The following is a 144179-nucleotide window of genomic DNA, read 5'->3' as shown; positions in this document are numbered from 1 at the left end:
TTTCAGTGATGGGGAACAAAACAGGGAAATGGAAGGATGTCCAATGTAACGCCACTCAGCCCTTCATCTGTTTTGGTGGTGCGTTCTTCCTTATCCTTTTGCAACATTTAAATCGGCAATTGGGTTACTTAATCTCTGTAAGTAATATGAATCTAATCTGCCTCCTTTATAGATCTGAAATATCAATCAACCACTAAACCCGATATTGCCAGCAACAACATTAAAGGGATAGTGAGAAAAAAAAAGAAAAAAAAAAAAGAAAAAAAAACACTCACCCTCATTTGGTTCTAAGTAGAGCTGTGTGATTTGAATAGATTTAAAAAAAAAAAAAATCTTAATTTAAAAAAAGAAAAATAATTAAGGTGACTCCTTTGCTGTTTTTGTTTGTAGGGCTGCACAGTTTTGCCCATATATATATATATATATAAGAATATATATATTAATATTACAAGAAATGTAATATTAAAAAATGTTTTTCTTTTTTTTAAATAATAAATATATATATATATATATATATATATATATATATATATATTATTTAAAAAAAGAAAAACATTTTTTAATATTACATTTCTTGTAAAAACATCAACAACAACAACAACAACAAAAACATGTATTTAAGAAGAATTTACAGTAAAACTTTGAAATATGGGTAGGGCCTTATAATGGCAGCGAATGGAAGCCCAAAAAAGTGCATGCATCCATTATAAAAGTAATCAAAATAAAGGTCTTCTGAAGCGAAGCAATGCTTTTGTGTAAGTTGAGCCATATGGATTACTTTTAAAATGGATGGATGCACTTTAACTTTTTTGGGCTTCCAAATCTGGTCCTCCATTCACTGCCATTATAAAGCTTGGAATAGCCAGGACATTTTTTATAGGGGTCATATGCTGATTCTTTTTTTATTTTGTGTATTTGGTTTAATGCAACGTGTTTATGCGGTGTTAGGTTAAAAGGTAATTATTTTACACATACTGTACATTATTATTGCTCCTCTATCTTCTTATCCTTTCTGAAACGCATTGTTTTTTTTAATACAAAGTTCTGGAAAGCGCTGTGTACTCTTTTGGCCAGCGATCCAGTGCACTGGATTGGCCCGAATACTATAAGCATCTGACGCAAATGTCACGCTTCTTACCATATTTGGAATATCAGCTCTCAAATCTCATCTGGACTCTTTTGGAAGGCCAAACAAATTAGTTTGATGGCGCCGGTGACAACAATACAGCGAGAATAAAAGTTACGCCGTCTTTCTTTAAAGTATACGTTTGGCCGTTGTTATGAAACTCTGCTCCTACATACTGACACAGATTTGTGGCGGTGTTTGAATGAAGTGTTTCAGGAAGGTGTGGCTGAGCCTTAACTTTTACAAAGAATATCTCTGGATTTGAGACTTTGAGCATTGTAACTTTGCAGATCTTTTACATGCACAAACATCTAACACATTAAACAGCACACTAAATCATGGGGTAATTTAAATTTTTGGGTGAACTATCCCTCTAAAGCTTATTTCTTGTTGACAACATCTGGTTTGTAATCGCTACTCATTACATATTTGGGAAGATTGTTGTGTGGATTGCATTGCATACAATGCATTGCATGCATTTCTGCATTTATATCATAAGAGACAAAAACTCACAGCGCTTGCAGAGATGAATTTGTGTAGGTCTTCATTTAGGTCTATGAAACAAGCCGCTTTGAGCCACTGAAAGAACTGGATCATGAAGTTTAAGGGTAAAGTTAGGGACAGGTCTGGTGGTATGGGTCAGTTTAAGGGTAAAGTTAGAGACAGGTGCGGTGGTATGGGTCAGTTTAAGGGTAAAGTTAGGGACAGGTTTGGTGGTATGGGTCAGTTTAAGGGTAAAGTTAGAGACAGGTGTGGTGGTATGGGTCAGTTTAAGAGTAAAGTTAGAGACGGGTGTGGTGGTATGGGTCAGTTTAAGGGTAAAGTTAGGGACAGGTGTGAAGTATGAGTCAGTTTAAGGGTAAAGTTAGGGACAGGTGTGGTGGTATGGGTCAGTTTAAGAGTAAAGTTAGGGACAGGTGTGGTGGTATGGGTCAGTTTAAGGGTAAAGTTAGGGACAGGTGTGGTGGTATGGGTCAGTTTAAGGGTAAAGTTAGGGACAGGTGTGGTGTATGGGTCAGTTTAAGGGTAAAGTTAGGGACAGGTGTGGTGGTATGGGTCAGTTTAAGGGTTAAGTTATAGACAGGTGTGGTGGTATGGGTCAGTTTAAGGGTTAAGTTATAGACAGGTGTGGTGGTATGGGTCAGTTTAAGGGTTAAGTTATAGACAGGTGTGGTGGTATGGGTCAGTTTAAGGGTAAAGTTAGGGACAGGTGTGGTGGTATGGGTAAGTTTAAGGGTAAAGTTAGGGACAGGTGTGGTGGTATGGGTCAGTTTAAGAGTAAAGTTAGGGACAGATGTGGTGGTATGGGTCAGTTTAAGGGTAAAGTTAGTGCCAGGTGTGGTGGTATGGGTCAGTTTAAGGGTAAAGTTAGAGACAGGTGTGGTGGTATGGGTCAGTTTAAGGGTAAAGTTAGAGACAGGTGTGGTGGTATGGGTCAGTTTAAGGGTAAAGTTAGAGACAGGTGTGGTGGTATGGGTCAGTTTAAGGGTAAAGTTAGAGACAGGTGTGGTGGTATGGGTCAGTTTAAGGGTAAAGTTAGAGACAGGTGTGGTGGTATGGGTCAGTTTAAGGGTAAAGTTAGGGACAGGTGTGGTGTATGAGTCAGTTTAAGGGTAAAGTTAGGGACAGGTGTGGTGGTATGGGTCAGTTTAAGAGTAAAGTTAGGGACAGGTGTGGTGGTATGGGTCAGTTTAAGGGTAAAGTTAGGGACAGGTGTGGTGGTATGGGTCAGTTTAAGGGTAAAGTTAGGACAGGTGTGGTGGTATGGGTCAGTTTAAGGGTAAAGTTAGGGACAGGTGTGGTGGTATGGGTCAGTTTAAGGGTAAAGTTAGTGCCGGATGTGGTGGTATGGGTCAGTTTAAGGGTAAAGTTAGAGACAGGTGTGGTGGTATGGGTCAGTTTAAGAGTAAAGTTAGGGACAGGTGTGGTGGTATGGGTCAGTTTAAGGGTAAAGTTAGAGACAGGTGTGGTGGTATGGGTCAGTTTAAGAGTAAAGTTAGGGACAGGTGTGGTGGTATAGGTCAGTTTAAGGGTAAAGTTAGAGACAGGTGTGGTGGTATGGGTCAGTTTAAGGGTAAAGTTAGGGACAGGTGTGGTGGTATGGGTAAGTTTAAGGGTAAAGTTAGGGACAGGTGTGGTGGTATGGGTCAGTTTAAGGGTAAAGTTAGGGACAGTTGTGGTGGTATGGGTAAGTTTAAGGGTAAAGTTAGGGACAGGTGTGGTGGTATGGGTCAGTTTAAGGGTAAAGTTAGGGACAGATGTGGTGGTATGGGTCAGTTTAAGAGTAAAGTTAGGGACAGGTGTGGTGTATAGGTCAGTTTAAGGGTAAAGTTAGGGACAGGTGTGGTGGTATGGGTCAGTTTAAGAGTAAAGTTAGGGACAGGTGTGGTGTATGGGTCAGTTTAAGGGTAAAGTTAGGGACAGGTGTGGTGGTATGGGTCAGTTTAAGAGTAAAGTTAGGGACAGGTGTGGTGTATGGGTCAGTTTAAGGGTAAAGTTAGGGACAGGTGTGGTGGTATGGGCCAGTTTAAGGGTAAAGTTAGGGACAGGTGTGGTGGTATGGGCCAGTTTAAGGGTAAAGTTAGGGACAGGTGTGGTGGTATGGGTCAGTTTAAGGGTTAAGTTAGGGACAGGTGTAGTTGTATGGGTCAGTTTAAGGGTAAAGTTAGGGACAGGTGTGGTGGTATGGGTCAGTTTAAGGGTAAAGTTAGGGACAGGTGTGGTGGTATGGGTCAGTTTAAGGGTAATGTTAGGGACAGGTGTGGTGGTATGGGTCAGTTTAAGGGTAAAGTTAGGGATAGGTGTGGTGGTATGGGTCAGTTTAAGGGTAAAGTTAGGGACAGGTGTGGTGGTGTGGGTCAGTTTAAGGGTAAAGTTAGGGATAGGTGTGGTGGTATGGGTCAGTTTAAGGGTAAAGTTAGGGACAGGTGTGGTGGTATGGGTCAGTTTAAGGGTAAAGTTAGGGACAGATGTGGTGGTATGGGTCAGTTTAAGGGTAAAGTTAGGGACAGGTGTGGTTGTATGGCGTCATCAAACTACACTTTTGTTATGAATAGGTGCCCTCTAGCAAACGGAAAAATACATAGTGCAGCTTTATGCAATCAATTAACCAAATTGTTCTCACTCACAGCTACTCCTGGAGCAGCGACAACAACCGAGACCAGACCAGCTCAAAACACAACTGAGGGTGGAAATACAAGCAGCCAACCAACACAAATACTCACTACAGGTGTAGAGCAAGGTGAGAGATGCGCTCACTGTGAATAGTTTTGATGCGGTTACAATGACTGATAGCTCTGTTTTGAAATAATTTGTATTGTTTGTGTCATTCATTAGCTTGTGTGCATATTCCAGACAAACCGTGCACTAGTGGTGGGGATTTTTCAGTTACTATATCGGTCCCACTTTATATTAGGTGGCCTTAACTACTATGTACTTACATCAAAAAATAAGTACAGTGTAGTTATTGTGTTCATATTTTATTGTCAAAAACTTTTGCTGATATTGAGGTGGGATGGGTAAAGTTAGGGACAGGTGTGGTGGTATGGGTCAGTTTAAGGGTAAAGTTAGGGACAGGTGTGGTGGTATGGGTCAGTTTAAGGGTAAAGTTAGGGACAGGTGTGGTGGTATGGGTCAGTTTAAGGGTAAAGTTAGGGACAGGTGTGGTGGTATGGGTCAGTTTAAGGGTAAAGTTAGGGACAGGTGTTGTGGTATGGGTCAGTTTAAGGGTAAAGTTAGAGACAGGTGTGGTGGTATGGGTAAGTTTAAGGGTAAAGTTAGGGACAGGTGTGGTGGTATGGGTAAGTTTAAGGGTAAAGTTAGGGACAGGTGTGGTGGTATGGGTCAGTTTAAGGGTAAAGTTAGGGACAGGTGTGGTGGTATGGGTCAATTTAAGGGTAAAGTTAGAGACAGGTGTGGTGGTATGGGTCAGTTTAAGGGTAAAGTTAGAGACAGGTGTGGTGGTATGGGTCAGTTTAAGGGGAAAGTTAGGGACAGGTGTGGTGTATGAGTCAGTTTAAGGGTAAAGTTAGGGACAGGTGTGGTGGTATGGGTCAGTTTAAGGGTAAAGTTAGGGACAGGTGTGGTGGTATGGGTCAGTTTAAGGGTAAAGTTAGGGACAGGTGTGGTTGTATGGGTCAGTTTAAGGGTAAAGTTAGGGACAGGTGTGGTGGAATGGGTCAGTTTAAGGGTAAAGTTAGGGACAGGTGTGGTGGTATGGGTCAGTTTAAGAGTTAGGGACAGGTGTGGTGGTATGGGTCAGTTTAAGAGTTAGGGACAGGTGTGGTGGTATGGGTCAGTTTAAGGGTAAAGTTAGGGACAGGTGTGGTGGTATGGGTCAGTTTAAGGGTTAAGTTATAGACAGGTGTGGTGGTATGGGTCAGTTTAAGGGTTAAGTTATAGACAGGTGTGGTGGTGTAACAACAACGACTAATGAGTTTAATGTCTCGGGGAATAATTAACTCAAAAGGGATTTAATATTCAATATTCATGAATTTATGAATATGATTTGCCAGTTGTTCATTACGTATTAAAATTTTCCGATAGGGAAAATTGTTTAATTAAATACAAGTAACCCTTTACGGAATTGCTTGAAATTATCCTACTAAGTTTGTCCTGCAAATTAGTCATAGACTTTTCAAATCAATTCTCAATAAAGGGATTACTGCTTTACGAGCGCATAAGAAACATTAACTTTACTGATCAGGATAAGTTCAATATTTCAAATGGTCATACAGTTTACTTTACTAACATAGTAGCATAAGCAGTTAGGTAACGTTTAGATCGCAAGTTTCATTGACTTTGTGTATGTGGCAGAATAACAGATTCAACTCATTAAATGTCTTTTGAAGGTTTAATAAACACAGACTAAAAATAACACTACAATTCACACAGAAAGTACATACTAAATATGCATCAAGAGAGTAGAAGTATAGATATTAACGAAAGAATACATAAAAGAGAATAAGGAATAGACTGAAGTTAGAGAGAGATAAAAGAGAGAGAGAGAGACAAAGAGAGAGGGAGAGAGAGAGACAAAGAGAGTGGGGGAGGGTAAGAAACAGCTTTCCTTCAGTTCAACCAAATACGACCTTCACGGAGTTAATTTATCCCAACGGGAGAATAACACACCCTCTTTACAGCAGTAAGAATAAGAATACTTGCATTCTTTTTGGTTTCGTTTTGGCTTCTCGCTTGTGTGCGTATGTGTCTCTGCGTGTCTCTGCGTGTCCGGCGGTCCTTTCCGAGGTTGGGAGGGAAGCGGCTGTTTGCTTTAGCGATGCTTCGTGTTCTTGAAGATCGGATTGTAGAAGAGAAGATTTTTGGAAGAGATGAGGCCTGCTTGGAGGGCCTGCATTGGTGGCATGGCTTAAGTGCCAGCCCCCCCCCGTGGGTGTTGGCTCCCACAGGAGAGAGTTGAAGAAGTGAAGAGAGCGGAGTAAGAGAACAGGGTAAGAGGGAAGAGCCTGTCTTCACTGGTCTTTTTAAGGTCTGGAAATAGTCCCACCCTCCAGGGTTAGACTTAACCAATGAGAGTGTTGGGATTTCCCGGCGGGAAATTCCTCAGCAGAATTTATAGCTCTTTGTTTAAAAGTTGGACTCAGTGGGTCTCTGAGTTCTTCATACTATAATTAATGCAACAAACACACACTGCATTTTCTGAATAAGTGATATACATGGAAGTGTAAGTCGTGAAGTGAGCATTAATTTGATAGGAGACATGACATATATGAGGTTATCTGAACTAGTACTTTGTTAAGACAAAGACAAAAAGATGCAAAATACCATACAGAATAAACATTTTACAAGACAGTTATGTGTTTACATATAATGTCCTGGGGTGCATGTTCATTTATAGATGGTTTGTCTATAATTTGAGGCAAAAGCTCTGTGTCTTAAACTCTTTGTGTATAAGACTTCATGTGGCCACATTCTTTCCGGCCATAAAAAGATCTTATCAGATGGTTTCCAGGGTGACTGAAGAATCTCCCTCTGTTGTGTTGGGGGAAGGTATGCTAGTGAGCACAACTTTCAAAACATATTTGTTAAATGTAACTGGCGATTGTGTGTTTGATTCGCCTGAGTCGCTACATAATCCCCCCTTTCGCTAGTTGTTGTCCCTCCTATGGACAACAACGAGCGATATCAAAGATTCAGGAAGATCAGACACACCATAGCCATGTTAGGCTCCAGTTGTTTGTGTCTCCTGAAGTGATGGTCGTTCCACGGCAGATAAGGCAGACAGTAGCCCAGTTCAGGTCTCTGTGCTTGTGCAGCAGGTGTCGAGGCAGCAGGTGCCCTGACGGTGCGTCACCTGTCATCCAGAAGTCCGTTTGTGTGGTGCAGGTGTGCTGTGGGCTTTCTGCAGCCCTGGGTGGAACCATGTTCCTCGCAATGGCCAGTCAGTCCTTTAGGTCTCCTGCCTAGGAAGATGGACTGTGCATCTTGACACTTTTATGTCCTATGCTGACTAGGAACTTTTCCAGAGGGTGCCTCGCATTGTGGCCAGGCTGGGTGCCTTCTGGTGATCCACTTTGGTTTCTCTGTTTCAAAGTTCAAAGTCATTGGGGTTTTGAGAATCCCTTCAGAGGCGGCCTTGTGTTCGTTAAAGGCCTTCTTTCTCAAATCACATGCATGACATAGTGTGGGGCTTGGCAGTATTGCCTACAAGGTGACTACCTGGTGTTGGAGGAGAAGGTTCTTGAAGCTGGTATAAGGTTAGGCAGAGGGCTTGGGCTCCTCCCCCCTTTTGCGTTTGTGTGCAGGGCTGGAGGAGCTTGCGCTGCTGATGTGAAGTTCCGGAGAGTACGTCTTTCTTTTGAGGATTCATTTGCAGTTGGTGATCAGCAGTCCAGGTTGCTCTCTCAGTACGATGCCCGAGGCTGGACCCGGTGTGATGATGTCTGGTGATGGCTGGCCTCTGATTGTCTGGAGGCACAGGAGCATGATCACGGCCGCGTTTCTTAGGCATTTCCAGATCTGTTGCATGGCCTCAGTAGTGAAGTGGATGCCTCTGTCTGAGTTGATTCTCAGTGGCAATCTTGACAGGAAAAAGATGTGATTCATCAGGTGGTATGCCGTGGTCTGGGCGGTGTCGTTGGGTGCTGGTTGACACTCCACCCACTTGGTAAACTGGCACACCACTGTGAGAAAGTACTTTTTGCCTTTTGTGGACCTGGGCAGGGGTTCTACCCGGTCGATTTGTAGGTTTGACCATGGGAACGTGGTCCCTCTGTGTTGCAGTGGGGCTCTGTGGCTCGGGTTTGCTGGTTGGAACTGGCAGCGAACTAGCCATTCTCTAACATACTCTGTCGTCTCTTGATGCATCCCAGGCCAATATGCCACCTGTTTCAGTGTGTCATACGTGGCTCTGGTGCCGTGGTGTCCAGCACATGGTGTGTTGTGGGCGTACATTAGCATCACCCCCCTTTGCGACCGTGGCACTACAAGCTGTGGCGCTGTGTTGCCATCGGGTGCACACCAGAGAATGTTGTCCATAATACGCATCATGTGTCTGGAGTTATGTAGATGCTTGTGGCTAGAGTCATCAATGAGCTCAGAGTCAGTGATAGGGTGGTTGGAGGGGTCTGAGAGGTGGTCAAGAATTGTCTTTATTGCAGTGTCAGAGGTTTGCATATCCGCAATATCGTTGTTGGAAATTTGCGGAGTTAGCGATAGCAGCTGCAAGGCCGGCATTGTAGCCGGTGTCGATCGCTTGCTGTAGGTTAGCACTGCAACAATGGGGCTGGATGTGGGGTGCGGGGGTGCCCACATGTCGCCGTGTGGTGTGTTTTTACTGATTGTATTGCACAGTGGTAGACTTTTTGTTGAGTTGTCTGCCCACAGTGCAGGGATACTGTTCGTTGTGACAATGTCATTCAGCTGTAGGTCATTCATGACCTGGGGGCAGAAGGCATCAGAGTCTTTGGATAGCTGAAATGTGCAAATTAGCGAATTTGAACTTGCCTTTGGGGCTGAAGCTGTGTTGTCACAGTGTGCTGCAGGGGGTCCCGTGGCCTTTGTGACCTGGCAGTCTGGCTCTGTGGGAGTTCCCGTGACCTCTGTGACTTGACAGTCTTGCTCAGACGATGTGTGTGTCTGAAGGGGCAGAGGGTCACGCACTTGAGCCCAGACTTTCAGCTGTTTGAAGTCCAGTACGGGTTCGAAGCGGTCCAGCAGGTCTTTTCCGATGAGAAACGGATAAGTGTTCATAGGGGAGATATAGACTGGGTGTATCAGCCTCATAGGTCCAATTGTCAGGTGGATGGAAGCTACGTGCTTGAGCTGGATGTCGTTTTGGCTATACGACTGCACATTTAGCTTACAAGTGTGAAGGTTAAGGGTGCGATTTTTCCTCTGTGCTTCAAATCTGAGTCTTTCAAACAGTTGGGCGGATATAAGCGTGAGGTCGGAGCCAGTGTCAACTAGGGCTTCGAGCTTAAATTCCCTTTCCATAGTGATAGTCATATAGAGTTTTCGAGCCATCCCCTTCTCGATTAGGTTTCCCAGGAGTCTTGGTGTGGGGACCTGTATGTTGCTTGATAAGCCGTCTGGATATGTGTCAAGTGTCTCATTATGCGTGCAAACAATCAAAGCAGCGCTTTTTGGTACGCTGGGCTGCCCCATGTTGCTGTCTTGATTAGAGGCTGTTGCTGTCAGCTGTCGTGTGGGTGTGCTGCTGACGTGTGGGGGTGCAACAGTTATTACACTAGTCCGTGGTTGGGGAACAGTGTTCAGGGTGGATGATTCAGTTGCAGGAAGGGCGGGAAGGTTGATTTCAGGTATCATGTCTAGTCGTGCTGTACCTGGTCCGTCCTTCTTGTCTTCCTTGTGAGGTTTCTGTCGGAGGAGCTCTTTCAGGATCTTTATGAGCTCTGTAACTTCAGAAGCAGCTACACTGTCTTTGCCAGACGTGGGTTCAGGTCTGGGCCTACCATTGTCCCGTCGAGAGTGGCCTCTTCGCTGGCTTTCTGGGCGAGGCGGGTCCCAGGCTCCTTCAGAGCGATCGCTCTGGTACCGTGGACGGTCGCCATTATGACCACGCTGCCCTCTGCTGGCTTGGAGTGGTTTGGACTCTCTGTTGACGGGTCGGTAACTGTGGTTCTGTTTGGCACCCTCTAGGGTTAGCTCTGGGTGGTGCACAGAGACAGGGCAGATGGTGGGCTGTTTTACAGTCTTTTCAGAAATGGTTTTCTGTTTAACGTAAGCTTTGTGAGCCAAGTCTCTTAACTGTTGCGTGCCCATGCTGCGCGGGCACGCCAGCACCCCCAGGTGGTAACTGATGGTAGGGTGCAGGTTTCGGAGGAAAAGAGTTTTGAAGTTGATGTCCTCTTCCATGCCTGGGTCGTTACGTGTCCCGAAGTAGGCACGTCGCAGTCTGTTATAAAAGTTCTGTGAGGTCTCACGTCGAGCTTGCTTGAGGTCCATGGCAGTGATGAACCCCTGGTCTGACTCGGGATCGGAGTACTCACGAATTAGAGCTTGTCGTAGATGCCAGTAGTCCGCTTTGATGGCCTCTAGTTGTCGATCCAGAAAGCTGCGTACGTCACGATTAGACATGGCCCTGAGCAGGTACAGTCTGTCCCAGTTGTTCGCGTGAGCGACAGTTTGCAAATAAAAGTCTATGTCTTTTAAGTATGCGTGGACATCGTGTCCTCCTGCCGGGTCTGGGCTGAAGGTAGGAATATTTCTGGCCAGCTTGTCAAGGTTCTTTGAAGCTTCGTGGCTGTTGACCTTGACTTCCTGGAAGGGCGTCCTTTCCTTTGCTGCTGACGGGGATTCGTGGAGACTGGCGGGTGCTCTTTTAAACAGGGGGCTGTCATTCCCCTTCGTAGCTCTTGCTTCGTGGCTAAAATGTGCGGAGTAACTGGTCAGGGGAAACTGTGTGTTGTGTGTTTCCCCCTTCCGGTAACGTTGCACTATATATGATTGTCTCAGTTCTCTTTGCACCATGTCAAGTTCATCTTTGAGCTCGTGTCTTTGCTGGATGAGCTCGTCGATCTCGGCTTGTGCCGACTGCAAATGTTTTGCATAGACTTTAGCTTTAATGTCTCTGTCTTTAAGTTCATCAGTGGTTCTCTCCAGGAGGGATTCGCCACGCCGAAGCTTTTCGTCGAGTTGTTTCCTGGCGTCTTTCTCTGTCTGTACTCGTCGGTCGGTGTCACGACGGAGCTCCTTCAGGGTCTTTTGAAGTCTTTCTATTTCTTTTCTTTGTTCTTTGTCTGTTTCGTCGTCTTTCTCTGTGTCCAGAAGCTGATCTAGACGAAGCTGGGTGAGGGCTTGGTCTCTCCGGGCCTCCTCAGCTTGAAGCTTTAGCGTTGCTGCCTCCTGTTCCAGGTTGGCGTAGCTCCCTTCGCTTAGCCGTGCCTGTGCGATGAGGACGTGGGCGAGGCTTCCGAGGATCTTGGCCACTTCCTTGTTGGAGTAGCTCTGCGTGGGGTCGTGTGTCATCAGCTGGTCTAGCTCGGTGTCCAGTTGTTCCTGGTTCAGCTGTCCCAGACTTCCTTGACTGGTGGCCGTTAGCGCTTCCAGCCATGTCGTTAGGCGGTCCCACGGGACGGCGGAACTGGGTGCACGGAACATTACTGCGGACGAAAGAAACACAGCACACACACACACACACAGAGAGAGAGCCAATGCAAGCTTGTTCTAAGCTAATGAGCTATCGTACGGATAGCTGGAAATTTTGGCTAACTGATGTAGACAGTTAGATAATTAGACAATTTAGACAATTAGGTGGGCGGTAGCCCTGGTTGTCACTTGGTGAACTGCTGCTCGGTCGTCCCGGGACTATCTAATTCTCCTTGGGGTCTCTTGGTGAACTGAAAGAAACACAATCGTGATAGTCCAACAGTGAGGATAGGAAAGAGCACAGGGGAAACAAACACAAGATGAATTGGTCTGTAATGAAAGGAATGTCAGCGTGCGCGCCGGGAGTGTTAGGGAAAATTAATAGGCTTAATGCTCAAGATATACTAAAATTCGGCTTGTACTATGGGTTATCCCATTTAGCTCATCCGGGGTGAATTGAGGTCGCTTAAGTGGAAGATTAAATATCAAGAGCAATTTAGAAAAAGGCAAAAGTTTCTGTCAAGTAGTGATAAAACAAAAAGCACTTTTGATACCGTTTGTAATTACCAGACTGAGCTTTATTCCCAATGGGAGGGGAACAGAAAAACTTTTGCAGAGAAAAATAAAAATAAAAATTTAATAAAAAAAAAAATTAATTAAAATTAAAAATTAAAATTAAAAATTAAAATAAAATTATAAATAAAATAAAATAAAATAAAAGAATTAGAAGCTCAACTTAATTCAAATTAAATTCAAAGCAAGTTTAAATGAAATTTAAATAAGCCTGTAAGGAAAATCAAATAAAAGAAAGCCAATCAAAAATCTTATCCTATAACGATTAATCTCTAAGTGGGAGTTATCCAAATAAAAGAATTAATCAGAAAGGGAGTAGGGATTTAGTGTTGCGCTGACTTAACAGGGTATAGCCACACGGTGGCGTCCTTCCTTCCAATTGGACTGTCTGTGACTTAAACCTAATTTCACTTTGGGTTAGAGGAAGTTATGTTTCTTTTTAAACTTCAAATTCGAATAAGGGTGTTTATTCAGCGAGAAAGGAGATTTGGTTGTTGCTAGAAAAATTGTATAAATGAAACTGTGTACAACAGTAAGCAATAAACAATTTATAGGCTCAAACTTATTTTGTTAAGGCAGAATCAAATAACGGAGAGTGAAACTATCCGAATTTATCCACACGATGGCGCTATTGCGCCCGCCCTAGACTACAGTTAGTTAGGCGGAAATGCTCACCAGATGGCTTTGTCTGGTTCTAGAGTCGCCCTCCGGCGTGCTGCAAGCGGCGTTGCAATTCTTGAGTCGCCCTCTGGCGGTTTGCAAGCGGCGTTGCAATTTCTGAGTCGCCTTCGCGTTTTGCAAGCGGCGTTGCAATTCTTGAGTCGCCCTCTGGCGGTTTGCAAGCGGCGTTGCAATTTCTGGGTCGCCCTGGCGTTCTGCACTTTACTGGCTTTTGCAGATCACTTACAAATGACTGGTGCTCTAGATGCACGACTAACAAAACGGGTGAACGCAGGAATTTTCCGTCTGCCTATTCACGCATTTTACATGGACTCCAATAGACATTTATCAATATGGCTGACGGTTTTCAGCATCTCTGATTCAAATGTTTTAGGTCTCAAGTCTTTGGTTAGCTAAGCCAGACTTAAACCAGGAGTTATCGTTTATCTTAACGATATAATAATTATTCTGAGGCCCCTTATATTGTACAGGAGAGTCTCGCCCTGTCCCAATCTTCCGCAATGATAGAAACTTTCCGTAGTTCAGATCAAGCGGGATAACGCAACGTACGTGTCTACAGACTTCATCAAAATCTCATTATTTTGATGGAACACATAATATATTGCTCGAGTCAAATGTATGGGTTTCCTACAATACATTTGTTTGGAAATCACGCGGATAAAACCTATTGCGCCTACGGCTGCAGGGGGTTTCGGAGATCACGCGGATTTTCGTACCGTTCATATTTTTATTAATATAATCCGGCTACTTCAACATTTCTCAGCATCTGTTTATGCTTGGGTTCGCTTTGCGCGTACCGTTCATAATTCACCAAACAACAACAAAACAAAAACGAAACAAAACGCGCGTGCAGGTTATTAATACCTCAAAAATACACAATGAATAGAATATGAATATCATTCACACATACACAAACGTTTGAAACTTGCCCGCATTCTCCACCAAATACATGTAACAACAACGACTAATGAGTTTAATGTCTCGGGGAATAATTAACTCAAAAGGGATTTAATATTCAATATTCATGAATTTATGAATATGATTTGCCAGTTGTTCATTACGTATTAAAATTTTCCGATAGGGAAAATTGTTTAATTAAATACAAGTAACCCTTTACGGAATTGCTTGAAATTATCTTACTAAGTTTGTCCTGCAAATTAGTTATAGACTTTTCAAATCAATTCTCAATAAAGGGATTACTGCTTTACGAGCGCATAAGAAACATTAACTTTACTGATCAGGATAAGTTCAATATTTCAAATGGTCATACAGTTTACTTTACTAACATAGTAGCATAAGCAGTTAGGTAACGTTTAGATCGCAAGTTTCATTGACTTTGTGTATGTGGCAGAATAACAGATTCAACTCATTAAATGTCTTTTGAAGGTTTAATAAACACAGACTAAAAATAACACTACAATTCACACAGAAAGTACATACTAAATATGCATCAAGAGAGTAGAAGTATAGATATTAACGAAAGAATACATAAAAGAGAATAATGAATAGACTGAAGTTAGAGAGAGATAAAAGAGAGAGAGAGAGACAAAGAGAGAGGGAGAGAGAGAGACAAAGAGAGTGGGGGAGGGTAAGAAACAGCTTTCCTTCAGTTCAACCAAATACGACCTTCACGGAGTTAATTTATCCCAACGGGAGAATAACACACCCTCTTTACAGCAGTAAGAATAAGAATACTTGCATTCTTTTTGGTTTCGTTTTGGCTTCTCGCTTGTGTGCGTATGTGTCTCTGCGTGTCTCTGCGTGTCCGGCGGTCCTTTCCGAGGTTGGGAGGGAAGCGGCTGTTTGCTTTAGCGATGCTTCGTGTTCTTGAAGATCGGATTGTAGAAGAGAAGATTTTTGGAAGAGATGAGGCCTGCTTGGAGGGCCTGCATTGGTGGCATGGCTTAAGTGCCAGCCCCCCCCCCGTGGGTGTTGGCTCCCACAGGAGAGAGTTGAAGAAGTGAAGAGAGCGGAGTAAGAGAACAGGGTAAGAGGGAAGAGCCTGTCTTCACTGGTCTTTTTAAGGTCTGGAAATAGTCCCACCCTCCAGGGTTAGACTTAACCAATGAGAGTGTTGGGATTTCCCGGCGGGAAATTCCTCAGCAGAATTTATAGCTCTTTGTTTAAAAGTTGGACTCAGTGGGTCTCTGAGTTCTTCATACTATAATTAATGCAACAAACACACACTGCATTTTCTGAATAAGTGATATACATGGAAGTGTAAGTCGTGAAGTGAGCATTAATTTGATAGGAGACATGACATATATGAGGTTATCTGAACTAGTACTTTGTTAAGACAAAGACAAAAAGATGCAAAATACCATACAGAATAAACATTTTACAAGACAGTTATGTGTTTACATATAATGTCCTGGGGTGCATGTTCATTTATAGATGGTTTGTCTATAATTTGAGGCAAAAGCTCTGTGTCTTAAACTCTTTGTGTATAAGACTTCATGTGGCCACATTCTTTCCGGCCATAAAAAGATCTTATCAGATGGTTTCCAGGGTGACTGAAGAATCTCCCTCTGTTGTGTTGGGGGAAGGTATGCTAGTGAGCACAACTTTCAAAACATATTTGTTAAATGTAACTGGCGATTGTGTGTTTGATTCGCCTGAGTCGCTACAGTGGTATGGGTCAGTTTAAGGGTTAAGTTATAGACAGGTGTGGTGGTATGGGTCAGTTTAAGGGTAAAGTTAGGGACAGGTGTGGTGGTATGGGTAAGTTTAAGGGTAAAGTTAGGGACAGGTGTGGTGGTATGGGTCAGTTTAAGAGTAAAGTTAGGGACAGGTGTGGTGGTATGGGTCAGTTTAAGGGTAAAGTTAGTGCCAGTTGTGGTGGTATGGGTCAGTTTAAGGGTAAAGTTAGAGACAGGTGTGGTGGTATGGGTCAGTTTAAGGGTAAAGTTAGAGACAGGTGTGGTGGTATGGGTCAGTTTAAGGGTAAAGTTAGAGACAGGTGTGGTGGTATGGGTCAGTTTAAGGGTAAAGTTAGAGACAGGTGTGGTGGTATGGGTCAGTTTAAGGGTAAAGTTAGAGACAGGTGTGGTGGTATGGGTCAGTTTAAGGGTAAAGTTAGGGACAGGTGTGGTGTATGAGTCAGTTTAAGGGTAAAGTTAGGGACAGGTGTGGTGGTATGGGTCAGTTTAAGAGTAAAGTTAGGGACAGGTGTGGTGGTATGGGTCAGTTTAAGGGTAAAGTTAGGGACAGGTGTGGTGGTATGGGTCAGTTTAAGGGTAAAGTTAGGACAGGTGTGGTGGTATGGGTCAGTTTAAGGGTAAAGTTAGGGACAGGTGTGGTGGTATGGGTCAGTTTAAGGGTAGAGTTAGGGACAGGTGTGGTGGTATGGGTCAGTTTAAGGGTAAAGTTAGTGCCAGGTGTGGTGGTATGGGTCAGTTTAAGGGTAAAGTTAGAGACAGGTGTGGTGGTATGGGTCAGTTTAAGAGTAAAGTTAGGGACAGGTGTGGTGTATAGGTCAGTTTAAGGGTAAAGTTAGAGACAGGTGTGGTGGTATGGGTCAGTTTAAGGGTAAAGTTAGGGACAGGTGTGGTGTATGGGTCAGTTTAAGGGTAAAGTTAGGGACAGGTGTGGTGGTATGGGTCAGTTTAAGAGTAAAGTTAGGGACAGGTGTGGTGTATGGGTCAGTTTAAGGGTAAAGTTAGGGGCAGGTGTGGTGGTATGGGCCAGTTTAAGGGTAAAGTTAGGGACAGGTGTGGTGGTATGGGTCAGTTTAAGGGTTAAGTTAGGGACAGGTGTAGTTGTATGGGTCAGTTTAAGGGTAAAGTTAGGGACAGGTGTGGTGGTATGGGTCAGTTTAAGGGTAAAGTTAGGGACAGGTGTGGTGGTATGGGTCAGTTTAAGAGTAAAGTTAGGGACAGGTGTGGTGGTGTGGGTCAGTTTAAGGGTAAAGTTAGGGACAGGTGTGGTGGTGTGGGTCAGTTTAAGGGTAAAGTTAGGGATAGGTGTGGTGGTATGGGTCAGTTTAAGGGTAAAGTTAGGGACAGGTGTGGTGGTATGGGTCAGTTTAAGGGTAAAGTTAGGGACAGATGTGGTGGTATGGGTCAGTTTAAGGGTAAAGTTAGGGACAGGTGTGGTTGTATGGCGTCATCAAACAACACTTTTGTTATGAATAGGTGCCCTCTAGCAAACGGAAAAATACATAGTGCAGCTTTATGCAATCAATTAACCAAATTGTTCTCACTCACAGCTACTCCTGGAGCAGCGACAACAACCGAGACCAGACCAGCTCAAAACACAACTGAGGGTGGAAATACAAGCAGCCAACCAACACAAATACTCACTACAGGTGTAGAGCAAGGTGAGAGATGCGCTCACTGTGAATAGTTTTGATGCGGTTACAATGACTGATAGCTCTGTTTTGAAATAATTTGTATTGTTTGTGTCATTCATTAGCTTGTGTGCATATTCCAGACAAACCGTGCACTAGTGGTGGGGATTTTTCAGTTACTATATCGGTCCCACTTTATATTAGGTGGCCTTAACTACTATGTACTTACATCAAAAAATAAGTACAGTGTAGTTATTGTGTTCATATTTTATTGTCAAAAACTTTTGCTGATATTGAGGTGGGATGGGTAAAGTTAGGGACAGGTGTGGTGGTATGGGTCAGTTTAAGGGTAAAGTTAGGGACAGGTGTGGTGGTATGGGTCAGTTTAAGGGTAAAGTTAGGGACAGGTGTGGTGGTATGGGTCAGTTTAAGGGTAAAGTTAGGGACAGGTGTGGTGGTATGGGTCAGTTTAAGGGTAAAGTTAGGGACAGGTGTGGTGGTATGGGTCAGTTTAAGGGTAAAGTTAGAGACAGGTGTGGTGGTATGGGTAAGTTTAAGGGTAAAGTTAGGGACAGGTGTGGTGGTATGGGTAAGTTTAAGGGTAAAGTTAGGGACAGGTGTGGTGGTATGGGTCAGTTTAAGGGTAAAGTTAGGGACAGGTGTGGTGGTATGGGTCAATTTAAGGGTAAAGTTAGAGACAGGTGTGGTGGTATGGGTCAATTTAAGGGTAAAGTTAGAGACAGGTGTGGTGGTATGGGTCAGTTTAAGGGGAAAGTTAGGGACAGGTGTGGTGGAATGGGTCAGTTTAAGGGTAAAGTTAGGGACAGGTGTGGTGGTATGGGTCAGTTTAAGGGTAAAGTTAGGGACAGGTGTGGTTGTATGGGTCAGTTTAAGGGTAAAGTTAGGGACAGGTGTGGTGGAATGGGTCAGTTTAAGGGTAAAGTTAGGGACAGGTGTGGTGGTATGGGTCAGTTTAAGAGTTAGGGACAGGTGTGGTGGTATGGGTCAGTTTAAGAGTTAGGGACAGGTGTAGCGGTATGGGTCAGTTTAAGGGTAAAGTTAGGGACAGGTGTGGTGGTATGGGTCAGTTTAAGGGTAAAGTTAGGGACAGGTGTGGTGGTATGGGTCAGTTTAAGGGTAAAGTTAGGGACAGGTGTGGTGGTATGGGTCAGTTTAAGGGTAAAGTTAGGGACAGGTGTGGTGTATGGGTCAGTTTAAGGGTAAAGTTAGAGACAGGTGTGGTGGTTTGGGTCAGTTTAAGAGTAAAGTTAGGGACAGGTGTGGTGGTATGGGTCAGTTTAAGGGTAAAGTTAGGGACAGGTGTGGTGGTATGGGTCAGTTTAAGGGTAAAGTTATAGACAGGTGTGGTGGTATGGGTCAGTTTAAGAGTAAAGTTAGGGACAGGTGTGGTGGTGTGGGTCAGTTTAAGGGTAAAGTTAGGGACAGGTGTGGTGGTATGGGTCAGTTTAAGGGTAAAGTTGGGGACAGGTGTGGTGGTATGGGTAAGTTTAAGGGTAAAGTTAGGGACAGGTGTGGTGGTATGGGTCAGTTAAGGGTAAAGTTAGGGACAGGTGTGGTGGTATGGGTCAGTTTAAGGGTAAAGTTAGAGACAGGTGTGGTGGTATGGGTCAGTTTAAGGGTAAAGTTAGGGACAGGTGTGGTGGTATGGGTCAGTTTAAGGGTAAAGTTAGGGACAGGTGTGGTGGTGTGGGTCAGTTTAAGGGTAAAGTTAGGGACAGGTGTGGTGGTATGGGTCAGTTTAAGGGTAAAGTTAGGGATAGGTGTGGTGTATGGGTCAGTTTAAGGGTAAAGTTAGGGACAGGTGTGGTGGTATGGGTAAGTTTAAGGGTAAAGTTAGGGACAGGTGTGGTGGTATGGGTAAGTTTAAGGGTAAAGTTAGGGACAGGTGTGGTGGTATGGGTCAGTTTAAGGGTAAAGTTAGGGACAGGTGTGGTGGTATGGGTCAGTTTAAGGGTAAAGTTAGGGACAGGTGTGGTGGTATGGGTCAGTTTAAGGGTAAAGTTAGAGACAGGTGTGGTGGTATGGGTAAGTTTAAGGGTAAAGTTAGGGACAGGTGTGGTGGTATGGGTAAGTTTAAGGGTAAAGTTAGGGACAGGTGTGGTGGTATGGGTCAGTTTAAGGGTAAAGTTAGGGACAGGTGTGGTGGTATGGGTCAATTTAAGGGTAAAGTTAGAGACAGGTGTGGTGGTATGGGTCAATTTAAGGGTAAAGTTAGAGACAGGTGTGGTGGTATGGGTCAGTTTAAGGGGAAAGTTAGGGACAGGTGTGGTGGAATGGGTCAGTTTAAGGGTAAAGTTAGGGACAGGTGTGGTGGTATGGGTCAGTTTAAGGGTAAAGTTAGGGACAGGTGTGGTTGTATGGGTCAGTTTAAGGGTAAAGTTAGGGACAGGTGTGGTGGAATGGGTCAGTTTAAGGGTAAAGTTAGGGACAGGTGTGGTGGTATGGGTCAGTTTAAGAGTTAGGGACAGGTGTGGTGGTATGGGTCAGTTTAAGAGTTAGGGACAGGTGTAGCGGTATGGGTCAGTTTAAGGGTAAAGTTAGGGACAGGTGTGGTGGTATGGGTCAGTTTAAGGGTAAAGTTAGGGACAGGTGTGGTGGTATGGGTCAGTTTAAGGGTAAAGTTAGGGACAGGTGTGGTGGTATGGGTCAGTTTAAGGGTAAAGTTAGGGACAGGTGTGGTGTATGGGTCAGTTTAAGGGTAAAGTTAGAGACAGGTGTGGTGGTTTGGGTCAGTTTAAGAGTAAAGTTAGGGACAGGTGTGGTGGTATGGGTCAGTTTAAGGGTAAAGTTAGGGACAGGTGTGGTGGTATGGGTCAGTTTAAGGGTAAAGTTATAGACAGGTGTGGTGGTATGGGTCAGTTTAAGAGTAAAGTTAGGGACAGGTGTGGTGGTGTGGGTCAGTTTAAGGGTAAAGTTAGGGACAGGTGTGGTGGTATGGGTCAGTTTAAGGGTAAAGTTGGGGACAGGTGTGGTGGTATGGGTAAGTTTAAGGGTAAAGTTAGGGACAGGTGTGGTGGTATGGGTCAGTTAAGGGTAAAGTTAGGGACAGGTGTGGTGGTATGGGTCAGTTTAAGGGTAAAGTTAGAGACAGGTGTGGTGGTATGGGTCAGTTTAAGGGTAAAGTTAGGGACAGGTGTGGTGGTATGGGTCAGTTTAAGGGTAAAGTTAGGGACAGGTGTGGTGGTGTGGGTCAGTTTAAGGGTAAAGTTAGGGACAGGTGTGGTGGTATGGGTCAGTTTAAGGGTAAAGTTAGGGATAGGTGTGGTGTATGGGTCAGTTTAAGGGTAAAGTTAGGGACAGGTGTGGTGGTATGGGTCAGTTTAAGGGTAAAGTTAGGGACAGGTGTGGTGTATGGGTCAGTTTAAGGGTAAAGTTAGGGACAGGTGTGGTGGTATGGGTCAGTTTAAGGGTAAAGTTAGGGACAGGTGTGGTGGTATGGGTCAGTTTAAGGGTAAAGTTAGGGATAGGTGTGGTGTATGGGTCAGTTTAAGGGTAAAGTTAGGGACAGGTGTGGTGGTATGGGTCAGTTTAAGGGTAAAGTTAGGGATAGGTGTGGTGTATGGGTCAGTTTAAGGGTAAAGTTAGGGACAGGTGTGGTGGTATGGGTCAGTTTAAGGGTAAAGTTAGGGATAGGTGTGGTGTATGGGTCAGTTTAAGGGTAAAGTTAGGGATAGGTGTGGTGTATGGGTCAGTTTAAGGGTAAAGTTAGGGACAGGTGTGGTGGTATGGGTCAGTTTAAGGGTAAAGTTAGGGATAGGTGTGGTGTATGGGTCAGTTTAAGGGTAAAGTTAGGGACAGGTGTGGTGGTATGGGTCAGTTTAAGGGTAAAGTTAGGGATAGGTGTGGTGTATGGGTCAGTTTAAGGGTAAAGTTAGGGATAGGTGTGGTGTATGGGTCAGTTTAAGGGTAAAGTTAGGGACAGGTGTGGTGGTATGTGTAACCATAAAATGGCCCTGATATGTCACTAGACATTAAGAAATCATGTTAATTTCAAATACTTTTATCACTGACAACAGTATTGAACGGCCAGGATAAAAGTTGTTGTTGCATCCCTCAACTGATGTTGACATGTTGTGTTTTGGCCTGAAGCTCCACCCTCCATCTATCGACCAATCACAGAGTCAGTAGTGTTTGGGCATCCGGGTTGCCAGATATGCTCTAGTTACCACAGCTGCAGCTACAAACATTCCTGCTGGATCCTGCAGCCAATCTGGCAACCTTGAGTCAGGGGGAGGGGGGAGAGGGATTGCAGTACCAGTTTTGGCCGCAATCTTACATACACTTCCTTTAAATGTAAGTTACTTAATATTTCCTTCTAACTGTTGTATCGCACTCAGTTGTGGGCCATCTATTGTAATATTGCAGAAGAAAAATAGTTGTAATAGTCTTAGAAGGTTCTATGGAACCTTAAAGGGTTCTGTCAGGTGCTTTATGTAAAACCATTTAGGGGTTAAGATGGAAAGGATCTCAAGCTGACTAGCTGAAGACATTACTGTATAGCTACACCATTAATATGGTATTTCCTTGAAAATAAATTCCAATGAACTCTGTAGGAGAGTTAAATATGGCAATTCATCTGGTGAGTAATAAAAATGGCATCTCTGCGTCGCTTTTACTGCATTTCACATATCCTTCAGATCTTGCCAGCACCTACAAGCCAAGCCAATGGAGATTCAGGTTTTATTACAAGCTCTGTCGCATTCTCTGTTTGCCTGCAGGCTCTCCACCCTAAATTTGGCGGCGGGTGATTTAGCTACTCCGTGTCAAACGTTCTTGCTTGTTGTATAACTAACCTATGCCATACTCACACACACCACACAAAGTAGCCAAAGCAACTTTTCTCTGTTTACAGATATGAAGAGGCATGCATAGGTGGGTAATGTATGCAATTTTCCACGAAAACCATTTTAAAATATAAACACGTATAACAGGCTTAGTTAATATCACAAAAAGAAGAAAAAACATTAAACATGAAAGTATTATGCAATCATTTCTCCTTTTAAACCTTTTTGGCATACAAAGTTATTTAAACAGCCTTACACTGTTAAGAATAATGTAACTAATACATTCTGCCTTGATCAGACGTTTCTAAAGGTTCAATAAATAGTGCCTAGATACAGAATGATTCATTACAGATTTAAATAATGTAGGCTATAATCTTATCCAGTTGTCCTTATTTCTTCCACATACGATTTAGTAGGCTGTAATCGATATTTTTGTCCAATCATCCCAAAGATAACCTGATTCTGGTTCATGAGAACCTGACATGGATGGAAGCTGTGAGTTACTGCAGAAAGCACCATGTGGACCTGATCTCCATTCACAGTGAGGAGCTTCAGAACAGGGTAGCGAAAAGAGCCATCCATGCCTCCACTTCTCACTTATGGCTGGGTCTCCGTTACACCTGCACCTTCAACTTCTGGTTCTGGGTAAACGACAGCGAAACAGGCTGCTACCAGAACTGGGCGTCTGGCCATGGGCCACGTGGTTATGAGGAGTGTGGGCTGTCAGGAGCTATGGAGTCCACTGGGGGGCACCGTTGGGTCGGGAGGCCGGAGAGTGAAAGGCTGAATTTCATCTGCCAGTTATGTGCTGATGATACACTATATTAGCTAACACTCTATCCCAGAAAGAGGAGACTGCTAAATTAAAATACTATTTTTATTGTATTGTTTATGTGTATTTGTTAATTGTATGATGTACTACACATACACCGCCATCAAGGGGAGGCAAAGTAAAAGTTCATACAAAACTATTCTAATACATTTTTCAAAATGTCAAATTTTGCATTGCGTCATATATGCATATTTGAGTGTGGAAAAAAGCAGTTTAGTGACACTTGAACACTACAGTTATTATTAAAAGAGGATCTGTTAGTTTTAAGGTAATTATTGTGGCTGTATCTTTAACATCCTGTCCAGCTCATCCATTAATGTATTCATCATATGCCTGTTGTTGTTAGCAATTATTAATATAATCAATTGAAATACTTTTTTTGTATATATAGATTAAGTAATACAATGATTAAAAAAGAAAAAACTCAGAAGTGGTTAATCAATAATCAACATTTATTCAAAAAAAATGTAAGCTGCTTTTGATAATGTCTGTTAAAAGCCTTAAATGCAGGATTTCTTGGCAACATTTTACAATAAGGTTCCATTAGTTGACGTTGGCATTAACCAACAATAAGCAATACATTTGTTACAATATTTATAGTTGCTTTGTTAATGCTGGTTCATTAAAATACAGCTGTTCATTGTTAGTGCACATTATTGCTCAGATCCAAAAAATAATATTAACAGGTACTTTTGATTTTAATAAAAGGTGAGAATGAAAATATAAAATATACAAATGCAATTGTGGTAAATGAAATGAACTTAGATAAATAAATACTTTAGAAGTATTTTTTGATCATGTTAACAAATAGATTTAACGCAAGTTAACAAATGGAACCTATTGTAAAGTGTTACTAATTTGTTTAAGATGGCAAGTTATTAGGAAGAAGCACAAATTGGCAAGCATAAGAGTTTAACAATTAAAATCAAAAGTAGAAGACAATAGAACAAGTACACTTTAAAGCAACTAAAATAGCTAATAAATGTGCTCTCCAGTAATATTTTCATACTTAATAGAAACACGTTAAAAAGTAAAAAGAAGTACCTCTAAAACCCTAACAGAAATCCATAAGCAAACATAATTAAAATTCCACTAAAAACTGGTATTTTAAAATATGGTCTCCAATTTCCCACACTTTATCTTGAAGAAAATTTCAGATCTTGATGGATGACAGGAATGGGTGTTGTATTTTGAATGAAAAGGCATTTGTCTTGTCTCATGTTTTCTAAAAAAGGAACATAGATGCATAGTTATTTAAAGCCAGACAGCCTAAACTATTTGACAGACAAAGCTATCACAATTTAATTTCCTGATGTTTCGTCAGTAAAATTTAATAGTTCATGATGACTTAAAAATGATGACTCTGAGAATCCTGACTTAAAGGTCCCATTCTTTGCGATTCCATCTTTCAAACTTTATTTAGTGTGTAATGTTGCTGTAAGAGCATAAATAATACCTGTAAAATTATAAAGCTCAAAGTTCAATGCCAAGCGAGATATTTTATTTAACAGAAGTTCCCTTTCAAAGCGTACAGCGAACGGCCGGTGGACTACAGCTCTGCACTTCCTGCTTTAATGACGCAACTAAAACCGTTTGTTGACGAACCCTCAGCCTACAAGAACACGCAAATTCGGGGGCGTGGTCCTTTTGCTCTCGCAGGTCGAGAATAGGAAGCGTTATTTTTGTAGAGTGTGTTTGTCGCCATGCCATTAAAACGCTGTTATTTTCATCCCGGAGTCAAATCACCTTTGTTTGGCTTTCCCACGGACGATGTACGTAGAGATCAATGAAACTATGTGCAGCACATTTTGCTGAGGACTGCTTCCTCAATCTCAATCAGTTTAATGCCGGATTCGCAGAAAGATTATTCTTAAAAGATGACGCAGTTCCCTCTTTGTCTGGAGAAGGCTTTGTTTATGGTGCACAACCGGTAAGTGTATTTTATTATTTAAGTTGGTCTGTTTAACAGTTTATGTAACTCATGACACAAAGTGCAACACTGTTTAGCTTTGTTAACTAACGTTAGATGGTAATTGAAACTAATTCGAAAAACTTAGCATATATAAGTGTAGTAATTCATTCAGACACCATCGATTATTGGTGTTTGTAATGATCAGTTTAAACTACTGAATAGACAGCTTACCATTCTGAAACATCCAGCAAAAGTATTTTCTGGGCAGGTTGTAATCAATCCTCTTCGATATTCTCCAGGTCTGATTCCGGCTCAAATTGATAAGGCAATATAGACATTTTTGCAATAACATTGAGCTAAGAGGCGGGACCTTTCCGGGCAAAGTGTGCTAAGCTGCTGTCCAATCACAGCGCGGGAAGCGCTGGCCCAATTAATGCATTAGTTAACATGAACTAACCATGCCCGTAGCTTTACTGTTTTTGTAAGGATATCTTACTGTACATATTTGCATTAGTTTATGTAGCAGTTGAAACACACTAAAGATGAACTTTTCTAACTTTAAACCTTACTCTAGATATAAGAATCCTGTTATGTACTTTATCAACATTTCTGAATAAGCCATTAATTTGGGGCTGTTGGTAAACATAATTCTACAGTGGAAACCATCTGAACATCGACAGATAGACTATCATTACTTAGATTCGAAAAAGCATATTTATGTCTACGGTATTAAAACTATACAGGAGATGCTGAGGAATCACCACCTTAGACTCCTGCTTATGAGTAGCTTTTGATTAAAATAGCATGTTTATTTGATATTTTGCTGACTTTTAAACTTGCGGTAATCCTAGAGTTGTAATCACTTCAAAATAACACTTTATTTAAGATATTATATACTACACTTAAATTATGATTTGAATATAAAAATAAAAAATCCAGGACAGTAGGAACAGTAGTAAGATTAATTTTGGGACAGGGGCACCAAAGAAATTAAGGGGATCACATCCTACCCCATCATCACACCCCTGAGCATCTGTCAAATATCTCTTTAGGTGTTGCTGTTGCATGATGTTTAATATAATTTATTGTTACTCTTTTTTGTTTTTGTGTGAAGAAGGTGCAGAACTGCGATGGATGTGCAGTCAATGACGGCATTTTCAAGGCCTCTAAATGATGGAATTGTCTTAATCTGTAATATCTGCAAGTCCCTGAGGAGCGCACATGTCAATCCCACCACTGACATGTGCTCCAATTACAAAGAAACTAGGATGCATATTGAGCATGCACAGTGCCTGAAAACATCTGAGACAATGATTAAATATAAGCTGGGATATTTGGATGAACACTTGGAGAAACTTATTAGAGAGATACAAAGTGCTGAACAGAAGAAAAATGAGAAAAACCTGGCCATGAATGATTTACTCATAAAGAAGAATTCTGAGACATTGTTAAAGTATTCTGAAGCAGCTTTGGCACAGGCAAGAAAAAATGTAGAATCAGCTAAACATGCCATTACAATACAACAAGATAGGATGAACACATATGATGATAGAAACTGCAGGGGCGGCACTGCTTGCAATACCAATTTTTGGATGGATTGCTGGTGAGAACTCTTACCATCACCCTAAATTGTACATGAAACAATAAAATGTTTTGATTGTTGTGTACTCAAGAGATTTCTGTTCATCTCTAGGTCCAATAATGATAAGTGAGCGGAGGCAGGGAATGGATGAAGCTTTACATAACATCAGAGCTGCTGAATCAGAGAAACAAAACTGTGAATCTCAAGTGAGGATCTGCACTGAAAAATTAAAAAAATCTGTCTCATTACCAGAAAATAATCTCTAGGACACAGGATGAAATTAAACAGACCAATGAGGCACTGAAGATGATTAAGCAGGAGACTAAAAGGGTTCAAAAGGATCTAAATGATACAGGTGATATTCAAAATATGGTCAGGAAATCTACAAACCTTCTGAGTGTCCTTAGTGGAAGAGTCACGGTACTGGAGAGGCAAACTCCACGTTTCATCCTCTGGAAACCTGTGGTGAGGATCATGGTAGATGTGATGGAGGCAGTAGAATTGGCTGCAAAGAATCGGCTCCTCTGCAGGGTGTTGCAGGCCTCAGCTACTTTGAGGGAGAATGTTGGAGGACTACTCATGTTATCTAACTCACCCAGTGATTCTGAATATGACAGCTGATCATATTGCACATTGCAAAGGCTTAAACAGAAAAAGAAAAAGGTTTATCTGTGTTTTAGAAACCACTGCAAGAAAAACTCTGAAAACCCTAATAAGATGATTTAACTCAATTAATTTGAGTAAACTCATTCCCTCAATTCAATTGAGTAATGGAATCTCCCAAAACTTGTATATTTAAGTTCACTTAACTTGGTGCTCACATTCACTGTACTTAAATTGTCAAGTTCACCAAACTGGGTACACCAGTTCAGTACACCATACTGGGTTCTACCAATCAAAACTTCCCCACAGGTCCCAACATGCATTGCGGCATGAATACATTTTGCATCTAAATTGTGACTAATTTTCTTTCAATCTTACTATTTGCTTTACACTGTAAAATCCAACGCTGTTCTTACTAAGACTTTTTTAGTGAACTTTACTTAATGTCCAATAATTTGTTGACCTTACTTAAAATAATTTAGTAATCTGAACTGTTTGCATGCTATGCCTTTGTTATTTAGAAAACCCAAGTAAACATTACTTGACTGGCTTGAGTACCATTTTGCCAAAGGAAAAAAAACACACACACACACAAAAAAAAAAAAAAAAAACAGGTGGGCAGGCCAAAGGTTGAGGCGGGGATATTCTAAATAGACTTTTCACTCATTTCCTCCACTTCTGAAGTCATCGTTCTTCTTAGTTGCATTCACTCATTTTCCAGTCATCTTGAATGTTATTGAAAATACAACTAAATAATTTGGGAGAGCATCACATAAGCTGACTTCATAAATGTATGTTGATTTCCTAAAATATCTCACCATTATGGTGATGAGTGTTCCCTTTGGTTGGGCACTTGGAACTTAATTTATATTACTATAAATCTCTTCCTATTAACGCAGCAATGCAACAGGAAAACAGTTATCTGATTTCAAAGGAAGAGAAGTAGTATATATATATATATATATATATATATATATATATATATATATATAATACCAATTAATGATCTTTTAACATTTTATTGCTAACGCTTCTGACAAATTTTTAATTGTGTTGATATAATGCCTCTATGTTTGTGACAATATCCAACAATAGACCATGCTTGAGTCACACACAGACTTCAACATTCAGCATGCAAAACACAACAATGGTAACATTTTTTTTACACTTAATAAGACCATTACAAGTTCATTTGCTGTCATTATTGGGATTATACTGAAAAAAGACAGCGAATAAAATGGTAAAATAACGCCAAAAATAATAAAACGGAGTTACGATTGCCCTGTGATTAATTTATTCATGCTGCAATGCATTCTGGGAGTACACTTCCTCAGCTCACAGATAGAATTATGTTGACTTGAATGGTTTACGTAAGCACAACTTGATGCAATTAAGCTTACTTAACTGAGTGTTAAGTTCAGCTTACTTGAGAATTTTAAGGCAATCAGTTTCCACACATCCTTCTATAGACTTAAAATAAACAAGCTTTTCTAACTCACTAATCTTAAGATTACTTTGCTTAATTTTTTTGAGGCAACAAGTTTGCATACTTTTTTAAGTAAGGACAACTAATCACATTTTACAGTGTACTTCTGCTGTTTTTTTCTGATGTTTTTATAACTTGTTTTATGTTCTGTTTATCGTTGCTCTGTTTATCAGAATTGTTTTTGTGTGTGTTTTTTTATTGTCACCATTGTAGAGATTCATACGCAGATTCTTGATGTGTGTGGGTCTAACTAATTAAACTTTTTGTGCACATAATAAATAAATTGTTCAATTACCACAACAGTGAATGAGCTCATGGCTATTCTTCATATTTTAAAATTATTATTACAGTATAGGGTCAAGAGTCCGCAAACACTTATCTCCATCTTGGTGACTTCTAACGAACCTATTATTTTCATTAAAACAGAAATAAAGTAAATCTGCTTAGTTATAAGTTCATTCACATATTATTGTTAGGTTTAGTAGCTTCCAAATTTTTATCGAAATGTAAGATTGCACACAATAAAAAAATACCTCATCTTAATTTGAATCAGCAAAAAGCAACAGATGAGGCAAAAAAGGACCGCCTTTTGTAAATGTCCTCCAATCAGTTCTTGTTGCCAGACAGAACTCCTGGCATGGCCAATCACATCAAAGCAAGACCAGAGTGAGCTATTTTATGATTAATTATGATTTTGAGTTCATACAACTTAAAATCTTAAGTTTATGCATTTTGTAGGTTAATAAGTTATACTAACTTATATTTTTGAGTTTTTGGACTAAACTAGTAATATTTAGTCAAGATTACTTGAGTTATTTAAGTAAAGACATTAGGGTTTACAGTGAAACTCTGGAAACTGCCTTATCTCACCATAACAGAGAAATAGCACTTTTGACATGTATTAAACAAATAAACTGCAAGTTGTAAATGCAAAGGTGAATAAATACATTCTGCTTTTAATCACAATTCAAATGATCGCAATTCAAATCTTTTCCATTTTCAATTCAAGAGTCTTAAATGCATCACTCATATCATATCATATCATAAATCGTATCATAAAATGCTAAATATGGAGAAAAATCTTATCAAACATCTTGTTCCTTTCTAGGCTATAGATGGGGGATTTCTATTCCACTCTCAGCAAAATGCATCTCAAATTATAATTTACATATTAACAGTTTAAAAAACAACAACATTTGAAATAAACAGTTGCTGTTTAGCTGAAATAAATTACTATGTCTTATTTGGTGGACTATTCTATGAAAATGAGCACATTTTCCAGTTAAATAATGCTATTTAAGTTTGTTTTTGGTATAGAAAAATAATGTGTTTAGTAATTATTAAAGGAATATTTCATGTTCAGTATAAGTTAGACTTTTTTAACAGTATTGGCGGCATGACCACACTGTCCGAAAAAAAGGTACTTTGCTGTCATGGGTGGTACCCAAATGTACAAAACCGAAAAGGTACTAATATGTAATTTTAAGGTACTATTTGCACTTTTAAAGTACTGATATGTACCTTTTAAATACTAATACACTGTAAAAAAAAATATTTAGAAAATGTTTTACCTGGTTGCCTGAGTTCATTGAAATTAAAATTTTGAGTTAATACAATGAACATTTTTTTGAGATTCGACAACCTTTATTAAAAGATTATTAAAATATTTTGTAAGCATATTGGGTAATTGTGTGTGTTTTATTTCTGATGACGTAGTGAAACATGCCAAATAGTATATTTTCATGATTTATCATTTTTTTTATGTGGTTCAGATACAATAATATTTTGAGTTTCTATTTATTAAACAAATTTCCTTCATTGTATCAACTCAAATATTTTATTTCAATAAACTCAAAATTTTAAGGCAACCAGGTTACTTCCTTTTTTTAAGTTAAACCAACAAAAAACAATTTTTTTTTTTTTTTTTACAGTGTATGGACCATTTAGAGGTTAGTAAGGTACAAAGATGTACCTTTTTACTTTTGCACCTTAGGTATCGCCCAGCACTGTACCTTTTTTTCTGTGAGTGCAATGAGCGTATTTACTCTAAAAGCAGGGACGTGCACAGGATTTTTGAGGGGCAGTTGCTCTGACCTAAAAAAGGGACCCCCCCCCCCCAACCGAAACCACCCACCCCACCCCCACCCCTCATGATCTGTCCAATTACATATTATTGTTATTGCCATTCTCATTATTATTTCAATGCCCCCTAGTGGTATTTATGTTCTGCTCAGGAAAAATATTATAGGTGGGGCTATTTTTTTGCAGGGGGGTCTGGGGGTTTCTCCCCCAAGAATTTTTTTTATTTCGTAGATGTGATTTCCTGCATTTTGGTGCGTTTGAGGCCATTTCCCTTGCCTATACCAATAAAGAACTCAAACCAGTCAATATCAATAGTCTAATAAAAAAAGACAATATTAATTTAACTGCCATCAACAGTTTATGATCGTCCATTTGTTATACCTTTCCGACAACGTTAAGTCTCACCCGACAACGGCGACAATCTCCTTCTAGTGCCGCTCATGCAGGCTCAGCCAAGATGGTTAGAAGGATTTTGGGGGCCCCAAGCTAACTTTCTACAGATAAACGGGTAATGATTAAAAAATGTTTGTAAAACTTTAAGAAACCATTTTTAAAACATCTATAAACATTACATAGATAGACAGACCAAATATTTCTAACACTTTGTTAAGGGTTACTAGTTGGTTTGTAAACTGTCTATAAACATTATCTGGATGGTTATTATGAAGTTGCAACAGATGACTATAATACCTTGTTAAATAGTTAATAAACAGTAACAGTAAAACATGTGGGTTGTCCTGATACTATACTTCAAAATGCAACAGTGTAAAAATTGCCACACCGAATAAAGTAACTGTTCAAGATCCATTGGTAACTTATAAAAATAATATCATATTTGCATAAACTGTTACTACCAAATATCCCGACACTAGCACATTAAGATAACTTAAGCTATGAAAAAAAATCATGTTCCTCTGCCTCTTTTTGGTTAAATAATGTTTATAATAATAGTTAATGCTATATTAACTATTCCAGGTTATTTATGCATAGCATAAAAATAGTTAGTATAGCATGCGCATGCTATGCCACTTTCATCAAAACCTATAAAGCTATAGCAATTTTATGTCATTAAATACGATAAACAGTTATTCTGGAACAGATCTGCTTCTTCCTTATCCCGTTAAAAAAACATATTACAGTAACTAACCATATTCCATCCGTTCGAAAAAAAGAGTTGCACTAACTGTTCGTTACAAGCAGCATTTGCCAGGCAGGTAACGTTAGCTAACATAAACATATTTTTGCTAGCCTACCTGCTGCAAAATTACACCATTTTTGTACAAATAAAGCTATTTTATATAGTGTAATTTATCACTTACCACTATCTTGTTTTTTCTCTTTTTTCTTTTCTGGCTTCCTAAAGCATAATTCCGCTCCATGATCGCCGAGGAGGTTTTGTATTTTGCCGGCAGCAGAGATTGCGTGGTTGGGTGGCTGCTGTCAGCGACGACTGAGAGGGCCCCCTTGAGGGGGATTCCGATAACAGTGTCATTGCACTTTACTGCATTGACTATCAAAGGGGCGCTCAAGCAGTTTGTCGTTGCATTTTATTCTTAACCTGTCGCTGTCTTGAGGCCCCAGGCCAGCTCGGTGCCCCAAGCAATTGCTTGACTTTCACTTTCGGACGGGTACCCGAATATGGAAGTGAACGAGGCTTTGCGATTTTTTTTTTTTTTTGTATCTAGGCCTACATGAAATTCTGCATCCATTGTACGATTTTTTTATTTATTTTTGTCCACCTCGGAAGGGCAACGTGAGTCGAGAAGGGCATATGGGCAGTTGCCCGGGCAACCTGAGCAACCCCCCTGTGCACGTCCCTGTCTAAAAGGATCAATGCACTTAAATAATCGTAAACATGAATGAGCAATTACATTTATTTTACAATCCTAGTCCTGGGGACCGGCAGGAAAAAGCTGCACTGAAGGAGTCACAAAAGAGAAAATGACAAAATGAGGAGGGCTGCTTTTCCCAAAAGCATCCACTCAGTATCTTTCAAAACGCTGAATGAGTTTATGTTTAACGCAAGTTTACTAAGTTCTACATGTGCACAAATCCTCTCATAATAAAAAAAAATAGATACATGATTTAGACAAAAGATTCACTGTGCATTTTAGTTATATTCATTGATTAAAACAGGTGTTTATGTTCATTGAGTATAAAGGAAACACTTTTCAGTTGCTTTAATTTCATGAAGGAAAATCATGTTCATTATATGTGCTCACTTGGGTCCCAAATTGGTTCTAATAATAGGGGCAAGGTGGCTATACACAAAAACTTTATGGGGCCCACATGGATAATTACACTGGACCCACAAATGGCCCCATTAAAGGGGGGGTGAAACACTCAGTTTCAGTCAGTGTCATGTCAATCTTGAGTACCTATAGAGTAGCATTGCATCCTGCATATCTCCGAAAAGTCTTTATTTTTTTAATAATTATATAAGAAAGATGCGCTGTTCCGAGTCTTTCCGAAAAAAGCCGAGCGGGTGGGGGCGTGTCGTGTGAGCGGAGCTAAATAATGACGTGTGCAGCAGCGCGCTGTGTGTTGAGTCGAGTCCGTCATCCCTAACAGCGGGAAAAAAACTTTATTCAAAATAAAAATATGGCTTTTAATCAGATACAGCCATACATCTATGATCCGGAATCAGACCCAGAGGCTGCAGTTGAACAGGAGCAGCAGCAAAAACGACTAGAGCAGGACGTCTGTATGTGGTAAGTTACAAGTTATACACTAACTATATAATATGCTTAGCGGCTTGTGTTATTTACATATTTATACTTGAATTATATCGTCGTATTTTTGTCTTTGAAGGTGTACATGTGGGAAGTGCAGTTGTGCACGTGTGTTTGTGTGTTTACGCGTGGTTTGTGTAGACAGTAAGCGGACTAAAAAAAACACAGACATTTGAAGCAGTCTCACTCACCCTTCTAACGTTGGGACTGCTCCATCCTTCAGCATTAAGCGATTGGGAAAATGCGGCGTCGAGCTGGGCCTTGTTTATGAAACAGTCGGCACCGAAATGCAGCGAACAGATATAAACATTCGCGCAACTCAGTTGCTGATCCGGAAAAGCAAATTACATCCACTGTTGCCTTAACGCGGGGTTTTGGAGAATCTGTGCAGGACTGTCTTGGTCTGGCAACCAAAAACGCACTTTTTTGGTGACATTATGTGCTATGTGTAATTGTCACCTGTCCAGCATCCTACAAACCAGCGCTTTGATGGGCGTAGGCTGTTGCTTTCGCTCTCTCCCTCGCTCTCTCTCACGCGCTTCCGGTAGAATTGTCCGTAAGGCCCATACAAGGAAATTCCGCCCCCACTAACGTCAATGGGGACGCATGATCTCAAAAAACTTGCCGAAACTTATGACTAACCGGAAGTAGTATTTTTGACAAAGAAATACTCCCATCAAACGTCCACCTTAACTTTTGAAACTTTGTCTGTGTTTAGTATGGGATTCCAAGTCTTTAACAGTGTAAAAAGATCAGTATGCATGAAACAGCATTTCACCCCCCCTTTAAGGTTTTTTTTATTTTATTTTCCACAGTTGGAGAAAATTGGGAACTTTAATGCAAATAATTAATTGATGTTTTTGTAAAGATTCATGTAGGTCAAATAATAAGCTACTATGACTCTATGTTGTGAAGAAATGTAGAACTGATGATCATAAGCGTAACAGTGAAAACTAATGCCATGCTTCCATATGATTAACATGTACAGGGTGAAAAGCAACGGTCCTAGCACTAAGCCTTGCAGTACTCCATACTGAACTTGTGCTTGATATGATATCTCTTTATTTACTGCTAAAAACTGACAACAGTCAGATAAGTATGATTTAAACTATGCTTGTAGAGAGCATACTTCACTCCAGAGCTCCATCAATGAGGAAACTTTACACTGTGAAGTGGAGAGTTTTCACTTCCTAGTGCAGTACACAACAGTTGGATCTTGTTAACTTCCCAGGGGTCGGCACAGTTGCCAGTGATTTTTTTGTCTTATGAGTGTGTAAGAGACTCTTACATATAAGATTTATACATATAAGTCATACATATAAGTGCTATACATCATTCGAATCTGTTAATTTTCTACATTTATTTATGTACACTCACAATAAAAAGTAAATGTTGTGCTTTTTGCAATTTAAAGAAAACAAACATGATGTGTGATCTGGTGCCTTTGTAATGAGAGTATGTCACTGCATTAAGAACCTTTGAGCTTGCTGTTTGAATATGGATCTCAGTACAATCTAGCACAACACAGAAAAGTCTGTTTGAAGCAAGGTGGCCATCTCATCTGCAGCCTCTCTACTTGGCCATAATGGAAGTGTGCCAAGCATGAAATAAAGGTAGTTAGCCCAAGTTATACATATATATAGACTGACTGTGGCCTTTGACAAATTAAACGTTACAGCTAAATCTGCAGAGAAATACAGCAGAGAAAAAAGAAAAACTGGTCAAAGAGACAAATGTCGTGAGCATGAATGCCAGCTGTTACAGTCTGTCCTGTTTTATTATGTCTTTGCATTTGACTCCATCTCACCAGAGACTGTGCTGTAGGTTGAAGAGACAGTAAGAGTGTTTTTAGAGTCTCAAAATCTTTAAAACCTGTGTAAAACATGATCATCTTGGGCTCACATTGGAATCGTTGTAGACAAAACTGCTGACTTCTTCGATTTTCCTTTTCTTCTGTCAGGTTCATTCAGCTGCTCTTCCATGGTAGGAGATGTTAACCATGGTCTTGTAATGCCCCCAAACCACTGTTAGATTTGTGCATTAAGAAAGACGAGAAAATTACATGAACAAAAATAAGTATCAAGGAGGTCATTAGATATGTTTACATGCTCTAATTTACATCAATTAATGACATTTGCAGAAAAGCTCACATAGGACTCTGTTATGGGGCTTGAGTGCACTGATACCTTCTTCTTACCTTTGTTGGATTGTGCTAGTGCCTTATCTAGGATTTAGTATTGTATATCTTCATTGCCTGCTGGGAGTGGGACTTCTACAACACTCGGATAAAGGACTTGCATTGCAGACTGTATATCCTGTTCCCTCTATGGCATTTTGAATAGTTAGTTACACCTTCTTGTTGTTTTTTTTTTTTTTGATTTGTGTATCACTTTAGTATTTTGGGTTCAACCTCATTGACTGGGAGGACTACGGTTCTCACACAATATCATACTGAACACCCAGATCGCCTAGCTCCCAGGGGTTGAGGTAGGCCCATCGTCGTCCCATCCGGCCGTCAGGAACCACCCATGGAGATGGGGGTACTTTCACAGAGTCACAAACATCACAAGTCCACCCATCGTCACCGGATCAGCACGCTCCGCTCACTCATTCACTCTCCCCAGAATTCTGATTCACTGCACCTGCACCTCATAAACAGCGCTCACTATAAAGAGACACTTCTCTTTCACTCCCTTGTCTGGTCTCATCCTTATGAACTCTATACAGACTCTACCTGCTATTTACCTGCTACCAAGATCCTTAACCGTCATCTGTCTTTTGCCATCCGTCATCTCTTGATTGGCACATCAATTGCCTCAAATTGTTGGCAATGTTTCTGGCCTTGAAATACTTCCTTCAGCAGTTAAGGGTTACTATGTCTGAGTGTTGGTGGACAACACTACAGTAGTCAACTACATAAATTCAAGGCGGACTGTTCATGACATCTGAACAGACCAGCACAGTAAGTTCTGCTGTGGGTTAAGGAAAAATGTATGTCCCTCAGGGCAATTTACATTTCTGGGCATTTGAATGTGGAAGCAGACTTACTGTCCAAAACTCCACCCCGAGGTAGTCAAACAGATTTGGGAAAAAAATTATGAAATAGAGGTGGACCTCTTTGCTTCACAGGTAACAGCACTTCATCCCCTCTACTTCTCTCTGAATCACCTAGCCCCCTGGATCTGAAAGCCATGGCCCGCCATGACTCACTCTGCTCCTGTGAGTCTTGGCCCAGGTCAGATCAGGAGATACCTTCTGTCTCAGGTGCAGGACACTATATTGCATGCCCAGCCGAGCTTTGGGAACCTTCATGTTTTGCCCCTGAACGTGACCAATTAAGAAATGCTGATAAAGTAGAGACTATTCTGAGTGCCAGAGCTACCTCCGCTAGAAGAATTGATGCTCTTAAATGGCACAACATTGGAAGGTGGTGCACTGCATGTCGTGCAGACCCAGAACTGCCAGATTGTTTCATTACTTGAGTTTTTGCAAGAGAAATTACTCTCAGTGTATTTGTGGCTGCCATTTTGGCTTGCTCTGCTCTGATTGACAGGGTTACAGTGGGGAAACCCTCTGATAGCTTCCTAAATTTGTGAATGTAGGCAGCTGCCTATATTCAGGCACTGCATAATATCATTGTGCCTTTGAAAAAAGAAAGAGTCTCCTTATCTGCATAATGCAAACAGATTTCCCAATCAGTTAAAGGGTTAGTCAATTTATTCAAACGGTCATGAATCAGCGTATTGATTCATGATTCGGATCGACAGTGTCACGTGATTTCAGCAGTTTGGCAGTTTGACACGCGATCCAAATCATGCATTAATAAGCTGATTCATGACCGTTTTAATCTTTATTTGAGGTTTGAAACACAGAAGACAAGACAATGCTGAATAAAGTTGTTATTTTTGGACCAAAATGTATTTTCAATGCTTTAAGAGATTCTAATTAACTAACTGATGTCACATATGGACTACTTTGATGATGTTTTTATTCCCTTTCTGGACATGGACCGTATAGTGTGCATACACTTGCATACGCTGTCAGACTAAATATAAAATATCTTAAACTGTGTTCTGAAGATTAACGGAGGTCTTACGGGTGTGGAACGACATTAGGGTGAGTCATTAATTACATACATTTCATGTTTGGGTAAACTAACCCTTTAAGATTTAAAACCTGCAAAACTCTTAACCTACATACTTACCTTTGTGCTGTTCTCCCCAGTGCTGCGTTGTTCCATCAATTCCCATATTGTTTAATAAACAGTTTTGGGTTAAATTACATGTTCCTGTCTGAGTCTCTGTAACAGCAGGTGCAAACAATGAGGGATTAACAAGAGGAACAGGAAACTGGAAAATAATTGCAAAGTACACAACATTGCAAAACAAAAGCCCCAAACACACAATGCATAACACAAACTATTTTTATTATAATCTTCTAGCATATCTATAGTAGACAGGCCATCAGAAAGTCAGTGTCTTTTAAACCTCTGTGTGAAAAACAGGCATTTTTGGACATGTATGGTCATTTTATAAAAATCGTATTACTCTTAGACAACAATGCAGGTTTTCATGGAGGACATATGGGAATGTAAATCAGCAGCCAAATGGGCCATCCCACAATTAATTTGCATATTGCCATTGTCCCCTTAGTTGCTCTTTTGGTGGATTCCCCTTGACCCCCAAGAACAAACCCCACAAACAAGTCAACCTGACCTTAGCATGGCTGACCTCACCTTCACTCCTGCCTGAAAGAAAACAGCCTGGACCGGGATTTGTACCTTAGACCACAGTCATCTCTGCCTAGAACTGCATAATCAATCCTGCCATGACATATTAATTCCATTATTACATTCCATTATATATTTTAGATTTATAATAGTTGTGGATTTTTCCTTTAACAAAAGTATTTGAATGTTGTTTTTATTTTCAACAACTGTTATCAAGTACTTATGTAATTTACCCCCCGCCCCCCAAAGATAGATAGATAGATAGATAGATAGATAGATAGATAGATAGATAGATAGATAGATAGATAGATAGATAGATAGATAGATAGATAGATAGATAGATAGATAGATAGATAGAGTTTGAAACAGATGTCACAAAATCACTCTTTAATAGGCATGGACCGTTACACATTAGTGTGTTTTCAGTAGATCTGGGCATGTCAGCTGAAGACCAGTCCACAGATTTTACACAAACCCTCATCAATATCCTTTATTATTGAGCAGTTCAATGTTAATGTCTTGTTGAAGCCCCTGTGTCGGCAGCTGCAGTCCCACCGCCCCCTGCTCCTTTCTCACCATCCTCTTCTCTTGTGTGTTGTCCAGCTGCTGGTGATCCCTGACCCCCTAACCCTCACTCCTGACCTCAACGAGTCTTTCCCACGCCACACCCTTTTGTGTGAAGTTTGCTATGGCAACACAGTGGTCAGTGATAATATATGCACTATCCTGCTAAAGGGACATTTCATAAAGGAAATTATTTGACTTAGCACATGAAGCAGAATCACTATAAGCCCAAAGAGTCAACACATTAGAGGTGCTTGAGAAAGATTTTAAGATATCAATAAAAAAAGGGAAGGAAGTAACACTAGATTTTCACATTACATCCCACCAGTATTTGATAAGGCTTTAAATGGTGTTCTGGGTGGTTACAGTAACATCGCTAGGTGTTTTATGGTCCAAAAGGGCTCATACATAAATATATCTCTGATATTTTCCTTACACCTTGAATATGTGCATGCACATACTTCAGGTATATATTTGTTAACATGAACATATAACATTATTATAATGTAAATATAATTTATATTCATTTATTATTATTTTATTTTTGTATTTGTAATTATAATATAATAATCTTTATCAGTATGGTGGTACACTGTGGTGGTACACTATATATACAGTAACAGTGGGGCAAAAAAGTATTTAGTCAGCCACCAATTGTGCAAGTTCTCCCACTTAAAAAGATGAGAGAGGCCTGTAATTTTCATCATAGGTACACTTCAACTATAAGAGACAGAATGAGATTTATTTATTTTTCAAATAAAAAATGTATGTGCATATGGCATATATGTGCAATATGGTGGTCCAAATAAGTATTTGGTCAATAACAAAAGTTCATCTCAATACTTTGTTGTATACTGTACCTTTTATTGGCAATAACAGAGGTCAAATGTTTTTTCTAAGTCTTCACAAGGTTTTTACACACTGTTGCTGGTAGTATGGCCATTCCTCTATGCAGATCTCCTTTAGAGCAGTGATGTTTTGGGGCTGTCGCTGGGCAACACAGATTTTAAACTCCCCCCAAAGATTTTCTATGGGGTTGAGATCTGGAGACTGGCTAGGCCACTCCAGGTCCTTGAAATGCTTCTTACAAAGCCACTCCTTTGTTGCCTGAGCGGTGTGTTTGGGATCATTGTCATGCTGAAAGACCCAGCCAAGTTTCATCTTCAATGCCCTCGCTGATGGAAGGTTTTTACTCAAAATCTCACGATAGATGGCCTCATTTATTTTTTCTTTTACACGGATCAGTCATCCTGGTCCCTTTGCAGGAAAACAGCCCCAAAGCATGATGTTTCCACCCCCATGCTTCACAGTAGGTATAGTGCAGCTCAGCATTTATTCTCCTCTAAACACTACAAGTTGAGTTTTGACTAAAATATTCTATATTGGTTTCATCTGACCGTATGACATTCTCCCAATCCTCTTCTGTATCATCCCAATGCTCTCTAGCAAATTTCAGACGGGCCCGAACATTTACTGGCTTGAGCAGGGGGACACGTCTGGCTGTGCAGGATTTCAGTCTGCGGCGTAGTGTGTTAGTGATGGTAGACTTTGTTACTTTGGTCCCAGCTCTCTGCAGGTCATTCACTAGGTCCTCTTGTGTTGTTCTGGTATTTTTGCTCACTGTTCTTGTGATCATTTTGACCCTAGGGGGTGAGATCTTGCATGGAGCCCCAGATTGAGGGAGATTATCAGTGCTCTTGTATGTCTTCCATTTTTTTATACTTGCTCCAAAAGTTGATTTATTCACACCAAGCTGCTTATCTATTGCAGATTCAGTCTTCCCAGCCTGGTGCATGTCTAAAATTTTGTTTCCGGTGTCCTTTGACTGCTAATTTGGTCTTGGCCATAGTGGAGTTTGGAGTCTGACTGTTTAAGGTTGTGGACAGGTGTCTTTTATACTGATAACGAGTTCAAACAAGTGCCATTAATACAGGTAACAAGTGGAGGACAGAGGAGCCTCTTAAAGAAGAAATTACAGGTCTGTGCGAGACAGAAATCTTGCTTTTTTGTAGGTTACCAAATACTTATTTTCCACCACAAGTTGCAAATAAAATCTTTAAAATGCAGACAATGTGATTTTCTGGATTTTTTTCTCACTCTCATAGTTGAAGTTTACCTATGATTAAAATGACAGGCCTCTCTCATCTTTTTAAGTGGGGGAACTTACTGACTAAACACTTTTTTGCCACACTATATATATATATATATATATATATATATATATATATATATATATATATATATATATATATATATATATATATATATATATATATATATATATATACAGTGTGGCAAAAAAGTGTTTAGTGAATTTAGTGAGAAATATGCTTAAAGTGAATTTAAGCATATTTCTCTATTCTTTTTTCTTGTTTGCCTTAAACAACAGTGCATTTGTTTTCTTCTCATTTCTGCTTGATTTTCAGACATGTTTGATTTTGGAAATCAGGGGTGTTCTCTTTGTTAGTCTGTAATATGTCAAATATCAACTTTAAAAGCCAATTGTAACCATTAGATGCCTTTAAAGTATTGGAAAAAGAACAGTTTGCTTAGCATATCATCAAGCCATATTTTATCAGACTCAAGGGCTCGAGACACTCTCTCCATAAGATTGACTATCCGCAGCATAGTCACACAATCCAATGTATTTATTCTTGCATCCATCCACCTGTCATCTATACATCTCCCTCACTCATTCTCCCTCTCTCTCAACCCCTCGACCCCCCAATCCTATGTCACTTTCTCCATGTATTGTAGTACACGAGATGTTCTCTTTTCAGGCCTGGTCTCTTAGGCAACCTCACTGCTGCATGTAATGAGATGGATAGAAGGAAAGGGAGAGAAAGAAGTGGACACACACAGATAACGACAGAGACAGAACAGGACGCTGACCAAGACGGTCACTGACCACAAAACTCCTTTATGGATTTATCAACACCATTTGAAGTTCTTGAGTGACGAATCTGAACAACTAAATGTAAGTTGGAAAAGAATAGCAGTTTCATAGAATTTCCAGTATATTAAACAATACGGTCTTTTCATTTTGACTGGTTTACTCTCTAAAAAGTTTTATAATATAATAATATTTAGCAGTGTGGTGGTACTTACAGTATATATATATATATATATATATATATATATATATATATATATATATATATATATATATATATATATATATATATATATATATATATATATATAAGTTCATGATTTATATGATTTACTGTCTGTTTCAGAAGACTTTTGGTGTTTTGAGTTGGATTTCTGTGGCCCTTCACCAGTGTCTCCTATCTGGCAGTCAGAGACTGATTGTCCAAACGCAATTCTTGCCTCTTCCTGATTATTGTGCAGGAGTTGTGGATGGACATCATGCCTCTGGGTAGCCACCCTCATCATCAGTCTTGGATACATGTACTAAAAGGGAAAAAAGACATGATGAAGAAAGTTTACCACTGTAACATCTTAATGTGTGAAAGAACTGGGAACCAAAAGATCATTTTGGAATTAAATAAGATCCTCCTGGAAGAACTCAAATTCCTATAGATATTTAAATTCAGATTTTTACAGTCCAGCTGCATGGATATTGTATCATTTTGAACAGAACCCTCCTTGTATTAGAGTCATATCTTGCAACTGTGCATTCCCTTCAGGATGCTGATTATAAATTATGCTAGAAATTCCAATTAGAATCAGATTTTTAAAATTGATTTATTACTGAAAAATAGAAAGTGTAGGAAAGATCTTTTAACAATGAAAAGCAGTGAAGTTAATTATAGGAGGTGAGTTTAAGGGGTAAGGACATTTTTGAGAAGTTTTAAAAGAGAGGATAAAAAAAGTAGAACAGAAAGATGGAAATAACAAGAGGTAAGTATAAAGCACAGCAGGCCCAGTGACCAGGCAGATCTCAATCACACACACACACACACACACACACACACACACACACACACACACACACACACACACACACACACACACACACACACACACACACACACACACACACACACACACACACATTGTAATTTAGTCATGTGATGGCACAGCTGAATTTTCAAAATGATAAAAACATCTTTAAAAAGCTTTATAATCTGGTCATAATATCTGTAAGTGGTAACAAAGTTAGTTATAGTTATAAGACATTTTCTCTAAGGTAAATTAAAGTTGTGTGGAAAAGTACAAAGGAACAGTGCATTCATAATGCAAATCATGTTTTATTAATTACAAATGTACAATTGTAGGCTTTTACCAAAACTAATACATATGTAGTAATATAGGAAAAGGCATGTACATGTAATAGGTAGATTAATATTTATATATTGTGTATGTTTGTGTATACGGTTGTTTATAAGGCATTATGCATGTATGCGTGCATTAAGGCGATGATGCATTACAAATGCAGGCTTCATCTGGTGTTATGAAGCATTGTACTCTTAAAAGTTATAACCTCAAATAGGCAAATATTATGTATCTGTTGTTATGATTATTTATCAGATTATACAACATATTATAAGCTAGTTTGTAAGGCATTATGGATGTAATAAGAATACCCTTAAAATGCATTATACAGGTTGGCTTCATAGAAAGTCTTTCTAGTTCTTTATATATAAATATAGCAGTTGCCTATAAATTTAAAATGATCCCTTGCATTTAGATTATTATATTTTGCTGTCTTTTGCATCAAAACCTTTCACTAGCATATAAACAACCTTAAAGCCAATAGACATTAACTCTTTCTCTCAGCATGCAGTACCTGCTGGATTTAAAGACATGGGTTGAGCAGAAGCTATCAACCTCAACATGACATGCATCAGTCAACATGATTTACTCTACCAAGTTGATGGGTGTAAATTTGGGGGAATTTAATAATTCCACGTCACCTGCAGCAGAGGAGGAATCTACATTTATCCTGAATCGCAAACCAGCATTTCTGATGATGCTACAGATCAAGATAACTGAAAACCTGTAAGACATATGCTTTTCTGTTATCATGTCCTAAAATAAACATACTTACAAAAGATTTTTGTGTAAGTATATTCAAAACAATCACAACAGAGTGCATTACTGCCCACCCACGTTTTCAGCTGAATTGGTCCCGGATGTATTTTTTCCAATATGGATTTTTGTTTGGATGCAACTCAGCATTCTTTCTCCTCCAAACATGACAAGTTGAGTTTTTACTAAAATGTTCTATATTGGTTTTATCTGACCATATGACATTCTCTTTGTTAAAAGTCTTTGTTAAAGCATTATAAGTCATAAACATATTCATAAACAGAATCACAACCTTACAAACTTTTATTTGAAGCAAATTGAAAATTGGACAAAAAGAACAAAAACTGTGTACTTATGCCTTTAATGAGGGAAAGAACTAGAATCCCATGAAGCACAGTGAATAACATAATCAAATAAAAAATTATGATGTCAGTTGTTGATTATATCTATAGAAAGCATAAATTTTAAGTTTATTTAAATAAAAAAAAGTATGTGAGCTGTGCAGGCAAAATGATGAAAAATAAAATAAAAAATGTATTGTTATTTTCACATTTTATATTAAAAAACCTTAAAAATTTTGTATTTGTTTGAATCAGGCAAAAAGTGAATGAACAACACCTTGTTTGAAGTCGATAAGGTCAGCAATGTAAATTTGGAGAAAAATCAAGTTAAAGTTTCCTGAAGGTTCCAAAACTAAATCACCTAGCATCCATACCTAAAAATCCCTGGTAATAACAGCAAATTTGGAACACACCAAGTCAAAAGTAACTTTCCCCCCTTTATGATACGTCAGACAGCCACAATCCTGAAATATAAACAGATTTATAGTATTTCGAAAAATCTGTCTTGGTTATTGTTTACAACAAAAATGATCTGTTGTGTCTTATGTGAACATTGGTTAACTGTTGGGGAAAACATCTGATGTGTGACATCCATGAGGTACAGTCTTAATATATAGGCTGTCTGTTTCATTAAAGGGGGGGTGAAACACTCAGTTTCAGTCAATCTCATGTCAATCTTGAGTACCTATAGAGTAGTATTGCATCCTTCATATCTCCGAAAAGTCTTTAGTTTTATTATATTTATAAAAGAAATATAAGCTGTACCGAGTCTTTCCGGAAAAAAACGAGCGCCTGGAGGCGTATCGTGTGGGCGGAGCTAGCGGTGACGTCCTCAAGCGTGGAGAAAAAAACGCTACCCAGATTCAACTAATACAGATATGATCCAGAATCAGATCCGGAGGATGAAATAAATTGAACAGGAGAAGAAACAGCAGCAGGACGTCCGTCTCTGTGGTATGTACTGTATTTAGTGGCCTTTCAACATTTGTGTGTGTTTACTCGCAGTTTATGAGGACATGATTCGGTTTATGGACTATTGTATGCGACTAAACCTTAGCAGTAGCAAGCAAAACGGTTTTGCACGTCAGACTAGTGTAACGTTATACATAGAACAATAATGGAGTAACGTTAACCTTTAGTGCATTTGAATGACGAAGCACGCGATCGTGTCGTTTACTGATGTTTACTCACGCGACGAGCCAACAGCACAGACATTTGAAGCAGTTTTACTCACCGGCTGCTTCCAAAGCAGGACCAAACCTTTATCGCTGGGACCGCTCCGTCAAAAACACACTTCTTTGGTATGATTTGGTGAAGTCCTGTGACAGCATTGACTGTGGAAATCCGCGATGTTGTGAAGCGTCCCGTCATTTCTGCGTTCAAATCGGTTCAAATGCAGCGCTGCCTTCCCGGAATGCTGTGCTGAAGTGTTGATATCACCCATAGGAATAAAGTGGAGCAGGAGCGCGGCGCGTCATAAGTGTTCACGGACGAGTGGATCTGCATCTGAGAGAGTGTTTGCGGGCGTGCATTTCCTCTCTCGCTCTAGTCACGCGCGCGCACCCTACCGGGAGAAGAGCCCGTACGGCCCATACAAGGACCTTCCGTTCTATTAACGTCAAACAGAGCCATACTCGAAAAAAACTCTCCGAAACTTGTGAGAAACTGGAAGGAGTATTTTTGACAAAGAAATACTTCATCAAACGTCCAACATTAGTTTTTGAAACTTCGTCTATGTTTAGGATGGGAATCCAAGTCTTTAACAGTGTAAAAAGCTCAGTATGCATGAAACAGCATTTCACCTTCACCCCCCCGGATCTGCAGTCATTGCAAGTGAGATCGTTTTCATGGACAAAGGTACTCCTCTCTGAAAACGTTCAAATAAAGATACTTTTAGATATTTAATTGCAATTTGGAAATTGGCAGAGGTGTCAAAAGAACTCGCATTCATTACTCAAGTGGAAGTATAGATACTAGGGTTTAAAAATACTTCTGTAGAAGTTGAAGTATCAACTCAAGCTTTTTACTTAAGTAAAAGTGTAAAAGTACTGGTTTCAAAACTACTTAAAGTATAAAAGTAAAAGTAATGTAAGGAAAAAAATGCCATTAAAGACAAAAGCTTAGGCCACACCACAGGGGCCTAGAGTGCACAACCCCACCTCCTCAAAAAACATTTTTCTAAAGGCCATAATGACTATAATGTTATATTAAAATGTTAATGTTGAAAAATTTGGGAGGCACTGGCTACCTGTTTCAGCCACATATATACTCATTGAAAATGAATGCATTTTAGTACAATGGAAATATATCAGTATGTGTACTGCTAAGCATTAACATGTGTTTCCTGAAGCGGAAGATATGATGACTAGTTGCCTATAAGTAATGTTATCAATAACCTTTATTGGAATGTAAATGTAGGCTACATGTGTGATCAGTGTTGCCAGATTGGGTCGACGCTTTAGAGCCCTACGGGCCCTGACTTTTTTTACACCCCTAAACTCATACCCACTGTCGGCCGCTGACTGCTTGGTTGTCACTTTAAAAAAAATTAACAAACAAACAAATTATCCAAACATTTTTCTAAATTTACTTTAATAAAGAAACGAAATATAACTACTTGGACATTACAAACAAAGCTGAACTATTTTAATGACTGCAGGAGTGTGTCATAGGATTGTGCAGGGCCTGTGCAGGGCTCAAAGCTCAACAAAACCAGCCCACTTTCCTCCTCTGTGAATATATAGTAAAATGCAATTTATTCCTGTGATCAAAGCTGAATTACTCCAGTCTTCAGTGTCCTATGATCCTTCACTAATCATTCTCATATGAGGATTTGATGATCAACACACATTTATGATTATTAGCCTATCAGTTGTGCTGCTCATGGTGATGCTTACATTTTGTGGAAACCATCTAAACATTTGTGGTAAAATTTAAAAAAGAGAGAAATTAATACTTTTATTGATCAGACATGCATTTAATTGATCACAAGTGATATTGTTAATATTACAAAAGATAATAATTTATTTAATAAATACAAATAAATGCTGTCCATTGAACTTTCTATTCATCAAAGAATCCTGAAAAATAAAATGTATCATGGTTTCCACAACATTTTAAAGCAGCACAACTGTTTTCAACACAAATAATAATCATAAATGTTTGTTGATTATAAAATCATCATCTGAGAGTGATTAGTGAAGGATCATGTCACACTGAAGAGTAATGATAAATTCAGTTCCCTTTCGAAAGGGAACTCGCGCTGCGTCAGCTGACGCTACGGGGAACGCCTTCAGCGTGACAGGTGTCTGAAATCGCTATCAAATCACAATCCTACTGACCGTCGGCAGCTGGTGATGTCATCACCGTGCGACCAGGAAGTATAAAAAGGCACCGTGCCAACATGACAACATCCTTTCGTCTTCAGGGACTGTTTTGTCTGGTTCGCTAGAAAGTCTTTCTAAAGTGGAATGAAGTGCACACGCAAAGTGAAGGGAGCGTACAGGAAGTGCGCTGATCCGTGTCTCAGGTTTCTCACGCCTGGGGACACGCACACCCTTTGTGTGCTCTGCCTGGGCGGGAGGTTCTCGAGGGGGCTTCCTGCGCAAACTGCGAGCGTTTTTCCGACTGAGGACACTCCGCTCTCGCTTGGCCTTCTTCTCGAGGGAGGAAGAGCCAGCATTTGGGAGCGGTCCCGCTCATGCCGAGGCTGAGCGGCGCCGTTTGTCCTGGGGCTCCCAGATGGATCTGGCTCATCGTCTGGGGAACACAGTGCTCGCGGACGATCAGCCAGGTCGCGAGAGCAGGCGGACGGAGGAGGAGTCGGATGGACTTTTCTCCTCGATGCCCCGGTCTCGCCCTCTGGGCTTTTCGGCACCTCCGTCGAGGCGGTGGTGGGAAAGTTCAGAGAGGCGAGGGCGCGCTCAGCGGCGTATAGAACGTGTATTCCGCTGACGGCGCCCAGGCAGGAGGGTGTCCCTGGCCCATCAAGATCCGAGGATCATCAAAAAAAAAAAAAAAAAAAAAGTATATATATAAATAAATGGGCCAACGCAGTAGTGTGGCCTCTCGTGCGCCCCCTCCGTGGAGGAGTAGGACGTGGAAGAGGCGGGACACCCGCAACAGGAGGAGGGACATCGGGGAGAAGATCCGCTTCCAGCGCCCAAAGCGAGGTGGTGAGTCTCCGCCCCCGAGGGCGCGGAAGTGATGTTGTGTCCCCTCCTTTGTTGTTCGGTTGTTTTCTTTTTTCTCCCCGGGCGCTTTACACCAGGCCGCGCGGGCTGATGATGAGCGGAGGTGAGACTCTGACGAAAGCCTGCCAGGCTGGTGTGTGCTCTGCCCGCACACAGTGCATCGTCTCTGGGAAAAGCGGGATTTCGCGGCCGCCTCCGAAAGTCGGCCTTACACGTGAGAATAAAGCGCCCCGCCCTCAGGTTAGTGCGCCGAAGCATGCATGTTACATGAAGCGATGAGGCACTGAAAACAGCGGGTGAGTCCCCTTTTTAGGGCAAACATTCTTCTTTTTTTGCCGTATGTTTGGACTCTATGCTTCCCTGAGGGATATTTTGTCTACAAAAGATGAAGAGAAGTGTAACAGTTGGAGAAGTGGGCCTGTAGTTCCCCGGTAAAGGTGGCTAGAACGATGTTTAGGATAAACACAGTGTGTTTATGTAGGCTGTATGTTTGCTAGTGTAGCAACAGTAGTTTATAAGGCTGTTTTCTCTTCTGGATATGTGTAATATGAGCAGTTGAGGCCTCCGCACATGCCGTGGGCATGTAGCGGCGATATAAACTGACGTATGTTCTGCTGGCGAACGTTTTTAGCCGTAGCCACCTCTGGGTAGCGTTGGCACCTCTGCTAGTGAAATACCTAGATGAATTTGTGAGGTTAGGCTAGCGCATGAACTGCAGTAAGGTCTGTCCCAGTCCTTTTTAGGGCCGTTGTTGTGGGATTATCAGACCGATGCTAGTGCATCAGGTTGGCCTAGGCTGTTGATGGGATGACGGTGGCGTCTCGCGGTGGCATATCGCCCTGGCAGTTGCCCCGGGCTCCTGTCGGTATCTCCGCAGGAGCTTTGTATCCCTACCCGGCCTCCCCGTAGTAGGGTCGTCCGGCCAATGCCCACCCCCCTTCTGCATTTGGGGGTTGTTATTAATGCAAAAAGGTGTATAGCAGAATAATCGCGACTCAGCCAGTGGTCGTGGGGACGGGGTAGGCGTCTCTTCGCGGTGCGCAGTCAGACTGGTTTTGCTAGCCCCGCCCCCCAGAGCTAGTGCGGCCGCCACTTCTGGGCGGCCCCCCGGCTTGGTTCAGGAAATGGCCGGATGTGTGTGTTCAATATTTTTCACTTTTTGTTCTGTGTCTTCTGCTTCACCTTTTAGGCTCGGGTCGAGCTGTACTTCGCAACCATCTGAAAGCATCGGTTGGTAGGATGCTCCCCTGGAGTCGAAACACTGTCACGGCTGACGCCCTTGCGCGGACGGCGGACCGCTGGACGTTCAGACGGCCGCCCTGGAGGCAGGTGGCGTAAGTTGTACTCCCCTCGCTTTAGAGGGTTCAAGGCGTTTTATGCTGAGTGCACTGCTGTGGGCATTGTGTTTTAGGTCCACGCTGGTAGGCGCTGCCTGAGAGACTGCGCCGTCGCAGAAGGCTGCTATGGGCCGCTGGGGCGGACCGACTATAGAAGGCTGGCTGGCGGGACACGCCAGCCGAGGCAGTCCGGGCAGTTAACTCTGGGTCAGGTGGTAGGCCTCAGTAGGCCTCCCTGCAGGTGAGTTCCATGTGACATCGTGGCCCATGTGAGCGGGGAGGGTTCTCCCCAACGATGTCGGCTGCAGCAGAAACCTCGTCATAAGTAGGCCCCTAACGGCCTCCCTGGGGATGAGTCCCCAGGTAGTGACTGGATACCCAGTCCTCATCAGCCAGCCGACAGCCACTGTCAGCCCGACTTTAAGGGCTCGCTGAGTTTCAGCACGCCTCACATGGCGTCCCCTGAGGGGGTGACCTAGGGTTCCGACCATTGGTTGACAGGATCTAGGCCGCTTTAGGCCTCCTGTAGGGTGAGCCCCGGTTCCCAGGTCTTGCAACAGTGTGCGGGTGCTAGCCAGGCGGCTAGCATAGTCTGCTATCAGGGACGGGCCGCTTCAGGCCATCCTATGGTCGTTTCCCGGCCCTGCGGGGTTTCCGGTGGGATTTGCCATCGGATTAGCACCGTATGTCACCAATCTAATAGGGAACTGCCATTCGGCAATAGGCCTCTCCGGGCCGCCCTAAAAAGACCGGATTGTATGTAGGCATCAAACAGGCTTCCCTGGAGGCGAGCCCCGGGAACACAACAGCTCCCAACAGTTTTTACGTTGGCTGGCAGGAAGTAGGCCGCTCTAGGCCGCCTGAGGGTGAGCCCCCGAGCTGGGACGCTCGGTAGGCCAGTGTATTATGCTGTCAGGCCTCTTTTGGCCTTTTTGGGAGGGATTCCCGGACCAGGTCTCGGTGACAAGCTAGCTATTAGCATGGGTGGCTTCTGGCGCTATAGCCTCACGAGCCCCCTGAGGAACCAGTAAAGCCACCTGCCTGCAGGCCGCCTGAGGGTGAGCCCCGAGCTGGGACGCTCATTAGGCCAGTGTATTATGCTGTCAGGCCTCTTTGGGCCTTTTTGGGAGAGGATTCCCGGACCAAGGTCTCGGTGACACGCTAGCCATTAGCGTGGGTGGCTTCTGGCATTATAGCCTCATGAGCCCCCTGAGGAACCAGTAAAGCCACCTTCCTGCGGCTTTTAACAGCTAACAGCAAACAGCTAACACTAACGGTGCTGGGTGGAGGCGCCTCATGGCCTCCCTGAAGGGGAAACGGTTCCTTGGAACGGGAACGTATAACTGGCTTTGGGCTGACAGCTAGCGGCTGCCCGCCGGTGGGTCCCGGCCTGCGCCGGTATAACTCAAGGGCGGGCTCATGCCCTAGCACAACGAGACTCTGTTTCTGCTGCGCAGTCCCTTCAGGACAGGGACTGGCTAGCCTACAGCATGGGTTACCTACCAAGCTGGCTTAAGAGCTCCCCTCATTGAGGGTCGTCTGCGAGCTTACGGCCGCTTGAGTCTGGTCAGACGGGCAGGCCCCCCTCGGGGCCTCCCGGGTAGATCAGTCCATAGGCCTTTTTTAGGCCTCCTGAGCACCCCTGTAATAAATGTGCTCAGTAGATCCTAGGATCGAGCAGAAGAGACTCCCCTCGATGGCAAGGGTAAGAAGCACTAAGCTGAGTACTGCTCTCCAGGATTCCCGTCTCCGAGTTCCGGTCTGAGGAGGACATTGCCAGTTTGCAGTCCCTCAGTCTGGATGCTCATAAGTAAGAGCGATGTCCGGAGGCTCTGTTCTGACAGACAGGGTTGGCCAAGCTGGGGTGTCCCACAGAAGTGATGCCAGGTGAGGCCTCCCTGGTGGCATTCGGTGAAGGTTTTTCCCGAATTAGTGACGGCTGGTGGCGCCCTCGGGTCCCCTAGCCACATTCCCTTAAGGGACTCCTTCCTTCAGAAGTAGTAGGTCCCAGGCCCTCGAGCAAGCCGAGAGTAGGGAACCTCAGTTAAAAATTGTTTAGGTTCTCTCTTAGGCACATAGCTTGGGCTATGACCGTAGGGAATGATGTCACTGGCAGCCTGTGTGGCTAGAGGGGGAGTGGTTCAGACTTTCCGCGAACACTCGTCCAGGCAGTTCTCACTGCCAGTAAGGGGCGTGCACTCCCCTCAGCATGGCGGCGTGGGTATATCGTTCCCCATAGCGTCAGCTGACGCAGCGCGAGTTCCCTTTCGAAAGGGAACGTCCCCGGTTACGTATGTAACCTTAGTTCCCTGAGAACAGGGAACGAGACGCTGCGTCACATGGCCATGCTTCAAGGTGTGCCTGCCCACAGTCCCTTCAGACGAAGCGGATGTTGTCATGTTGGCACGGTGCCTTTTTATACTTCCTGGTCGCACGGTGATGACATCACCAGCTGCCGACGGTCAGTAGGATTGTGATTTGATAGCGATTTCAGACACCTGTCACGCTGAAGGCGTTCCCCATAGCGTCAGCTGACGCAGTGTCTCGTTCCCTGTTCTCAGGGAACTAAGGTTACATACGTAACCGGGGACGCTTTGATCACATAGGAAAAAAGCTGTTTTAATTTGTAATAATATTTCACAATATTACTGTTTTAACTATTTTTGATTAAATAAATGCAGCCTTGGTGAGCAGAAGATACTAAACATTAAAAAAGCTGCATTATTCATATGATAGGCTACTTTATTGTCAATAAATAGGCTACATTGAGATGGCTTGAAAAACACACATAAAGCATATATTGTCGCACTCGTCTGATTGTCTTCGTCACGTTTCATCATCATAACGATTGTTTTCCTTCAGCTGCAGCTCCAGCGTGACAGGGTATTACCTCTACAAACTTTCTGTGAGAGCACCCTCCTCATATTTAGATGCGAATAAAATGACAGCAGGTCATGCATAGATTATTTTTCGTCTCTGATTTTAAATCTTAATGTATTCACATTGGTTTCTATGTAAATACACTTCCCTGTGACCTCAAAAAGCGCTCTATCAACCGAGATTAGAGAAGCCTGTCTTTAGCGTCCTTGTTAATTTGGCCGTCCCCGCGCAGGGTAACGCTGGTTCGAATCCCGCTCGGAGCGGGTCGACTAGAATCGGTGAGACCCAATAAAAGTGCGGGGGACGAAAATACATTTTATTAAACGTGAGGGGGACACGTCCCCCCCGTAATCTACGCCCATGCCACTGCCAAAATGCGTAATTCATTGATACTGTACAATAATCCGCCGACAAAAAAATAACAACAATGCGCTAGCTTTGCTCTGACAAAACTACAGTAGCCTTTCCTTGTGAAGTTCATAGAACATGCACTTAGCCCAGTCAAAACTGATTCATCATTGATTCAAACCTTTCAGGAGCTGTTGGGGTTGCTAGTTGCAGATGTCCTGAGTGTGTATTATAATGGACAGGAATCATGAAGAGTCTTCGAGTCACAGGTGTAATCCAAGATTGGGGTAGTGTTGACTTCAGGGGAGTCCTAGAAAGACGCCAAGAGGTCTAGGGTGTGAGAAAAGCGGTCCAATCCATTCCATAGACCTGCACAGAACATGTAACACACACACACACAAGACTCTAGGGCACATCTCTCCTCCAAGGTTAGCACAGCAGTGAGCTTATCAACAGGACAAGATATCAACACCACATGACAAACAAATCTCCAAAAAGAAAAGTATGAGTTATATCATCTACCTCATTCTATAAAGAAATATAAAGACAAAAATGTATTTCTATCAATGGGAAAAATCACACTATATAAATGGGAAGAAATCACAATTGGGAGACTCAAATCCTCCCACCCCTTCCTGTCCTGGGGTTACTAACAAAAGGCAGGATTCACCTCTTGGAAGTTCTAACTTTTGGCCCTGTTGGTCAGGACCCAGAGATAGAGGTCAGGCTATCTATGTCAGGGCACATAGATAGGGGTCAGACTGTCTTTGTCAGACCGTCTCTGGAAAGCAAATTAGACACCTTACAGCAAACATAGAGTCAAAATCATATTAAATAATAGTTAAATGTATTAATGATCACATAAAATTGATTGTCAATAATTCATTATTTTGAAAGGATAATAACTGATTATTAAATTCATGAAGTTATTAAAAATCATTCAAAAGGATAAGATGCATATGATGAAGAGGCAAGGGTGTCGGCCCACTCCCCCCTTCACCGCCGTCCTATTAGTATTTTCCTTTAAATATCCCGTATTTTAACCTGCGTTATTAAAAAAACAAAAACATTTCCAATCTGAGCTCTGTAACTAGCCTCGCGATAACTGCCATCTGCAGTAGCCTACAGTACTGTAGGTGGCTGTTGTAGCGAGGTTAGTGTGTGAGGTCAGATGACGAGTGACAATGCGGGAAAACCCCCCCACAAAAAACAGAGACGGATGATGGACTTAACGATAGAGATGGAAGGCACTCCTGCAAAAAAAACCATAACCCTTGAGTAAATACCGTGATCAATGGGACAGCGAATGCAATTTTCTGAAGAGGAGCAGGATGGGGGACAGTCAGACGTTTTGTAAGTTTTGTAACTGCGACTTCAGCATCTCCCATCCATATCGTGCGACAGCGGAAGATCTTTTAAAGTGATAGTAACCAATTACAATGACAATGTAAAGAACAAAGTAATTGCTCAGTAAATATGCTCTGCTCTTGACTAAATAACTTCAGTACCTTTAATAAGGATTTATCTATATATAATTCATAACGTATGCAGTGCAAACTGATAACAAGTATATTTCCTACTTGTTAAGTTGTTATACAAGTAGAAAGAGCACAGGTACAAATGAAAAGTATTATTATTATGGGTCTATGTGAGGATTTATGCCACCCCCGATACCCAAATGTTTACAGGTATGATTCAGACTGATTTTGCCAGCATTTAAGAGCGTATGGGACCGTACGGTGCCTATGGTGTTGATTATGTGATATGCAGAGCTTCATAGGAGTCTGCGTTCCCTGCAGAGCTCTTTTGGTGCGAGTTGCCCCATGCCTCTCCCTGATTGGTGGAATTTTCTGTACAGCATGTTGTGTAGATTTTCACCAGAAATTCTGTTGTTAAACACAACTGTTTAAAAAATAGTTTTGATAATGAAAGCAGATGGCTTCAACAAATGTATATACCATCAGTATAACACCCTCTATATTCATACTATAGGTCTGACTTTAACCTTTAAAAAACAATTTCCCTACTTTATGTAGAAAATAGAGAGAAAACTGTTGCACCAGCAATCATGAGGGACAGGTATATCTTACATTCCCCTGTGACATCCCATGTTTAGAGAGACAGCAGAATACCACTGACCACACACACAGATAAATCAACACACATCACTACTGTTGATACACTTTTAAGGCCGCTTTTACATCTTCTCACTGAGTTTTATGCCGCTCGTCATTGAAACCTGATTCATTATAATGGGGTAATTCAGCTTCCCAGCATATGTGTATTTATTTTTTTGAAGACTCATTTCACTTGGCAGTTGAATGTGTGAGAGGGGCTTCTGTGCTCACGGTAAACTCTGTAACATCTGCAGTCGAGTGCCGGGGTGTGGGCGAGTACATGTACAACATTCACAGTCCGCACACACTCCGGTAAAGAGGAGGGTGAAAGGGCATTGCGTCACAGGATGCATATGGAGCTGCTAAAAAAACTTATTGAACCACAGGTTGTTTTGCCTTTCAGCATGAAAATGTAAAGACACTTATCTTAGAAAGCACCAAAAAGAACATACATTTCTTTGCAAAGATTACCAGAGGTACCGTGATAGGACTGAGATAAGATGAGAATTTAACGCATCATCAAATTTATGGCACTAGAGTCAATGATCAGAGACTTGGATTATCTAATTATAATTGCAAGTTGTTTGAATTGTTATATTGTTTGAAGTTAACGGCGCTATAGGAAGACCTCTATACGCGATTGCTTTTTAAAGTGCATGTAAAATCAGTCCAATGGTGTGATGGAAAGTCATAGGCAGCTAGGCAGCACTCCTGAACCAAACAAGCTTCTGATAGGCTGAAGCAAGTCGGTCACAGGCACAGCAGAGGTACGGTGGGTGACGCAGCGTCTCGTTCCCTCTTCAGGGAACCGAGGTTATGAAACTCACGCTTCGTCGTAAGTTTACAACACTATGGAACGCCAATACCCGCTATGCCATACTGACCAGTGACTGTCTAGTGTGAATTCTGTTTGGAGCACAACTAATGGGTCCTGCAGACGTTGCGTTTTTTTTTTTTTTTTAATCCTTTGCGAATGTTGGTTGTCAGACTGTACGAACATGATCCCCGATGTAAGCCATGTCTCACTGTAAGATCTCAGTTGTCATTACTGTCAGACTGTACGATAGTCAAGGTGCACTTAAAACGGACACACGCAAGAAAACTCGTCCGGAGTATTATATCATCAATGAATGACGCGTTCGGTGACAGTGAGCTGCATTACACGTGGGACTGAAATGGTGGCTACAAAGAAATCTCTAGCTCTCGATTTGATCATAGTTTGCCATAAAAAACTGAGATATTTGATGGTCGTCATAGGAGAAGTCGCACTGCAGGATTGTGCGCCAAATCTTCTGACACTGACAGAATTTTGTCTGAGGTCAAATTTGATCGCAACGGTCATTAATCAGCTGCCGGTGAACATATCAAACTAACGATCAAAGACGTCAGATTTAAGCCTGGGATCAGAGGAATCTTTTAGGATTTGCAAAATTTATTTAGGCAAAATTGCACAGTGTCCCGGCTTAAGACTGCAGCACATGGGACCTTGGTGTGGAGCCCAGGTGAAGGTCATAAAACAGACTGTGTGCAGAGAAGACCAGAACGCACAGCACATATCTTGAAAAGAAGCCCCAAAAACAAGGCTTTAGAAGCTGCCATACTCCTTGTTGAATAGGCCTGAGCAGTCAAAGGTGAAAGCTGACTGGCTGATTCATAAGCTTAGAAGCTGGGTGACCCTTTCTGGGTGACCTAGGGCATACAAATAGTTTATCAGACATACGCCACAGGGAAGCTCTGTGAATGTAAGCATGTAGTGCCCTCACTGGGCAAAGCAGATTTAATTTCTCCTGGTCTGTTGACTAAGGGATCGGAAGACAGAAGGCCTGCAACAGTATAGATCTAGTCACATTAGTGGGAACCTTAGGAACATAACCTGGCCTAGGATGAAGAAAATACTTCACCATGCAAGCATTCAAGGCCAAAAACTTTTCTGAAACCTCCTGGATGGGCTCAAAGGGGGCAGTGAAAGGCCCTCCAATACCACAGCCAAATTGCAAGATGGAACCCTCGTGGGAGCTGCAAGCCTCAGCCTCAAAGTACCACGAAGGAAACAGGATACCAATGGGTCTCTCCCCAAAGACATATCACCCAAAGGAGTGTGGTAAGCAGCTATGGCCACCACATACACCTTTAAAGTGAATGGGGATAACCTTGCAGAAAATTGCTCTTGCAAGAACTTCAGCACTGTACCAACCAGGCAGCTACAACTTACAACTGAGTCTAAGTGATGTTTCTCACACGATGAAGAGAATAATCTCCATTTAAACGTGCACATATTTTTAGGTGTAAAATATCCAAAAACCACTAGGCCAGTGTTATATATTTTGTTCAGCTGAGTACCTACAGTATCCCAAATGTTTCCAACTATTTGTAAATTGTGAGAAAATTGCTATTTTAACTAAGGACCGGGACGTTTCAGAATAGCGTCTGAGGAAGTCGCCTGTCAATTGCGTCATATCTGCGCTACCCTCGGTTTCGTGTTTTATTTGGCAGGAGTGCTTTACTCTTAGCAGTGTGAACAAGTGAACACACGGAGTAACGTCATAACATAATTTTCGACACACTTAAATGTATCGAATATGATAAACAGAGCTGGATTACCTCATAATCATAACCGGAAGAGCGGAATAATGCAGGCGCCCGGTGAAAAGTCCCGGTGCTCGCGAGCCGTGTGTTTGCATAACAATCGCTCCAGCGGCCGTGCTCAGCTCAACACTCGGTCCTGCTCTGCTTCACACTCCAGTAACGTTAATAACCGCATTCATGAACGTGATTTCTGCCCGAGTCCTATTTTCCACCGGCTGTGAGGTGAAGACCACATGTCCCAAGATACTGCGCTCAAACCTGGCTTCATCAAACTACGTCTTTGTTTTGAATAGGCGATATCTAGTGGATGGGAAGTCCATAACTCTGGGTATGGGTGGAGGATTCCCTACTGGATAGAAGGTGAAAAACTTTATGTGAAATGATGAGATGTCTGACTTTATAGTATTCATAAAACAGTAGGCAAAGACCTGAAGTGTGTTTCATGCTGTAATGTTTCCAAATGTTTTATTTTTATTTATTTTTATTATTTTTTTATGATAAATGTTTCTTGAGCAACAAATCAGCAGAATGATTTCTGAAGGATCATGTGACACTAAAGACTGAAAATATTAAAATAGGAAACAATTATTTTAAATTGTAATATTGTACAATATTACTTATTTTACTGCCTTGGTGTATATGAGTGCTGCATGGGCTCCAAAAATTTGTGAAAGAGCTGATGATCATATTATTCAGCATGATTTGAGAATGTTCAAAAGAACATTTTGTGTTTCAAATGAAGCAAGAACATCTGGCCTTTTGTTCTACAGAGTTGCATGTAATGTTATTTTTTATTTCAAATCTTCATTTTGTGCCAACTTTTGTTATATTTCTTTTAATCACTTGATTATTTGAGAATGTTTCAGTAATATCTAATGAAAGTCTGCGGACATAGATACTAGTGATTTTGTAATACATTTTCAAAATGACCAGTGATCCAAATAGAATTGAGCCAAAGCACATTCAATCATTGATTTGTGTCTTCTTTGTCTGAAATTCTTTTAAATCACATGATTTTGGAGAAGTCACTTTAAGTGTGTATCCAATGAGAGCGCACATACCCTGGTTGTGCAATAACAGAACTCTGATAAACCCTTAATCCTCATAATAACATTTACTCAGTTGCTATTGTGCAACATCTGCATAACAGAGCTGAGAGACCAAAATCTGCCTGGAATCTTCTGCTGCTCACATAGGACTTATACTCACCATGGAGGTGCATATGCGCCCTCTTCTCTATCTGCTGCTGTGCATGAATTGTGCTGTTCAGGGAAACAAGAGGTAAGTATTAAATAGTATATAAAAATATTATTGTTGTAGTAGTAGTATTAGTAGTAGTATACTTATTAGTAGTAGTTGTAAAATAGTTGAATTATTATTATTATTATTATTATTATTATTATTATTAATATATATATATATATATATATATATATATATTGATGGTTTCATTGATTGGTTAATGAATGTGTGTATATATATATATATATATATATATATATATATATATATATATATATATATATATATATATATATACGTATACGTATACGTATACATTCTTGTAAATCTCAACTTAAACATTAATTTAATCAAATTAAATTAAATTAAATTGTTGGTATGCATATATTGATTCTGTAGTAATATTCTCATCAGTGTTATGTCAGCTTTTACATAGGCCTACTTAAATCTGCATATCTGTGATATTCACCCCAGGGCGTTATTTAATTTTATAAAGGCCATTTTTAAAAATCTTATTCAATTTATACATAATCTTTCATGTTAAATTCTTACATTTGATTAATAAATTCAGTTATAATGGTAAAGACACTATAGGCTGTTACCAATCAAATTAAATAATTTAAACTGCAAAAAATACAGCTGCAATAATTAATGTTATAAGATTGATGTTCTAAATAAAACATCATACTTTTAAACATAAAATAGGGGGCAGCAAGTGATCGTCTTCATAAGTGAGTCATTGAGTCGTTCATTCAAAGGATTCATTCAAAACGCTGAATCATTTAGTAACAAAACACTGCGCGGGGTGTTGCTTTCTTTTGGAACTATTTTCGTTATGAAATCATGGGTGAAATGGAACAAAAAGGTTGTTTGGATCTAAAATGTGGATAATATATATTTCAAATATGAGGGAAAACTGTTTTTGTACGGTTATCTTACTGTACATATTTACATTAGTTGAAGTAGCAGCTTGAAACACACTAAGGATGAACATTTCTAACTCACCATCTTACTCTAAAGGTAAAAATGTGGTAGCTTATCAGTTAAACAAAGCAAGTATTCATGTTTTTTGAGAACCTTATTATCACTATACACTTTTTCAACATTAACTGATGTGTTAACATTTGTAGGTTCATTACAAAGCGGTAAATAATAATAAATGCTTTGTTAATGACAAGTCGTGATAATAAAGAGTCTATGTTAGTAACACATCAGTTAATGTTGAAATAAGGTTCACATATTCCATTAATAAATGCTTTGTTGAATGTAAGTAATGATAGTAAAGTGTGTATAAACATGAACAACTTATCCCTTGATGTTCAGATGGTTTCCACTGTAGAATTATGTTTACCACCTTTCTACTTCCTGCTTAGCTACTGTTCAGACGCTCTTGCTTACTGCTATGTGCTTTGCTCTATCGCTTCTTTCACGAGTTTGTGTGCCCATATAATCTTAGTGAAAGTGGTAAACAGATTTGGCTTGCTGTCTGCTATAGAGGGGCTCGGAGAGGATATTCTACCCGAGCTCCGATTGCACCCCTATAACAGGCAAAATTGAATGAAATAAAAGAGTCATTTATATAGCGTACTACTGTACACCCAAAGCGCTTTACACTCGTGTCAGGGATCTATCCTCAACCACCACCAGTGTGGTGTACAAAATTGTACAAAAGGAGGAGCAGGGGAGGAGGAAGGATGCTTCAGGAACTAAAAAGGGCAAGGCAAGGCAAGGCAAGTTTATTTGTATAGCACATTTCATACCCAATGGCAATTCAAAGTGCTTTACATAGAAATTAATTAAAATAGTGGTAACAAATGCATGAGAAAAAAAAGAATACCATATGGACGAATAAAGAATTAAAAACAAGCATAGTTAAAACAGTCGTAAAGATATAGTAATTAAAATAATAATAATAAAAAAAAAAATAATAATAAAAAAAAAAATAATAATAAAAAAAAAATAATAATAATAATAAAATGGTCAGATCCACAATAATGATCTGATATAAAAATAAACATTCTTCAGTTTACAGCCTACATACATGTACCATCTTAATTAGAACACCTCTCATTCATTTCTTTCTCAAACACGTTCATAACATCCATTTTAATCACTATTCCCTGATTTTTACTCAGAAACCTTCTTGTTAAAACCCTTACTCGCTCATCATACCCTCCACAGAGTTACACATACTCAAACCTTATTGTCAAACTTACTATTTCCATCAAACCCAGTTTTCACTCGTCATATTCAACTCAAAAGAACATATAAAATAAACAATAACCAAAGATAAGAACAAAGGTAAACTAAAATAATTATAAAAAGAATAAAGAGATAAGATAGGGTGCAATCAGTCGGACGTACAGTGGCACAGTGCTCATTCAGTAAACGCACAGCTGAACAGATGTGTTTTGAGTCTGGATTTGAATGTGGCTACTGTTGGAGCACATCTGATCTGTTCAGGAAGCTGGTTCCAACTACGGCTGGCATAATAGCTAAAAGCAGACTCTCCTTGCTTTGAGTGAACTCTTGGTATTTCTAACTGACTTGATCCTGCTGATCTGAGTGATCTGTTGGGTTTGTATTTAATCAGCATATCTGCGATGTATTGGGGTCCTAGCTCATTGAGTGATTTATAAACAAGTAATAGTACTTTAAAATCGATCCTAAATGTAACTGGAAGCCAGTGTAAAGACCTGAGGACTGGTGTGATATGGTCATATTTTCTGGTTCTGCTCACAATCCTGGCAGCAGCGTTCTGTATGAGCTGCAGCTGTCTAATGGTCTTTTTAGGAAGGCCAGTGAGAAGGCCATTACAATAGTCCACCCTACTGGTGATGAAAGCATGAACGAGTTTCTCTAAGTCTTGCCTGGAGACAAAACATCTAATCCTTGCAATATTTTTCAGATGATAGTATGCTGATTTAGTTATTGCTTTGACATGACTACTGAAACTCAGGTCGGACTGTAAAATCACTCCAAGATTCCTGACTTGATTTTTTGTTATCAGGCCTTTAGCCTCAAGATATGCGTTCACCTTGAGAATTTCATGTTTGTTTCCAAATGTAGTGATTTCGGTTTTGTCTTTGTTTAACTGAAGATAGTTTTGGCACATCCAGTTGTTAACTTCATCAATGCATTTGCACAGGGAGTCAATGGGGCTGTAGTCATTAGGTGATAGTGCTAAGTAGAGCTGGGTGTCATCAGCATAGCTGTGGTAAGCAATATTGTTCTTTTTCATTATTTGGCTCAGTGGCAGCATATACAGGTTAAACAGGAGAGGTGCTAGAACTGACCCTTGTGGGACTCCGCATGTCATGGACGTCCACTCAGACTTATGGTCTCCTATACTCACATAATAAACTCTCCCTTCTAAGTATGATCTGAACCATTTGAGGACCATTCCAGAAAGCCCAACCCAGTTTTCCAGCCTGTCTAGAAGTATGTTGTGGTCAACAGTATCGAATGCGGCACTGAGATCCAGTTGTTCCCAGAATTGATGTTTTGCCTGTATCAGTGTTTAAGCGAATATCATTTATAATCTTTATGAGCGCTGTCTCTGTACTGTGATGTGGACGGAAACCAGATTGAAAATTGTCAAAGTATCCATTTGAGTGTAAGAATTTGTTCAACTGATTGAAAACAACTTTTTCAATGATTTTGCCTATGAAGGGGAGATTTGAGATTGGTCTGTAGTTGCTCAATATGGAGTTATCCAGATTTCTCTTTTTCAGAAGAGGCTTAACTATTGCAGTTTTAAGGGCGGTTGGAAAAGTCCCATAGAGGAGTGAGGAGTTTACCACTTCTAGGAGATCTGCTTCTAAACAGTTAAACACACTTTTGAAGAAAGAAGTGGGGAGTGTGTCTAGGGCACAGGTTGATGTTTTAAGATGCTGTACTGTGTCTTCTAAAATTTTGCAGTCAATAGCATCGAAATCTGACATGGTAATTTTCCGAGGGTTTGGTATGATCTGACTGACCCCAGAGCAACTAGAGGATGTGCTGATCGCCTTTCTGATATTATTGATTTTCTCTGAGAAGTAGGAAGCAAACTCACTGCATTTACTGTCTGAGAGCATTTCACTAGGAGTCTGACTCGGGGGGTTTGTTAGTCTCTCGACAGTAGCAAAAAGAGTGCGCGTGTTGTTTATGTTTCTGTTTATAATATTTGAGAAGAAGGTCTGTCTAGCTTTGCATAGTTCAACATTGAAAGCATGAAGGGTGTCTTTATAGATGTTATAATGGACTACAAGTTTTGTCTTCCGCCACATGCGTTCAGATTTTCTGCATTGTCTTTTCATTATTTGAACTGCTGTTGAGTTTCTCCAAGGTGCTTTTTGTTTGGTACTCTTTTTCCTGACTTTTAGAGGAGCAATATCATCAATTACACTCTTAACTTTTGAGTTAAAGGAGTCAAGGAGAAAATCAACAGAGTCTGCAGATATGCTTGGTGTTAGAGATAAAGCCTTCATAAACAGCACATTAGTGTTCTCATTTAAGCATCTCTTTTTGACAGAGACAGATCTAGCTTCAATGGCAGGAGAGATTGATATATCAAAGAAAATACAGAAATGATCAGACAGTGCCACATCCTTAATAACAATTGATGAAATGTTTAGACCCTTACTGATAAGTAAATCTAGAGTGTGTCCACGATTGTGTGTGGGTCCATTTACATGCTGTGTCAAATCAAAAGTGTTAAGAACAGTCATGAGCTCTTTTGTTTTACTGGATTCAATATTGTCTATGTGAATGTTAAAATCCCCAGCAATAGCAAAACAGTCAAACTCTGAGGAAATTATTGATAACAGTTCTGTAAAGTCCTCAGTGAAGCCTGCAGAGTATTTCGGAGGCCTATAAATAATGATAAGCAGGATGCGTGGAGAACCTTTTAACACAATACCCAGATATTCTAGAGACAAATAGTCACCAAATGATACTTGCTTACATTGATAGAAATCTTTAAAAAGAGCAGCAACACCCCCACCTCTCCTAACAGATCTGCAAACACTCATAAAAGTAAAGTTAGGAGGGGCTGCTTCATTTAGGACTGTTGCACTACAGTTTTCTTCTAGCCACGTTTCATTTAGAAGCAGAAAGTCTAGGTTGTTAGTGGTTATTAAGTCATTGACTAGAAATGATTTGTTCTTAAGTGAACGGATGTTTAAAAGCGCTAACTTAACAGTAATAATTTTTTTCTCTACATTAATCCTATTTTGGCAGGTAACAGGCAGCAGATTATATTGGTTTGTTAAACGGCCTGACAAGGCCTTAGACTTTCTTTCACGTAACAGAACAGAGATAGAGAAAGAGGCAGGCACACTGGGTTCCCCCTTGTTTTGTAAACATTTGATAAAGTTACTGTTATCATAGCGGGGACCCAAAACACATCACTGAGAGCTGGAATCAGTTGTTTTTGGTTCACCTACAACAGATGGAGGCGGGTGTGGGCCCTGACGTTGTGACCGAAGAAATCTCACAGGAGGAGGGCGAGGACGAGCTGGGCCCACAGGCTTTGGTGTTTGTGGGGCTCCACAATTTTTGGTCGATATTTGGAGGCGTATAGCGATCGAGTGTGATAGTCTGATTCCAGCATGAACCAAGTCCTCCATTTTCTCTGAGAAGCTCAGATGCGGGGATGCTGGAGAGAGGAATGACATGTCCGGTGAGAGGGGCTGTTTCTCTGGTGTTATCGGAAGCTGAAATATGTTGTCCTGGCTTCCCAGTCCATTTTCCAGAAAATCATCCTTGGGTGCTGAATCTTGGAGCAGATCTAATCCTTCACAGTCAGTCTGTGGTGAGCTCTGTGGGCAGGGCTCAGCTGGGAGTGTGTCCGTGAGCAATTGTTGTTGTGGGGGCGTGGTCTTATCATTGTCCTTGTGGGATGTGTCAGCCACATGTCCATTCAGCTGCTGAAAAGAAGTCCTGTGGTCGTCCATACTCTGTATCCGGTTGAGTTGGTTAGAACACACAGCTGAAGGATGATGAAGGGAAAAATAAATATTGTCCTTTAACACTCTTGCACCAAGTTTGTTTGGGTGGTGGCCATTTGATGTAAACAATTGTCTCTGGCTCCAGAAGAGATTAAAGTTGTCGATGAAATTCACTCCCTTCATCATGCAGGTTTTTTGCAGCCATGTATTAAGCCCAAGCAACCGTGAGAATCTATTTGTTCCTCTTGCTGGCAGTGGTCCACTGATGAACGGCTGAACTTTCAGTTTGCTAAGTGTTTCAAAAAGTTCATTGAAATCCCTTTTAATGAGTTCTGACTGCTCTCTCTGAATATCGTTCTTTCCTACATGAATGATAAGTCGATTTGCTGTCTTGTGTTTTATCAGGATGTTCTGAATTTCCCTGTTTACATCAGAAATGGTTGCTTGTGGAAGGCAGCATGTAGTTGAATCTCTGCTGCTAATGTTTCTGACTGTGGAATCACCCACTATCAGAGTCCTTGGCTCGGCTGTGCTCTGAGCTGAGGGCCGCTGTCTGCTCGACCTTGAGCGCCTGTTAGCATTAGTGTTAGCTGTGGGCTGATGCAATCCGTTTTCGATCACATTCATCACGTTTGGGGATTCATCATCCTCATTCATTAATACTTCAAATCTGTTTTCAAGATGTATCGATGGTGGTCGGAAACTACTGTTTGCAATCCTTGTGTCTGGGGTAGAGCATGCTACTGCAGCAATATATGAAGCTCGTGACAATCTGACGTCTCGAGTGTGTTTGGGTCTTGCCCCCTGTTTGTGCCATCGATTAATGTGTTGATCAGTTACTTGTTTCTCTATCTGTTGAGTAGCACTAAATTTACGGGACTCACCAGCTGTGTGCAGAGGACGTTCGTGATGAAGCTCTGCTGTGTGATTCGTCCGGTTTGGTAGTTGCGCAAATAACTTTGTTTCAAGAACTGCAATCCGTTGTGAAAGTCTGTGGCAGTTTGTGCAGCAAGTAGACTCTTGAACATAAAAGAGGCAAGGGGAAGAGGTAAGCAGCTGGTTTTATACCTTGGTATTAATTGAAAGATTAGATGGGCGTACTCCTCCCGAAATTACGTTTATTAAAGGGGGGGGGGTGAAACACCCAGTTTCAGTCAATCTCATGTCAATCTTGAGTACCTATAGAGTAGTATTGCATCCTTCATATCTCCGAAAGGTCTTTAGTTTTATTACTTATAAAAGAAATATAGGCTGTACCGAGTCTTTCCGGAAAAAAAACAGATTAACAGAGAAACAAGTAAATGATCAACACATTAATCAAAGGCACAAACAGGGGGCAAGACCCAAACGCACTCGAGACATCAGATTGTCACATGCTTCGTATATTATATATTGGACTTAATACAAGGCTGCAAAAAACCTGCATGATGAAGGGAATGAATTTCATCGACAACTTTAATCTTTTCTGGAGTTAGAGACAATTGTTCACATCAAATGGCCACCACCAAAACAAACTTGGTGCAAGAGTGTTAAAGGACAATATTTATTTTTTCCTTGAACATCCTTGAACAGTGTGTTTTAACCCAACCTGATACAGAGTATGGACGACCACCGGACTTAATTTCAGCAGCTGAATGGACATTCAGTTTACACATCCCACAAGGACAATGATAAGACCACGCCACCACAACAACAATTGCTCACAGACACACTCCCAGCTGAGCCCTGCCCACAGAGCTCACCACAGACAGACTGAGAAGGATTAGAACTTCTCCAAGATTCAGCACCCAAGGATGACTTTCTGGAAAATGGACAGGGAATCCAGGACAACATATTTCAGCTTCCGATAACACCAGAGCAACAGCCCCCCTAACCAGTCATGTCATTTCTCTCTGCAGCATCCCTGCATCTGAGCTTCACAGAGAAAATGGTTGGACTTGGTTCATGCTGGAATCAGACTATCACACTTGATCGCTGTGAGTCCCCAAATATCAACCAAAAATCGTCAAGCCCCACAATCACCAAAGCCTGTGGGCCCAGCTCGCCCTCGCCCTCCTCCTGTGAGATTTCTTTGGTCACAACGCCAGGGCCCACACCCTCCTCCATTTGTTGTGGGTGAACCAAAAAAACGAATTCCAGGTCTCAGTGATGTGTTTTGGGTCCCCGCTATGATAACAGTACCTTTATCAAATGTTTACAAAACAAGCAGGAACCCAGTGTGCCTGTCTCTTTCTCTATCTTTGTTCTGTTACGTGAAAGAAAGTCTAAGGCCTTGTCAGGCCGTTTAACAAACCAATATAATTTGCTGCCTGTTACCTGTCAAAATAGGATTAATGTGGAGGAAAAAATTAATACTGTTAAGTTAGCGTTTTTAAACATCCGTTCACTTAAAGCTACACTGTTTACCTTTTTAGTTTATTCTTAGCTAAAAACACTGTTCTTTCAAAAATATATGTGCTCATTAATGTATATTTACTTATTTCAAGTAATAAAGTATTCTCGTAAGTTTATAATATGCCATTGAAAATACATACGGGTGAGGGGTTCGAATGCTGGTGCTAGATTTTTTGCTTCTAAATGAAACGTGGCTAGAAGAAAACTGTAGTGCAACCATCCTCACTGAAAAGCCCCTCCTAACTGTACTTTTATGAGTGTCTGCAGAGCTGTTAGGAGAGGTGGGGGTGTTGCTGCTCTTTTTAAAGATTACTATCAATGTAAGCAAGTATCATTTGGTGACTATTTGTTTCTAGAATATCTGGGTATTGTGTTAAAAGGTGCTCCACGCATCCTGCTTATCATTATTTACAGGCCTCCGAAATACTCTGCCGGCTATACTGAGGACTTTACAGAACTGTTATCAATAATTTCCTCAGAGTTTGACTGTTTTGCTATTGCTGGGGATTTTAACATTCACATAGACAATATTGAATCCAGTACAACAAAAGAGCTCATGACTCTTCTTAATTTACATTTACATTTACATTTACATTGGTTTGTTAAACTGTTATCAATAATTTCCTCAGAGTTTGACTGTTTTGCTATTGCTGGGGATTTTAACATTCACATAGACAATATTGAATCCAGTACAACAAAAGAGCTCAGGACTCTTCTTAATACTTTTGATTTGACACTGCATGTACATGGACGCACACACAATCGTGGACACCCTAGATTTACTTATCAGAAGGGGTCTAAACATTTCATCAATTGTTATTAAGGATGTGGCATTGTCTGATCATTTCTGTATTTTCCTTGATGTATCAATCTCTCCTGCAATTGAAGCTAGATCTGTCTCTGTCAAAAAGAGATGCTTAAATGAGAACACTAATGTGCTGTTTATGAAGGCTTTATCTCTAACACCAAGCATATCTGCAGACTCTGTTAATTTTCTCCTTGACTCCTTTCATTCAAAAGTAAAGAGTGTAATTGATGATATTGTTTCATCTTTCAATGTTGAACTAGGCAAAGCTATACAGACCTTTTCTTAAATATTATAAACAGAAACATAAACAACACGCGTACTCTTTTTGCTACTGTCGAGAGACTAACAAACCCCCCGAGTCACACTCCTAGTGAAATGCCCTCAGACAGTAAATGTAGTGAGTTTGCTTCCTACTTCTCAGAGAAACTCAATAATATCAGAAAGGCGCACATCCTCTAGTTGCTCTGGGTTCAGTCAGATCAGACCAAAACCTCGGAAAAATTACTATGTCAGATTTCGAAGCAATTGACTGCAAAATTTTAGAAGAAACGGTACAGCATCTTAAAACATCAACTTGTGCCCTTGACACACTCCCCACTTCTTTTTTCAAAAGTGTGTTTAACTGTTTGGAAGCAGATCTCCTAGAAGTGGTGAACTCTTCACTTCTCTATGGGACTTTTCCAAACTCCCTTAAAACTGAAAAAGAGAAATCTGGATAACTCCATACTGAGCAACTACAGACCAATCTCAACTGTCCCCTTTATAGGCAAGATCATTGAAAAAGTTGTTTTCAATCTGAACAAATTCTTAAACTCGAATGGATACTTTGACAATTTTCAATCTGGTTTCTGTCCGCATCACAGCACAGATACAGCGCTCATAAAGATTATAAATTATATTTGCCTAAATACTGATGCAAGCAAAACATCAATTCTGGTACAACTGGACCTCAGTGCTGCATTCGACACTGTTGATCACACCATACTTCTAGACAGGCTGGAAAACTGGGTTGGGCTTTCTGGGAAAGTCCTCAAATGGTTCAGGTCATACTTAGAAGGGAGAGGTTATTATGTGAGTAGAGGAGACCATAAGTCTGAGTGGACATCCATGACATTAAAACATATCTTGAAGATAACATAAAATGAAGATAAAAACATATCTTTTTGATTTGGCATATGGCTGAGGATGAAATGTATTGTTTTTATATTGTGTTTTAGTTTGTCTTTTGTATTGATGTAAAGCACACTGGTCAACTAGTGTTGTGTTTAGTAGTGCTATATAAATAAAATTGACATTGACATTGACATGCGGAGCCCCACAAGGGTCAATTCTTGCACCACTCCTGTTTAACCTGTATATGCTGCCACTGAGCCAAATAATGAAAAAGAACAATATTGCTTACCACAGCTATGCTGACGTTACCCAGATCTGCCTAGCACTATCACCTAATGACTACAGCCCCATTGACTCCCTGTGCAAAAACATTGATGAAGTTATCAACTGGATGTGCCAAAACTATCTTCAGTTAAACAAAGACAAAACCGAAATCACTAAATTTGGAAACAAAGATGAAATTCTCAAGGTGAATGCATATCTCGAGCCTAAAGGCCTGATGACAAAAAGTCAGGAATCTTGGATTGATTTTGGAGTCAGACCTGAGTTTCAGTAGTCATGTCAATGTAATAACTAAATCAGCATACTATCATCTGAAAAATTGCAAGAATTAAATGTTTTGTCTCCAGGCAAGACTTAGAGAAACTCGTTCATGCTTTCATCACCAGTAGGGTGGACTATTGTAATGGCCTTCTCACCGGCCTTCCCAAAAAGACCATTAGACAGCTTCAGCTCATACAGAACGCTGCTGCCAGGATTCTGAGCAGAACCAGAAAATATGACCATATCACACCAGTCCTCAGGTCTTTACACTGGCTTACTACACTGGCTTACTAAATCCTAGTTACATCTAGGATCAATTTTAAAGTACTACTACTTGTTTATAAATCACTCAATGACCTAGGACCTCAAGACATTGCAGATATGCTGATTAAATACAAACCCAAAAGATCACTTAGATCAGCAGGATCAAGTCAGTTAGAAATACCAAGAGTTCACTCAAAGCAAGGCCTTTAGCTATTATGCCATCCGTAGTTGAAACCAGTTTCCTGAACAGATCAGATGTGCTCCAACAGTAGCTACATTCAAATCCAGACTCAAAACACATCTGTTTAGCTGTGCATTTACTGAATGAGCACTGTGCCACTGTATGTCCAACTGATTGCACCCTATCTTATCTCGTTATTCTTTTTATAATTGTTTTAGTTTACCTTTGTTCTTATCTTTGGTTATTTTATATGTTCATTTGAGTTAAATATGATGAGTGAAAACGTCTCGGTTACGTATGTAACCCTAGTTCCCTGAGGGAACGAGACGCTGCGTCGAAACGCTGTGAGAACGCCTCTGCGTTAATGCGTCGTGAAGCGCGTGTAGAACCAATCCATCGGGAGATCGATCGTCGCCGACGTGATGACGTCGCCGACGTGATGACGTCATCGACCGGAGACTATAAAAGGTCCGCGAACACAAACAGGAACTAGCTTCTGATAAAGCCTGAAGTAAGTGATCACGGGCACGCCAGGAGTATGGCAGGGCGACGCAGCGTCTCGTTCCCTCAGGGAACTAGGGTTACATACGTAACCGAGACGTTCCCTTTCGGGGAACTCGAGCTGCGTCGAAACGCTGTGAGAACGCTTATACCCACATCGCCATGGGACCAAGTGCCTCGTATGTGTGAAGCCGAAGCGCACACGATTACGAGAGTACCTGCGCCCCAACAGTAGATGCCAAATCTAACTCGTAGAATCTGACGAAAGTTAGCGGCGAAGACCAGCCTGTCGCATTACAGATCTCTTGGAGGGAAGCCCCCGACAAAAGTGCTTTAGAAGCAGCCATACCCCTGGTAGAGTGCGCCCGGATAGCCAGTGGAGACGGCTGCCCGGCCGCCTCATAAGCGAGTGAAATGGCCTCGACCACCCACTTGCTCATTCTCTGCTTAGACACTGGAGCCCCCCTTAGGGGCTCCGAAACAGACGAACAATTGATCGGTCTTTCTCCACAAGGCAGCTCTGTGGACATATGTATCTAACGCCCTAACAGGGCACAGCAGATTTAGTCTTCCTGGTCTGACGTCATGAAAGGAGGAGGACAGAAGGCTTGGAGAGTTACGGGGCCCCGTGGGCTCGTAGGAACCTTTGGGACATAACCCGGTCTGGGATGCAGAAAAGCCTTTACCATCCCAGGCCCAAACTCTAGGGATGAGGGCCCTACTGACAGGGACTGAATATCTCCTATTCTTTTGAGAGATGATATGGCCAAAAGAAAGATAGTCTTGAGGGTGAGGAACTTATCCGAAACCTCCTCTAAGGGTTCAAACGGAGGCTCAGACAAGCCCCGCAAGACAATGGCCAAGTCCCATGCTGGGACCCTCGAGTGCATCGCCGGCCTCACCTTAAGGTACCACGGAGGAAACGTGTAATAAGAGGGTGTCTTCCCAAAGACACTCCACCCAAAGGGACGTGGAAGGCACCCCAGGCCGCCACGTACACCTTTATTGTGGAGGGGGTCAACCCTGCCGAGAACCTTGCCTGCAGGAACTCCAGCACTGTACCAACCGGGCAGTTAACTGGGTCCCACTGGCGTTCTCTGCACCATGCTGAGAAAAGTTTCCATTTCAAAGCGTACAGCTTCCTCGTGGACGGAGCTCTGGAGTGAAGGATGGTCTCAACGACCTCGGCCGAGAGACCCTCCTCTATGAGCCTGGCCCCCTCAGAGGCCAAGCCCATAGTTTCCACATCTCTGGGCGTGGGTGCAGGAATCTCCCGCCCGCCTGAGAGAGTAGATCCCTCCTGGTCGGAATCTCCATTGGAGAGCCTTCCAGGAGAGATATCAGGTCCGAAAACCATACTCTGGTCGGCCAGAACAGAGCCACTAGAAGTACCTAGGCCCCGTCCCGGCGTCCCCTCTCCAGAACTCCTGGAAGCAAGACAATCGGGGGGAAGGCGTACAGGGGTAGCCTCGGCCACTCCTGTACCATGGCATCCAACCCCAGCGGGGCTGGATGGGACAGAGAAAACCACTGCGGGCAGTGAAAATTCTCCGCCGAAGCAAATAGATCTACCATATACCTTCCATAGGAGCTCCACCACCTCTGGGTGGAGTCTCCATTCCCCGGGCCTCGACCCCTGCCTCGACAGGCTGTCTGCTTCCTGATTCAGGACCCCAGGGATATATACTGCTCTGACTGACAGCAATTTCCCTTGGGCCCACAGGAGGATCCGACGTGCCAATTTGTCCAACGGACGGGACCTCAGACCCCCCTGATGATTTATATAGGCGACCACCGATGTGTTGTCTGTCCTGACTAACACATGGTGGCCCCTGAGGTCGGGCAGAAACTGTTTCAATGCAAGAAACACTGCGAGTATCTCTAGCTGATTTATGTGCCAGTGCCGCTGATGTTCCTGCCATAGACCCTGGGATGAGTGACCACTCATGGTCGCCCCCCAGCCAGTGAGAGAGGCATCTATCGTTAGCGTTACGCGATGAACATGAGCCCCCAACACGGGACCCTGAGATAAAAACCCCGGGTTTTTCCAAATGACCAGAGCACGTAGGCATCGCCGCGTGACTTTGATCGTGCGGAGCGGATTTCCCCTCGGGGAGAACCCTTTTGTTTTGAGCCACCACTACAGTGGCCTCATGTACAGTAGGCCAAGAGGTATCCCGTTGGACGCTGCTGCCATGAGACCTAACAGTTTCTGGAACTGCTTCACAGTGACGGCCCGGTCTAGCTTCTGCTCTTTGACTGCTGCCAGGATCGATGCTATGCGTGTTGGCAATAATTGCGCCCGCATAATTACCGAATCCCAGTTCACGCCTAAAAAAGTGGTTCTCTGAGCCGGAGAAAGCACACTCTTCTTGGCGTTCAGCCTCAACCCCAATTTCGACATGTGTGCGAGAACAGCATCTCGATGCTGAACCGCCATCTGTTCTGTATTCGCTAGAATCAGCCAGTCGTCGATATAATTCAGTATGCGGATGCCCTGCAGACGCAATGGCGCCAGATGGATCCACACACTTGGTTGAATGTGCGGGGTGACAGAGCTAGACCAAAAGGAAGTACTCGATATTGGTATGCCTCTCCCCCGAAGGCAAACCTCAGGAACTTCCTGTGATGTGGAAGGATGGAGACATGAAAATACGCATCTTTGAGGTCTATGGTGACAAACCAATCCTCCGATTTGATCTGCGACACAATCATTCTGAGTGTGAGCATCTTGAACTTGAGCTGGCCACTGAGCGATTTAAGAGATGCAGATCTAATATCGGGCGTAAGCCCCCATCCTTCTTTGGCACGATGAAGTAACGGCTGTAAAACCCAGACTCCCTGCCGGGAGGAGGAACCCTTTCTATAGCCCCCTTTCGCAGGAGTGTCTCTACTTCCTGTGCCATCACCAGAGCCTGCTCCGGGCCCACCTCTGTAGGTAGGACATTGAATGGCATACCCCCTTTCGATTATCTGCAGGACCCAACGAGATATATTTGATAGACGTTTCCATTTGTCTAGAAAATCTACTAAGGGAACCAGCCTCTCAAGGCTGGCCTCTGGTGTACTTTGAACAGCAAGCACAGTGCCCTGAAGCGGCGGACCGGCAGGGAACGACTGACTTGACTGCTCGGGAGCCCCCCGAAGGGGGAGCGGACCACCCTCGAGTGGCCCGCGGGGACTGTCTGCGCCCCGGCATTGCGGCGGGGTTGGCAGCGCGGCCCCCAGAGGGCGCTGCAGGACAACGGGTACCGTAGGCAGAGGTAAACACCGTTTCCCTTCGGAGGGGACTACCCTCAGCGTCCTGACGCTTTCCTTTTGTTTTCCCTGCCCTCCGAGGAGGGGGCGGACCACCCTCAGGTGGCCCGCGGAGACCCTCTGCGCCCCGACATTGCGGCGGGGTTGGCAGCGCGGCCCCTTGAGGGTACCGAAGGAAGACGGGTACCGTATGCTGAGGTAAGCACCGTCTTCCCACGGAGGGGAAACTAAGGGAACCAGCCTCTCGAGGCTGGCCTCTGGTGTAATTTGAGCAGCGAGTGCAGTGCCCTGAAACGGCGAACCGGCAGGGAACACCTGACCTGACTGCTCGCATGCCCTCCGAGGAGGGGGCGGACCACCCTCAGGTGGCCCGCGGAGACCCTCTGCGCCCCGACATTGCGGCGGGGTTAGCAGCGCGGCCCCCTGTGGGCACCGAAGGAAGACGGGTACCGTGTGCTGAGGTAAGCACCGATTTCCTTCGGAGGGGAAATGCCAGGGACGATGCAGCTGAAGGCGAGAGATAGCTCGCAAGCGTCTCTTCGATCTTCGGCATCGCCCCATAACCATAGTGTCTCAGCCCAAATATATTACTATATGCAGATGCATGTGGGCTGAACACTCTATATGATACCGGTTTCCTCCATGACCTAGACACCTCGGTGTGCAGGTCAGGGAAAAACGTTGCAGGACGTTGATGCTTTGCACGAGAGGGCAGGAATCACTCATCTAATTTCGTTTTCACTGATTTCGATGGGATTCAGATATTTCCGCCAGCCAGTCGTTTTTTATTTTTATATTTAACCTGGCCACAGCTCTCGTGAGAACCTCAACTCACTAGCGGGTGACTGAAGTGGCGAGTCTTCAGTCGCGATGCTCTCAACGTCCACCTCCTCAGAGCTGGATAGTTGGAGCACCGGTGCCCCGCCCGGGTAGGGAGAAACCGCAGAGTGGGCTTCCAAACCCTGAGACGAGGCACTGGACGATACAGGTGAGGGCTGAGATAAGGCTGGGCCCGTCTCAAACCCCTCTGTAAAGTCCATGTGTGAACCCCACGACTGAAGCCACCGCTCTGCCTCGGCAGCAGTGGGACCGAGCCGCGGGGAACACGAGCCGAAGCACCCTCCTCGAAGAGTGCCCGGCGGGAGCGCAGCATTCTTAACGGAAGCCGCTCAAAAAATGCTCGCAAGCGGCCCCCTCAAGGTTTGCCTGAGCGTGCTGTGCTCCCAAACAGCCATACACAATGAGTGTGTTTCCCACACGCAATATATATATTTTTTGAGGGCAGGGAAAACACACTGTGAAATGCTGTTCACTCGCCATTATCTCCTTTTTCTCTTTATGTTATAAAATATATATCAGATATATTTAACAAAGGTGGAAAATTCTCTCTAATGGACAGACAAAAACACCAAATAGACAGACAGGTTCACACAGATCGCTTACTGAAGGCACAGAAGCTAGTTCCTGTTTGTGTTCGCGGACCTTTTATAGTCTCCGGTCGATGACGTCATCACGTCGGCGACGTCATCACGACGGCGACGATCGATCTCCCGATGGATTGGTTCTACACGCGCTTCACGACGCATTAACGCAGAGGCGTTCTCACAGCGTTTCGACGCAGCTCGAGTTCCCCGAAAGGGAACTGGGTCTGATGGAAATAGTAAGTTTGACAATAAGGTTTGAGTATGTGAAAATCTGTGGAAAGATATGATGATGAGTAAAAATGAGTTTAACAAGAAGGTTCCCGAGTAAAAATCTGAGAATAGTGATTAAAATGGATGTTATGAACAAGAAATGTTTATGAGAAAGAAATGAAGGAAAGGTGTTCTAATAAAGATGGTACATGTATGTAGGCTGAAAACTGAAGAATGTTTTATTTTTATATCAGACCATTATTGTGGATCTGGCCATTTTTTTATATATATTTTATATATATATATATATATATATATATATATATATATATATATATATATATATATATATATATATATATATATATATATATATATATATATATATACTGTTAGGGGTTAACAGCTTATGACCCAGGACCAGTAGTGAAGAAATTAAGACAGAGTCAGGATTGCAATTAATTAAAAGAAAAATTTACTTAAGAATAGTTTGCAGTTTCAAAAGCAGAAGCCAGCTTCAAGTCTCACAAGGAGTTCGTAGGCCGCGCTCCCTCTCTCACCGTCTCGTTGCCTCGCCCTATCGTACATACAATTGTCCCAACAGTTATACCATTTTCAAGGTCTTATCCACGTCATTACTGCAATGTGGATGGTTCTGATTGGCTCAGAGACAATGCACACTCATGGTAAATTTCCACTCGTCAGTTAATCTGACGTTTCCACTGACGTGTCACTTGTTGATGCTTTCACCCCAGAATCAGGCCCGTAGTGACCTTCCAGATCTGGAGCAGGCGCCCAGAACAACAAGTCCACCCATCTCTTAGGGTGCCCATTGAACACCATTCTGATCTGTAGCATAGAATATTGCGCACATACACAGATACACAGTCTCTCCAAGGTTGGAGCTGATTAAGCTCCAGTTCTAACCAGTTCTTACCAAAACATACTGATAACATGTGCTTTCTTTCAGTGAGAGGGACACACAATAGTACAGGCAATATTCATCTTGAGTCTTTAGTGTTTCAGTAAAAGGAAATATAAAAGGAATAAAACATAATAAATTAAATGAAAGACAAATCCATATTTCATATCTGGAAGCCGGGCTAAGTGAGCAAACGCTGTTACTGCACTCCTGACATGTTAGGGGTGTGTGATACCTCCAAAATCCAAACACATGACCTTGTTGCCAGTGTTTAGTGACACATCACACATCTCTAGGCCAGACCCTCAGTCACTCCTCAGAGACCAAATACACACTTTAGAAAACAAGAGCCTAAAACAAAATCATAACTGGATAGAATCATTATAATAATATAGGAAGATAAATATGAATTAAGGTTTTGATTATGAAGTTAATTAGGATATAAATATATACAGGTATATTGAAGCGGCAGTGGATTTCAAAATCCCCCCATTCACTCCCTCCTAAAGGCCAATTTTAGGGTCCCAATGACCCCCTAAAGTTGGTCTACCAATTTAGGCCGCTTCATAATGTTCCATCCCCCCACTTTTTAGTTTATAATCTTTGAAAAAAAAAAAAAAAATCTCTTTTCCCCTCAGGGATTTAACTTCAACCATTATTAATCTTATCTTATTTGGTTTTATCAATGGCTTGATTGATTACGATAAGCACATATTCATCCTCAAGAGGACATACTACATCCTCAAGAGGACATACTACATACTACCATGTTAAATACCACCCCATTATAAATCGTCCCCGGTTACGTATGTAACCTTAGTTCCCTGAGAACAGGGAACGAGACACTGCGTCAGCTGACGCTACGGGGAACGCCTTCAGCGTGACAGGTGTCTGAAATCGCTATCAAATCACAATCCTACTGACCGTCGGCAGCTGGTGATGTCATCACCGTGCGACCAGGAAGTATAAAAAGGCACCGTGCCAACATGACAACATCCGCTTCGTCTGAAGGGACTGTGGGCAGGCACACCTTGAAGCATGGCCATGTGACGCAGCGTCTCGTTCCCTGTTCTCAGGGAACTAAGGTTACATACGTAACCGGGGACGTTCCCTTTCGAAAGGGAACTCGCGCTGCGTCAGCTGACGCTATGGGGAACGATATACCCACGCCACCATGCTGAGGGGAGTGCACGCCCCTTACTAGCAGTGAGAACTGCCTGGATGAGTGTTCGCGGAAAGTCTGAACCACTCCCCCTCTAGCCACACAGGCTGCCAGTGACATCATTCCCTACAGTCATAGCCCAAGCTATATGCCTAAGAGAGAACCTAAACAAGTTTTAACTGAGGTTTCCTGCTCTCGGCTTGCTCGAGGGCCTGGGACCTACTACTTTCGAAGGAAGGAGTCCCTTAAGGGAATGTGGCTAGGGGACCCGAGGGCGCCACCAGCCGTCACTACTTCGGGAAAAACCTTCACCGAATGCCACCAGGGAGGCCTCACCTGGCATCACTTCTGTGGGACACCCCAGCTTGGCCAACCCTGTCTGTCAAAACAGAGCCTCCGGACATCGCTCTTACTTATGAGCATCCAGACTGAGGGACTGCAAACTGGCAATGTCCTCCTCAGACCGGAACTCGGAGACGGGAATCCTGGAGAGCAGTACTCAGCTTAGTGCTTCTTACCCTTGCCATCGAGGGGAGTCTCTTCTGCTCGATCCTAGGATCTACTGAGCACATTTATTACAGGGGTGCTCAGGAGGCCTAAAAAAGGCCTATGGACTGATCTACCCGGGAGGCCCCGAGGGGGGCCTGCCCGTCTGACCAGACTCAAGCGGCCGTAAGCTCGCAGACGACCCTCAATGAGGGGAGCTCTTAAGCCAGCTTGGTAGGTAACCCATGCTGTAGGCTAGCCAGTCCCTGTCCTGAAGGGACTGCGCAGCAGAAACGGAGTCTCGTTGTGCTAGGGCACGAGCCCACCACTGAGTTATACCGGCCCAGGCCGGGACCCAACGGCAGGCAGCCGCTAGCTGTCAGCCCAAAGCCAGTTCTACATTCCCGCTTAGGGGAACCGTTTCCCCTCCAGGGAGGCCAGGAGGCGCCTCTACCTGGCACCGTTAGTGCTAGCTGTTAAGAGCCGCAGGAAGGTGGCTTTACTGGTTCCTCAGGGGCTCATGAGGCTATAACGCCAGAAGCCACCTATGCTAATGGCTAGCTTGTCACCGAGACCTGGTCCGGGAATCCCCTCCCAAAAAGGCCCGAAGAGGCCTGACAGCCCGATACACTGGCCTACCGAGCGTCCCAGCTCGGGGGCTCACCCTCAGGCGGCCTAGAGCGGCCTACTTCCTGCCAGCCAACGTGCAAACTGTTGGGAGCTGTTGTGTTCCCGGGGCTCGCCTCCAGGGAGGCCTGTTTGATGCCTACGTACAGTCCGGTCTTTTTAGGGCGGCCCGGAGAGGCCTATTGCCAAATGGCAGTTCCCTATCAGATTGGTGACATACAGTGCTTATCCGATGGCAAATCCCACCGGAAACCCCGCAGGGCCGGGAAACGACCATAGGACGGCCTGAAGCGGCCCGTCCCTGATAGCAGACTATGCTAGCCGCCTGGCTAGCACCCACGCACACTGTCGCAAGACCTGGGAACCGGGGCTCACCCTACAGGAGGCCTAAAGCGGCCTAGATCCTGTCAACCAATGGTCGGAACCCTAGGTCACCCCCTCAGGGGACGCCATGTGAGGCGTGCTGAAACTCAGCGAGCCCTTAAAGTCGGGCTGACAGTGGCTGTCTGCTGGCTGATGAGGACTGGGTATCCAGTCACTACCTGGGGACTCATCCCCAGGGAGGCCGTTAGGGGGCTACTTATGACGAGGTTTCTACTGCAGCCGACATCGTTGGGGAGAACCCTCCCCGCTCACATGGGCCACGATGCCGGAACTCACCCGCAGGGAGGCCTACTGAGGCCTACCACCTGACCCAGAGTTAACTGCCCGGACTGCCTCGGCTGGCGTCTCCCGCCAGCCAGCCTTCTATAGTCAGTCCGCCCCAGCGGCCCATAGCAGCCTTCTGCGACGGCGCAGTCTCTCAGGCAGCGTCTACCAGCGTGGAGCTAAAACACAATGCCCACAGCAGTGCACTCAGCCTAAAACGCCTTGTACCCTCTAAAGCGAGGGGAGTACAACTTACGCCACCTGCCTCCAGGGCGGCCGTCTGGTCGTCCAGCGGTCCGCCATCCGCGCAAGGGCGTCAGCCGTGACAGTGTTTCGACTCCAGGGGAGCATCCTACCAATCGATGCTTTCAGATGGTTGCGAAGTACAGCTCGACCCGAGCCTAAAAGGTGAAGCAGAAGACACAGAGCAAAAAGTGAAATATATTGAACACACACAACCGGCCATTTCCTGAACCAAGCCGGGGGGCCGCCCAGAAGGGGCGGCCGCACTAGCTCTGGGGGGCGGGGCTAGCAAAACCAGTCTGACTGCGCACCGCGAAGAGACGCCTACCCCGTCCCCACGACCACTGGCTGAGTCACGATTCATTCTGCTACACACCTTTTTGCATTAATAACAACCCCCAAATGCAGAAGGGGGGTGGGCATTGGCCGGACAACCCTACTACGGGGAGGCCGGGTAGGGATACAAAGCTCCTGCGGGGATACCGACAGGAGCCTGGGGCAACTGCCAGGGCGATATGCCACCGTGAGACGCCACCGTCATCCCATCAACAGCCTAGGCCAACTGGATGCACTAGCATCGGTCTGATAATCCCACAACAACGGCCCTAAGAAGGACTGGGACAGACCTTACTGTAGTTCATGCGCTAGCCTAACCTCACAAATTCATCTAGATATTTCACTTGCAGAGGTGCCACCGCTACCCAGAGGTGGCTACAGCTAAAAACGTTCGCCAGGAGAACATACGTCAGTTTATATCGCCGCTACATGCCCGCGGCATGTGCGGTGGCCTCAACTGCTCATATTACACATATCCAGAAGAGAAAACAGCCTTATAAACTACTGTTGCTACACTAGCAAACATACAGCCTACATAAACACACTGTGTTTATACAAACATCGTTCTAGCCACCTTTACCGGGGAACTACAGGCCCACTTCTCCAACTGTTACACTTTTCTTCATCTTTTGTAGACAAAATATCCCTCAGGGAAGCATAGAGTCCAAACATACGGCATTAAAAAGAAGAATGTTTGCCCTAAAAGGGGACTCACCCGCTGTCTTCAGTGCCTCATCGCTTCATGTAACATGCATGCTTCGGCGCACTAACCTGAGGGTGGGGCGCTTTATTCTCAAATAAGGCCGAGGAGGCGGGCGCGAAATCCCGCTATTCCCAGAGACGATGCACTGTGTGCGGGCAGAGCACACACCGGCCTGGCAGGCCATCAGAGTCTCACATCCGCTCATCATCGGCCCGCGCGGCCTGGTGTGAAGCGCGCCCGGGGAGAGAAAAGAAACACAACAGAAAAACAAAGGAGGGGACACATTTACATCACTTCCGCGCCCTCGGGGGCGGAGACTCACCACCCCGCTTCCGGCGCTTGAAGCGGCTCTTCTCCCCGATGTCCCTCCTCCTGTTGCGGGTGTCCCGCCTCTTCTGCGTCCTACTCCTCCAAGGAGGGGGCGCCCGAGAGGCTACGCTGCTGCGTTGGCCCGATCGATGATCCTCGGATCTCGAAGGGCCAGGGAACCCTCCTGCCTGGGCGCTGCCCCGGACCTCAGCGGAATACACGTTCTATATGCCGCTGAGCGCGCTCTCGCCTCTCTGAACCTTCCCACCACCGCCTCGACGGAGGTGCCGAAAAGCTCAGAGGGCGAGACCGGGGCATCGAGGAGAAAAGCCTTTTCTTTCCCCCCAATGTCTGCCAGGTTCAGCCACAGATGCCTCTCCGTGGCGACCATAGCCGCCATCGACCGTCCGATGGCGACTGCTGTGTGTTTGGCCGCCCGGAGAGAGAGATCTGTGGTGCGGCGCAACTCAGCCATCGCATCAGGGGGTAGGCCCTCCCCCTGATCGAGGTCCCTCAGCAGATCGGCTTGATAGGCCTGCAACACCGCCATTGTGTGCAAGGCCGCCGCCGTCTGACCCGCCGACGTGTATGCCCTGCCGTTCAGACGCGAAGTTGTCTTTAATGCTTTAGACAGCAGGGCTGGAGCTCTTAGTGTCGATGGCCGCCCGGACGCGAGATAGTTCGCGAACGTCTCGTCGATGGGCGGCATCGACACATACCCTGCCTCGGCCAATCCCTCGACATCAGCGAAGTTAAAACGCTGATGTCGATGGATTCGCGCCGAGTAGGGTTTCTTCCATGCCCCCACGACCTGCTCGTGAAGGTCGGGGAGGAATGGAAGGCTCCCGGGAGCTGGGCGGCTATGGTCGGGGAGAAACCGATCGCCCAATCTGTCTGGGCGGGCGGCCTCTCCCCTGGCTCTCTGCCACGGCAGCTGAAGTCTCAGCGCCGCGCGCCCCATTACATCGAACAGCTCCCCATACACGGGGCAGGATGGCTAGGAGGATTTAGCCTCAGCTTCATTTTCCCCCTCATCCACAGCCATCCTCTGATCGACCGGAAGAGCATGGGCTGACGACGAGGAGGAGTCTCCATCCGACTCCTCCTCCGTCAGCCTGCTCTCGCGACCTGGCTGATCATCCGCGAGAACTGTACTCTCCAGACGATGAGCCAGGTCCATCTGGGAGCCCCAGGACAGACGGCGCCGCTCAGCCTCAGCTTGAGCGGGACCGCTCCCAGATGCTGGCTCTTCTTCCCTCGAGAAGAAGGCCAGGCGAGAGCGGAGCGTCCTCAACGGAAAACGCTCGCAGTTCGCGCAAGAGGCCCCCTCGAGAACCTCCGGCGCGTGCTCTTCCCCCAGGCAGAGCACACAAAGGGTGTGTGTGTCCTCAGGCGTAAGAAACCTGGGACACGGATCAGCGCACTTCCTGTACGCTCCCTTAACCTTGCGTGTGCACTTCATTTTAAGACTTTCCAGCGAACCAGACAAACAGTCCCTGAAGACGAAAGGATTTTGTCATGTTGGCACGGTGCCTTTTTATACTTCCTGGTCGCACGGTGATGACATCACCAGCTGCCGACGGTCAGTAGGATTGTGATTTGATAGCGATTTCAGACACCTGTCACGCTGAAGGCGTTCCCCATAGCGTCAGCTGACGCAGCGCGAGTTCCCTTTCGAAAGGGAAACCAAGATATCTCATTCAAAATAGGGATTTTAAATACACTTCTTTCAAACACAGACCTTTTTCATCTTCAAAACAATAGTGGTCTGAAATAAAAAATAAACAAAATAAATAGGCATCATAATCCATCCAATTACATTCAGTCTCTGCATAAAACATCCTTCAATTTACAGTCTACATACATGTACCATCTTAATTTCACATCCTATTCATTTCTTTCTCAAACATGTTCATAACATCCATTTCAATCACTTTTTCCTGATTTTACTCAAGAACCTTCTTGTTAAACCCATTTTCATAACTCCATTTTTTTTCTTTTCCACATAGATTTCCACATACTCAAACCTTTTTGTCAAACTTGCTTTTTCCATAAAATCCAGTTTTCACTCATGATAGCCCACATCATTTTTTTTACTTAAAATGTACATAACTATAAAATTGTTAATGTTGAAAACTTCATCAAAATGACATAATTATCCATTTGTATTACATTCAATCAGTTTGTTCACATCTTTATCTTGTGACATTGTGCTTAATCATACTCAATACCCAATTATTTTTCAAAATAAATTTCCAAACCCATGTTATTTAGTAAACCATTCAAAATCAATTCATTAGGGTTTCCTTTAAAGTAACATTGTTCTTTCAATGTCTTGTCCATTAAAACTCTTTAGGCGTAAGCTCCAAATGACCAAAATCTTAACCCTGTTGATTCATGTCATCTGGCAGTGATACTTCTCATCAAATCCTCACTAGCCTTCCTTTGCCACTTACACCAAAGTTGTTATAATTTTACCAAGAACTTACAAATTTCCGTAATCTCCCATATTACTTTATAAAGTATTCACATTTGTACTGTCATCATCAGTTTCTTTAAAACTGTTTTAAAACAATCTGTATTTTGAAAATCATTCAATGTATTTAATTTGCCTTCAGGTAAAAAAAATTCTGTCAGAAGTTTTATTTTCACAACATTAATTTTTAGGGCTATTTCTCTCTTGATTTTCTTTTTTTTCCCCACATTATTCTTTATCAAAAATAGTCAGTCTGCAGCTGCACGATGTGATCATTATTGTTTTTGTCTTATCTCTACTGCTCTACAGAAACCAAAATATTATTTTATTCATCTCACAATCCCAGTCACACAGAAAAAAAACTTAGTCACGTGCTCCTTTCACATTAATTAGATATTATTACTAGACATCTAATGTCCTGCATCCATTTAAGGGATGAACAATAAAAATCAAACTTTTTCTTTTAGAAGTGATCTTTTTGGTTGCCCTTCTGCCTTCATAAATATGAGGGAATCTCTGGATAATTTAGATAGTGACTTCAGCCAATTTGTCACTTTGTCTCTGCTGTCAAGTTTCTTAACATTTATGTTTACCATTTCTAATCAATTGACATTATTTCAATTTAAACCCTCAGTTAAATTTGGAGATGGGTGTTTAACCCATTAAGAAACGGCAATCTTTAACTTTATAATTCCACTTCAACTAATCCAGAGATTAATTCAAATCAGCATCATAAATGACAAAATTAGTCATAATTACCAGTAACGGACAGAGCTGGATACCAGTCCACTTAAAGCTCGTCCCATGTTCTGGATCAACTGTTCACCAGATTCCTTCAGAATTAGCAGTTTCTTTAAAAGTTGTCATTTGCCTTAACCCTTCTGTAATGATAAACACTCATTCCAGAGGTTAATGACCTCACACACACTATCAGGACAGAACAGTTTCACAAACCAACACATACAAAACATAAAGTGCAGTCATCAACAAACATACGCACATTAAACATATAACTTTGAATTGCTCATTCTCAAAATTTGCTTTTAGTGTTTAACTAAAAAATATTTAAACTCAGTTCTTACATGGTTTCTTAACCAATTTCAAATCATGTCTGTTCATTATTCCTTCATTTTTAGAGAAGTCAGCTGGGTTCAGGGGCGTGGGACTGGGGGGATAAAGGGTACTGAGTAACCAGGGCCCAAGGCAGGGAAGTCCGTTTTCTATACATACACATACATGGTACGGGGGCCCAGCAAGATGGTTTGTACCCAGGGCCCAAAATTTGGTGCTACGCCACTGGCTGGGTTGTTTTGGTTCTGATATCATTGCTTTTGTTTAGTTTCAGCTTTAGCAGGACGATAACAGACAGAGCACCATTCCTCGTTCTCAAGCAGTCTCTCTCTCTCTTACACGGATAGTCTCTTTTATTAAATTCATTAACCTTTAACCTTCACAAAGTTTTAGAAATTGGTTTATCCTTAAAGAATAAATTTGTATCAGAAATTTGAATGTTTAACTTTCCAATTAGAGCTATATAATCATCTCAAAATAAGTTATGCTATGAATTTTTTTTTTCTTCAAGTTACTTTAGTTAAATACCTTTTGTTATCCAGACCTCCTGTTTAAACTTCAACAGCTGTCCTTATCTTTAGACACCACCATGCCTTCAAATTCTCCTCTGCCATATCTAATGACCTGCAGTATTAAACTCATGATATGGAAATATTAGTTCAATATCACACAGTTTTACTGATCTAATTAATACATCTTTGTTCTGGTCTCCACAAAGGTTAATGGTCACCTCATGGTCTCAGCTGGCTCTTGAATGACCTTTACCATCATAACTTTCACTCAGGGTCTTCCCTGGCATTCACAAACAATGCGGTACTTGAGTGAGCGGTATAGAGGAGCCATTATTAGGGCAGGCCCTGCTGTGTCTGTGTCCCCCTTACTGATGCTGCTGGCCTCACAGTCATCGGTTCAACTCTCATACACACCTCACATAAAAACACCTCCCTTCTTGGAAGTGCCCAATGGCGGTGACCCCCATGTCTTAGGTCGTCCCCCTGCTGGCCAAAAGAGGATCTTACCCGTCTTAGGCGAATCACCCTCATTCACATTGGTCATCGCTTGAGATCTTTGACCCTTAAAATGGATCAGATGTTTTTCTGGAGCCTTGGGGAAAGTGCATTCAAGAGTCACCAGAGCCATTTAGTCTGCTTACTATAGGTAGAACATGGAGACAGGTTAATCATAACACTACTTAATCACTTATACCATTTTACATCCTTCAAACCGCAACATATTAGTGCGTAGATTATACTCAGTGAATTTAGCCATAACTACTGTCCACTCAATTTAATGTCCTGTATGTTGACTCTGACCTGATCCATTGGTCCTGTGCATGGTGGGGGCTAAGATTAGACAACGATGTTATTGGTCATGGAATAATTTATTTAAAAAATTTCAATTCATTAAAATTCTGTATTTAAAAACATCTTATACCTTTATTATTGCCCTCCTAATGACACTTTCACTCTTTTTAACAAATCACTGTCTCTATGATTTTCAACTGATGCACTGTGCTTTTACTATAAATCTCTTATCACCTATGACACAGGCTCAGATAACAGCTTTGAGCTGGTTTTGAATGAGAGAGAGGCTCTGAGTTATTCAGGATGGTTCACTGTGTTTTCATAAACTTTATACTACTCACACTAGCTCAGCATAAGACCTGGCTAGAAATTGAAATTGTTTTCAAATAAGACATCAAACATTTACTTTAAACTCTATCCTTAGACAAAGATCACATTTTCCATTAATCATAAGTTTATATTTGTCTTTTTCCCATACAATTAATTTAGAAACTACACATTTCTCAGGCCATAACACCAGAAATGGTGGGGGCCAGATTCAGATAAGCAAATTGTTTTATAACACCAATTTATTTTATAAAAACTGTTTTTACCAACATTCAGACAAATGAACTTTATCAGAATTTTTCAAGAGTTAGAGTAACAGGAACCAACTTTTTCTTAAATTTGTCATTTAAACTTCTACGTTACTATTTATACATTTTCTTGCCTCACGTTTTTCAGTCAATGTCTTTAATTTTACCTCAAAATTTTATTTAATTATCATAGATATTTCCTTCAAAAATAATAACTTAAGACCATCAATTTATTAACATTATTATTTCATTATTTTGTTAGACAGAGTGTAAACCACTTCTTTGTTACTTTCTTACTTTGTTTCATCTACAAAATTTAGTCTGATGGGCTGATTTGCCACCATTTTTACACCTTATGGGTGGGAAGTTACAGTTAAGCCCCGTTTCCACCAAAATTACCCGTAACAATTTGTACCAGGAACTTTTTTACAGGAGCTTTTCTCCCCCCCAGACCTGCAGCTGTCTGCGTTTCGACCGCGATAAAGTTCCGAGAAGATTAGGCAAATTAGTCCGGTGATGTAGGACTGCACGCGACTGTTCCTCCAAGCCAGTGAAGGACAAGGGCTGTCACTTTTTATTCGATATTCGAATATGCATTCGAAGATGACGTGAAATATCCGTAATCGAACTATAAATAAACTATCCGGTTTTTAAAGTGCCATGTAGCGCAATTTTTTTTTTACTGTCGGTGCGTTTACATGGAGCACTGTAATTAGTTTAAAAGTCCAATCTGAAGGAAAATGCTCCATATAAACACCTGTGTGCGTCCTTATGTGACAACAGCGCGCGCCTTCACCACTGAAGAGCACACGTCGTGCTCATGCACCAAGCATGACAAGAGAGGAAAATACATTTTTCTGAGGGATAATCTTTTTATTTCATAAGAAGTTATGAAGATAATGTTGGCATAATGACACTGTCCCTAAGCCTATGTAAGCAAACAATCAACTTCTTCAACTGTGCCTGACATTAGAATTAATTTTTTCTGAGATGATTATTACACTTTACAACAAATGAATAGCTTTTATAAAACCGTAAGGTCCTGGTGGCCGTTGAGAGTTGCTATGGCATCCGTAAACACATTCAGCTGCTGGAGATGACGGCGTTGTAGATAATTGAATATATTCGAATGCCTTGCTTGATATTTGATATCCGTTCGAATTAGATTTTTTTCAAAAATGACAGCCCTAGCGGACAGTAATCATTTTTGTGTGTACCGATTGAAAGATTTAGTGGATTTAGTTATTATAAGCTATTTATTTGTTTAAATAATCATCTCAGAAAAAATAATAATTCTTCTGTCAGGCGCAGTTAAAGTAAAAAACTGCCTGGGGCAATATACGCTGTGTCATTACTCCAACATTATCTTCATTATCTTATAACTTACGAAATAAAAAGTTAACCCCTCAGAAAAATTAACTTTCCTCTCTTGTCAATATGAGCGCGGCGTGTAAGACTTTTAAAAAATGCCGAGTTGAACCTAAATGCTGCGTGAGCTCAACCAATCAGCATGTTCAGCGCCAAAGTCCCGCCCTCGAAAGTTCCTGAACTTTGAAAAAGTACTACCCCGCGAGCAGGGCCGTTTGGAGGGGGAAATATTTACCCGGAACTTCATTTAGACCCTGGTTCCTGCGGTCTAAACACACGAAGTACCACCCAAAGTTCCTAGTTCCTGGGTAAAGTTCCTGTGGTGGAAACAGGGCTTTACATACAAAATGGTCCTGCTGACCACAATTAAAACTCTCTGTCATTTAGCAACTGGCATGTTTCAGTCTAGTTCCCAGTCTGTAAGGCGGTGCCTAAAGCGGCACTCGCTCGGACAGTCAGAGAAGAGAAGAGCGCGCGAGAGGGGAGGGGGCAGATAAGACTGGCTGCTCACACATCTTGGTGTTTTCGCTTTTTCTAAAACAATCTCAAGCCCTTTTTTCAGACTACAACTCAATTCCAGTAATTTCAGACAATTTATTACGTTTGGCAATTAGACTATACCATCCCTCAGTAATCTTCTGGGATTTTTCTTTCAGGGGTTAAACCCCACCCATTCTACAAATTCATTAATAAGCACTCTTTGTAGCCAGTCAAGTTGCTGTTTAACTTTTCAATCAGAATTAAAACCTTGCTGCCATATATATATTTTTTTATTTTTATGTTCTGCAAATTTCTTTTAAGTGAGGGCTTCAGAGCAAAGCTAGTTACAGCATTTGCTCTCTTTCATTTCAACATATTATCAAGACTGATCAAGTTACTGATCATCTCACAATTTATCAGCCATATTTTAGTCAAAGTACATACTCACCGAAACAGCAAGAGATGGAGGCGGCGATCTTTACCCAACACAGCTGTGGCTTCTGCGTGATGAAACTGCAAAGGACACTTGTACGAAAACGTCACACATACTGGTCCGTGCCAATTTGGGTCACAATTTTTATTTTACTCGGGATCGTTCCAGATGCATCACTGGCAAAACAACTCCTGAATCAATTTTTATTTTGTTTAACTAATAACTAATATTTTATTCCCTGACTGCCTGATTCACTAAGTTCTAAACTCTAAGTTCGGGGTACCCCTATCTGAGATGGAAGAGAGAGAGCAGGTTTGCGATGCCCCCTGGTCCATGTGACCGTCTCTTAAGACTCTAACTCAGACAAACAGATCACAGACCAGAGAGACGTGCCCCTGTAGAGGTGGTGCTACACCAGTGGCCCCCAATGGGCTCTCCCCTGTATTAGACACGTGTCTTGCGCTGTCTGCTACGCGTTAGCCGTTGCCCGTAGTAACGTGGTGTGCTCTCAGCGACCTTCTTATACCCTTATGCTGTTCCCAAAAAACAAACACTTAGTATAATTAATCCCCATTCCTATCGAAATGAAGCTCTCTCGCTCCCCGTACCCAATCTCTTCCAGTCAGACAGCCCTAACCAAATAATTAAGCTTTCTACTACCTTATTTGTTGTTTTGCCAGGGGTGTCACCAAGGAATGATTGCCCGTGCATCCTCCACCAAAACTGTTAGGGGTTAACAGCTTATGACCCAGGACCAGTAGTGAAGAAATGAAGACAGAGTCAGGATTGCAATTAATTAAAAGAAAAATTTACTTAAGAATAGTTTGCAGTTTCAAAAGCAGAAGCCAGCTTCAAGTCTCACAAGGAGTTCGTAGGCCGCGCTCCCTCTCTCACCGTCTCGTTGCCTCGCCCTATCGTACATACAATTGTCCCAACAGTTATACCATTTTCAAGGTCTTATCCACGTCATTACTGCAATGTGGATGGTTCTGATTGGCTCAGAGACAATGCACAGTCCATGGTAAATTTCCACTCGTCAGTTAATCTGACGTTTCCACTGACGTGTCACTTGTTGATGCTTTCACCCCAGAATCAGGCCCGTAGTGACCTTCCAGATCTGGAGCAGGCGCCAGCTTGCCCAGAACAACAAGTCCACCCATCTCTTAGGGTGCCCATTGAACACCATTCTGATCTGTAGCATAGAATATTGCGCACATACACAGATACACAGTCTCTCCAAGATTGGAGCTGATTAAGCTCCAGTTCTAACCAATTCTTACCAAAACATACTGATAACATGTGCTTTCTTTCAGTGAGAGGGACACACAATAGTACAGGCAATATTCATCTTGAGTCTTTAGTGATTCAGTAAAAGGAAATATAAAAGGAATAAAACATAATAAATTAAATGAAAGACAAATCCATATTTCATATCTGGAAGCCGGGCTAAGTGAGCAAACGCTGTTACTGCACTCCTGACATGTTAGGGGTGTGTGATACCTCCAAAATCCAAACACATGACCTTGTTGCCAGTGTTTAGTGACACATCACACATCTCTAGGCCAGACCCTCAGTCACTCCTCAGAGACCAAATACACACTTTAGAAAACAAGAGCCTAAAACAAAATCATAACTGGATAGAATCATTATAATAATATAGGAAATATAGGAAGATAAATATGAATTAAGGTTTTGATTATGAAGTTAATTAGGATATAAATATATACAGGTATATTGAAGCGGCAGTGGATTTCAAAATCCCCCCTTCAATATATATATATTTGTTTTTTTTTGTTTTTTTTTGTTTTTTTGTTTTGTTATTATTATTATCTTTACAACTGTTTTAACTATGCTTGTTTTTAATTTTTTATTCGTCCACATGGTATTCTTTTTTCTCATGCATATGTTACCACTATTTTAATTAATTTCTATGTAAAGCACTTTGAATTGCCATTGGGTATGAACTGTGCTATACAAATAAACTTCCCTTGCCTTGCCTTACCAACAGTCAAAAATCAATGGCTTATTAAATAATGTTGATAAAGTACGAAACAGCCTTTTTACCTTTAGAGGAAGATGGCGAGTTAGAAAAATTCATCCTTAGTGTGTTTCAACTGGTACGAAAAACTAATATAAATGTAAGATATCTTACAGTAAGATAACCTACAAAAACAGTAAAACTACGGGAATTGTTCATGGTTAGTTCATGTTAACTAATGCATTAACTAATGTTAAATAATTGCCTTTTAAATGTGAATAGATTCAATAATGTGTGTGTGAGTTAAGATAAATGCTGAACAGAAATGTTGTTCATGGTTTGTTCATGTTAACTAATGCATTCATTAATGTTAATGTTAACTAATAAAACCTTATTGTGAAGTGTTACCCACTAGGGTAGGTTGAGGTATTCATCTGACAAAATGAAAGGCAAACATCAGCTATATAGCTTCATTGCATTAATACTTTTTTTTTTTTCTTTTTTTTTACAACTTTTCTATTTACTTACAAAATCTTTAATACATTTTTGTAATATTTAAATAAAGTGTGAAGATTTTCCCAGGCCAGATATCACTTTAATATAATACATTATAACCATAATAGCAAATTACTATAGTTTTTAAAATATTTTTTAACTAAGCTGTCTTGGAAATTGTCTTGCTTTCAGATTTCTAATCACTGCTCCGAGTGTCTTTCATGTTGGTGTGAAAGAACCCATATGGATTCAGGTGGGAGAGGCATTGCTCGGCAGACCTGTGTCCTGTCTGTTAGAAACCGAGATGCGTATTCCCATGTCCAAACAGGAGACCATAACAATCAGCAACAAAGGACAGTTTGGGGAAGTGAAGCTTGAGGTAAAGAAATAAATATGTAAATGAATAGCTTGTAATGTAATTCCAGACTCTATTGCAAGTTTCTTATAGCTGTATTTGGTTGTAAATATTCAACTGTCCTGTCATTTAAAAATTTCTGTGTTCGAGGCTCATTTCTGTGTATGTCCTCTTCAAGATATTCGCAGATAAAGTTACAAACCTGAAATCGACCAATGGAGAGCCTCCTTATCTCAACCTGGCATGTGAAGTTGATGGTCAGAAAAGGCAGGCCCGTGTCCTGGTCTCCAAACACAGTGGCTACATCTTTATTCAGACTGACCAACCTATTTACAACCCCACACAGAAAGGTACAATAAACGCATTGTTTGTCTTACTAATGAGCAAACAGTAAGAAAACTAAAATTTTGCTAAGTCTAAGGGCAAGATTTACCTAAACAGGGCAAATTAGCATAGGAGCGCAAAACCAAAAAAGTGCTGATAGGAGTGGACAGTTGTGGACAGAGTGATCTACCGACGACATGTGGATTACAGAAAAAAGATATTTTCCATAATAACCAAAGCAATCTACCAAGTGCAGCGCATATAAGCGTCTGGTTAAGACATGCTTTTGGGCATTATAGTCACCATAAAATCAAAATGGAAGTATTTTGGATTTTAGAATGAATATAACCTTACAGTTATCTATAAGCTAGTGTGCTCCAAAACAATTAAGAACAAAATTCGTATTTAGAAAATGATAAGCTTCAAAAACAATGTTTTTTGCCAGGACTACTATTGTCAATGTCAATGTGACGTACCATGTCATGAAGCACTTGTGTAATCAGTCCAATAGCGGGACGATACGTCACGGGCGGGTGACGTCATCGACCAGGAAGCTATAAAGCATACCCGGACCAAACAGTCACTAGCTTCTGTGTCTTCACAAAGCGCTCTGTGTGATATTGTATGTCCATTTATTGTGTGTGTGTCAAAAGAAAAAGAAAAAGAATGTCTAGTCAGTTCAGGCGATGTGTCACTCCCTGCCCTCGTTACATCACGGGTGGGGATACACACGACCTGTGTGTAATGTGTTTGGGGCTCGAGCATGCCCAGTCAGCTCTCGAGGGGGTTGCCTTCCAATGCGTACATTAAGATCACGCCGGGCACTCTTCGAGGAGAGTGCTTTGGCTCGCGGTCCTCAGGGCTCGGGTCCCGCTGTCGCCGAGGCACAGCGAAGGCTCGCGTCCTGGGGATCGCAGTTAGATCTAGTGGCGGGGTTAGAGACGGGTGATCCCCTATCTCTGCCCTTACCCACTGGATCTCAAGCCTCAGTTCGTGAGTTGGAAGCACGCTCTGCGGTTTCTTCCGCTCACGCTGAGGTTCGTGATCAGCCGCAGCATTCCAGTTCCGAGGAACTGGATGTTGTTAGTGTTGAAATGACTGACGAATTACTTCCACCACTGCACACACACGCACAGGAGGAGCTTATGGAGGTTGTGACTCGTGCCGTTGTCAGATTAAGCTTAGACTGGCCGGCCGAGCAGTATGAAACACGCCAACAACAAAGCAGGCTAGATGAAAGATTCTTACCGTCATACACACAACCTCCTAGGCGGGGCTTGCCATTTTTCCCGGACCTCCACACCGAGGTGTCGAGGTCCTGGGCTAGACCAGCGTCAGCCAGAGTTTTCAACCCGTCCACATCAGAGTATTCAAACACAAGCGGGTTGAAAGCTCATGGTTATGCGGCGATGCCGCGGGTGGAAGAGACGCTCACGAGCTATCTCTCCCCCGAGTCAGCATCGTCGCTGCAAGCCCCGCAGCTGCCGGGCAGGCGGCCGCCTGTTTACATACGGTAGCCGTCCTGCAAGCATATCAGGCAGATTTATTGGGGGATATAAATGAGGAAACCGAAGAAGTGGGGAGAGAGAGACGATAGCTGAAATTAGGCGGGCGGCAGATTTGTCTCTTCATGCCACCAGGGAGACGGCCAGACCCATTGGCCGCTCTATGGCAGCCAGGAGAGACATTTATGGTTGAACCTCTCCGACATAAAGGAGAGGGATAAAAAGTTCCTACTGGACGCGCCCGTCTCGCCTTCTGGTCTGTTTGGTGATGCAGTAACAACAGTCGTCGAAAGAGACCAAGAGGCCAGAAGGCAGGCTGCAGCCTTTCAGAAATGTCTCCCCCGAAAATCATATCCCCCAGGGGCTGTCGGGCGGGGGTAGCCCCAGCCCAGTACGTCCTCCTCCGTAGCGCATCGAGCGCAGCAAAAGCAGAGCGTGGCCGCTCGGGCCCCCCCGCAGAGAGAACAGGGGTCCGGGCGACGTGCTCAGCCGGGACCTTCCCGTGGTAGGACGGATCTGAGGACCGTCCTTATCGCTAGGAAGGCCTCGGCTAAGAAGTCCTGACGCCAAGAGCGCAGGGCTTCCGATGGCAGTCCCCTCCGGGAAAGTGCGGCTCGCCGAGGCGCCCGCTCTTTCCCGGTGCCATCGGGGGGCCGGTCTGCCAACCCTGCCACCATTGGTGCTTCAGGGCGCGGCGGTCCCCGGCGAACGCATATCTCCATGTCCGCCCGGAAACGTAGCGGCTTTGGGATGTTCGCGCCCTCTCGGGAGGGTCCCTGGGCGGTCAGTTCGGTTGCTACCTGCCGGTTATCCGTTACAAGACACCGGGCTGACCACACAGAAAAATCCAGAGACCAGCCTCGAGAGTTCCCTTAGTAGATTTTCTGGCAGCGTGGAAACTTCTGCCGAATGTCTCAGAATGGGCCCTGTGTACAATAGAAAAAGGGTACAGAATTCAATTCGGGTTACACCCGCCCATGTTCAACTTCTTACTGCCACGGTAGTAAGCCCCGAGCAGGCTCTGGTAATGGAACAAGAGGTACAGACTCTTCTGCGAAAAGAGGCTATAGAACGGGTCCCTCCCCACTGCAGAGAGTCGGGGTTTTACAGCCGGTACTTCATAGTTCCAAAGAAGGATGGGGGGTTAAGGCCTATCTTAGATCTGCGTCATCTAAACAGAGCAGTAAAAAGATTAAAATTCAAAATGCTCACGATAAAACAGATTGTGTGTCACATCAGGTCCGAGGACTGGTGCGTCACGATATATTTTAAAGATGCGTACTTCCACATCTCCATCCTTCCGCAGCACAGACAGTTCCTCAGGTTCGCTTTTGGGGGAAAAGCGTACCAATATCGAGTGCTGCCATTCGGTCTAGCTTTATCGCCCCACACTTTCACGAAGTGAGTGGATGCAGCTCTGGCTCCGCTGCGACTCCAGGGCATCCGCTTGCTAAATTACATCGACGATTGGCTAGTGTTAGTCGAAAACAACTGGTGGTTCAGCATCGAGATGCTGTTCTCGCCCACATAAAGGTGTTGGGGCTAAGGTTGAATGAAAAGAAAAGTATGTTGGCACCACAGCAGAGCATTACTTTTCTGGGGGTAGTTTGGGACACGAGGACGATGTCGGCTCGGATATCTCCGCCCAGGGTAAAAACAATCCTGAATACCGTCAACCAGATAAAGCTAGGCCAGTCACTCACTGTCAAACACTTTCAAAGAGTGTTGGGTTTGATGGCAGCAGCGTCCAACGTGATACCTTTTGGCCTGCTGTACATGAGACCCTTACAGTGGTGGCTCAGGACCAAGGGGTACTCCCCGAGGGGAAACCCTTTTCGCTTAATCAAGGTCACGCGGCGCTGCCTATGTGCCTTGGTGAAGTGGAAAGATCGTTGGTTCCTTTCCCAAGGTCCAGTTCTGGGGGCTCCTTGTCGTCGCCTAATGCTAACGACGGATGCCTCCCTAACTGGCTGGGGAGCGGTCATGAGTGGCCGCTCGGCCCAAGGTCTGTGGAGGGGCCATCAGCTCTCCTGGCACATAAACCAGCTGGAGCTGATGGCTGTGTTTCAAGCACTCAAACACTTCCTCCCAGACCTGCGGGGCCGACATGTGTTAGTTCGGTCAGACAACACTTCGGTGGTCTCGTATATAAATCACCAGGGGGGATTGAGATCGTGTCGGTTGTGGAAGCTCACGCATCACATGCTAATATGGGCCCAAGGAAAGATGCTCTCGCTCAGTTCATAAACACGGGTCTATCGACTGAGGTGATAGAGACCATGTTGCACTCCAGAGCACCATCCACAAGGAGACTTTACGCACTCAAATGGAGAGTTTTTGTCGCCTGGTGTACGCACCAGACTTTGGACCCTGTTAACTGCCCGGTCGGTTCAGTTCTCGAGTTCTTGCAAGAAAAATTCTCAGCAGGGTTATCCCCGTCGACTCTGAAAGTGTATGTGTCGGCGATATCTGCGTATCATAATCCATTAGACAACGCATAATTAGGGAGACACCCGTGGGTCACGCGTTTCCTCCGTGGTACCTTGAGGCTCAGACCTGCGGCACGCTCGAGGGTGCCGACTTGGGACCTGGCCATAGTGCTGGAAGGCCTTATGTTGGCTCCCTTCGAGCCGTTAGAGGAAGTGTCAGAAAAGTTCCTCACACTAAAAACAGTGTTTCTTCTAGCCATTTCATCACTGAAAAGAGTAGGAGACCTACAGGCTCTATCAGTAGCACCCTCTTGCCTTGAGTTTGCACCAGGAATGGTGAAAGCATTTCTCTTCCCGAGGGAAGGATATGTTCCCAAGGTCCCGACCAACGTGCCGGGACCAGTAATGCTGCAGGCTTTCTGTCCGCCTCTGTTCACTAGTCAAGACCAAGAGAAGCTAAATCTGCTATGTCCGGTCAGGGCCCTAGATGCATATGTCCACAGAGCTGCCCTGTGGCGAAAGTCAGAACAGTTGTTCGTGTGTTTTGGGTCCTCGAGCAAGGGAAAATCGGCTTCAAAGCAGACGCTTAGCAAGTGGATAGTCGAGGCTATTTCGCTCGCTTATGAGTCGGCCGGACATCCTTCACCTATGAGGGTCCGCGCCCACTCCACTAGGAGTATGGCTGCCTCTATGGCTCTTATTTCGGGAGTTTCAGTGTCAAGAGGTTTGTGATGCGGCTGGGTGGTCCTCTCCGCATACATTTGTGAGGTTTTACAATCTAGACGTAGCCTCTACTCCGGGGTCCCGGGTGTTTCTGGGTTGAATCACACATACAGACATTTGGGACTCTGTATGTGGCGTGGGTATTGAGGTCCCCTAGCGTTTCGACGCAGCTCGAAGTTCCCTCGAGATAGGGAACGTCTCAGGTTACGTATGTAACCATGGTTCCCTGAGAGGGAACGAGACGCTGCGTCGCGATGCCATACTCCCGGCATGCCTGTGATCGATTTGTTCGACTTTTCCAGAAACTAGTGACTGTTTGGTCCGGGTATGCTTTATAGCTTCCTGGTCGATGACGTCACCCGCCTGTGACGTATCGTTCCGCTATTGGACTGATTACACAAGTACTTCATGACATGGTACGCAGATGCGTCCCCTAGCGTTTCGATGCAGCGTCTCGTTTCCTCTTTTAGGGAACCATGGTTACATACGTAACCGAATGTTTCGCGTGTAAAAAAACAGTATTTTTCACACAATTGACTTATCTGTACAGCGCTGTTTCCTCTTTCCTAAAAACGGCCTGATGATTTCCTTGTTCTATGAAGTCCCTCCTTCAGAAACACGTAACGAGTTCTGATTGGGCCAGCGCTTCCCGTGTTGTGATTGGACTGCAGCTTAGCGCACTTTGCAATAAAGGTCCCGCCTCTTACCATAACGGGGAGATGCAAGCGCTGAATGCGCGCTCTTCTCCACGTGGGAGAGCAACAAGACCACGCCCCCTATTTTGCGTGTTCTTGTGGGCGGAGGGTTAGTCAACAAACGGTTCTAGTGACGTCATTACATCCCTGCACTTCCTGCTGTAGTCCAAACCGGCCGTTCGCTGTAGGCTTTGAAAGGGAACTTCTGTTAAATAAAATATCTCGCTTGGCATTGAACTTTAAGCTTTATAATTTTACAGGTATTATTTATGCTCTAACAGCAACATTACACACTAACTAAAGTTTGAAAGATGGAATCACGAAGAACGGGACCTTTAAAAGGTTCTATCGGCGCTACGTAGTTGGAATCCCTAAAAGGTTCACTGCAAAAAATGCTTTTCTTACTTAGTATTTTTGTTTCTAGTCCAAACATCTAAACATTCTTAAAACAAGAAGTATTTACTAGACAAGCAAAATTAATTGTCTTATTTTGGGGAAAAACAACTCAAAAATAAGAGAGTTTTTGCTAAGATAAGAAATTATGTTTTTTTTGTTGTGTTTTTTCTTTGATAAGAAATGCTTTTTTTTTGCAGTGTTCTATATAGAACCCTTTTTAAGTGCCAAAAGGGCTCTTTCTTGTCATTATAGAACCCTTTTAGCATAAAAGGGTCTTTGGGGTATACTCAACTATAATACTTCTATATATAGCCTAACCTTTTAAGGGTTCCAAATACGTAGTGCCCAAATAAACTTTTCTTCCAAGAGTGTAGCTTTAGACACCAGCTTACACGAAAGCGTTCCCATAGCATCAACACCATGACACAGCGTCTCATTCCCTTCACGGGTAACTGTTATATATATGTAATCCTTGATTGTATATTATTAATGTGTATTTAACCTGTTTATCTATGGTTATGTTTCTCAGTTCGGTTCAGGATCTTCACTATGGACCACTCTATGCGACCAAAATCTGAAATAGTTTATATCGCGATATATGTAAGTAAGAAAGTTCTATTTTTATTTTGTACCTATATATATGCCTCTCTATAGATTATATAATGAGCACTAACAGATCCTCCATGTTTTTCTTTCCAAGACTATCTCATGCAGTAGGATTCTTTCTGCAGCTTAAATGATCACAATCATTTATTGAACAAATCAAGAAACTGCGTGCCCTGCCTAACTGACTTTTATCTCCTTAGAATGCTGATGGGAACAAGGTCATGAAATGGACTTATCAAGTTCGCGATGGCATTCTGTCAAAGTTCTACCACATCCCTGATGTTTCAAAGTATAGTCAATCTCATTTTATATGTAGTTAAAAACCCTGTAGTATAAAATTTGTGATGCTTATGGAGATAAATATTAGCATGTCATTCAATATTTTAAAGGGAACCTGTTATGCCCATTTTTACAAATGCTACAAATGCTGTTGAATTAAGAAGTTTATCTTTTTACACAAAAATATAATTATTTTTTGCAATACTATATATTCTTCCACTAGTTATCGAACCATACCATTCCAATTCCAATTTCATTTTCAAACATCCACCTTTGTAACTAACATTTATTTTGAATTTTTTTCCTTGATTCATGTTTATTTTATTGCAGAAGGCAATGATAACATCACACATCAGCATACAAAAAATTAAAAATACAATAAAATAATTAAAGAAAGATGCAAATTAAAAAGCTGCTTTAAATTTACCAGGTTATTATTTTTTTGATTCTTTGATTTTGATTCATGTTTATTTTATTGCAGAAGGCAATGATAACATCAGCATACAAAAATAAACAAGACAATACAATTATAAAAGAAATATGCCAATTAAATAAAAACTGCTTTAAATTTTCCAGGCAAAATGTAGGTAGGCTATGTCTTAAAGCAGAATCGAATAATTCTAATTCTGCATATTCTTCACTGTATGACTTCACTGATTCTTATTAGGCTAGTAATGCATATGTTTACATTCACTTAAGACAGAACTACCTGATTATGTGAAACTTTTTGTGTTTTTGACACTTTAAAATAAATGAAGTAGACGCTAAAGATTCCATTTAGTACATGCACTGTGACAGCTGGCCTCAAGTTCATGCGCTTGCATAAAGCATGATAAAGGTAAAGGTAAAAGGTAAAGATAAAGGTTGCATAAAGGTAAAGCATGCATGCGCTTTAGGCGCTCGTAACACCATTTTAAACTGGCAAGGCGCGCAGCCGCGTCTCTCTCACACAGTTTGGAAGAGGTTGAAATTGCAATAAACAAGTGTAAGTTGTGAACGAATCATTTGTAGAGATTTGCCAGAAGAAGCAGCCATGATGAACAGCTAATTTGTATGGAGGCATTTGATGACCAAACTACATTGGAATTCGCGAACAGAAAAATCAAGTTAGCCCAGAGCTGTTTGTGTTCAGATTGCGTGTTTTTAGCGAATCATACCATAAGATGAGATCGAGCCGTACCCAGACCATCTCCTGTGATGGTTTTAGCTCGGTTTGCTTTAAAGGTATGTTGTAGAACAGGCTGTTTTTGTGCATGTGCCTTTAAATGCAAATGAGCTACTGCATACCACCCCCTCTCCACACAGTTCCTGCCTCAATCGGTTTCTCTGTCAAATACTAACAAGACATCTGCTTGGTTTTGATTATCATCTATATAGCATTTACTCTCATGGATAGCATCATTCTTCCTTCATCATTAAAATGTATTATTTTCACGCATTTGAAAGCTATTTTAGTTTAAACTTCTAAAGGATTGTTTTCTGAGTGCACTTATCTAAAGGACATGCACACATACAACTGGCTGTCAGACTTCAAGTCTCATTAGAGACTTCTCTTTTGTTGTGTCTAAACTCAAATACACACAAGGGTCTTGTTCACCATTATTGCAAAAACAAAATAGCGGTGCTGTGGGTGGAAACGTGCAGATTAAGGGGCAGTAATATTATAATGAGATACCCTTTCTGCATTCGTTTTTTCGCGTGCTCACAGAGAAAGGCTTACCAAAACAACATTACTTGGTTGTCCTTTTTCACGTTTTCTGGGTTGGTAAATTCCCCTGGGACCCGATTATAGCACTTAAAGAAGATTTTCATGATATGTCCCCTTTAAGATGACACCATTCTGCTGCTGTATTTATATCAGACCATATAGAATTTTTTTATTTAATTTTTCTAGACCTGGTGTATGGAAGATTACAGCACATTACAAAGGTGACGAGAAAAATCCTGCCATGCGTGAATTCAAGGTCCAGAAGTTTGGTAAATGAACATTTTCATACTATTCATGATTATTTATATATAGCTATACAAATCTTTTGTTTAAAGATATTGTATTGTTTCTAACTCAAATACAATGCATTTTTTTGTCAGTTCTTCCCAGCTTTGGGGTTTCAGTTCAGACAGAGAAAGCCTTTCTGCTAGCGAAAGCAGAGACATTAACATTCACCATTCAAGCCTCGTAAGTTCACATTGAGATCAAATAAATACACTTAAATGGATAGTTCAGCTAAGATAACAGTTCAGTCACTATTTACTCATTGTTATGCCATTATAAACCTGTATTTGAGGGGAAATATTCCTTTAATTGTATCAATATTAACTTACTTAATCTGAGAAAGCAGAATTAAAAGTGTCTTCTGCCAAAATCTTTTGAAAGATACACATATGGGAAGGAAATTGATGGCGGTTTCCACTGTCGGTTTGGATTGAAAAGGGATGAGACAGATAATAATGCTGAAGAAATCGAATTCATCAAGGGATTGGAAAAAACTGGATCTGTGAGTATATCTATATCTATTGAATCTCCAAGATGAGTACTATATAACTCTTTAATATTCTTTCATGGTGTTTTCCCCTATTTTTAGGTGAAGAGAGGCATTGCTGAGATTACAGTTAACATTTCAGATATCAACCAAAAGCTGAATTCAACATTAAACGATCTGGCAGTGACTCAGGCCCAATTCTACATTGCTGTCACAGTCACAGATATTTTGAGTAATCAATCATTGAACAAGACATGAAATTGTTTTTGTCTAAGTTAATTAAACTTTAAAGAATAAGGGCCAGATTTACTGACACTGTGCTGTAACAAAATGTATGTCAATGGTAATCGAATAGATTTTTAAATTGTCTGTTTAGTCAGTTTACTTGTATTTCTAGCATTATTTAACTCTGAAGCATGTCTTATTTTGTGCTTGACATGGCTGTAATTGTCGCATTGTCATTAGATGACCCACTCCCATCGGCTTATGCAGTCTTATGCTAATTTGCCCTGTTTAGTAAATCTGGCCACAAAAATGCAAGATTAAAGGGTTAGTTCACCCAAAAATGAAAATTAGACTAGGATTTAGGCCTACTCACCCTCAAGTCATCCTAGGTGTATATGACATTCTTCTTTCATACAAATAAAATTGGAGTTGAATTGGAGAAATGAAAATGTCCTGGCTCTTCCAAGCTTTATAATGGCAGTGAATGGCAGTGAATATTTTTCTTAAACAAACATGGCACTTCACTTCAGAAGGCCTTTATTAACCTAGAATCATGTGGAGCAGTTATAATGGATAGATGAACCTTTATGGACTTCAAAAACTACACAACAATCCACTGCCATTATAAAGCTTTGAAGAGCCAGGACTTTTATAATACAACTCCGATTTAATTAGTCTGAAAGAAGGATGATTTGAGAGTGAGTCATTTTTTGGGTGAACTAACCCTTTAACTGAACAGACTATTTATTAAACAGGCGAACAAATGTCATTTGTCTGAATGTGCTATGTAATGTTATGATGCCTAAAGTTCTGGAAATAGGTCAAATGTACAAAATTTCTTAGTTGATGTTGACTGACTTGACCTTAAATGACTGTGAACCTCTCATAAGGTGGTGAGGTACAGGAATCAGCAGCTTTCCTTCCCATCGTTTTGAATCCATACAATGTGGATCTGTCTCGGACAAGATTGTTCTACACACCTAAATATCCCTTTCAAGCTGTGGTAAAGAAAACGCTATTCATATTTCAATGTATTACACTTTATTTTAAGGTGATGAAGTTGCATTGTACTTACTCAAATAAGTAATGAGTGATATTAATTAACTATATGTACTTAACATTATGTTAACATTTTGCTGATGATTTTGTGCTAGTTTACCAGTGGTCCCTGTTTTTAACTATAGGTCACAGTCCGTCACCCAAATGGTTCTCCAGCTGAAGGCATTCAAGTGAACTTAGATGTCTCAAGCACCAAAGAAAAGTCTGTAACTGTTAAAACTAATAAAGAGGGAATCGCATTTTACCCTTTCAACATGGAAGGAGCGCCGTCTTCCATTTTAATTCAGGTTAAACATCCAAAGAACAAAGTTTATATATATATATATATATATATATATATATATATATATATATATATATATATATATATATATATATATACCTGTAAGGCCTGTTTCATAATGCTGGCAAAAGCAGTGCATTTATTTAATATTATGCATTTACCATTATGTATTAAGCTGATTGTGAGACAGGCCTACTAATAAACACTTTTAAGTCATTGCATAAATATATAATACAATACTATTATACTGTATATGTTTGACTTATTATTTCAACAGGCAACAGTGGATGATTTCAAAACAACAAGAGAAGTGCACCCAGTGAAATCCACAAAGAGCTTTCTGTACCTGAGTGTGACAAATAAAGTCATGTCATCAGAAGATTCTCTGGATGTTTCATTTTTTTTCAATGGCAATCCAGTAGATGGGCTAATATATTATATGGTAAGCAATGTTTTAAAATGTCGTATATTTAAAGTGAATACTTTTATATACCTAAGAACTCTTGAGAAAATGTGTGCATCTCTTTAGACTGTCAGCAGAGGCATGCTGAGAACAGCAAGATCTGTTGCATCAGGTTCTGCAGGAAAAATATCCCTCCATATCAGACCAGAGATGACCCCGTCATTCAGAGTGATCGCCTATTACTATGACACAGATGGTGACATTATTGCAGACTCTGTGTGGGTAGATGTAGAGGACAGGTGTGAGGGAAAGGTAAACAGACACTATAATGCTTCACAATTATTAAAGTCCCCCTGTGGTCAATAATTGTATCCCTTAAATGTGCAGTGCGTAGTATTTATGAGGATCTATTGACAGAAATGCAATATAATATACATACATATGTTTTCAGTGGTGTTTAAAGACCTTACATAATGCACCGTTATGTTTTTATTACCTTAGAATTAGCCATTTCTATCTACATACACCACGAGTCGCCATTTTGCGAAATCTTGTTTCTACAGTAAACGGACAAACTGCTCTACAGAGCGTAACTGACCTATCGTTAAAAGCCGTGTTCCTCGTTCTCCAGCGTCTAGTGGTTCAGTGTTCCTCGTTCTCCAGCATCTCTCTCCATCGAAGTTCCCTGAGTCTATCTTCATCTCTCACTTGTGACCACCATTCAAGACCTCACCTCACCTGCATTGCCTTTACATCTGCTCACTATACTGGTTACGCTCAATAAAACATATATTCACCATCTTTGTCTCCGCAGTTCTGTACCATAACAGAAGACCGGACCACAACCACGAGCACCAGTATGAGCACTTCCAATCCCTTCCAAGAACTGGTTTTAGCAAACCTGCCTGGGATGCGTCGATTGGTGAGAAGTTGTATCATTTAAAGCAATGTAATATGTCAATTCATGAGTATGCTCTACAGTTTCGGGCCCTGGCCTGTCGTTGTTGACCACCTATCGTCAGGGATTGGATCCCCGTGTGCGGTTGCATCTCGCTGCATACGAGGATACCATCGGGCTCGAATGCTTTATCCAGCTATCCATCCTCTTTGCAACTCGTATGCAGTCGTGTCTAGAAGAACACCAGGGCCAGTGCATGAGCTTCCAGTCTCTCGGCCGGCCAGAATCCGTCAGCCCTCCAGAACCAGTAAGCGAAACCATGCAGCTTGATAACCAATGTCTGACCCCAGCGGAGTGTCAGAGGCGGCTGGGCAACAGCTTATGTTTATATTGTGGAGCTGCGGATCATTTCATTGCCAAGTGTCCTACTCGTCCTCCTCGTCCCTTGGTGAGTGTTATCCAGCCATCTGAGTGTAAAAGTCAACCTTTAACCTCTATAGTGAACCTTATTACTACCGATGTCTCCCTGCCAGTCTCAGCCCTCCTCGAATCCGGGTCCGCAGGGAATTTCATCTCAGGCGCCCTCTGCCTTCAGCTCAAGCTCAAGATGACTTTCACCCCGACCAGCTATCAGATAGAATCCATAACGGGAAAGCCCTTGAATCAGAGGCAGGTTCGCTCCATTGCAGATCCTGTACAACTGCAAGTGGGAGTTCTGCACATTGAACAACTGCATTTACTGGTTCTGGAGGAATCGACCGCTGATGTGATACGTGAGGGGGACGAGTGGAAGACTCGTCCGGGAGTTCCTCCACAAGTATGTACTAGTGTATATCGATGACATCTTGATCTACTCCCGGAGCCTGGCCGACCATCGCCACCACGTTGTGGAGGTCCTGCAACGCCTGGGGACTTCCAGCTGTACCTCAAGGCAGAAAAGTGTTCCTTCCGCCTGCCCTCAGTGCAGTTCCTTGGGTACTACATCGATCACAGTGGCATCCAGATGGACGAGAAGAAGGTATAAGCCATCAAATCCTGGCCAACTCCATTATCCATCAAAGAGCTCCAACGGTTTCTAGGATTTGCTAACTTGTACTGCCGCTTCATCAAGAACTACAGCATCATATCCAGTCCACACACTCATCTTCTCCGTAGCAAGCCCAAGTCTTTGTCCTGGACCCCCACAGCCACGAAGGCTTTCAACGAGCACAAAGACGCCTTTACCACCACTCCCCTCCTGGTCCATCCAGATCCGAGCAAGCCCTTCATAGTCGAGGTAGACGCCTCCACCACAGGAGCGGGAGCAGTGTTGTCCCAAAAGCAGGGGACCCAGAGTCGGCTCCATCCATGTGCCTTCTTCTCCCGGAAGTTCAACCTGGCGGAGGTCAACTATGACATCGGGAACAGAGAGTTGTGGGCCATCAAGCTCGCCCTGGAAGAGTGGAGGCATTGGCTGGAGGGTGCCCAACACCCCTTCCTAGTTCTGACCGATCATAAAAATCTTGAGTACTTGAGAGACACCAAACGTTTAAACCCTCAGCAAGCTCGGTGGGCAGTCTTCTTCACAAGGTTCAATTTCACAATCTCCTATCGCCCAGGTTCCAAGAATGTCAAAGCGGATGCCCTGTCACATCTCCTATCGCCCCAGAAGAAGCACCAGAGATGTCAGAACCCATCCTACCTGAGAAGCTCTTCCTCCATCCAATCACCTGGTCAGAGAACACCTTACCCTCCTCCAGTGCCTCCACCAACACTCCTCCGGGTTGTCCCCCAGGGCTCCAGTTCATCTCCCGGGTATGGAAAGCCTTTCACTCCCTCCTAGGTGTGACCGTGAGCCTGTCATCTGGATACCACCGACAGACCAACGGGCAGACGGAGAGGAAGATCCAGGAGATCGGCAGGTTCCTCCGTACCTTCTGTCAAGGTCACCAAAACTCCTGGAGCCAGTTCCTAATATGGGTCAAGTACGCACAGAACTCGCTCTGTCAAGCAACCACCGGCCTAACACATTCCAGTGCGTACTCGGCTACCAACCCTTGTTTTTCCCGTGGTCAGGGGAGCCTTCAGGCGTACCAGCGGTCGACTACTGGTTCCGGGAGAGCGAGAGGGTCTGGGACGAAGCTCAGCACCAACTCCAGAGAGCCCTGAGCAGATGTAAGCTGACAGCCGACCTTCGCCGCTCTACAACTCCATCCTTCCAGCCCGGGCAGAAGGTCTGGCTATCTACCAGGGACATCAGGCTGTGTCTGCCATGCAGGAACCTAAGTCCCAGGTTCATTGGCCCCTACCCTGTGGTGAAGCAGATCAACCCTGTCACTTACCAGCTTCACCTCCCACCAGAGTTCAAGATTCACCCCACATTCCATGTTTCCCTGTTCAAACCTCACTACCCTTCTGTTTCTCCCCCCACAGAGCCTGGTGTGGAAGAGGAGACCCCCTCCCACTCATCATTGAAGGAGGCACCGCGTACGAAGTAAGAGAGATCTTGGACTCCCGACGTCGTGGTGGCAACCTAGAGTACTCCGGGACTGGGAGGGCTACGGTCCAGAGGAACACTCATGGGTACCAAAAAATTACATCCTTGATCCTAACCTTCTTGAAAGCTTCCATGCCTCTCATCCCAACAGACCGGCTCTGCGAGGTAGAGGCCGACCACCATGGCGTCGGGGATAGAGGATGGATACCCGACCTGAGCCGGGCCGGGTTCGGACAGATATTTAGAAATGGCGTTCGGGTTCGGGTTCGGGATCGATTAGCCTAAACTTTGATGGATAGATTATGTAAATAGATCCCATGTTGCAGTTTAGTAACCATACAGTTTAAGAAAAATTTTAAACATATTAAAAACATCACATAGACATGTAAACAACATTGACAACATTATTTTCACCACAGGGGGCTTTAACAGCTTACAATGTTTCAGTAATTTTATGTTAAAATTGTACAGTACAGTTAAAATCTTGCCAAATGTTTACAGTTCTGTTTCTGCATCTCCTGTTTAGCTTGAGATAAAACTGAATGGCTACCATAATTATGAGCCAGATGATTCAGCTAAGCTTGACATTGATGTAGGAACACAGAATGCAAAAGTAGCCTTACTAGTTGTGGACAAAGCCATTTACGCCCTGGGTTCTCAAAACAAACTCACTCCAAAACAGGTGCGTTGTACGGTCTAATATTACCTATTGGTTGCTGAAAATATATATCAGATATACATATTAGATAAACTCAAATCTGTTTCTCATTTTCCTGTGTGAAGGTGTTCACCTCCATGCAGTCTTATGATCTGGGGTGTTCGTATGGCGGTGGAGAGAACACAGCTGCTGTTTTTAATGACGCTGGTCTGGCCTTCGTCTCACACTCGACTACAGTCCGTTCAATGATGAGAAAAGGTGCCAAATAATTCCAAACTTTTATCCACTTCAGTATTTGAGAAATGAAAAAAAAAAGGGAAATTTTATCTTTAATCTGGACTTACTGTTAAAAAAAGAGACTGGTACTGTTTGTTGTTACTGCCATTACATGAATAAGTTGTTAGGATAAGGCAATTTATATTTTATTTGTACTTCTAGGTTTCAGCTGTGAGTCTGGTTTTAGGCGCAACAAACGCTCTGTAGATATTCAAACTGAAATGGCTAAAAAAGGTATAGTATTTTCAGTTAATATTTAATATCAATTCTCAAAGTCAGTGTTATTTTATTAAAATGTATATACTATTATAGTATTAATTATTATTTTGAATGTGCTTCATTTTAATATTTTAATTTTATTTGAATGTTTTTTTCCCCACTTGTATTATTTAAAATATTTGTATTTATATTTTATCATTATAACATTTTTTTATTTCTCATTTTAATTTTATTTTATTCTATCAACTTAAACTTATTTATTTCATTAGTTACCAACATTTCTAAATTTCAATAAGGGGGTGCATGCATACTGAGCTTTTTACCCTGTTAAAGACTCGGATTCCCATAAACATTGACAAGTTTCAAATAAAAAAAGTTGGACATTTGATGGAGTATTTCTGTGCCAAAAATACTCCTTCCGGGTTCTCATAAGTTTTGGAAAGTTTTTTTCCGAATATGGGTCTATCTGGCGTCAGATAAGGCAGAATGTCTTTACAAACAGGATCTTCTCCAGGAAGGGCGCACGCATGCGACTAGAGCGAGAGAGCAAACGCTTTAGGGAAGCCGGTTACTGCGCTGCAGTCACAGGACTTCTATGTCACCAAAGAAGTGTGTTTTTGGTTGTCAGGGCAAGACAACCCTACAGCTTCCCAAAGAAACCAGCGTTAATGGGACAGTGGATGTTTTTTTTTAATACAATTTATATCCTTTTTTATTTCAATTATGGTTGCTATACACAGTGGTATGCATGACCTGGATATGTTTTAGAAGATATGCAATTACTGTCAACTTCTCCTGCTCATCACTTTTGTCCTGTAGAGGCTGAATTTAAGAAAGCAGAATTGCAGAAATGCTGTCGCCATGGTTTCACCCTGATTCCAATGAAGTTGACTTGCGAGGACCGAACAAAACGAGTGAGCAAAACGGAAAGCAAAGACTGTGTGGATGCCTTCCGGAAGTGCTGTGAGTTTGCAACTAAGCTAAGAGACCAAAAGAGGAGGGAGGACCTGAAGAAAGGGCATGGCAGAAGTGAGTATAGCATCTATTATTTGAAAAGCTATCATGTGCCAGTCATAAAAGTGCCATCATAGGCTTTTGTAAATTCAGGTATGCCACAGTCTGCAATGAAGTGATCTGATTTTGTTTCAAACATAACTTATTCTACATTATTTAATTCCCACAGCTGCTTACTCTGAAACTGAGGATAACTTTGACTTTGAAATACAAACTATTCGCCAATATTTCCCTCCGAGCTTTGAGTTTAAGCAAATTGATGTAAAAGAAAAAGTTAGGTGAGTAGGTTCTCTTGCTTTAAAGTGGGCATACTTAAATGTGACTGACTTTTTTAGAAAGGTACGTTTACGTACATAAGAAGCAAATGTGTTCACACATTTATCATACATAAACATTTACTTCAATATAAAATTTTTCCATTGAATTTCCTTTCAAACAGTGTTAAGATTTACAAAGTTCTTGTATAATGCATTAATAGCACTATTTATTTCTTCCAGGCACACAATCAGTTTACCCCACTCTATCACAACATGGGAGATCCAGGCTCTTAGCTTATCTCCATCCCATGGTAATTTGCCCCTTTCACTGTTATCAAATGTAATGTAATGCCAATACCAACGAACTAAACCTTTTACTTGTATTGCTTACAGGTTTTTGTGTGGCAGAACCAATTGACCTTCTTGTATTTAAGCCAGTGTTTATTTCCTTGAGGCTTCCTTATTCTGTCAAACGCTTTGAGCAACTGTCTATAGTTGCAGTGATCTATAATTATGGCAACATGGAAAGAAAGGTTTGTTTAAATTAACATGAAAGTGTCTTTTTTGTTGCACTATTCATTGCATTATCATACCACTTTGACAATAGTAACTGGTGTATACAGTTACAGTAATTATATTTTCTAGTGCATAAAAATTATATTTGTGATTTATTATAAAATGAGAAAATTATAAAGCAACTGATTAATTTACTTAATATAGAATTATCATTTAATATATGAAACTAAAAAGTTATTAAAGCTACACTATGCAACTTTTCCGTCCGCTAGAGATCACCTATTCAAAACAAAGGTGTAGTTTGATGACACCAAGTTTGAGCTCAGAATCTTGGGACGTGATCTTCACCTCACAGCCGGTGGAAAATAATCAGGCTAGATTATCTCTAGGTTGCCAGAATAATAATCATATACTGTTTGTTAATAGGCCAGAGGAGAACTGGCACCCGGACTGAGCCTGGTTTCTCCCAAGGTTTATTTTTCTTTATCATGCCCTGATGGAGTTTTGGTTCCTTGCCACTGTCGCCTTTGGCTTGGCTTGCTCAATTGGGGACACTAAAATTATGATCCAAGTTATTCAACTAAATATACAAATAAAATGTATTAATTAGGTCTTATTTAATTCTATAAACTATAATACTGATCTGCCAACATTGTCGCTATATGACAAATTAAAATAAGCTGATAACGTCACTGTTTTCTCCAGAACGACTGTACAGCCAAATCAAATTTTGTTACAATATTGTCCTGTTTACTGTGAAGCTGCTTTGAAACAATCGTCGTTGTAAAAGCGATATATAAATAAAGTTGATTGATTGATTGACTCGGGGAGAAATCATCTTCATAGATGCGATTATTAACGTTACTGTAGTATGAAGCAGAGCAGGTCCGAGTGTTGAGGAGCTGAGCAAGGCCGCTGAAGCGATTGTTACACAATACACGCCTCGCGAGCAGCGGGACTTTTATTATGACGGGACACAGTTGCGGGCGCCATTTCCGCTTTTCCAGTCATGAGTAGGAGGTAAAGTAGTTAATCATATTAGATAGATTTAAGTGTGTTTAAAATGATGTTATGACGTTACTCTGTGCGTTCGTTCAGCGGCTGCTGTGACACTTGTTGCACACTGCTAAGAGTAAAGCATTTCTGCCAAATAAAACTGGAAACCGAGGGTAACGCAGATATGATGCAATCGACAGACAACTCCTCAGATGTCCTGGTTCCTTGGTTAAAATTCTTTTCTCACAATTTACAAATAGTTGGAAACATATGGGATATTGTATGAACAAAACTGAACAAAATCTATAACACTGGCCTGGTGGTTTTTGGAAATTTTACATAGTGCACCTTTAACGTAATTTATTTCTACTTGTCCTTTAAAATTGATTTGTTGGTGTAAGTCGGGTTGGTGCAATCATATTATTATTATTATTTATGAAATAAAACACAATATAACTAATCATATTTGTTATATTATACGTTGTAATGCATTTGTAGATTAATGATTTCTGAGATTAATATATATTGTTCTTCCCTTCCCGTCCAGCTTGTTGTGAAAATGAAACAAGTTGATGGTCTTTGTTCACCCGGGTCAGCATCTTCCTCTTCCATTGTCAGAATCAGTCTGGAAGAAAAGTCATCTCAGACTGTAACATTTCCTGCCGTTCCCATGGTAACAGGTCAAATCCCTATCACTATTGCACTTTTTGAACTTGAAGAAGAAGAAGAAGAAGAAGAAAAAACACAAGTTGATGCCATTCAAAAGATGCTCTTGGTCGAGGTAAGGGGAAGTGAAATGACAAAATACCTAAATGTGTCCCATATCCTTTATTTTTTTTGATACAATTGGATTTTAGTGATTCTAAAATCTTTTTTTTTGTTCTCATCATGTCTCAGAATGAAGGAGTGGAAATGAGAGAAGAGCAGTCTTATTTTATTAATCTGGATGGTGAGATTGTTAGCTATGATTTGACCGCCCGGTATACAGATATACACATATCATGGTGATTGTGTTTTTTAAAAGCTTTGACAAAATTTGTGACAAAGTTGAATTCTGCTCATCAGGTAGAAGTGACCGGCTCATGTTTATTGATGGATTTTTTCCAAACAACACCGTTCCTGAAACGAATGTCAACCTGTTTGTTAAACTAGAAGGTCCGAAGCAAAAACTAAGTTGTTGTGAATGCTTTCAAACTCTCAATTTCTGATATTGCTTATTTATTATAATCATTATTTATTGGTCAAGGTCAAACCTAAAAATATTTTATTGAATTTCATTTTTTTATGCAGAAGAAGTATTTGCCCAGTCTACTGCTGTTCCATTACTCTCACCATCCAAAGTGGAAAATCTCATCCGGGCACCTTTAGGCTGCGCAGAGCAGACTATGTTTTTTATGTCTCCAACTGCTTTGTCAATCCGCTACCTGGACAAAAGTCAAAGCTGGCTGGAGCTGGAAGCAGGATCCAGGGACAAAGCATTAAGTTTCATTGAGCAAGGTTTACTGTATGCCCCTCACAATCTCATGACAATTTGTAAATATTTGGCGTTTTAGCAGATTGTTGGCTAATTCATATGAATTCATACAATCTCATTTTCGTATGATCTGCTTACACCCCAGCGATGGGTATATAAAGGGGTTGGGTTAGGGGTTGACCTTCGCACTTACTTTGTTCGAATAATTGTACATTCTCATTATAACAATTCACAGTGATGTGCACGCAGACACAGAGGTGGGGGTCTTGTTGAGAGGGCCCTTCAGGGTTGAGGTCCTGTGCATGTCCCTGCCAATTCATATGAAATTGCCACCTTGTAATTTAGTAGCATATTTGCGTTTTCTGAGATTAGGGTGTTATGCCACATATTAGATTTAAAAATATATATATTTTTTAAAAGCCAATCCAATAGACCTTAGTCAGGGTAGGTGCCATTTTTTAGACATTTTAAATCAAAGCAAGCCGGGATGGGATACAAGTACACAACAGTCTGATCAAGTTTCAAGTCCAGTGGAATCTTTTTTTTTTTTTTGGGTGGGGGGGGGGGGGGGGGGGGGGAGTAAGAAAAGAAGTACACAGAAGTAAGAAAATTATGTGTTTGAAATGAAGGTGAAAAAAATACTTTATTTTTGAGTGAGTTTTCATTTGTCATCATAAATTATCCCTCACATCCCTGAATGCATCCCCCCCCCCCCCCCCCCCCAAAAAAATGAAATATAGTATTTTCTGACTAAGGTCTATGATTTTACAGAGTTTGATTGTGTCAGGGTGTACCTCTCTCTAATCTAAAATGTTTGGTGCCACGTTTTATTCTGGCAGCTTATGGACGAATTTTAACATTCAAAAAGTCTGATGGATCCTATGGCGCTTGGCTACACCATCCGTCAAGTACCTGGTAAATTTGATATGCCAAGAATATGCAAAGTCATACAAATGTTTCATGCAAATAAGTGAAGCACTTGCTATTTATTTTAATAATAATAATATCTATTTTGACCAATTAAATATTTCGATTTTAAATTCCAAACAATTTGAAGTATTCTATGGCTTCTCACTTCTCATAGGTTGACTGCGCTGGTGGTGAAAGTGTTGTCTATCGTGGCTGATCGACAGATAGAAACACTTGAACAGCATGGAACAACAGAAAGGTTGATTTCACAGGAGGACATCCGCCAATCAGTCACATATCTGGTTAAAAAACAGAGCTCAGATGGGTCCTTCACTGATGCTAATCCAGTCATTCACAGGGAAATGCAGGTCTTGATGCTATGCATCATTTTCCAGTAAACCAAGGGGTTTTGCAAAAAGCTTTATCATCAAGCAACATGTCAAACATTGCATAATAGTATAAACAGGAATTGCATTCCAGTGGTACTGCATGTGCTAATGTGCTGATACAGTGTTTCTGTTGTAGGGAGGTATTGGAGGAGTTGAACAAGATGCATCTTTAACAGCTTTCATCACGATAGCCCTCAAACATTCCCTCCCTTTCTTGGACAGAGAAATAACCAATGTGGTAAGAACCGGTGATTGTATCATTTACACTGGCCTCAAGAAGAATTTGGACACGTAAGCCACAATCTGCTAGTCTGGCTATCACCAGACCAAGCTCAATTTAAGATTGAACATTGGTCTGGGGAGTCTGCTCTGTATTTTCTACTGAACAAGAGGTGTGATTAATGTTAAACGCTCTTAAAACTTTTGTGCTCCCCTGCTCACTAAAGTGTTTTAAAAAAGCATTATTTCATCACCTATTTTGTCGTTCACTCAAACTTTTGTTCAGTTTTTTAGAGGAACGAAAAGCGTTTTCAAGAGAATGCAAAGTGCAAGGGAAATGTAAAAGCTTAGAAATATATGTGTAACCCCTACTGTTCGGACCAGGACTCGAAGAAGTCGAACGCTCTAACAAGGAGGCTAAAGGCTGCAACCTCTAACATCAGCCGCTAGAGCATCTCGGGGTCAGAGGAGTGAGGTTTTACTCGCACAGCAACTTCTAGCTGGCCTCTGTTACACTCACCCCCCTAAACCTCACTCCCATATTAGTCGCGGCACCAATGTAACCCCTAATGTTCGGCCCGGGACTCGAACCCAGGTCCGCCGGCATGAGTCAGACGCTCTAACAAGGAGGCTAAAAGCTGCAACCCCTAGCGTCAGTCGCTAGAGCGTCTCTTGAGGTCAGAGGAGTGAGGATTTACTCGCACAGCAACTACTAGCTGGCCTTTGTTACATATGTAAAATGCCGCTAAACCTTAAAACTGCTCACCTCAATCTCTTCTCCCTTCCTCTTTTAGTAAAGATTTGCCTAAGTGTGATTCATCCTAGTCTTTATGTTTACCACTAGTGCAGGCTGTTGGCTTTTTATTCTTCTATAGAAACTTGCATTATAGCCTACGAATCAATAGGTGTCGTCATCATCATGAAAGAATACAATGTTTTAATAAATAAAGGAATTGCCAATGCAATCTTTTAATGCTCACTAGGAGAAAAGCATCGCTCGTGCCACCAACTACCTACTTAACCGGGTTGATGATCTTAAAAGACCTTTTGCAATATCCATCACGGCGTACTGTTTGTCTACCTGCCTCGCTGATCAAACTCAAGCAATGTCAGCATGGCGCAAACTCAGAAGTCTTGCAAAACCAGGTATCACACCAAGCATTGACTTCGTTATGGAAGTGTACATGTTCAATCATTCATTTTAGTCATTCATTCATGCATTTCTGTAAATTATTTCCTCTCACCTGCTCAACTGAACCGGTTAGATGGAGAGTGTCTTGTGTGGCAAGATCATGACGATATGCGACTGATAAATGAGGCTAAGATTGACCGTGTGCCCTCTGGAGTAGCCTTAACAGTAGAGGCCACCGCATACGCTCTCCTGACAGCACTTGCACAAAAGGACTCAATAACAGCACAAGCTGCTGCATGCTTCTTGTCTTCACAAGAGAACTACGAAGGGGGTTTCAAATCAACACAGGTGAGTCTAATGAGACTAAATGAAACTGTATGTTATTCCAATTCCAAAGTTTTTGAAGAAGGCATTATAATATGAGAACACTTTTTTACCATTCAAACACACTGTAGGATACTATCATGGCTTTGGAAGCTCTCTCAGAGAATGCACTGAACATGCCAAAAAAAGACATCACGATAGTCAATGCACAGTTCACCGTTCCAGGAAGGTCTGAGATGGAGAAGCTGAATTTGGACAAAAATGAAAATAAAGTGGAAACAGAATTAAAGGTAAACAGTTTAAACCTGTAGCTGACTTATATAGCCAGATCAGCTATTGCTGCTTAAACATGTATGATCCCCACTGGGATAGCAGATACAGTCGTGGTCAAAACTGTTGGTACCCCTGGTAAATATGATGAAATATGGCTGTAATAAATAAATCTGCATTGTTTATCCTTTTGATCTTTTATTTAAAAAATCACAAAAATCTAACCTTTCCTTAAAGTAAAAGAATTGAAATAAATGCTTTTCTCCAAAACATGTTGGCCACAATTGTTGGCACCCTTTTATTACATACTTTTTTGCTAACTCCTTTTCCTAAGATAACAGCTCTGAGTCTTCTTCTATAATGCCTGATGAGTTTGGAGAACATCTGACAAGAGATCAGAGATCATTCCTCCATACAGAATCCCTCCAGATCCTTCAGATTCACAGATCCATGTTAGTGCTTCTTCTCTTCAGTTCGTCACTTGTTCTCTAAAGGGTTCAGGTCAGGAACTGGGACGGTTATGGCAGAAGCAATTCATTTTGTGCTCAGTGACACATTTATGTGTTAATTTTGATGTTTGTTTTGGATCGTTGTCCCGATGGATGATCCAACCACAGCCCATTATAAGATTTCTAGCAGAGGCCATCAGGTTTAGATTTTTTATCTTTTGGTATTTGCTAGAATCCATGATACCATGCATCTGAACAAGATGTCCAGGATCTCCAGCAAAAAAAAATAGGCCCACAACATTAAAGATCCAGTGGTATTTTTAGCCGTGGGCATGGGGTACTTTTTATCTCTGTTTGCACCAACACATCTGGTAGATTTGCTGCCAAAAAGCTCTTTTATAGTTTCATCTGACCACAGAACCCAGTCCCTTTTGACTTTTCATGTTCCTTGTCACCCTGGTGTGCTAAAAAATAAATAAATAATGTAAATATACTTCAGAGATATTTTACTCATTTAAAATTCTAGGGGTACCAACAATTGTGGCCAACGTGTTTTAGAGAAAAGCATTTATTTCATAATGTGATTTACCCCCCCCCCCCGATCTTTTAATTATTTTACTTAAATGAAAGGTTAGATTTTTGTGAATTTTTTAAATAAAAGATCAAAAGAATAAACAATGCAGATTATTTTTTTACAGCCATATTTGATCATATTTACCAGGGGTACCAACAATTTTGACCACGACTGTATAACAAATATATAAATTGTTATAAAATCTTTACTAAAACCCTATTTCATTAGAATATAGATATGTCAAATTGAATGAATGTCACACTTGTATGGAAGATATATAAAGTTCGACAATTGCAAAACAAATGATCTGTGCCATGACACACACACACACATACAGGTCCTTCTCAAAAAATTAGCATATATGATAAAAGTTCATTATTTTCCATAATGTAATGATACAAATTTAACTTTCATATATTTTAGATTCATTGCATACCAACTGAAATATGTCAGGTCTTTTATTGTTTTAATGCTGATGATTTTGGCATACAGCTCATGAAAACCCAAAATTCCCATCTCAAAAAATTAGCATATTTCATCCGACCAATAAAAAAAGTGTTTTTAATACAAAAAAACTCAACCTTCAAATAATTATGTTCAGTTATGCAATACTTGGTCGGGAATCCTTTTGCAGAAATGACTGCTTCAATGCGGCGTGGCATGGAGGCGATCAGCCTGTGGCACTGCTGAGGTGTTATGGAGGCCCAGGATGCTTAGCTTAGCGACCTTAAGCTCATCCAGAGTGTTGGGTCTTGCGTCTCTCAACTTTCTCTTCACAATATCCCAAAGATTCTCTATGGAGTTCAGGTCAGGAGAGTTGGCAGGCCAATTGAGCACAGTAATACCATGGTCAGTAAACCATTTACCAGTGGTTTTGGCACCGTGAGCAGGTGCCAGGTCGTGCTGAAAAACCAAATCTTCATCTCCATAAAGCTTTTCAGCAGATGGAAGCATGAAGTGCTCCAAAATCTCCTGATAGCTAGCTGCATTGACCCTGCCCTTGATAAAACACAGTAGACCAACACCAGCAGCTGACATGGCACCCCAGACCATCACTGACTGTGGGTACTTGACACTGGACTTCAGGCATTTTGGCATTTCCTTCTCCCCAGTCTTTCTCCAGACTCTGGCACCTTGATTTCAGAATGACATGCAAAATTTGCTTTCATCCGAAAAAAGTACTTTGGACCACTGAGCAACAGTCCAGTGCTGCTTCTCTGTAGCCCAAAAGTGGCTTGTCCTGGGGAATGCGGCACCTGTAGCCCATTTCCTGCACACGCCTGTGCACGGTAACTCTGGATGTTTCTACTCCAGACTCAGTCCACTGCTTCCGCAGGTCCCCCAAGGTCTGGAATCGGTCCTTCTCCACAATCTTCCACAGGGTCCGGTCACCTCTTCTCGTTGTGCAGCGTTTTTTGCCACACTTTTTCCTTCCCACAGACTTCCCACTGAGGTGCCTTGATACAGCACTCTGGGAACAGCCTATTCATTCAGAAATTTCTTTCTGTGTCTTACCCTCTCGCTTGAGGGTGTCAATGATGGCCTTCTGGACAGCAGTCAGGTCGGCAGTCTTACCCATGATTGCATTTTTGAGTAATAAAACAGGCTGGGAGTTTTTTAAAGCCTTAGGAATCTTTTGCAGGTGTTTAGAGTTAATTAGTTGATTCAGATGATTAGGTTAATAGCTCGTTTAGAGAACCTTTTCATGATATGCTAATTTTTTGAGATAGGAATTTAGTGTTTTCATGAGCTGTATACAAAAATCATCAGTATTAAAACAATAAAAGACCTGAAATATTTCAGTTGGTGTGCAATGAATCTAAAATATATGAAAGTTTAATTTTTATCATTACATTATGGAAAATAATGAACTTTATCACATATGCTAATTTTTACATTATCACATGTGTAAATTCAAAAGAGGATATTGCGGAGATAATTTGGCCTGTTGTGCTCCAGGTGCCACTGTAAGTTCACATTCTTATAAACAGATTCACTATGACCTAGTTACAGTTATCTTAGTTTTCGGGGGGGGGGGGGGGGGGGTTCATTCTAAACTGTTTATCATGGTATCTCTTTTGTCTTTCCAGAGACTAGTAGGAAGAGGAATACATGTAAACCTTTCAGGAAACGGAAAGGTTAAAATGAAAGTAAGCAGTTTAAAAATGATTTCCATTGTGTGTGCGTGTGCAGGGCCGGCTCTAGCTCTTTGGTTGCCCTAGGCGAGATGGAGTTTTGCGCCCCCCACCCCTCCCCACCCCACTCACTTTTATCGTCTCTATTCTAATTCAGCATATGTCTGTTTTCCTAGGCCTACCCCTAACCGAGAAGCACTTATTATTAAACACGTTCGACGCTTTATTTCCTCTTTTCAAACATTTTCTCACTTTTTATTGAAAATAAATGCCTTTCCGATCTGATATGTGATGGGAAAAGGGAATAGAGTGAGTGTGGCAGAAGGCGGGATCAAACCTCTGATCAATCTGCATCAAATCTTGATGCCATGCGTCTTACCACTACACTACAGCCACTGTGAAGAAAATAGTGAACACAGCATATTTGTCTTTAATGTAAATAATATGGCATCTTTCGTTAGGCTGCTCCAGTAAAAAAAAAAAAACGAGGCCGTATTTATTTCCTTCCGACGCCCACGTAGAAAGCGTTTGTACTTTTCATAAATAACATGCATACGTTATCCATATTCATAACGAACTGGACTTTTGATATTTAAATGACATCCATGTAGGTTATTGTAGATTATTGTCAGTGAAGTTATGTTTGCAATACGTATAGTAATTATGTAAAAAAACTAGCAAGTGATAGCTTGGTGACAATATTAATAATATTTATAAAATAAATATTAGTTGATAAGATTGATACTAAGTAATTTTATCTTGTTTCACAACTTATTGGCTGAGATAAGAAGACTAACCTCTATACTGGGCTTTCTTTCAATTTTCTTCCTTTCTTTTCTCTTTTTCCATCCCTGTGCATCCGCGGGGTTTAGATGCCTCATTTTTGATGAACGCGCAAGATGAGCACTTGCCTGAACTAACGCCTGAACTAATAATCAATAATCACCATCAATTCAATCTAATAATCAGGTTGATAAGTAATTAAACGTGTAGCTGAGGGGGCGCTGAGGGGGCGCCCTATGATGATCATGTTTAATGAACATTATGTTGTATTTCGCTTGTTCCGATTCTATGCTTAATGGGAAGTAATGGGCGGCACTAGAGCGCGCTCGCGCCCCTAACACAATTGTCGCCCTAGGCGACCGCCTAGCTCGCCTATAGCAAACGCCGGCCCTGTGCGTGTGTGTGTGTGTGTGTGTGTGTGTGTGCGTGTGTGTGTGTGTGTGTGTGTGTGTGTGTGTGTGTGTGTGTGTGTGTGTGTGTGTGTGTGTGTGTGTGTTTTTATATATATATATATATATATATATATATATATATATATATATATATATATATATATATATATATATAGGAAATAAAGGCTGCATAGTGGCTTCAATGCTATGGGAACGCGTCTGCAAGACCTCAAATTGTGGAAACATGCCAATGAAGCCTCCTACCTGGCTCTCTTCTTAAGTGATGAGAGACGGGCTTTTGCGCATTATAGTTTGGGTCCTGTGGTGTGGGGGCTTCAGTGATAAGAATTGCACTTGAGTTGGCAAAGGTGGAACTTGAGACGGGTGTTCACCTGTCTCTTGCCCTCTCTCCCGACTCTGAAAGGAACCTTGCAGGTCAGATTCCACATTATATTAGGTAGATTATACTCTTATTTAAAGCCAAGAGCAGACAGGTTTCCAACTTTCTCTCTCCAGCTACGTCCAACGGATCCCAAGATGTTTTAGTAAAAGAAAAACACAAAAATGCAGTTAGTCTAAAAGTACAATGTAAAAAAAATCAACCTTGTCTGGTTAGTTTACCTAATGCATTTGTTAAATTCTGTTAAATGCTCTGTGATTTGGCTTTGAGGATCTGTATATGCAAATATATACATTTCCGTCTTCAGACAGCTTGCTAACACTATTGGCCTTCTATCTAAGCTTATATGATAGTCACAAAGTGTACGGTATTTTGTTGTTTAAATTTGAGGTGTTGTTTTTAAAACACCACCTTTGTGTTCGGAAGCAGCCATCTCTCTCGGTGTGGCGCATTCAGTGCCCTGGGGGCAAGCCCACTTAGGGGAATGTATTACACCACAATACAATGTGTGCTCACTTTTCCTCAATGACTTCAAGGAGCTGTCTTGCTAAGATAAAGCAGTTTATTTAATCTCAAGTCTCAAAGAAATACTGACATTTTTTCTTTCTCTCTTATACACACACAAACATGAACTGATATACATTTCATTAAATGAGTAGGGATCTGTGCGCTCTTTTTTTTTTTTTTTTTTTACCTGGATGTGGCATTTGGATGATTCGTGGTCTTTTATGGCTTCCAGTTTTAGGTTTTTAGTACCAACAATGAAACTACTAGTTTTGGCCTTCTGAAGCATGTTGATGACATACCGAGCAGAACATTGTCAGTAGGGATGCACTGAAATAAAAATGATTGGCTGAAACCGAAACACTAACAGAAATTATGCCAATTATCCACTGCATTTATGGCAAATGCTATGACTGTGTAACTTTTATGTACTTATACTATAAAGTTTTTTATACTTTTTAATATTAAAGTTTCAAATAGTAAATCAATTACAAATTATGCAAATATTTATTTAGCACATTGCAACAACCCACAGTATAAAATAAAACTCAAACTAAAATGTTTAACTTGACCTCACTTATGTGTGCATTAAATTAAAATGTACAGGCCTACTGGCCTACAGAAAGGTACAGAAATTGAATAAAGTATATAACTGCATATATAACTGTTTAAATTAAAGAATAATCCTTATTAAACTTACAAAAGCTATTCAATCAAGAGCAGTGAGTGATGTCCTTTTGTTTGACATTACTGGCTACTGCCCCTTTAAGACCTAATAGAAAGATAAGCTCGTCTTTCTCGACTGTATACAGTTCACTTAAGGCAAATTCAGACTATGTCTACTTGGATACTCATCAAGATTGACATGTTGACATACTTTTTGTGTGAGTTTGTCCGTTTAAGCGCAAGACTTGAAAGATAACTCAATATTTGCGCGCTGTGAGTCGTGTGCGCGTTTTCGGATGATGCACAGTTACGGATCTTCTCTCAGCGCGCGCAAGTTCTATTCGCGTCTTCTTCTGTCACGGCGAAAACGACTGGTCATATTCGGACATACGGCCGCACTCGCATGGACTGAACAAAGTTTACAACGAGGGGATACAGTATGCTATTTTTATTTACCCGCCACGGTGGTAGGTGAAGCGACTCAAGCGAGTTTACCCGCCACAGCTCAAAATCACCCGCATTTGGCTGGTGGTGGGTGCTAATTTCCATCCCTGGTGTTTTGGCACAATTAGGTTCTCTAGGCACCACCCTCCAGACCTATAAGGACATAAATGGTTGTTAGGGCAGTAGCCACTCTAAGCATAACATCCACTCTCAACATGTCACCAATCGATTGTGTTTGATTGGCCTACTACCTATCTCGCACCTTCACAAGGTGAATGCAGCCTGGGCTGTTTGTCACTATGGGGCATATGTGTAACGTTACTGAATTACATCGACTGGCTGATCCTAGCCCAGGCAGAAATAATAAGGTGAAAATAATAAGGTGAATTGGTCTGAGGTTGAATCTCAGGAAAAGTGTGATATCTTCCTCCGCTCTTGTGATCAGGCTTTGCTGGTCGTTCCACGCGCTAGGCTAGACTAAAGCGTAGAGGCGAGTGTGCATTTGCGGTAGCAAGGCCACGACTCTGGAATACCCTGCCTTTAGAGATCAGGCTGGCCCCTACCCTGTCTATTTTTAGTCACTGTTAAAAACTTTTCTATTTTCTTTAGTGTACTGATTACCCTGATATGTTAACTTTTAAAAGTTGTGCTTTTTTTTTTTACTCTGTTCTGGTTGTATTTTTTATGTATGTGTGCTATTCTTGCTCTTCTGTAAAGCACTTTGGTCAGCCTGGGGGCTGTGTGAAATGTGCAAAATATATATAAAATCGAACTTGAACTTGAGTCAGTCCTTGCTGTTATGCAATATTCTGGGTTATGCAAAAACTAAGAGCAGACATCCTGTCAAGGCAAGGGCTGAGGCCTGGTAAATGGCGAATCTACCCTCCGGTGGTAGAATCCATATGGCAGAGGTATGGCGGAGAGGAAGTGGTCTTGTTCGCCTCAGAGAAGTCTCTTGGGAGGTGTAAGCATCCAATGGGTCATTTGCCCCATTAATATAGGATACATCACCTGTTAAATATATTAATATAGAAAAAAAGTTATTTTAATTTCTCATATTATTTCAAATATTGGTGTTACTTATTTAGTTTTTTTGTTTTGCTACTGTAGGTGGCAAAGGCTTATTATGCTCTAAAGAAAGACTCCAACTGCGCTGATTTGTCCATAAATGTGACTGTAGAAGGAAAAGTGGAATACACAAGTGAGTTATAAAATATATCTATGGCAAAAGGCAGGCCTAATTTAACAATATAACTTTATTGATATATTTATATCTAATTTATTAGGTATAGTAAGGGATAATATACATATATACACATATATTATCTCACTGTGCAATAACTGTAATTATTATTTTTTAGCTGAAGTACAAAAAACGTATGATTACTATGAGGACGAACAGGCAGAAGAGAGGAAGGAAGAAGAAGATCTTCCCCAGTCAGGCATTGAATGGTTTGATGCTCGCAGCAGACAAAGAAGAGACACCACTCAAAACACTCAAAATGATGTGGTCTATATGGTGTGTGTCAGGTGAGAAAAAAGTATTCTGACAAATTTCAATCGTCGCAATCATAATCTGCTGTTTTGAAGGTTATCATTATATTGCATATCTTGTTATAATCAAAACTATTGTATGTCATCTATAACACCTGTCTTCTCTCACAGGCATGCACAGGGGAGGAACCCCTCTGGAATGGCCATTGCTGACATCACTCTACTTAGTGGCTTTGAGGCAATCAATACAGATCTGGAAAAGGTCACCCATAATCTTATCCAATGGCTTGACTTTATGTGGCATTTTGACATTATTTGGAATAATTATTTTAATTTCATTTTTGGCATGTTTTTCCCCTGAAAGATTGTTTAAAAATTATTGATTTATTTAAATCTGGCACTTTTATATGACATGTGAAATGTTTTTGCATTTTGCTTTCTTCTGTTGTCTCAATTTTTCTCTGATTGTCTGCAACATTCTCTCCAACAGCTGAAAGACCTGGTGGACAGATATGTTTCTCACTACGAGCTCACCCGTGGAAGAGTGCTGTTGTACTTCAATGAGGTGACATGAGCACAGGCACAGTCATAGTTATTCATATCTCCCTATTATTAAAAAAAAATAATCAAAAATGTCTCTCTCACCCCTCAGATAGATGAAGGTGGGAGCTGTATAGCATTCGGAGCCAAGCAAAGTGTGCCCATTGGATTAGTTCAACCAGCTCCTGCTACGTTTTATGATTACTATGAACCAGGCAAGCTATTCCTGTTTTTCAGTTGAAATGTATTTTACAGAACTGTAACAATTATGCTTGTTAATGACATGTCACTTTTGAGACATTTTAAATTTTATAATGTACATTATAATGTATATAAAGCCTTTCGCGTTTTAACACTCGATGGCACTCATGGAGGAGGTCGAACTGGAAGCCATGTTAATCTTGGACTAAATCGTCCACCGTAGGAGTTAAAACGAAATCGGAATTCAGAGGAACAGAAACTAATATTCACTGGATTGTCATATACCTTTACACCGATAGATGGGGGGAAATATCACACAGTGTAGCTTTAACTGTGACATAAAACAGCAACTGTCTACTACGGAAGAAACAGATTGGATAAGTAAATGAAATATTTTTATAGTTGTGACAGAATGCTAATGAGAGCAACCTGCACAAAACACTGGTCTCTGAGCTTATATTATGCTTATGCTGCAGTTGGCTGCTTACGCTCTTTTTGTTGTGTATGTAGGATAATGCAGTGTTGTTTTACATTAAACAATCATACTAAATAGATTATGCATTGTTATTATATTACTCTGTGTGTTCGCTCAGTGGCTAGTGAGTCTTGTTGCACTTTGCAGTAATCTAGATCGATATTAGAATATCATATTAATAAAAACAGGATGAATAAATGACATGCAGTTCATTTTAAAATATATTGAATGATGGGGAAAGCTCTCTCTGATTATGCTATGTTAGCCACTTGACAAAATAGCAGTCCCTGAGGCATGGTAAAAACGTTACTCACTGTAAATCAAGAAAACAAGCGATTCAGACAATAAGACTATATGGTTCATAACACTGGTTACAATGTGATTTAACTGAAACACATGAATTTTACAAAAGAGCTCATGCACACAATCATCCAAAAGCCAAGGAAAACAGGTAATATCTCAGGTAAATTGTCAAGAGTCACGTATCCCATTATTTAGGAAAGAAATCCAAATTGGCATTGGCAACGGTATATTTTTTTTAATCATTCGAAGCCAACATGAATACAGAATATATTTCTAAACTTGTTTTATACTAGATTTTCAAGTTTCCCCTCTTTTTTATTTATTTTGAATCTTCTGATTTTTCATGAATGTAAATATCAATGCCCGTCGTTTTCACAGACAGGAGATGTTCTGTGCTCTACGGCGCCCCCAAGAGGAACAACATGGTTTCTGTCCTGTGCTCAGATGATGTGTGCCAATGTGCAGAAAGTAGGTTCTCAGTTATTGGTTTGCCGTTCAAACAAACATAAACCATTTGAAAACCAGCATATCTACACTAATCTGATGATTTTTTGTAGAATCAGTTTGAGTTTTATGCCACCATAAAAATGTTATAATATCTGTGTCCTCAGGAGGTTGTTTCACTGAGAAGAAAACAATTGAGATGAAAATCGAAAAAAAGCACCGATTTGATTATGCTTGTTATCACTCCAACATTGACTATGGTTTGTGACTCATATTTATACAAGCTAACAATATAATGATGAAACCTAAAATATGTTTAAGGGTCAAGTATTTTAAATAAAATATTATTAACTCAATAAGTTGTGGCAAGCCGGGGCAGATATGACATTTACTTATCCATATTCTTTTTTGACAGCACTTGAAGTCGTTGTGGTTTCAGTTACTGAAGAGAGCAACTTTAAATTGTATTCAACATCTGTGAATGTGGTCCTCCGAAATAGTAAGTAATCTTTTTTTTTTTTTTAATCCTGAGAATTAAAGTAAGAGTGTTGCATTAGAGTAATCATGAGTGATGCAGATCAAGTTATGAGCATTTTACAAATAAATGAAGAAAGGACACTGCTGAGCTTGTTACTTTATTAGAAATGCTCAGATGAATTAAGAGTTTAACCTCTAAACCTCAGCTGGAGACTTGGACGTGAACCCAGAAAGCACTCGGGTGTTTGCCAAGAGAAAGCACTGCAAGGGTGAGCTGAAAGAGGGAGAGACGTACCTCATCATGGGCAATGACGGCCCCACTAAAGACTCCAATGGAAAGTAAGTACATTTATTTACTTAGCAGTTGTATTTTCTATTGAAATGGAAAGTTTTAATAGCCTATAGGCTGAATTCCTATAAAGAATATGGTTTGCTACTTGCTGTCTTATCCTAGATGGTATTTGATTGAAAAAAACACTGTGTAATGCAGAATCACTATTATTAGAGTCACTATTATTTGCGTTGTCCTAAGAAGTCAAAGTTATGGAAGCTTGTTTCCAACTGGGAATAAAAAATAAAGGTAATTGAAAATATGGATGGATTAGTGTAGTGGTGTCCGAAACCATTATTAATTATTAATGTAGTGGTGTCCGAAACCATTATTGAGTGCACTCATTCAATCCTACAATGGAGCACAATAATGAGTGTACAACTGATGTGAGACTCACACACGGAATTCATTTCCGCCTCTCGCCAGGAGATGGCGCCCACAACTGAATCAATCCATCCATTTTCAAAACCGAGCTGGTCCAGTCTAATAATCATACAGTTATAAATTCCTTTTTAATTGATTATTAAATTATTTGATTTGTGTATACATATAATCTGTAGACATGCTAGTTTCCATGGCAGAATCAAATTTGTTTATAGTTACAAAATGCAACTAAGTTGTTCAGTGAAAACATTGCAACATTTTCTTTGTACTTTTGTCAGTTAAATAAAGTTGAAAGAGAATTAACAGAATTTGTTTTTACAAAATGTTCCACTTTTTTCTGTATTTAGGGTTGTCAATATTGCATCATATTTCTGTATACTTCTACAGATTTTCTCCTTGCCGCTGTATTTTAACTTATTGGGGATTAGTGGGCCCTGCACGGTTTTTCTGAAAAACTGCCTCATCATATTTAATTCATATTTATTTAGAATAATACACTTAGTACTGATGCACATATAATGCACAAATATACTTATACAAATTAATATAATTCATTTAAATGTTTCCTTTCCAGGTAATTTATCCTGCGTCTGTAGTAATGACACTATGGGAATGCCTCTGTGTGATAGCATCTTTAAACGGTTAGTTCACCCAAAAATGAAATTGATGTCATTAATGACTCACCCTAATGTCGTTCCACACCCGTACAACCTCCGTTCATCTTTGGAACACAAGATATTTTATATTTAATCCGAGAGCGTATGCAAGTGTATGCACACTATACTGTCCATGTCCAGAAAAGTAATAAAAACATCATCAAAGTAGTCCATATGTGACATCAGTTAAATTAAAATCTCTTGAAGCATCGAAAATAAATTTTGGTCCAAAATAAACAAAAACTACGACTTTATTCAGCATTGTCTTCTCTTCCTTGTTTGTGTTCAATCCTCAAATAAAGATTAAAACGGTTGTGAATCAGCATATTGATTCATGATTCGGATCACGTGCCAAACTGCTGAAATCACGTGACATTGGCGATCTGCATCATTGAGCGATTCGCTGATTCATGACAGCTTGAATCTTTATATGAGGATTGAAAACAAACAGGGAAGAGAAGACAGTGCTGAATAAAGTCGTGGTTTTTGTGATTTTTGGACCAAAATGTATTTTCGATGCTTCAAGAGATTCTAATTAACTAACTGATGTCACATATGGACTACTTTGATGATGTTTTTATTCCCTTTCTGGACATGGACAGTATAATGCGCATACACTTGGACACGCTCTCGGACTAAAAATAAAATATCTTAAATGTTCCGAAGATGAACGGAGGTCTTACGGGTGTGAAACAACATTAAGGTGAGTCATTAATGATATACATTTAATTTTTTGGTGAGCTAACCCTTAAGCACAAATCCATCCAATGACATGGCAGGATATCATCCTGTAGCGTGTGACGTCACAACCAGGAAACAAAATAAAGCACCCAGACCAAACAATGTCGGTGTCTTCAGCAAGTGCACTGTGTGTATTGTCTGTCATATTTATATTTAATTTGTCTGCTGCCGAGGAAGAGTGGATATTTACTGGAGAGGTTAGTGGAGGGCTGCCTTTTCTCTGCCCTTTCCATCTAAGTCCAGTGCCTTTTCAAAGGAAGCATGCTCTGCAGATTTTTCCACCCTGAGTGAGGGCCCAGTGCTGCAGCTATCCAGCTCAAGGAGGTCGATACTCTCCCCTGACAATATTAGGTGCGTTTACACGGAGCACTATAATCGGTTTAAAAGTCCAATCCGAATGAAAATGCTCCATATAAACACCTCAATCGGAATAAAAATGCCCAAACCGAATGAAATTGTAATCGGTTTGAGAGGGGTGGGATAAACCTTTTCATGAACTCAAATGAAAAATTTAACCATGTAAGCAACCTGACCCGATTACTTTTCAGTGTGCGTCCTTATGTGACGTGATACACAGCGTGCCTTCACCACTGAGCGTGCCACGCTCACACGCAGACTAATGTTGAGAGGAAAAGTAATTTTTCTGAGGGGTAATCTTTTTATTGCGTTAGAAGTTATGAAGATAATGTTGGCATAATGACACTGACATAGTCTAGCTACATCCTCTCATCTTGACAGCGTTTGTCCCAGGCACTTTTTTACTTCAACTGCGCCTGACAGAAGAATTCTTTTTTTCTGAGATGATTAGACTTTACAGTAAATAAATAGCTTTTATAAAACCGTATAAGTCCTGTTGGCCATTGAGAGTTGCTATGGCATCCGTGAACACATTCAGCTGCTGGTGAGGACAGCGTCAACATTTCTGATGTTGGCAGACAAACGTGATGATTGCGATTGAAAGTCAGCACATGTAGTGTAAACCCCAGGTCAGTTTAGATAATGTCTCATGATGTAAACAGTCCACTAAATCTTTCAATAGGAATTATTTTAATCAGAATGACAAAAAAGTGTGCATGTAAACGTGGCTATTTTTACAGAAGGCCCTGACATTACCTAACCAGGCCATGCAGAACAACTGGTGCATGACTGTATAGCATGCCATCTTGGAGGAGTACCAGGCTGACCTACTAAAAGACCTGGATGAAGGTAAGGGCGTGGGCCCAGTGGTAGTTTGAGAAAAGTGATGGGCCACAGATTTTTCTCTCTGGGCCACCAGGGAAACGGCCAGAGCTATTGGTCAATCTTTTGCAGCCCTGATCGATCTATGGCATTTATTCTATATATGGCATTCCTCTTGGACACCCCGCTGTCCCTTCCTGGCCTCTTCAGTGATGCTATCACCTCAGTTTTTGAAAGGTTTCAGGAGGCAAAAAGGATCTACAGACTTCGAAGCCTTTCCAAGAAGGCCAGTGGTGTCAGGCCTCTAAGGGCAGGCCCCTCTGGAGGGAAAGTGTCTCACACCTCATCATACGGTGCGCGCTCCTCCTCAGTGCCCTCAGGGGACCATTCTGCCAACCATGCCGCCATTGGTGCGCAGCGGTTTCCAGCAGGTTCAGTTCTCAGTGTCTGCACAAAGACGTTACACCACTGAGAGACTCTCTCTCTCTGAAGAAGGTTTTAGAGAATTAAGTATTTCATTGTTCTAAAAAAGGATGGGGGGCTGAGTCAGATTCTAGATCGGCACCAACTGAATCATACATCAAAAAAAGTTCAAATTCAAAATGTTGACTTTGAAACTAATCTGGATTCAGATTGGATCAAATTGGTTGAGTATGACTCAGTCTGAGCATTTGGTGGTTTGACATGGAGATGTTGTCCTCCACCATATGAGGAAATTGGGGTTAAGGTTAAACGCCATGAAAAGTGCATTCTCCAATACTTAGGACCACTTTTCTGGGAGTGGTATTGAACTTGATGATGTACTTTCTACTTCTCTTATTGAATCAATCCTGGCAGTCGTAGTCACTCACTTGTTTGTGCTTGTTATGATTCACACTAGACAGGTACTTGTTAGTATGGCGGAATGCATATTATCATTCTAAAAGCGCCACTACTTCCAGCAGATTGTAAGTAACCATGACTCCCTGTGAAGTCATCATGCCATAATTCCTGCATGTCTGTGATTGACGTGCTTCGGTCAAACAGAAGCTGAAATTTTTTGGTTAGGGTGTGCTATATAGCCTCCTGATCATGAAGTCACACAATCTGGGCTGACGTTCCACCTTGCAATTGAACTGATTTCACACGTCCTTCAAAAAGCAACTGTAGAACACAGAGGCGTTCCCATTAGCGTGGCTACTTCTGACGCAGCGTCTTGTTCCCTTCTCAGAGAATATAGTATCTCTTGAATTGGGATTATTATATTTTGGGGTCTTTGGCATCAAAAACCTTTAAAAACAGTGCATCAAAACAGCTGCACTAGAATATAAATGACCTTAATGTTAATAGAAATGAACTCTTTCTCTCTCAGCATGCAGTACCTGCTGGATTCAAAGACATGGGTTGAGCAGAAGCTATCAACCTCAACATGCAAGGCATCGGTCAACAAGGTTCACTGCAAGGGACTGAAAGATTTTGTGAAAGAATACCAAGTTGATGGGTGTAATGTGTAGTCTGAACTGCAATTTGGGGGAACTTAATTATTCCATGTCACTAAAGCAGAGGAATCTACATTTATCCTGAATGTAAACCAGTTTTTCTTTTAATGCTACAGATTATGATAACTGAGAAGAACCTGTACGACATACATTTGGTTTGTCTGTATTCATGTCTTAATAAATGTGCTTACAAAACCTTTAAGACTCAATAACTTCAAAACACAATAGATCATTGAAATCATATAGAGTGCATTAGTGCCCACCAACTTTTTTAAGATGTTATTTCCAAGAAATATTTTTTTCCATAAATTTTTTATATAGTGCAGAGTGTATGTGTATGTTGTGTCAAAAAGGAGGCTCACTGTCTTTGTAAACCCTTGCTATAAGGATTTAAATAATTTTGAAATAAATTGATTAAAAGCATTATAAGCCATAAACCAAGCCAATCAGCTCAGCTATAAGGTGAATCAAAACATTGCAAACTTTCATTTGAAGCAAAAAGTTTTTTGAAAATTGGACAAAAAGACAAAAAGGCTTTAGTGAGAGAAAGCACTACAATCTAACGATGCATAAGCAATTTAAATAATTTATTTAAAAATGATGAAATATTAATTTACAGTTGTTGATTATATCTATAGTATATATTTATTAGGGTTGGATATCGTTTTTTTTGTGTTTTTTTTTACGATTCTGGTGCCAAACCAGTACTTTTAAAATGGTACCGGTGCCTAAACGGTGCCTGAACCGATACTTTAAAAAAAAAAAGAGTCACAAAATGACGGTGGATGACATTAAAGAATGGCTTTTTATTGATTTTTTTTTATTATTCTTTAAATTTAACAATTTATTAAGTTAAAGTATACTTAAATAGATACAAAACACTATTTACTTAAATTCACAGTAAAAGCTAAACCACCTAACCCAACTACAATAGGCACTAATTTAACACTAAATAACAGCCTCAATACTAGTGATATTACAGCACTAATAACAGCAAAGTAGTCTGCATTCTTGGTCTGCTACAAACCAACTTCAGTTCAGCATTATTTTGCATCGATATGACCATATTCTCTGGCTTAATATTTTAGAACGCATCGCCTTATTTTCTCCATCGCAACACGTCATGCTTCTCACATGACACAGCAGCCACAATAGCGCTGTATCGTGTATTTCGTTTTTTTCTTTTTTATTCAAAATTTACACAAACCTGTAACATATGTCATGAGCTATCTGATATTCTGATTTTCAAGTATGTGTGAGTAAATCTGTTTTGTCATAATGATCATGAGAGCGGGTCGGTGGCGAGTGTTAATGAGTGGCATCTGCGCTACACACCGGTCTCGTCTCACGGCGGAGTGACAGGAGCATAAAAGGAGGAGCGAAGACAGGGGAAGACGAGAGAGGACCAGGCCTGGATTTATGTTATGTTTTGTTTCACGTTTTGTTGTGTGTGTGTGCGGGCAATTGGTGCCGAAAACCTGGGAGGAAGGAGAGACACACTGTCGAAGAGCCCTCGCTGCTGAGGGGGATCGCGGTGCTGAAGAGTTCGGGCAGCACTGATGGATGAAGATTGCGAGAGGCAGTGGTGCTGGAGCGAGTGAATACCGGTGGGACGGAAAGCTTGCTGTCGTGCGCCTGGGTCGAGGTGGGGTGGTTGCCGTCCGAGAGGGAGCGGAGGAGTTGCTGGCGCTGGCAGTGTGCTGGAGCCTGCTGCCGTCCGCCATGATGGGGAGCAGGGAACTGAACTCGCTGCCGACTGCCCTTGGCAGGAGAAGCCACCACCGGCCACCAGGGGGCAGAGGAGGATCGAGCCGTCCACCAGGCGTCCAGTACCACCGCATGGCACCGCGAGGAAGAACCTCTCAGCTGGCTTGGGGCCGAGCGGCAGTGTGTCTGGGAACCAGACCAGATTTTTTTTCCCTCTCTCCCCTCTCTCGTTCTGTCACTCCTCGTGCTCCCAGCTCAGTTTCTCTCACCTCTCTGTCCTTACCCCAGGTGCCATGGCCATCGTAATCGGATAACTTCCACGCTGTCACAAGGTGGACTCGGTATCCTTTGTATATGAGGTGTTGTTGGTTCATTGTCCTGCAATTTGGGATCAGGCTAGAACATACCACATTCATACACATCCACAGATCGGGTGGGCCAAGTAATAAAAAATAACATTCCAATGAATTGCTGGTGGATGAGAGATAAATCATTGTGTTTGTTTGATAAAGACATTTTGCGAGCCCTGTGGCGAATCATTCCGGTTGCCGTTTTCAAAACAAATCCCACATGTACTGAAGCTCAGTCAAAAATATAATATGCAAAACTGTTATCCAATCATACCAGTGGGCATTTACTTCCAAGTCTTGAATGCGGCATGCCCATAAAAATGAGCGTTTCAAGAGTTAGGCTCAAAACTAGGTTAGAAAATAACCTATTACTTATTCATTATGATGTTTGTGAATGTAAAAATCATGCAAATGTCATAAGTTGACCTCAGACAACAGTAATATAAAAAAAAAATTAAGCCAGTCCATGACCCTTTAAGTAGTTATAGAGCATAGGGATACGAATTGATTACGTCATTCTCTGTCGCCATTTTGCTCCACCATGTTTCTACAGTAGCCCTTAACCAGGGGTGTCAAACTCAGTTGCTGGAGAGCCACAGCCCTGCAGAGTTTAGTTTCAACTATAATTATATATGTGATCCAGCTAATCAAGTCCTTCAGGCTTATTTGAAAACTAGAGGTATGTGTGTTGGAACAGACTTAGAACTAATCTCTGCAGGGCTGTTGTCTCAGGAACTGAGTTTGACACATTTGCCCTAAACAGAAAAACTACTCTACAGAGCGCTAGCTCTGCTGTCTCAGACGACAGAATATTTGTCCTGTGTCAGCCATCATAGTTTCTCTAGTATGCGCTTGAAAGGGAAGGGTGAGTGGTGGAAGGCTGTTATTCTCAACCTCACACTGAGCCTCACTTGATAATAATTTTCACAGTGCACCTTTAAAATAAGTTGAAATAATTCAAGTGAATGGCTAAAAAATACTCCATATACAGTTTATACCATTGAATAACCTCTTAACTAACTGTAGGTCTGTCTTTAAATGTTTACAAGTTATTATTAGAAATTGGGTTTTTACTTCAGAAACCTGGCTGTTGCACTCTATAACAATCCTAGTCACCTGAGACACAAAATGAGACAGCTCAGCAGAATACCACTGACCACACAGATAAATCAAAACACATCACTGTTGGTACACTTTTGAAGCCTCTTTCACATCTTCTCACTGAGTTTCATGCCTGTCTAGTCATTGAAAGCTGATTCATTATAATGGGGTAATTCAGCTTCCCAGCATATGTGTATTTATTTTTTGAAGACTCATTTCACTTGGCAGTTGAATGTGTGAGAGGGGCTTCTGTGCTCAAGGTAAACTCTGTAACATCTGCAGGCATGTGGCGGGTGTGGGCGAGTATGTGTACAACAGCTCGCAGTCCGCACAACTCCGGTGAAAGGGTGAAAGGGCATTGCATCACAGAATGCATATGGAGCAGCTAAAACCCATACTGAACAGGTTGTTTAGCCCCCTCTGTCTTAAAAAAAAAACATAGCTGCTTCTCTCAGAAGACACCAAAAGAACATAAAAATCTTTGCTAGTTTAATAGACTGAGCTAGATAGACTGAGATAAGACAAGAAATCGATCATCAAATTATGGCACTAGAATCAATTATCAGAGACTCATTTTTTTAATTGTCAGACAAAATACAAGCAATATTGTTTCGTTATATTGTTTGTCTTGACTGCACTTGACAAATTAACTAGTGTGGACTTGTTGAGGCAATAACGTGCAGGCAGCGTTTGCACACCAACATAGGCCTTCCTCACAAAATTGATTTCAGACACTCTTAGCTTTTAGACACAGCCATTATACATGTAAATATACAGCGCCATCACAAAATAAGTGCTATTTTACACAACTTACAAATTTGCAGTCTGAATTGAATATGATGACATTAAAATATAGGATGCAAAAAAATAAAAAATACAGTGAAATAAACATATACCCATTATAGCCAACAAATATTCCAGCTTCCCTATAGAATGTGAAAGACTTCAAATGAAATGAGTTGTATGCCTGGAATGGATGACCTACTACTTCTTCCAAGATTCCAAAGTGCGTATGTGATGGACACTTTTATAGTCCACAGGAGATGATTTGTAAATGGCAGGGAAGTGACGCCAGCCTGGTTTTACCAGACTCTCGTACATTTCATTTGTACATAGAGTCTGGCCACTCTCCATTGACAAGGGTTTATTTCTGCAAAGGCGGGCACCCTGTTGAGGTTTAAAACTATTGGATCTGCCCTGAGCCACTCTGGATCTGCCATAACCAATCGCTAACGTTTGGTCGTGACGTATGTCATGTGCCCTTCGCCTGTTTCACTCATGGAAATCCGACAAAATAAAAGTGCACATGTGCATGCCACCTCAGTAATAAAACTATAGGATAAAAACCTAAAACTCGTGCATTCGGATTGTGATTTATTCACGCCACGGTGGAGAGGAGAGTTCTGTGACTGGGAACGCGGCGCTCACGTCCGTAACATTTGTATGCTGTAAATAAAATGTCATATGCTTGGTATGATAATAAATTTTGCTATAAATCACGGACCAATTCAAATGTTTAAGTGCTTTTATTTTAATTAGTTTGAGCGGTGATGAAATATATTGCTCTTCTAAATACTTGCCAGCATTTTAAGGAAATACAAGTCTAGAAATGCATCCTAATAACAGCAAAGCGCAACCGTATGGTGTTCTGCAGTGGTCAAAAAGGATATAAACAGTGGATTTTGAAGTGATATATTGTTGAAAACTCAGAGATGTGGATTCGGACAGCTATTACATTAGCACGACCTTGCGTTTGCCAAAAGCAGTAACGTTAGGTAACTCGGCCGGGGATTTTTACGCGGGTGGTGAGAGACGGACGGCAATAAAATAACTGACCAGTCCCTGTAACTTAAATGATGGCAATACCTTCCAACCCCACGAGAAACAGTTAACGTTACCGTCCGAATAGCTTTATCCAACTCTTTCCTCACTAACGAAGCGATCTGGAGAATCAAAGATTCTTTTCCCGAATTGACCCTGTTGGAGGGCCACCAACAAACTCCAGCAAAGACTGTTATTGCTCGGGGCTTTAACTTCTGGATATTCGGCAGTGGTGCCACAATGCAATGAATGGTTTAGCTTGCATCTATCTCCGCCGCCATTACTGAACTAACGTTACATCTCAAACTAGCGCTCGACATCAACGTCATCGTTCTCAGCCACTCCCTCTGTTCGCTGATTGGACCGGTAAAAATTTGTTCGGAGAAAACCTAAGACTACACAGCAGTCCCAGACGTAGTACTGAAGGAAAATGAAAATTGAGCGGAAGTACGTAGGAGGGCAGAGCCAGGCTAAAGTGACGCATCTGCATAGGTCACATGAGAGTAACAACATGAGGAATGTAATACATGCAAATTTCATTCATACAACACACATTCATACTTGTGCACACTTTTTAGCGGCCGTGAAAAGCTTTCTTCATCAAATGTACTGTAGCACCTGCCCATTTAGACAGTAAGAGACAGTATGTACCAACAGTTTCCAAGGAACCGGTTCTTTTAATTACATGTCTTAAACCCTTAAAAGAACTCATTGGTTTGGATCCATGTAACAAATGACTCTACATTTTGAATTTGACAAGTTTAGTTAAAGGGTTTTTTGAAAAAAAAAAATTCATATACACTATATTGCCAAATTATTTGCACCAATCAGGTTTGGGCTAGTTTCATTCATACTTCAGATGTGCTTACACTAAGGGAGCGTCCCCAAAGTGTTGTTACCAACAAAGGGAACGGTACTTGCCTGACTGCATTGTGATGTGGGGTTGTTTTTCAGAGGATGGGCTTGGCCCCTTAGTCCCAGTGAAATGAACTCTTAATGCTTCAGCCTACTAGGGCTGTCCTCGACTAAGGATTTAGACATTTAAATCAGAATTGTCGACTCTCTCTATGGTCGACCGATAGTCGAATCATCTATGTATGTGTGAATGGGTTGGGAGGGGCATGACACTTGTCAGCAGAAGGGTAAAACTATTTTTATTTTCCTTTACACACTGCGCACAGCAACAACTTTTAAAGCGACCAAAACTGCCTGCCAACTGACAGACGAACAGACAATGGCTTTCTTATTTAGGTTTAAATAGCCTAAAAGGTAATGTGGTGGATAAACATACATAAACTGTTTTCTCATAACATGTTAAAGCCGCGATCGAAATACAGAACATCACACAAATATAAAAAAGAACATTTTGATAAATAAACCTAAAAAAAATACCTGCTTAGAGGAAAAGAACACTTTGAGTGCGTTTACATGCACGTTCTTAAGCCGATTGTGCCTAAAGGGGTTGAAGGAAGCAAAGCTCAGCCCCGCGCCTCAGGATTTCACTCACACCGCCACCTGATGCACACATTTATATACACGCGAGCTCAATTTTGAATTGACTGACAGATGAGCTGCACGAAAGCAATCTGTGGTGCGGCAGGATTTTAAACAACTTCCTGAGTGGCCTCGGACAGGCGCTAAATGCTGCCGCCGGTGTGTGTACACTCATTGAACGTGTTCTAATTTTAAAGGCGCGGTGCGAAGCTCAGCGCCCTTAAAGGGGTCGCACACCGATGCTCAGCTCAGCTCAGCGCCGCGACACGTCTTTAAAATATTGAGCACCCCCATATTGCCAAAATGGTATGATCCTCGTTTCATAACACCCCCGAAGATTCGACCGTGAGATCGGTGGTCGAATCAGGCTCTGCATATCGATGCATCGAATCTTCGACTATTCGGGGTCACCCCTACAGCCTCCTAAGACATTTTGGACAATTTCATGCTCCCAACTTTATGGGAACAGTTTGTGGATGGCCCCTTCCTGTTCCAACATGACTGTGCACCAGTGCACAAAGCAAGATCCATAAGACATGGATGAGCGAGTTTGATGCGGAGGAACTTGATTGGCCTACACAGAGTACTGACCTCAACCTGATAGAACACCTTTGGGATGAATTAGAGAGGAGACTGAAAGCCAGGCCTAATTATCCAACATCAGTTTCTCACCTCACAAATGCACTTCTAGAAGAATGGTCAAAAATTCCCATAAACTGTTTGTGAACTGTTTTGGAGTGTTCCCCGTGGTTTGGGTCCTGCATATTCTGAGGGTGGCACGGTGGAGGTTCAGATCGTGGGGTTTGAAAGCTCTGAGTTCAAAGATCTAAGACTTTTTCTATGTATACAAAAGGCCTATTTCTCTTAAATATTGTTCACAAATCTGTCTAAATCTGTGTTAGTGAGCACTTCTCCTTTGTCGAGATAATCTATCAACCTCACAGGTGTGGCATATGAAGATGCTGATTAGACAGCATGATTATTGCACAGGTGTGCTTTAGGCTGGCCACAATAAAAGGCCACTAAAAATGTGCAATTTTATCACACAGCAGAATGCCACAGATGTCACAAGTTTTGAAGGAGCGTACAATTGGCATGCTGTGAGGTGGATGGATTATCTCAACAAAGGAGAAGTTCTCACTAACACAGATTTAGACAGATTTGTACATTTTTGAGTTAAGCTCATGAAAAATAGGGGCAAAAATAAAAGTGTTGCATTTATAATTTTGTTCAGTATAAATATTAGGTATGGTCTGATCTGATACTCAGATCTGGTATCAGCTCCGATACTGCCATTTTTGCCGAATCCGGTATCGGTCAGAGACTGATCCAAATCCAATATTGGGCATATAATATTCTGTGTTTTTGTTAAGCCCCACAAAAGGCATAAAACAAATTAAAAAGCACCATGACGTTTTCCTGAACTATATTACAAGCATTCTGAAGCTTTTCCATAGTTTAATGTGCGGTACAGATGAATATTTAAGTCATTAAATTCACATGAATGCTTCCCTCCGCTGCGTCTGTCAGTCTCTTAGCTTTCAAACTGTGTGTGGTGAAGACAGTCAACACAATACAACTGAAATGTAAAACTGTTAAAAGAAAAGGCTCAATAAACTATTGCATAAGACAGTATATTACAATACTCATCCATATCTCTTCCCTTGTGTTTTAAACTTCAATGTGGACGGAGCGCTGTGTGGTGTGAGACTGTATCATCCAGAGCAGCTTTGAAGCGTAAAGTACACTGTAAAAAAATATTGTTGGTGATTATTTGAGTTGAGAAATATTTGAGTTTATTGAAATAAAAAATTTGCGTTGATACAGTGAAGAAAATTGGTTTAATAAATAGAAAACTCAAAATATTATTGTATCTGAACCACATGAAAAACGTGATAAATCATGACTATAGCACAATTTGGCATGCTTCACTGCGTCTTCACAAATAAAAAACACACAATTACCAAATATGCTTACGAAATATTTTAATTATATTTAAATAAAAGTAGTCGATTCTCAAATGTTCATTGCATTAACTCAAATGTTTAATTTCAATGAACTCAAAACTTTAAGGCAACCAGGTAACTTATTTTTTTAAATATTATTTTACAGTTTAGGGTCGAGCAGGCCGTTGCCATCTTGGCAGCGCATCACCGGACATGGCTGGAGCTAAGGTGACGTGATGACTAACACTAACAGACAGCAGACAAACGGCAATCCACCTTTCACTCAAAGTGACCACGCCCCTAATTATGCAAAATACATCATAATTTAGAAGTAACAAGCTATTTTTTACACTGTATTTGACCTCTCTTTCAAACACTCCATTTTGATGGGTGTGTGCATTCAAGACTTGGAAGTTAACATCCACTGCTATGATTGGGTAACAGTTTTGAATATAAAAATAATTTTCAACGTCCTGGCATTTCATGTGTGGAATTTGCTGAAAACTTCCGATGCTGAAAAAATATCTCGTTACAAAATGACATAGTATAAAAAAAATGTAAGATTTTCTATAGAAGTCTAATGCAGTCTCAAGTGGAAGCCAGGAGAATGTGTGTGTGTCAGTGCAATGTCTAGTGTTCGTTAGTGCTTGGCAATCTAAACCCTGTTTATTATAGTAGTAAAGCTTCTTTGAATCTTTTGGAGGAGGGACAACATAAAGAGGCGAGAGTGCTAAGAGTAGAGGAGGAGAGGAACAGACCCAGGCTTTATGCTCTCATATTATTCTAATCTCTAAGAGTCAGTCCAACATAAGCAACACGGGGGAACTGGCTATCACTTCAATCAGGCTCAGGTCAATGCGTGCCTTGTTTGTCCCGTCACCGTTCAACTATTTTTACGTTTGAATCAGTAAAAGCTGAACAAATACGCAGTCTCAGAAATGTACATTTCCATTTGGAAAAAGTTGAAATCCTGTATTTAAGAAATTGTTTCTGCATCTCTTAACATCACCTTCATTTACTTGTTATGCATATCTTGAATTTTTGGCTGTTTTCATCCTGATCTTGCCAGCTTTCATGTTGGTTCAGACCAAAATGTATTAAAGTATTCAAATCAGCTACATTCCTGATGGAAATCCAACTTATAAGCCAGATGTTTTGGAATATCTGGTTTCTAGCTGTGCCAGCTAGACCAGAGCTAATTCACTCCACGCTGACAGATGTCAATCAACGATGACACTCACCAGAATACAGTATCTCACTTCTCAGATATTTCATAACCCGACTAACAGCAGGTAAATGTGGTTAAGTTGTTTTTTGTTTGTTTGTTTGTTTGGAACATGTTGCAGATGGTCAATAGCTAGTAGACCACCAAACACCAAATAAACAAAAACATTAAAGATGGTCAAGAATTTTTGGAACATAGCTGGTTTTAGTGATGTGACGTTTGGCACAGGCTTTGTAGCTTGTCTAAAATAAACGAAACATCTTAAATTGTAGCACTGTATCAGAGCTCGATTCGCTTTGCCATAACCACGTGATCTGTCACATCCGAAGCTTCGTTTTTCCGCACACAACCACGTGACTGCTTCGTATTCTGATTCAAACATAGCGCAACCCTTTTTACAGCTCTGGTGTCATTCGTTTCTTTGATGAGAATAAATCATAATACGAATATTTGTGCATTTTCAATTTCAGTATTTATCCCCGACATGAAAGACTATTATTTTTTATTGAGTCAATATTTGTATTTACTTAACACAAATAGTTATTTTCGTAACACAAACTGAATTATTATTTGAAACAAGCAAATATGGCTGGGTTGTCTGGGATCCAAAATACAGATTTGACACTAGCTAGTTGGTTTCTGGAAACAAATATATGAGAACCAGAACACCAGAAACAACAACATCCGACCACCAACAACTGAAAATCAGGACGATATACAAAAACTCTAACCAATCAAAGAAACAAGAAACAGGCGTTTCAAATAGGGATGCTCTGGCAGCAAACAAGAAAACAGAGACAAACCAAATCAAAAACCATAGAAACACTAAAACTAGATAGAAACCAGCCATTCAGTTTCACAACAGAACTTTTTTTCACCTATGTAATGACTTTATTATTTAGTTAACTTTCATGATAGATAGATAGAGAGAGAGAGAGAGAGAGAGAGAGAGAGAGACAGACAGACAGACAGACAGACAGACAGACAGACAGACAGACAGACAGACAGACAGACAGACAGACAGACAGACAGACAGACAGACAGATAGATAGATAGATAGATAGATAGATAGATAGATAGATAGATAGATAGATAGATAGATAGATAGATAGATAGATAGATAGATGTAACGGATTCACAGAGGCAGGATTCAATTGCAAGTAACTAGTTTATTGACAGAAGTGTCACAGAAGCCAAAACTCAGAACACAGAAGAAGTCCGGATAAGACGGAGCAGTGAGAGAGACTCTGTTGGCGACACGGGCAGGCTGTGAGCAGCAGTGACTCGGGAGCGCGGTTGAGGTAATCCGGGAAGGGATCCAGCGTTTCACGGAAGGGGGAAACGACAACCAACACGGAGACACAAGGGGAAACATCCAACAACACTCTGACAAAGACAAGAGAGAAACAGAGAGACTAAATAGGGTGAAGGTGATGAGTTGCAGCTGGTGCAGGTGATCAGCCACAGGTGCGTGATGAGCCAATCCCAGGCTCCGCCCTCAACTACATTCAACACGCACCCAAGAGTGAGACAGGGAATCCATGAACCGTGACAGTACCCCTCCCCCTAGGAGCGTCCCCTGACGCTCCCAGCCGACCTTACCTGTTGATTGTAATCATCAATAAGGGAGTGATCCAGAATGTCCCTAGCAGGAACCCAACTTCTCTCCTCCGGACTGTAACCTTCCCAGTCCACCAAGTACTGGAAACCGCGTCCCCTCCGTCTAGAATCCAGAATGCGATTAACCGAATAAGTTGGTTCCCCATCTACGAGTCGCGGCGGTGGGGGAACCGGGACTGGCGGATTAAGGTGGGAGTGAAAAACAGGTTTGATTTTGGATACATGGAAGGCGGGATGAATCCTCCTGTACGCCGGAGGGAGTTTGAGGCGGACTGTCACCGGACTAATGATCTTGGTGACAGTGAACGGGCCGATAAATTTGGGAGCAAGTTTATTAGATACGGAGCGGAGAGGAATGTTCTTGGTAGAAAGCCACACTTTTTGACCGACGACGTAAACGGGAGGCTTAGACCGGTGGCGATCGGCTTTAGCCTTGGTGCGCGCTCCCACCTGGAGCAGAGTCTCACGGGCTCTGGTCCATGTGCGATGACACCTCTGGATAAAGGCGTGAACAGAGGGGACCGCGACCTCGGAATCCAGACTAGGAAAAATAGGTGGCTGGTAACCTACACTACACTCAAATGGCGAAAGGCCCGTAGATGACACTGGTAACGAGTTATGAGCGTACTCAACCATAGAGAGTTGCTGGCTCCAGGATGAAGGATTCTTGGATACCAAACATCGCAACACTCTCTCCAGATCCTGATTGGCTCTCTCGGTCTGACCGTTGCTTTGGGGGTGATAACCCGAAGACAGACTAACCGTGGCTCCTAGTAATTTACAAAACTCCTGCCAAAATTTGGACACAAATTGGGAACCTCTGTCGGAGACCACGTCCATCGGGAGGCCATGTAACCGAAAGACGTGATCTACCACAGATACCGCTGTCTCCTTGGCTGAGGGTAATTTGGGCAAGGGAATGAAATGTGCTGCCTTCGAGAATCGGTCCACGACGGTCAAAACGACCGTCTTGCCCTGGGAGGGCGGGAGGGCGGTAACAAAATCTAGAGCGATGTGGGACCAGGGTCTCGAAGGAACAGACAGCGGCTGAAGTAACCCCTGGGGAGGTTGGTTAGATGTCTTACTAACCGCACAGACCGAGCAAGCCAAAACAAAACTGCGAACGTCGCGAGCCATAAGTGGCCACCAAAATCGTTGCTTTATTAAACTGCAAGTGCGGTTTACCCCTGGATGACAGGCAATGTTGGAGCAGTGACCCCATTTGAGGACCTCGGATCTTAACCCCTCCGGAACGAACAAACAACTCGGTGGGCCGCCGGGCGGGGGCGTTACCCCTTCTAAGGCCACTTTGACCTTCGATTCGATCTCCCATGTGAGTGTAGAGATAACTATCTTCTCTGGCAAAATACACTCGGGAGTAACCGGGCGTTCGGAAGCATCAAAAATACGAGATAAAGAGTCGGGTTTGATGTTTTTAGACCCGGGGCGGTACGAGAGAACAAAGTCAAAACGTCCGAAAAAAAGTGCCCACCGAGCCTGCCTGGAGTTGAGTCTTTTAGCAGATCTAATATATTCAAGGTTCTTATGATCCGTCCATACAATAAAAGGTACCCCCGACCCTTCAAGCCAATGACGCCACTCCTCCAACGCTAACTTGACGGCCAACAACTCTCTGTTACCAATGTCATAATTGCGTTCGGCAGGAGAAAGACGATGGGAGAAAAACGCGCACGGGTGCATCTTGTCATCTGAGGGAGAGCGCTGTGAAAGAACCGCTCCTACCCCCACCTCTGACGCGTCGACCTCTACCACGAACTGACGTGTGGGATCAGGGGCGACTAAGATGGGAGCCGAAACAAAGCGGCTTTTCAGTTTGGCGAATACAGCCTCGGCTGTATCGGACCACCTGAACGTCATTCGGGGAGAGGTCAAGGCAGTCAGAGGTGCGGCTAGTTGGCTGAAATTGCGAATAAAACGCTGATAGAAATTGGCGAACCCCAGAAACCTCTGTAGGGCCTTACGGGAATCTGGACTTGGCCAATCCATCACAGCCTTAACCTTGTCGGGATCCATGCGCATTCCCTCCGATGACACAATGTACCCTAAAAAAGGAACAGACTGAGCATGAAAAGCGCATTTCTCCGCCTTGACAAAAAGCCCATTCTCTAGCAACCTCTGAAGCACTCGTCTGACGTGTCGAACATGTTCCTGGAGAGACGAAGAAAAAATCAAAATGTCATCCAGGTAGACATATATGAATTGGTCGACCATGTCTCTCAACACATCATTGACGAGTGCCTGGAAAACCGCTGGGGAGTTGGAAAGGCCGAAAGGCATGACCAAGTATTCAAAATGCCCCCTGGGGGTATTAAATGCGGTTTTCCATTCATCCCCCTCCCTGATGCGAACCAAATGATAAGCGTTACGTAAGTCCAACTTCGTGAAGACGGATGCTCCCTGTAACCTCTCGAAAGCTGAAGACATCAACGGCAAAGGATAGGTATTCTTTACCGTGATGTTATTCAGCCCTCGGTAATCAATGCAAGGTCGCAGAGAACCATCCTTCTTCCCCACGAAGAAGAACCCCGCCCCCGCTGGAGAAGAGGAAGGGCGGATGAATTTGGAGGCTAGAGAATCAGAAATATATTTCTCCATGGCCTCCCTCTCTGGAATAGAAAGAGAGTATAGTTTGCCCTTAGGCGGAGACTTACCTGGGAGTAAATCTATAGCACAGTCATAGGGACGATGCGGAGGGAGAGAAGCAGCTCGGGACTTACTGAACACTTCCTTCAGGTCGAGGTACTCCGGAGGCACGTTAGACAGATTCACCGTCTCACTCTGAAAAACAGAACGAGAAACAGACGAACAAGCAGACACCAAACAAGACTCATAACATCTATCACTCCACGCAGACACAGAGTTTTGTCCCCAGTCAACCCTTGGATTGTGTAACTCCAGCCAAGGGTGACCGAGGACAACGGGAGCCAAAGGGGAGTCCAGGATGAAAAATGAAATGCGTTCTGTGTGGTTGCCGGAAGTGATCAGTGTAAGTGGTTCAGTGGTGAATGAAATGTCAGGGAGAACTTGTCCGTTGAGTGCGTTGACAGAAATGGTGTTCTTGAGTGCAATGGTGGGTATGTTAAGTTTGTGAGCAAGGGCAGAGTCAATGAAGTTACCTTCCGCTCCCGAGTCGAGGAGGGCGAGGCTGGAAAAATCCTGAGCTGCCCACAGCAATCTCACCGGGAGGAGAGTGGAGGATGAGGT

General features: G+C 41.9%; 3 protein-coding genes across 4 annotated transcripts in view; all 3 read left to right on the top strand.

The window, feature by feature from the left end:
• LOC137083240 (putative C-type lectin domain family 20 member A) overlaps positions 1–23192 on the top strand; it is a 24529-nt gene extending 1337 nt beyond the window's left edge. The window contains exons 4-7 of one of the 2 annotated variants that reach the window (XM_067449039.1): positions 1–78; positions 4257–4367; positions 17157–17267; positions 22494–23192. The exon at positions 1–78 is cut by the window's left edge and continues 258 nt beyond it. In XM_067449039.1, coding sequence (XP_067305140.1) covers positions 1–78; positions 4257–4367; positions 17157–17267; positions 22494–22870 — 677 coding nt within the window. In that variant the 3' untranslated portion in view covers positions 22871–23192. Of the gene's footprint in view, positions 79–4256; positions 4368–17156; positions 17268–21347; positions 22097–22493 lie in introns of those variants that run through there. The other variant, XM_067449040.1, reaches the window with a different exon arrangement.
• Positions 23193–58487: 35295 nt separating this feature from the next.
• c4b (complement C4B (Chido/Rodgers blood group)) lies at positions 58488–129885 on the top strand. Its single transcript, XM_067449038.1, has 41 exons — positions 58488–58645; positions 91044–91230; positions 91385–91556; positions 97808–97878; positions 98085–98173; positions 100058–100140; positions 100252–100339; positions 100538–100658; positions 100746–100875; positions 101759–101871; positions 102053–102214; positions 102488–102652; positions 102740–102925; positions 106514–106669; positions 106771–106903; positions 107084–107155; positions 107960–108169; positions 108324–108432; positions 108652–108722; positions 108805–108944; positions 110471–110704; positions 110821–110872; positions 110989–111078; positions 111214–111420; positions 112237–112312; positions 112482–112674; positions 112832–112933; positions 113898–114060; positions 114180–114394; positions 114502–114660; positions 117754–117813; positions 122098–122188; positions 122349–122517; positions 122653–122743; positions 122972–123046; positions 123134–123236; positions 124379–124468; positions 124612–124704; positions 124860–124943; positions 125128–125260; positions 129564–129885. Exons 1-41 carry the CDS (start codon positions 58575–58577, stop codon positions 129703–129705), a joined length of 5151 nt encoding a protein of 1716 aa, XP_067305139.1. The 5' UTR covers positions 58488–58574; the 3' UTR covers positions 129706–129885.
• Positions 103552–106272, top strand: LOC137083480 (uncharacterized). The gene is made up of 2 exons (XM_067449431.1): positions 103552–105783; positions 105924–106272. The coding sequence occupies exons 1-2, from the start codon at positions 105308–105310 to the stop codon at positions 106270–106272; spliced, it is 825 nt and encodes a 274-aa protein (XP_067305532.1). The 5' UTR covers positions 103552–105307.
• Positions 129886–144179: the final 14294 nt, after the last annotated feature.

This window comes from Pseudorasbora parva, chromosome 7 (assembly GCF_024679245.1).
Source record: "Pseudorasbora parva isolate DD20220531a chromosome 7, ASM2467924v1, whole genome shotgun sequence".
Lineage (NCBI taxonomy): Eukaryota > Metazoa > Chordata > Actinopteri > Cypriniformes > Gobionidae > Pseudorasbora > Pseudorasbora parva.
This window is presented reverse-complemented; position numbering and strand designations above follow the sequence as displayed.

Bases quoted from the DNA above. Each gene is read 5' to 3' on its own strand.
- c4b (XM_067449038.1), top strand. From the start codon at position 58,575: ATGGAGGTGCATATGCGCCCTCTTCTCTATCTGCTGCTGTGCATGAAT. The intron at 122,189-122,348 runs GTGAGTTATAAA...ATTATTTTTTAG, and splicing joins AGGAAAAGTGGAATACACAA to CTGAAGTACAAAAAACGTAT. The intron at 124,944-125,127 runs GTAAGTAATCTT...TCTAAACCTCAG, and splicing joins GAATGTGGTCCTCCGAAATA to CTGGAGACTTGGACGTGAAC.
- LOC137083480 (XM_067449431.1), top strand. From the start codon at position 105,308: ATGGAAAGCCTTTCACTCCCTCCTAGGTGTGACCGTGAGCCTGTCATC. The intron at 105,784-105,923 runs GTTCATTGGCCC...CTCCCCCCACAG, and splicing joins TGCAGGAACCTAAGTCCCAG to AGCCTGGTGTGGAAGAGGAG.